The 144,179-nt window shown below is 35.7% G+C and overlaps 4 protein-coding genes across 7 annotated transcripts; 3 read left to right on the top strand and 1 right to left on the bottom strand.

Annotated features, from left to right (window-relative positions):
• The first annotated feature begins 30,402 nt into the window (after window positions 1–30,402).
• LOC120624639 (patched domain-containing protein 3) lies at window positions 30,403–91,867 on the top strand. Of its 3 annotated transcripts, none has more exons than XM_039891296.1 (11): window positions 30,406–30,907; window positions 74,360–74,636; window positions 75,817–76,034; window positions 78,570–78,748; window positions 81,376–81,719; window positions 82,916–83,116; window positions 83,607–83,744; window positions 84,551–84,861; window positions 87,292–87,504; window positions 87,584–87,793; window positions 88,172–91,867. In XM_039891296.1, the coding sequence occupies exons 2-11, from the start codon at window positions 74,360–74,362 to the stop codon at window positions 89,258–89,260; spliced, it is 3,180 nt and encodes a 1,059-aa protein (XP_039747230.1). In that variant the 5' UTR covers window positions 30,406–30,907; the 3' UTR covers window positions 89,261–91,867. The 3 variants fall into 3 exon arrangements, with proteins under 3 accessions (XP_039747231.1, XP_039747230.1, XP_039747229.1); XM_039891295.1 differs by having other exon boundaries at window positions 84,548–84,861; XM_039891297.1 differs by lacking the exons at window positions 78,570–78,748; window positions 81,376–81,719; window positions 82,916–83,116; ... (3 more) ...; window positions 87,584–87,793; window positions 88,172–91,867 and having other exon boundaries at window positions 30,403–30,907; window positions 75,821–75,905.
• A 150-nt stretch (window positions 91,868–92,017) lies between these two features.
• LOC120624638 lies at window positions 92,018–107,062 on the bottom strand. The gene is made up of 12 exons (XM_039891294.1): window positions 106,953–107,062; window positions 105,406–105,641; window positions 104,756–104,992; window positions 103,631–103,893; window positions 101,948–102,725; window positions 100,762–100,931; window positions 99,424–99,652; window positions 98,667–98,847; window positions 97,654–97,874; window positions 94,274–97,570; window positions 93,408–94,202; window positions 92,018–93,104 (listed from the first exon to the last, which is right to left on the bottom strand). The coding sequence occupies exons 2-12, from the start codon at window positions 105,637–105,639 to the stop codon at window positions 92,868–92,870; spliced, it is 6,642 nt and encodes a 2,213-aa protein (XP_039747228.1). The 5' UTR covers window positions 105,640–105,641; window positions 106,953–107,062; the 3' UTR covers window positions 92,018–92,867.
• Window positions 107,063–108,583: 1,521 nt separating this feature from the next.
• Window positions 108,584–110,831, top strand: LOC120624278. The gene has a single exon (XM_039890728.1). The coding sequence runs from the start codon at window positions 108,813–108,815 to the stop codon at window positions 110,829–110,831; it is 2,019 nt and encodes a 672-aa protein (XP_039746662.1). The 5' UTR covers window positions 108,584–108,812.
• A 5,251-nt stretch (window positions 110,832–116,082) lies between these two features.
• On the top strand, window positions 116,083–137,643 carry LOC120624404. Of its 2 annotated transcripts, XM_039890930.1 has the most exons (4): window positions 116,083–116,208; window positions 116,704–117,099; window positions 127,770–127,965; window positions 136,045–136,222. In XM_039890930.1, exons 2-4 carry the CDS (start codon window positions 116,718–116,720, stop codon window positions 136,220–136,222), a joined length of 756 nt encoding a protein of 251 aa, XP_039746864.1. In that variant the 5' UTR covers window positions 116,083–116,208; window positions 116,704–116,717. The 2 variants fall into 2 exon arrangements, with proteins under 2 accessions (XP_039746864.1, XP_039746866.1); XM_039890932.1 differs by lacking the exon at window positions 116,083–116,208 and having other exon boundaries at window positions 116,718–117,099; window positions 136,045–137,643.
• Window positions 137,644–144,179: the final 6,536 nt, after the last annotated feature.

The raw sequence follows: 144,179 nt of genomic DNA, 5'->3' as shown, positions 1-144,179 counted from the left end.
CCCTTCTTTTTTTTTTTTTTTTTATTATTAACGATAGGCCAGCGTTTGACGACAATCATGCCCGTTAGAAAGCAATGATGAGGTCTAGGTTGGAGCACGCTTGCCTAGAAAAAGCCTATTCACTCTAGCCTTGAAGGTACCTAAATTATACGTGGCAGGAAACACAGTTACCGGGAGGGCGTTCCACATCTTAGCGGCACGTATCAGAAACGTGGATAAAAAACGTTTCGTGCGTGTTGATGGGATATCAACCACATAAGGATGCCACCGCTCTCGGTGTCTCGCTGTTCTGTGGTAAAACGGGGAAGGGGGAACAAGATTGTGAAGTTCCTGAGCACACTCACCGAAGTATATCCGGTAAAAAACCGATAAACAGGCAACATTGCGTCGGTGCTGGAGACTATGTAGTTTCGCCTGCGTTAACGAATTGTCGCCTATAATTCTCCTGGCGCGACGATCCACCGAATCCAAAGCTTCAAGTTGGTACTTGGCAGAGCCACCCCACAGGTGACTACAGTACTCCATGCAGGTTCGCACTTGAGCCTGGTACAGTGCGAGGCGTTGACCTGGCGTGAAGTACCGCCTAACCTTATTGAGGATACCAAGTTTTTTAGCTGCCACTTTGGCTTTGGACTCGATGCATTTGCCAAAATTGAGATTGGATGAGATGTTGACACCCAAGAGCTCAATATGGTCGCTAATTGGTACGGATACACCCCGGAAAGTGGGAGCCAAGGTGAAAGGGCTCTTTTTTGCGGAAAATAAACACGACTGCGTCTTGGCAGCATTGAACTTAACCAAATTGGCGTCACCCCAATCAGACACCTCTTTTAGAGTCAAGTTAATACGCTCCACCAAGGACTCTCTATGCTCAAGGATATCATTAGCACTGGCCCTAGGGCTGGACAAGTACCTCTCCGTAACGGTGCTGTCATCAGCGTACGTCTCTATGATTATTTCGATATTCGATACATCTATTTGACGGTCTTGCGTGTCTTGCTGTTAAAACATTTCTCTCTTTTTAAGTTATCTGGAGGCTGAACTAGCGAGCTCTGCACTAGACAGCCGGAGTTTCGTTTTGACTTTTAACAATTTTTTATGAATTCAGCCAACAAGCATAAGGAGTTTTAGATTCCTCGTTGGGATGGAAGTATTATATTACGTCCAAAAGGATGCACCGAACCAAACTAAGTGCTTGATATACGAGACAAGTTGGAAAGAAATTCAAGACGAGTTGGGAAATTAGACTGTCTAGTGACCCTAATTTATCGTCTCTTTTGTGTTGAAATTGCAGTCCTTGCTTTTTAGGTTAATGTGACCACTTTCGACGAAGATAACTGCTTTCTCACTACAGCAGTACTAATTTAGAACCATAAAAACACCATGTTGCTGGGTTTCGATCTCCTATATACCAGAAGTATGATAGGTACTACAGAGATTAGACCCACCACGCGGCTTCAATGTGGATTGGCGGGCCTATGTTATAAACTTTTTCCTACATTAGATTTACCTTTACGATAGATTAACGATATATATCAGGTGCCGTGTTAAGATAAAATAGTTGGTCTATGAGTTATAGACTATTCAGCAATACGTAACTTAGTGTGCTTGAATTGTTTTCTGTTTATACTATACTTTAAAAATGAGTAAGACCTAAATGCGTTAAAATAAATAAAAACAAATAAAATCTAAGGAGGTTTTCCTCGTGTGAGTTTATTTTTTATTTTTAAAATAATTATGCTTTACACCGAAACGCAAAGAAATCATTGATTTACCTTATCAATCCTTTCGTATACTAGAATATATTGATTTAACGATTTTTCAATTTTTGTCTTATTTAAAAAGTAATTAGCAGTATTTAGACGGCACAAAATGCTGTTTTCCTTCTTTCCGCGGTATAAAAACTACAAGATTAACTACTTGTAAAAAAAACTCCTACCTGCCTGTTAAAATATGCATTTAGACTTAATTTCTGAATCGTAGATAGACAGAAATTTCAGAGTTTAAATGCACTGAATTTGAGGATGAATCTAAGTTTTTGTTTTCAAGCTTAGTTTAAATAATTGAGTTACCAATTAACGCAGTTTCTTCTTGCATCATTGCATGTTTAGATGCGTAAGTATTTGATTTTATTGTTTGTTGTAAATTAAATGTGTATTTTAAATAGTCCGACAAAAACTGTAGTTAGTTTATTTTAATACTGAGTTGTGAAATCTACTTAGGTTTCGCAACTCACTATTAAAATTTTATTACAAGTGTAATTTATGCACCTCTAGTTTACCTACGTCGAATTATGAAACCAGTTGCTTTTCATTTTGCAACCCGTGTTCGCAACAACCTTTTTTCGCTTAATAACTTGACCTATTGTTTATCTTTTTATCTACTGATAAAAACGCCGCATAGTTGCAAGGTCTAAGTTATTATAAATACCTTGATCTACCTTAAATTATTTGGGATTTTCTCATCTGAATCATTGATTTACCTTAATCAAAAACCAAAATGATTTTTAGTATACACCCGTCCTTTTAACCACTGCGAAAACAAGCTTTAATTTAAAAGAAAACTTATAAATATTTTCGAAAAGAATTTTTAATAAATTCGATAGACATCTGACTATCTGACTATTTATGTTTGTCTTTACCTATTAATTATTGTTATCATTCCCAAACGATTATTGACCCGATGCTGGGCACGGGCTTTCACTCTCATAATAGAGATTTAGAGCTTACATTCTCAAGTATACTGTAAAGCAGGTGAGAGGATAAAATCAGTGACCGATGGTTATACCTGATTACTTAGGTACCGGCTGGATGATAACGTATCTCACAACAGGCTTGCGATAGGAGTAAATCTCATGATCTTTGCAGTCAAACGTCACTTTTAGATACAAAAAATATATAAAATTGTCGTTAACAGCGAAGAATGCAATATTTACGCCTGTATAAGAAATATATTTGTAAACAACAAGTGAACACAGTGCAAACAAATGAAATGCCTTATCGCTACATAGCGATATCTTCCAGACGACAAATGGTGTAAAACACAACTCAGAAAAGAGGTATATGTGCAAATAATAAATGGGATAGTTTATGTTTTGGTTTATCTGGTTGAATGCTCTAATCTGTTGAACCTGCCCGTCAGAAATAATTTTATATTTTTTCATTTGCTAGCCTGATTTTTTAGAGAGGTCAGAGTGTTATTAATATCTCGCTTCGACCCTTAGGAGCCTAGCAAGTAATAGACCTAGAAATCGAAGCTACGATGTGTTTAGTCTTCCACAATACACAGGTAACAGTAGTAGTATAATTTAATAACAGTCGAAGCAAGCCAATAAAGTCGATAAAGAACTTATAAAGCGAACTTGAGTTCGAACTGATCATCACAAGGTCCTTATAATACGACAAAAAAGAATTGCGACACACTTTCTTCGTAACTTTCATGTCTGTACCGATTGGGGTAACTGTGCTATTTGAAAACTTGTTATATTATATTAAAAATAAAGTTTTTGAAATTCTTCACTACCCACGTATCTCCTGCGGTGAATTCATAAAAATAACTTAAATAAAGACTTCAGATAATATAAGGATTACCTTATCATCATCATCATCAACCGATTACGTCTCCTGTCTGAATGAGTACGAATTATGACGTAGTCCACCTCGCTGGCCAAGTCCGGATTGGTAGACTTCACATGTCGTTGAAAAGATTATCCAGAACTCTCAGGCATGCAGGGTTTCTCACGATGTTTTCCCTCACCGGGAATGCTCAAATTAAACATTTTATAAAATATTGATATTTAAAATGCTTATCATAGAACGTCCACTGGATAGGCCGTTTGTATGGACCTCAAATTCCACGGTCTTGTGTCGTCAGTCCATCTAGTCAGAAAGGTAATCAGTAGCTGACGAAGTCACAGCCGAATTTATGCACCTATGACTATTGGTTAGGGCGAGACCTTAAAGGGGCACCTTTAAAGCCATTCACACGTGCTGAGAAGCGATGTCGCAATGAGGGGGGAGGCGAGGGGGGATTAGACAAATTGGGAATGTCCGCTCGCCCTAATCTAATCACTACGCCGTAGTGAATGAACTCACGGGTTCAGGGGACTGAGAAGATTGTCTTACTGTCTCTTAACATACTTCCTATATTACTCGTAGCTATTATAACTGCCTCGTTGGTCAAATGCTCAGTATTTTCAACAAGAGAACACAAGGTCCTTCGACTCTCAGTTCGAGTAAGAAATTTGAGAAGAAATTGTAAGGTATTGGGATTGACTAAGTAATTATTTACCGCCATTGGTTCTTATGATTACTGTAGCGGTTTCCACATTACAAAGATCCTGCATCGCGCTAACGAAGTGTTCACAAAAAAATTTCATATAGTATACAACTTCCAAACATAAATTGTCGGACCTCGGTCCCCGAGCAGGATCACCCGTTCGGAGGAAAATCTTCCTGTTGTTACGGTCGAGCGTATCACCATAGCTCCCGTCGTACAGTAGTGACCCCGACATGATCATTGCAACACCGCAATTCACGCCTGACGCACACCGGACGTGATCATCGCAGCACCGCAATTCACGCCTAACGCACACCCGACGCGACTAACAAAGCACCGCAACGCACGCACGCCTGGCGCACGCAAACACGCTCAACGCGCGCAATACTCTCAACGCACTCAACGCACGCAACGCTCTCAACGCTTGCAACAAATTTATTATGATAGCCTAGTGGTTCATACGTCGGCTTACCTCTCGAGTGAACTGAATTCGATCTCTCGCTCTGACCAAGGACTTATGTACTTTCTTAATTCAAGCAATTACATATCAGTAGCTTTAACGCTGAAGGATACCTACATGCCTATCTTGACAAGAGTTCTACCAATCCATGCTTGGTCAGTATCGTGGTATGCCGCATAAACCCTTCTATAGTTGTAACCCTTGTAATTTCTATAGTGTAGTAATTTTATTTTTTAGTAGCCATTAGATTATTGTTTACATATAAACACTTTTATGCTCAAGACAATAAAACAGCATAAATATAAACTTTTAAGAGCGTAAGAAGTGAAAATAATATTCAATATTATGTGTAAGCGTTGAAGCTACATTATTGCAAAAAGTAGTTTTAAACGACATACAATTTAAAGAAAATGATGTCCGCTGTGTTGTAACTTGTAACCAGCGAGCGGTCATGCTCGGCCGCGAATCGGGGACGGTGCAGCGTTTGAACAGCACCTTGCTCATGTGCGTCGATTGTTCGAGTAGAAACGTATTTATCATCACCTTACCACGCGACAAACAGTGTCGCGTGAATTATCGCGCGATGTGGGGTAAAGGTGCTTCACTTGCCGCGACAACGCAGGTCGCCGCTACCATGCTTGGTATAATTCCTTAAATTTGTCACAGTTAACAAGCGTTTCGCCGGTCGAGCCGCGCGAATTGTAGCTAGTTAGAGCATACACTAGTCATTTTTAACCGACAAAAAAAATTATCAATTGGGATGTTTGTAATGTATGTTCGGGAATAACTCATTTATTAACGTATTAACGTATTTAACGTATATATATTATGTGTTATTTAATTTGTGTAATCTAGTTTAAGTATTAGTATGTAGTTATTAGTATGTATTTTTTTTTTAATATGCACAACCTGCAGTATGTTATCCTTTTGTTTTCCTTATCCTAAGGTTGCCTGGAAGAGATCGCTACAAAGCGATAAGGCCGCATTTTGTATACTTCTTCTGTCTGTGTTTTCTTTTATTCTTCTTCTGTATTTTTATTTGTGTGCAAATAAAGAGTATAAATAAAATAATAAATAAATATTTCCGAAATTCTTTTTCTGTTCGAAAGGGGTTTATTCCGAAATGGGCCAATTTAAATTTCATATACATAAATCTAAAGAAGAGTTTCTAAATACACATAAAATTCGAGCTTAATATTTATTAAATTTAAGTTGGCTATAACCAGAACCTTACCAGAACATTCATTTCTGAAGTCGATTTTTTTTTGTTAAAGAGATTTCAACCTTATACTAAGAAAAGAATGTACCTACAAGGGACGCGACGCGACGCGCCGATGTCGCACGTAGTTTTTGCACTCGATTCAGTTGGACCCAGTAAACCTTACACTGCACGAATTCAGCGTCTAGCAACTAAAGCAAATAAATAAATGTATGGAATGGTATATTTCCATACATTTATTTATTGCATGCCACGGGTAGCGGCGACCGGCGCCGCTGTTTATATTATACAAAGGAATTCGGAAACAATCTTTTTGGACTTCCCGCGCATACTATGAAATAGGTATGTCGTGTACATAGGCTGTTAAAACTAGTTTATAAAGAAAAGATGCTAGTTTTTTGGTAGTACATTAATAAATCAACTCGAAGAGAACAAGACGTTATTACTGACATAAGTAAAGCAACCAACCCTAGATAGCCATCCAATTTAAACAGCATAATAATATAGGTACCCTCTGCACGGCTAGCATGGGCAGGAGAAAATTTTCCCCCGGGGAAAGGATAAAAATTTATCTTTTCCCGAAGCTTTATCAAGTCTTCTAGCACTAGCGCACAAGTGGAAAGAAGTTTTATCCCCGTTTATTACTACACAAATATTATTTGTATAATATTTCCACTTGTTCTTGTGCTTTATCAACTCTCAGAGCACTGGCGGATAAAGCTGTGGGAGACGATATTTATCCTTTTTGAATTAAGATCAATAATTATTATTTTGTTCTTTTTTTTTTATAAATATTAATCTTTTAATTTGTGTTTGTTAACCTTTTAACATTGATTAATTGTTATGTTTTACCTTTTTGTTGCGTTTTTTTTTATTAGAGTAATTGGCTTTTGGGCGTTCTTTATAATAATAATAAAAATAAATAAATGATAGATCTTATTTGATATAATCTTTTATTTATATTATATTTACATAATCTTCAACCTATAGTCCTAGTACCGCCTGTATCCAAGCGAATCTACTAGCATCCCTTAGACTGGGGCAGGTAGTTATCAATACTCCGCCAACTTCAAAATTCTCTGTAAGTTCAAGGGAATTACGCAACACGTGTAATTTGTCACGGATAAGGCAAAAGGAGCAGACCGTGAGGAAACTGTGTAACTATTCTGGGTCATGCATTCACCCATTTACCTGAGCTATTAGTTCCGCTCCAAGCCCAAGTTGCATTGTTGACATTTTAGCACAATCATCTTCTCTGAAATAATGATTACTAAGAAATCCGCTTATGCTATCTTATTAGTGGGAGGTCCTGGGTTCTGTCCCTGACAGGGGCATTGTGGGACACTATTATTTCTAAACATTCTCTGTTTCACTTTCTGTGTGATCTGGCGGAAAAGATGAGATGATAGATTTTAGATGTCTCTAAATCAGTTCAAAGTTTATATAAAACGTAAGCTTACAGAAAAATCCTTTTATAATGTTAAGGATTACTTATAAATAAAGGATTAAATAAGCTTGGGTATGAATTGCTTTAACTTCGTAGCTAAATGTTTATTTACTATGAGATGGTGATAAAAAAAAATACCCGTCGTGTGTTCTTCTTAAACCAGGGTGCATTTGGGACTTTGGTACTTAATGACCATCCCCTTACAATTATTTAAACATATATATACACATATATTATTTGGATATTGTTTCCACTTGTGCGCCAGTGCTCTGAGAGTTGATACAGCTGTTGGAGAAGATACATTTTTGTACTTTTCCCGGGGATATAATTGTCTTTTTTGATTATGTTTCAGTTTTAGATGACAGTGGGGAAAGGATATGGCAGTTATATGAAACCCATCCTCCTAATCGGTTTCTACGCGGTTTGGTATCGATACCTCCTACTGAAACTCTAAATCGCTTGGTCAATCTAAATTCAAATTCAAGTTTAAAAATTCTTATTCATGAAGGCCACTTATGAAGCGTTCACACGTATTAATAAACTGGAGTAAACTTCTCCTATTACATGTTCCCGTGCTTTTGCAGGTGGAGACGTTAATTATATCCTTAGTCATTGGATATAATTTTTGTCTTCTGCCCGTGCTATCCCAAGAAATGTATTTGCGATTGTGTGCGAAATAATTGTGTTGCTCTCTATAGTAAGTATTTGGCACGGAGTAAGCCACGTGCGAAGGGCAATGACTGAGAATTGTTATTAAACTATAGAAAGTAATACCATACTTTAAGTATATAAACATGCAATATTGATAACGCATATATCATCTTTTCAAACGTGTACAAGGATTTTAAAGTATGCAATTTAGATATATTGCTTAAACAGTAGAGAAAAACATCGTGAGGAAACCAGCATTCCTCAGAGTTTTCCGTAACGTTATTAAAGGCGTGTGAAGTTTACTGATTCGCTCTTGGTCAGCGTGGTGGACTACGGCCTCATTGCCTAAACCCTTCTTATTCTGAGAAGAGATCCGTGCCCTGTAGTGGACATATAATGGCAAGTAAAGCTCAAGTCAAAGCAACATGGCTGGCCTGCGATAGCACTGGCATTTCACATCTCGACATTTTTTTTAATTTGTGCTCATCTTTGCGAAAATTAAAAATCGTAAAACATACTTTTGTTTATTTCTTTGGAAGTGCATCATTCACCAATAAAATGTATCTTATGCAGTTAGATGTAATATAGCTAGATTTATCTAGTCACATACTTCAACTCGCGAATTTAAATTCTTTTACACGGTGTCTATTAAAGACTTTGTAGCGTTTATTAGTAAAGCAAAATTGACACTTACTTGCTAACTACCGTGGATGACAACAGCTATACACTTGAATGTTTAATAACGGTAATAAGTCATTGTTAAGTTTGTGGAGTATAAAATTTGATGGCTAAATAACGTTAATTTCAGCCAAATTGGTATCTGTAAAATGGTATGTGAATCACAAGTATGAGAAATTTAGCGAAATGTCAATTAGCTAATGACCTCCAAGTTTGCAGTACATTTAAATTGTTGTTTCTATATTATATTATAAATAAAATGGTATTTTATGTAAAAAAAATTGTAAACTAGCATCATTTACTTAACGGTGTTTATTCGTATATAGCAATCAACACTACTTTACTGCGATTTTATTATAGGTATAATACAACGACTGTATTTGCATTAAAATATGGTACTTAGCGTCTATCGGTTATCCCAGCTGCCCCGCCACTTGTCAGTTTAGCTTCGCAATTTGGATTCGATCACGCAAAAAAGCTATGAGGATAGATATCTCCATCGCCCGCTAAGTAGCTCGGAACCATCTTATGGCCCAAAGTTTGCAAACGTTTCGTATGAGCTATGACTCTGAAACGTGGTCTCTAAAACAAAAAATACATTTGGTATATTTTTTTACAAAATAAATGCAACAAAGTTGCATTCCACGTGTCTGCACTCTGTTAAATTTGGCAGCATTTGTTCTGTATTATCTACTTGTAAATATTGTCTTTAGCAACAAGATAGCACTGCTGCTCAATAATTTATTCTATACCTACCAGCTTCTGGACTTTGTTCGCACGGATTTACCAACATTACGTTGTCTGCGGTATTAGCCTAGCTTTACTATTATTACCACAGACCACTGTACTAGCTATAAGCTTTTTTGGACCTAATTCCTTTTCCTCTCTCACAGAAATACTTCCCTTCAATATCAATAAAGCAGTTTCGAAGATTAACCCGTAGGCTGAAGAAATTCTTAAAACATGTCTTTGGTTTATGCTATCGTTCAAATTGTTGTAATAAGAGGTAGGAGTGAGTTTTTTTCAAATCATAAACAAACAACTTTATTCTATTTATTGTATGGATATAGATCCATTGCCAACATCTCGGTATATCTATTTTATACTTATCTTGCCTACACGTGCATCATAAACATTTCCAATAGCCATTATTTGGTGATTTGTGAACTGTGTGTTATCTTATTGAAACTAATGTAAGTATATTAGAATGTTCGTGTTACGTATTTCTATAAACTTTCATCAAATTATTTTTATCAGTTTTATCCTATAATCAATAATATTGCCGAATAGAGTCCGTGAAAACTACGATTGGAACTTGGGAGCTACGTACTATGCGTAAGGAAAAAGCAATTTCACGTGGCCAATGTTACCGTTACGTACTTTAAATATTTAAGCACTCAACAGATAACCATCAGTTAAATGACGAAAATGGGATACTTTTATTCCTATAATTTTATGGGACTGCATACATATGCAGTCCCATAAAATTATCCTTACATCATTCATCTTACATCGGTCATTTACATTACCTTAAATCTTCTATGATGTTCTACATAGAACATCATAGAAGATTTAAGGTAAGGTCACGCTTAATATCTCACTAAGGTACTCGTATGTTTTTCAATAAATTACCGGTTGATATCTTGGCAATGTCTCTAAAAAAGTTCAAAGTTTGTTTTAATCGAAAGCTTATCGAAAAGTCTTTAGTATTATGGTATAAAGGATTACGTAAACGATAAAAAATTATAAAATGGGTTGAAAAACGATAAAATGGATGTGAACCATTGCTAAATATAACCAGGTTACTTCTTATTTTTTTTCAAATGACAATGTGTGATGGTGATAACAAAAAGAAAACCCGGCTAAGTTTGTTATGGGCTTCTTCTTAGACCAGGGCGCGTTTGGAACCCCGTAGCTTTAGTTTTAAATTTACGAATGTAGTTATCCCCATCACTTCTCACTACTATGGACACATTTTAAATGTCTTTTGTAGGCATCAAAATTGCCATCTATGTGCCTATTTGAATAAAGAAACATTTGACTTTGACTTTGACTTTATGTGCCCCGCCACTTCAGCTTCGTTACTCGTTGAGCTATATCGGAAACTTTCTTCTACGGATCTCCTCAATTCTGATTGATTTGATCATGTACAGATACTCCTAACATAGCTGTCTCCATCACCCGCTGATTGACACTGAGCCTTCTTATGAGTATTCACGAAAATTTTGTAATTTTTTTTTTTATATAAATATTTATTTATCTATTAAAACTTCGTAAATATATCTTACGGTTTACCCAAACGCAACAGACAAGATTACTAACTACCATATTCTATACAGTTCGTAGTGTAGTGTAGTATATATTCTAGGTACCTACTTACCTACATAGTGTAGGGTTTCCACGGACCGATTGTTACTTTATTTATCTAGCCATTCAACTATAATTGTAACCGTACACAAGCTTCTGACTTTGGCAGCTCGATTAAATATCAATCGCGATTGATAATCTACTACAAATAAGTTGCAAAACTGTGAAACATGACAAACATTAATTATTGTTGTTGCATTAGTTTGAACAGGGAAAGCCGGCGCGCAGATTTTACTAGATCCAGCCAGAACGTGTCGTGCCAATCGCCGTCATTTTCCTCTATACTTTCACTAGGTGCATGCGCCTGCGCAGAGCGCGTCACTGCACTGGGCTTCTGGGGAATTCTTTGTTTATTTTCTGCTAATAATATTACACTATGAGGTGTTAATAAGAGATGTATAGACCTCCCTGGCGCAGTGATAAGCACTCATTGGTCCGAGATTGTTAATTCATTCAATCCCCGGCAGACGAAATTTGGGAATTTATATTTTTTAATTTTTTCTGGCTTGGTCCAGTTGGAGGGCTACTTACTTTAAAAAAGCACAAAAGATCCTGGAGCCCCTGGAGGTTCGTAGTATTGAAGCGGGCCTCATTACAAGATAGATAGACTTAGACTTAGACTAGATAAGACTAGACTAGACTAGATAGACTTTAAAAAAAACTTTCAAAAAAATAATTGCTAAAGCTATTTATAATTTAAATATATATATTTTAATAAATCAGTACGGTAGTACACTAATTAATAAATCGGAAATTACTATAAGAATACAAAGTTAAGATATACGAAACCTGACGTTTTAATTGCGAGGCACTAATATATTTTTCGTAATCCTTGATTACGAAGGCAGCGTCTGCAAGAAAAATATACCTTTGAATACAGATAGATTGATATCAGGCCCAGTTTATATTTTAGCTAAATTAGGCACTCTGTATTATTACAAATACTTGTCCTAATATTATTTATGCTGCTTTTTGGCCTCGCTTTGGCCATCACGCTGCTCGTGGTTCAGATTTGTCTCATAAAATAACTAATAACAAAAAAATAAAACCGTCGATTCCTGTACACGGATGCACACATCGATGACAGCTTATGTTAAAATTAATATAATTTACGATCGTCTAGTATAATAATTCAAACCGCAACTCGTTAAAGAAGTTGTGGTTGTGTGGCCACTAACATAAATACGCCTGTGTTACAAATCCAGGTACAATGTGTCCAATTTACTACACTTATAATTTATGGTGGCGAAGCCATAACACATAAAGTGTTAAACCACTATGGATTTCATAATAGCTATGGCACGTAATAGGATCATTCCAGAGATGCCGAACCGTTGACCCAGTACCCCACACTTGAATTGAATATTGTTGGAATACGTTTGTAAGAATTGACAAAAATCTACAGGAAAGGCGAATATATATATCAACTACGGTTGCGATGCTAGTTATATCATCGGAATGGAGAGTATTGGGTTTTTTCTATCAAGAAATTCTTAGTACTGAGTTTGGAAGATGGCGGTGATTCACCCCGTCCTTCAGAGGAACCGGTACTCTGTAGGTCTTCCGCCTGACAACTTTTCAGTCGTGTTGGAGCTGCCTTCCTATCAGACTATGTGATTGCAGGCACAATACTAATATCCCAGTGTAGTTGGAATATGTCTGTGGAGATTGACCATCGTGGCCGAAATTGCTCAGATCATGCTCAAAGACTTCAGCAGTTTCTCAACAAGTTATGACTTAAGTTTACTTTCGGCCTCACCCAGTAACATCCGTCTAACCAACAGCTTTTATAGCTACGGATTCTACTGGCTGAGGGACTATTACAGGATGCAGAGATAAACCGATGCCTGCAAGGCAGGAGATAAAATTATATCCAACTAAATAGTTATAGTTATATGAAAGTAAATACGGTAAATCGCTGAATCGCACACGAAAGCAACTATATGACATATTTAGTCCAAAATTCCTCATTGTCTGAATGCCTTCAAACAGTGCATCGTTAAGTATGAGCCTTATAAAGTCACTAGTCAGCTAACAAAGGGTAAAGCTATGCTTCGTAATTTTCTGTATTTTATACTGAGACGAGCAAATAAATCAAAATGCTAGAGTTGCTGACATAGATCAGCGAAGCAAACGAAGTTAAAGTATAGGTGGGGCGAGCTCATACGAAGAATTAAAAAAAATAGGATTATTTTATTCCACCACTGCACTCGACTGAGATCTCACCTAATGGTAAGTTAGGATGCAGTATAAGATGGTTGCGCGCTGTTTGAGGTATGCCAGTAATATTAACCAATGTTTCAACATCACTTACCAGCTACCAGCAGGTAAGATTGCATATATATATGTATACATATATATAATTTATATATATATAAATATATATATATATATATATGAACTGGTCATACATATATATATTTGACCTGTAGTAGACGTCCATCAGTTGATACATCGACAAAAGTGTGTCAACAATCGCACGCATTTAAATCGCCCATCACTGCCCGTTTCACGTGACGCGATCTAAAATATAGGCAGTTAGAGACTTTCTAGATGGCAGGTAGATTTGCACAGAGAATCAACAACCTACGCAATCATAACAATTTAATCTTTGCCGAGATTGCTTAGTTAATAAACGATTACTTCATACTTAATTATTCGACCGACTTCGAAAGAAACAGAGGTGACTAACGCCTGCCTACTTTAGAGTGAGTTGCAAAACTGTGTAAATTAAATGAAATTTATTTAGTTTTATGAATATGTGATAGAAGTTATGAACGAACTAAAAAGTCGCAATATATCCAGCCGCCTGACTTGATATATGCCAATGTACATTTGGTGAATTTACGTGACATAAGTTGAATAATCTAGTTCTGAGGCTTCATGCGGAAATTAAGCAAGTGTATAAAATACATTGCTCAATAGCCACTTTTTCGATGTTTTCTATAACTTTTGATGCGGTAGTACCGATAATTATATTTTAGAAGCAGGCGTTAATCTGAGGAAATTATGAAAATATTATAAAAATTAAGCTTAATTTGCTATGTAGGTATAGCAAATTAAGCTTAATTTTCCGCGAAAAGGAGGAGAATCTGTATGGTGTTATTTATAATTTCTTCAATCCTTATACTCCACACCAAACAGATCTTCGGCAATGGGTTTCTAGCCACGTTTCGCACCGAAACCGGAACATCCTCAGGAGATGTTGACTTTACAATTAGTCATTGTACATGACTAATTGTAAAGTCATCGTGAGGACGTAAAGTCAAAAAAAGCTTAATTTTCATAATATTTTTAAGTCGGTGGCCAGTAAAATGCAAAAGATATTATAAAATAGGTATAGATCATATTTTAAAAATCCTCGACATTATGAAAATGGAACTACACAAAATATTTTTAAACCGGTTTATAACCGTATTTTTTAAATCGATACATATATATAAAAAGTTCGTAGGTAACAAACATAAAAGGAATACGACCGAATTAATAACCTCTTCTTGCAAGTCGGTTAAAAATAATAAGCAATGTGAAGTTGTGTTTAGTGGGTACGTAAAAACTATTTTACTATCTCTGACTATCCAAAAAGTACAAAATCAGCTGCAGGATAGGGTGTTAATATTGGATTAAATTTGAAACAAAACGTCCATTTTATGAATTGCTTCCGGGTGCAGTGGGTCAATCCAACAACTTAGGTACATTCCATTACATCATTTTACACGTTGCTCATATGTATACAACGTAGGCGATTATCACCTAGAACCTAAAAGCGTTTTAGCAATTTAGTCAACTCTAGGCTTGGCGATAATACATAATAAATAAGCCACTGTACATATAATCTGAATTCAGCTTCCGTATTTTACTTTGCGCTCAACTCAAACAGCATTCGATGGTTTTTATTTGTTTATAGGAATAATTGACGCACTGAGCACACCTGATGATATTTGGAAAACCATCGCCTATAAACAAAACAAAATTCAAAATTCAAAATTCATTTATTTCAAGTAGGCCTAATACAAGCACTTTTGAAACGTCAAGTCTGTCCGTGTGTAGTGACTCTACACTTCTTCTAAAACTTCGCAGGGTATACATGAAACTCGTTCTGCAACGTGTTGTCTTGTGATCATCAACCTGAGACGCATGTTGTAAGCCTTATGTGCCTAAAATAACATCGGCAACTACGTCATCACACAAACATTTTCAAGTTGTGGGAATCGAACCCACGGCCTTGGACTCAGAAAGCAGGGTCGCTGCAAACTGCGCCAATCGGCCGTCTAGTTGAGGTTGCATAAGCGATTATTTTGGACATCAACAAAATTATAAGTATACACATAAAAGATGCAACTACGTTCACATATTTACAGGGTCTGAAGAAAAATCTCGATTCCGAAAAGAAAACACGTGTGTATATAATGCATTATGTAGTAACCTCTTATTTTCCCTGATTGTGCTTCAGTAATTATTCAACTTTTTTATCACCGTCATTCACATGAAGACAATCGGATACTTAACGATTGTTATTTGTAATCGGAAACCAATTCAGACTTATTTATATGTATTCCAACTTAATGTGCCCTAAATTGCTTTACATAAAGGAATTAAAAAGTACTTCCAGCGTATCAAGTAGGTTTTTTGACTATATAACCTTAATTACGAGTGTATGCAATCTACATGTACCGTATGGTGAGGGCAGATCAGATAACAGTTGAACCACCCCTTTTCTTGCAACGGGTGTCGTACGAGGCGACTAAGGGAATATAACAGAGAGCTGGCAGCAGCGTCTGTGCTACTACTAAGTACCATCTACTGGGATCACCAACCCGCCTGCCCAGCGTGGTAATTATAAGCAAATCCCACAATTGGTAGAGGCTTTCAATCCAGCAGTGGACTGTAATAGGCTATAGCCAGTGGCGTGCACTTCATACATGCACAAAAGCACTGCATACCATAAAATTGATATTATAACTCGTATAGGAGGAGATTTTTTGCTGTTTTATGCAATTTTCCTGCTGTATGCATACCCATTTGTAGGCTATAGCCACTGGCTATAGCCTACAAACAGCTAATAGATATAAAGGATGATGATAACGATGATATTATGCATTAAGTTGTGGGTAAATCTCTTGATAGAATATTATACTTATTCTGTTTTTATCTCCCAGTTACCAATATGTAATAGCATATTTTTCTAGCACAGTTAGCATACAACGATGCTTTCCGAATACTCATGGGCCTACCGCGGTATTGCAGCGCTTCAACAATGTTCGCCGAATCGGGAGTGCCTGACTTTCATTGTATTGTTAGAGCTCGTGTAGCATCCTTTTGGGAAAGAATTAGGAACTCTAACAATGGAATACTTAGGGTCGTCTGTGAGGGGATGCCGAGACCTATTTCAGAGTGGTGACGCCATTTTTACTTTCGGGGAATCATCACCATAAAATGGTATTTATTTTCTTTGTAAATTTAGTGGACTGTATATTTTAGGTTTTGCTGGATTCTTTTCCCCTTTTTAATGTTTAAACTATGGCTTTAAAGGATATAGAACAAGGGATAACTAGGGTTGGACAGAAAAGTATTTGCACGTGGACTTACAGTTCGTCGTAATGCAGTTCTCTTGATTTCTCGTCACTTCACAAGGTTTCACAGGTTATCACTAAACACTAAAGCACTGATGTAGGTTTAAATACTATTAATCGTCCAGTATAAGGTTCTTTGGCCGGCCGACCATGCGGTTTTATTGAATGGATGAGCGGAAGATTGACGTGCGTTTGCCGCGGATATAGGTGTGCAACTAATTGGCGGCGTGATGCGGGCAGATAAGGATGCGGAAATATAAAAAATGGAGGATGGAAATCCATAGTGTAGCCATTATCTATTACTTCGACCACAGATTAATGAGAATTTATCAAGCATCCCCCCGGACATGAAGGAACCCTTCATAAAACGGATATAAACATAATTGCAACTTATAATACGACCTAATATTGTAAGTATACTATACAAGAGTAATGCATAAAGAAAAATAAAATAAATTAACTAAAACATAATAAGATTAAATGAGAACTAGTGATAAAAATTATTGAGTTGGCAGCGGACATAACTTAACGATAGGCCGGATATAAGTCCCGTTCTTAGTTTTTATTTGAACTACGCGGACAACTCCATCTTTGCCAGGTAGCACCTTAGTAATGACCCCAAGTGGCCACTGTAAGGGCGGCGCGTTTTGTACAATAACTATCACAACAGTCCCTATTGTAAGCGGATTCGTGGGAGTGTTCCACTTTTGACGCACTTGCAAATTGTGCAGATATTCCGTTCTGAATCTCTTCCAGAATGACTGAACCAGAGAATCCAATAAAGAAAATCTAGACAAAAGACCAGCGCGTTCTCCAGTTACGTCTGGAGCTGGAATGAATTCCAAAGGTACGGTTGAAAGAAAATGCGAAGGCGTTAGCGCGGAGGGTTCAGAGGGATCTGAACTTAAAACATACAGAGGTCGACTGTTAAGTACAGCCTCAATTTCATTAAGTACAGTAAGCATTTCCTCGTATGTCAGAATTTGTTTGCCGATTACGCGAAAAAGTAGAGTTTTAACACTTTTAATATTACTCTCCCAGACTCCTCCAAAATGGCTTGCAGTTGGTGCATTAAGTTTCCAATCTATACGATATTTAGCTAATTCGGAACTAAAGTTCTTATAATAATCTTCTGACTTTAAAAAGGTATGTAACTCATTCAAATAAGCCTTGGATGAAACGAAATTGGTCCCTTGGTCTGAGTACAGGACTTCGCAATTTCCTCTCCTGGCCTGGAATCTTTTAAAACAATTTAAGAAGGCGGAGGAACTCAGATCAGAGGCTAGCTCTATATGAACCGCCTTTGTAACCAAACAAACAAATAGGCATATATATGCCTTCTGACTACGTATGCCGCGTTTCCTAGTCAATGTGATATAGAGAGGTCCAGCGTAATCTACACCTGTGTGTAGGAATGCCTTACTTTTCTCTATCCTACACTTAGGAAGGTCAGACATAAGTGGAAATGTAGGCTTAGGATTATGCCTAAAACATGCATTGCACTTATGTATGCGTTGACGTACCACACAACGAGCGGATAATATCCAATATTTTTGTCTCAATATAGACAGAAGCAATTGAGGGCCAGCGTGTGAATGATTACGATGATAGTGATCAATTAACAGATCTATTATGTGTCCCTTCTTGGGTAATAAAATTGGGTGTTTATGCGAGTAATCTAACGACGAGTAAGCAAGACGTCCACCCATCCGAAGAATGTCCTCAGAAACAAAAGGAAATAATTTTCGTAATTTTGACGAACATGGTTTATTATTTTTAATGTTGTCAATATCAGTCTGAAAGACTGAGCGTTGTACTGTGCGAATTATCAGTAATTCAGCTGCATTGATATCTTCAGCTGTAATAATATCTCTGCGCGGAAGTTTTTTCATGAATCTGAGTACATAAATCGTGGCGTGAAGAAATTTAGTCCAAGAAGAACATTTAGATCCAAGCTTTATAATTATTGTATATTCATCGTGCGATATTATTAAGTGCGTTGTAGTTTTCTCCTCAGGTAATGAAGAAACCTGATGAGAGGAAAACTTTATTATGGGCCACTCTTCTGAAGATAAAGACAACCATGGGGGACCCTTAAACCAAAGGTCGTGTTTTGAAAACTGTGTGGGCATAAGGCCACGAGACACACAGTCCGCGGGGTTTTGAACACCAGGTATGTGATAAGGCGAAGAGAGTGCCCAACAAAGGGCGACTTCTGAATCAGAAAACGCGAGTACTTCCTTTATTTTGATGCGGGTTGACAATATATTATATACTGAATTTACAAGTCGAGCAAGCAATACTATTCCATTTAACTCTAACCTAGCTAGCGTGACCGTTGGTTTTACCGGTGCTACGCGGGATTTAGAGCAAATAAGTGTAATTATAGGCCTTTGATTTCTGTTTTTAACGTATAAGTATAAAACAGAGCCAAATGCTTGCTCACTAGCGTCAGAGAATGCGAGAAGATAAATTTCAGAAGTGTCTTCTATTCCAACATGACGAGGATACTTAAGATTCTGAATAATAGGCAGTTCAATTATATAATTTTGCCATCTTTCACATATGTGTTGAGGGGGACACTCGTCCCATCCTATTTTTAGAAGCCATAACTCCTTTATGAGTAATTTAGCGAATAAAATGACTGGACCAACAAGACCTAGAACGTCATAAAGACGCGCGGTAGCTGAAAGTATAGCTCTTTTGGTACAATCACTTTGCGGTTGCGAAACTCTAAAAATAAATTCATCAGATGCGGGAAGCCAATGAAGACCAAGAATCTTAAAAGAGTCATCAGTGTCAAGAGAGATCGACTCAGATTGGCGGTGAAATGAAGGAATGTGTCCGAGCAATTCAGTCGAATTGCTGGTCCATTTCACTAAGTCAAATCCACCAGCCTTAAACAGTTGTATCAACTCTTGAGCTATCTTTACCGCTTCATCTAGAGATGAGGCGGAAGAAGCTAGGTCGTCCATGTAGACGTCTCTCTCAACCACTGATGCAGCGAGAGGCCATTGCTGGCGCTCGTCACTAGCCAGCTGGCGCAGTGTGCGTAATGCCAAAAAGGGCGATGAGCGGAGACCAAAGGTCACTCGAGTAAATTCATACATTTCAAGTGGGTCCTTTGGTGAAGATCGATAAATAATGCGTTGATATTTGCGGTGCGGAGAATTGACATATATAGACAAATACATTTGTCGGACGTCAGCAAAAAATGCGATGCGGAAAATGCGGACATTCAAAAGAATGTTAAATATGTCTGCTTGCAAATTGCAACCAGTATACAAAATATCATTTAAAGATAATTTCCTATTTGCGGAGGGTTCTTCTATTTTAAGAAGAGAATAATCAGTGGGACAAGAACCATCTAGTACGATTCGTACCTTGGTACTCTTGTCTTCGCGTATCACTGGATGATGCGCTAAGATATAACCTGGTGAAGCAGGTTCATCAGGTGGTAAGCGTTTGAGGATACCCTTATCAAGGTAATCCTTAATAACTTCATTATATCTAATATGAAGTTCGGGATCTCTAATGAATCGTTTTTCCAGATTGAGAAAACGCTTCTTTGCGGTAAAATACGAATCACCTAATAAATTAGGATCTTCTTTAAAGGGAAGATCTACCGAATATGCTCCGTCCTGTTGGCGTACAGTGGAAGCCGTATATATGTCCTCACACCTTTGTTCATCAGGACTTAAGAATTTGCGGGAAGGAGGCTCTTCTATTGTCCAAAATCTCTCTAACATTTTATCTAAAGGTTCACTCGTGAAAAAACACAAAGCGCGGGAATTATTAGGTTTAGATAAAATAGGTGCATCGCCCATAATTATATAACCCAAAGAGGTTTCAAATGCGGAAGGCATATTTTCATAACCATTTATTTTATCAGCCATTGCTATTTTGCGATACACATTTACCCCTAGTAATATATCAATTGGACCAGGTTCTGCGAAATCATCATCAGCCAGAGGTAAATTTTTAATAAGACCATCAATGGCTGTGATGTCTACATGAGAGTCAGGCAGTTGAGAAGTGATTCGCTCAACTACAAGAGGGCGTATTGAGTATTCATTCGCGTCATTAAAACGAGATTTAAACGTAAATTCTGAAACACCAATTATTTTTTGCGATACTCCGCCGATGCCTTGAACTTCAGAAAAACGACTCTGAAAGTTAATAGGTAGCGAATATTTTTCACAGCAACTAATTGAAACGTAATCTCTTTGCGATGCGGGATCCACTAGGCATCTTATAAGATGTGCACAATTATTTTTGTCATACACTCTTATTTTCGCAGTACCTAACAAAGTGGTTGTTGTGACGCGTTCTAAACAATCATATGATACGTTACATACCAAAGTGGTATTTGTGGTCTGAGATATAAAATTATTTTTATTTAGTGTATTTTCACTAGAGGATCTTGTCGAAGGTGCCTCAGTAATAACTGATGACACGCGAGGCGAATTAATTGCGTTAGGAGATGAGGGCGGTTTACCTATGTTAGATTTGGACGTTTTAGGTAATAAATCTTTAGCGTTGTAATTGTTGCGTTCAAAATGCAATTCAGTATGATGTGATGCCGATGAGCACCTTTTACAGTTTCGCTGAGAAGAGCAGTTTAAAGTTTTATGATGAGTCGATAAACATCGGTTACAAAAGTTATTATTTTTTACATGTAAATGCCGCTCATGCGGAGACAACTTCATAAATGCAGGGCAAGAATAAAGATGTGTGTGTTGACCAATTTTACACAAACTGCAAGCTGCACTATTTAAAGTATTTACAGTTTCTGTACTTACAAAACTTTTGGTAGAAGGCTTCGGAATCGAATTCCCCTTATATCTATTTTGAGGTAATTCTAATCCTTTATTAAGAGAGCGCGACATTACTTTATTCTGTTCCTTCACAAATTCTATAAGACTCCTATAGGTAGGAATTTGTTTTTTGCGATTTATTATCTCAAACATTTTAACTGTATCAGCATCTAATTTAAGCGTGGCTAAGTGAAAGAATATAAAATCAGTAAGATCGATTTTTAATTGTTTGAGAGCTTCTACTGAAGAATTAAATGTATTTATAAAGCTATCTAATGAATTAGCATTAGTACTAGCAAGCGGTTTAAATTGCAATAATTGGTTTAAATAAGCGCAGGCTAACGAACGCGGATCGTCGTATTTTTGTATTAACGCCTCCCAAATAATAGGATAATTTTCTGCGGTGGCTGGCAATCCTGCACATACAGATGCGGCTTTCCCTTTTAACCTACCAACTAAATAAAATACCTTTTCATTATTGGTTAAGTTAGGATTATCATGTATCATGTTTTTAAACTGCTGGTAGAACAAAGGAAATTTAGTTAACTGACCGTCAAACTCCATTAAGTCTATAGGCGGAAGATGGGATTTTAATTTAGGAAAACTAGAGATAGGACGTGCGCTGTCATTCTCTGAACTCGTATTATTAACATTAGAGTGACGCTCCATTATTTGTTTGACATAGCAAAACATTTCTTCAAATGAAGTCCACGATTGGTAATTAATCATAGCCTTTGGATTCAACATTAACTGCGCCTCATTGAATAAATCTAAATTTAACTCAAACTCTTTGCGTAAAGTGTCTATGTTTGAAGCCTGAGACAATAAAGAAGGCAGCTTACTGCTGTCCGATTCGACTTGAATAGCGGTGTCAAACATTCTTTGCATACGAGCAAATATAACGTCCCGTTTGCCTTCCAACAACCGTAACTTACATTCTTCCTTGCTATATGGACTTGGTGAAGAAACCGACTCTGGTTTATTCATTCTGAAGGAGTAAACCGAATTATAAAAATAAAAATATAATAAAAAAGGTGTATATGTGTTTGCAAATGCGTCAAGAAATGCGTAAAATATATAAAGTAGTTGCAGTCCTATAATAATAAACACACAACCCCTTTATAGACGCGAGCGGTTAAATAAAAGCGTTATAATGCTATTTTAAAAACTAAACCGGGCAAAGAACTAGGTATAACAATTAACAAGTTAGCGGTCATGCGTGACCTTGAATGCAGCGAGCGACAAAAACGACTGCGGCCGAGCGCATTGTTTGGTAGGTATGATGCGTTTGAAATAGATATCTTTACCTACGATTCATCCGTTTTTAATACTAAGTAGCGGGGTAAAACTATATAGAAATACTAAGCAAGCGGTGCGGAAAAGAGATATATAATTATAAAATACTTAGTACTTCTTTACTTAGTAAACAAAACGTTAAATCTATTATGTAGACAATATCTTAGCGGTATTAAACTTACAAACTGAACTAGTGAATACCTACAATATGGCGTACTTTAAGTTGCATAGACTAATAATAATTCCGAACTTTAAAGTCATAGAATGTAATGATTAACGATAATTTAAATCCTAAAATTATGAATTTAAATCGAATCGGCCGATCTTCGGATCGAATGACTAAAATTTATGAAATTCGATGGAAGTGATCAAATATTTTTTATGAAATCGGCTCGAAGTGACCAAATTTTATGGTGACGCCATTTTTACTTTCGGGGAATCATCACCATAAAATGGTATTTATTTTCTTTGTAAATTTAGTGGACTGTATATTTTAGGTTTTGCTGGATTCTTTTCCCCTTTTTAATGTTTAAACTATGGCTTTAAAGGATATAGAACAAGGGATAACTAGGGTTGGACAGAAAAGTATTTGCACGTGGACTTACAGTTCGTCGTAATGCAGTTCTCTTGATTTCTCGTCACTTCACAAGGTTTCACAGGTTATCACTAAACACTAAAGCACTGATGTAGGTTTAAATACTATTAATCGTCCAGTATAAGGTTCTTTGGCCGGCCGACCATGCGGTTTTATTGAATGGATGAGCGGAAGATTGACGTGCGTTTGCCGCGGATATAGGTGTGCAACTAATTGGCGGCGTGATGCGGGCAGATAAGGATGCGGAAATATAAAAAATGGAGGATGGAAATCCATAGTGTAGCCATTATCTATTACTTCGACCACAGATTAATGAGAATTTATCAAGCACAGAGTATTGGCTGTCTGTTCATCGGGACTGGAACAAAAAATAAAATAAGAACCTATGACATCTGAAATAAGTTTATTAACTATTTCAGTTAGATGTAAGTTTTAATGTATACATTTAATTATAGATTTCTTTGTATATAAAAGCTGATATATGGGTTTATATGCCTTTAAATAAAAACTTTATTATTATTATTATTATTATAAGCAGGGGACAAAGATTGTCCCCAATTATATCCCCTGCCCCTTCAGGGGATATAAGGGATATTATAAAATTAATGTGTCCACGTGCACGTACCAAAGCACGGCAATAGGGAGTCAAAGAAGTTTGGCCTCCGTTTATTGTTACAAGTATTTCGATATTATTTCCACTTGTGTGCCAATGCTCGGAGAGTTGATAAAGCTGTCGAAGCAGATACATTTGATCCCTTCCCGGGAAACTCCTATGCTACTCAAGCCTATGCTACTTTTAGTACCGCAGCCGTACTGTATTATTTTGCAGTATTTTAAGTTGTCCCTGAAACCTACTAATGAATCCATTCTTGGTTCCTAGTGGAATAAGGTTGGGGTTTGAAATCATGCTAAAAGATGAAGAATGGATTAATGTGCAACGTCGTTTATTTTTATTTACGCCTTTAAATTGAGGTTTCAAAAGTATAAATAAAAATGCAAGTTAATTCTTGACTACGATCTCACCGGTGATTAACCGGTGAAGGATCATCTGCATAACTTGGACAGTTATAGTGCCTAATGCTGCTGTCCTGTCCAGAATGCAGAAAATCATAGAATTCCTCAGAACGATCAAGCAGCTTAAGATCTCTTACACATTTTATAACTTGTAACACGACGGGTGCCGCCTGCTTCAAACTATCATGATGTGGAATATTGCAAAAAGAATGGCGGTAGGAAGTTGAAATACATAGGTGGGGATAAAATTAAAACGGCCATTGTTGTGACGGCCGGCTAATTCTCTAGGTCTAGGAGCTATTCCGATTTTCCATGGACAAGGAGAAGGTAAAACAACTGAATGCTGTCCTTCAGAAATGCATACGAAGAAGAAGATCATTATGACATTAAATTTTGAAAAAGCTGAGGCAATTACTTCCATGCAACTTTGTTATTAAGAACTTTATCAATTGTAATTTTTGCGACTCGTTCACATCGTATGTTTTAAGTCACCCAAAGACACTTAGGCAAGAACAGAAGGTCTAGGTTATAGGTATCTTATGAAAAAACCCCCTAAAATTCTGTGTTCAAGACTCTAGGCTATATAAATATCTACACAGATTTGTTCAGTGCTGCATAAAATTTACTCTGTGATGTTTAAGTACATTATTCTATTCTCATGTGGGAGTGACCTCGCATGCCGAAATATATGAGATGTAATTCACTCATTATCTTCTGGGTACTCATAACCACCCAAGGAACACGGTCTTATCTCCAGGCAATTTCAGCAAATGTAAGGTCAAGCTTTATTAGTATTCGCAATAGTAAATTAGGATGCTCGGAGTACCGCGAATGTAAAGAATTTTTATAGGTGTCGGTCAGACAGACACTGTCCGGACTTCTAGTGGTTACAAGTGCACCTCGATTAAGGTAGCGCATATCCTTGACCCAGTCTTCGCACGGGTACATATAAATTTGGATTTTTATTTTAATAAAAAAACTACTGTCTATGACTTGAATATAAAAGAAAGACATAATATGATGTCCCGCTTTTTTTGTACGCATTATCTAACTCCTCAACTTTTCTCTAGAACTCAATCATATATAGCGTGTTTTATTCGACACAGTTTGCAAATCCGACTACGAAGAAGACGTTGACTTGTGAGTAGGCTATTAATATATAGCCTACTCACAAGTCACGAATAACGTAGTTTTGAATTAGTAAAAGAACTTTTAAAATTGGATTACTACTGCCTCACAAACTTACCTCCTACTTTACTCCTCCTATCTCTCTTAATAACACTAGTGTGGTAAAGATAACGACTGCTGCAACAAATCTTTAATGCTGATATGTAGTTTTTTTCCTAGAATCATGTTTATTTTTTATATAGAAATTGTTGAGTACAGTCGAACTTTCGTAACGGGTGTTACAAAACACCATCATACTTGAATCACTAATAACTACGTGGCTAATAATGCGTTGACAAGACCTACAACGGATACAACATGTTTGTACATATGTATTTATTGCGCCTGAGACATATATACGTAGGATTGATGTAGTTCCATGCACGTAATAGTTGCGAAGTAGCGTTGCCCTCAGTAAGGTAAAGATTTTATCTATAAAAAAAACAAATAGCACCTTTTGTAAATTTTTATTTTTATTTCAAGACTGGAAATAATATATACTATATGTAACTATATGAAATTATAAAATGTCTGAAATGATGATTATATAAGTAAAATTTTAGTTTGACGGCAGAAGGAGGTAGAAGGAGTGGTAATCATTCAAGCTATGAAAGCCGAAGAAAAGCGGATTCAAATACCTCCGGATCGAAATTCTGGTTTGTATTTTAACATAAAATACATAGGTATTTTTTCCAGGATTAAACAATCGGTCGACATAAATCAGAAGCGGTCTTCAATTTATGATTAACTGTATCACCTCTTTTTGAGAATGATCAACAAATCCAAAAAAATTATATGGTGATGATCCAGGATTCATATTAAAGCGAATTGCTATTCGCTATCAATATTCAAGATGGCAGGAATCTGCCACAAAACAAGCTTTCATAAATCCTTTTTATCGAAAGATTCACTAAGGGTGTATTTATTTGATTGGGGATTTCTGTATAGACATAAAAATTACGTCCAAAATGTTTTTTTATCATTGTTATATTCGAATTGTACTTATCTTTTTTTAACTAAACCTTCAAGATTTTATTCCAACAGCTGCTATATTTTGTTCTTAACAGTTTAAACTGGCAAATCCGTATTGGACCGGATTACCTTGTAAGTTTGTAACGGCATTATTAAATTGGATCGGAGAGCTTCGAGATTAAAACTATACATGAGCGATATAAAAGCTGCTGCTCTAAAACAAGGTTATTTAGGTTAGCCTTACACTGACCTAACAGTATGGACAAAAATATTATACTCATACCTACTACCTGACCCCGTGAACATTATACCACCTCGGGATGGAAACAGATTAACTGATTTATTCGAAAATAACAGTGTCGTTTTTAGTATTTTCCTCGCTATTTTATGCTCACCGTTTAATAATAAGAGGATGTTTAGGGAAGGTTTAAACGGTGAGCGTAAAATGGCGAGGAGAATTATAAAAACGACTATGTTATTTTCGAATAACAATGTCGTTGTTTTTCTTAAATAAGAAAGCACACAGACAGCAGAGTTTTTGACAGCAATTCATTCAATAAAATAAAATTGTATTGTTTTTTGTGATTTCCTTGCAATTTTTACACATTTTCTGGCCGTTTAAATCTTCGCTAGACTTCCACAAATATAACAGACTTAAATTAGCCAAATTAGTCCGGCCGTTCTTGAATTTAGGTTGATAGTAACGCATAACAATTTATTTTTATATATATAGAAGATAGATAGATTGATTGAGGCACCAAGGAAATCCCCTACCTGAACGGAAGTGGAAAGTCATCACCTACAAACAAAGCAACACTTCGCAGGGCAACGAATACTACCTAAATAACAAAGTGCCGCCCTGTAAAGACTCTACTATGGGATGACTTCCTTAATTATTGTAATAAATTATGTTACAAAGATGTTTATAAATTACCCATTTAGGGCCTCTAGGCTGTAGGTAGGTAGCTAAATTTCAGAGAGAAATAAAAAAAACACTACTTGTCATTTATTTGAATAATCAAAAATTATATATTTAATTATAAGCTTTCAAAAACCAAGGCCTAAAATAAGTTTTTCTTAATATTTTTTTTCAGAATCAGAGCAAGTATCAGGCCTATTTTGTTCTTTTTTTGCTTAAGATATCAGATTTATAAAAGTCCAGGAACCTAATATCGAGACTTAATTTTAAAAAAATAACGCGGGTAAATACGTCAACTAGTAAAATATTAATGAATGGTAAGCAAATTAAGTCGCCAGCAATACAGACGCAAAAAAATATATAAAGAAAAAAAATATTTTAGGCCTTGGTTTTTGAAAGCTTATAATTAAATATATAATATTTGATTATTCACAATCTATATAATATTTAGTAGCACTTACAATGAATAATATGTTAATAACAGAAACAAAATAAAACTTTAATTCTTACCAAACAACCTGGTTGATATTTATTCATTCCTTTTACTTGTGTTGACGCACGTGACGAATTTTTTATACCCAATAAACAAAAATTAAATGCAGTAGCGGTCGGTAACTAGGCATATCATAAATATATCTTAATCGAAACTAAATTTAAAATATGCGCAACAAAAAACTATCCAGAACATTCTAATCAGTGGCAAATTGTCTTAAAAGTCTCTACTGTGTAATTATTCATTTTAATAAATCTGACACAGTAAAAAACTATGATTGACGTTAATATTTATTGTACATGTACATAGATCGACCCTTAGATCAATTATAATTAAATTGTTGGTTCTTACAAACTAGTTCTTTTTCAGAACGCTGCTGCGAACTAAAACGCGACCTAAAATACTACGTAGGCGCTCCGTACTTTTCCATTTCGACTGCACAAATACAGAGAGAACTCATATATTATGAGATCAACAACCCTTCTGCCCAGCGCCCCGATTATGGGTAAACTCTCACTCTATAACAGCCCACTACCTCTCCCAAAGCGTTGGGATAGGCCTTAGATCAGCAGTGGGCTGTTATAGTCTTAGAATTAAAAACATACAGAAAGCGAGTACACTAAGATTATATTATATACGACTATTATACGAGTTTAGTATAATGATGGTTTCAGAATGCTGTTGGGCTTACCCCGTTATTGTAGAGCATCTAAAATGTTCGCGAGGGCTCATACTGAGGACTTTTTTGCAATCAGAAAAAAACGAATAGCATCCTTGATGAAAAGAACGTAAGCAATAACAGCAACTGAAGACATTAACAAATAGATACGACTCTTCAAAATGGAGAGTCTACAAGCGTTACAAGCTTTATATTAAACTCCATGTAGGGCTGCCTGGAGGCAGAAATTCTAATTTGTAATTGTTATGCTTATGTGTTTTTTGATTTAGTTTTTGATTATTCTGTGACACAGTAGCGTAAAGGAGTAATAGTTACCAAATAAAGAATTATTATTATTACCTTTATGTAGAAGCATCCAATTTACACGACAATTATATATTGATGCATAAAAAACCACTCCACTTTAGCAGTGATTCGCGAACTGGCGGTTAGTCGCTTTATTCATTTAGCAGTTGACGGTAATTATTTTACCATAAATAAAACTAACATTCCGCGGGTGTGAAGTGATAGTGGTGATGTACTGCATGTAATAATGGCTGAATGAGGATTCTGTATGTTCCTAATTCTATGGTTATAGTGTATTGATGACCAGCATTTCTGCGGTATTTATTAGAAGCGCAACTGAGGCCATTCATCTAAGGATCTAATAATGCTTAGTTTTTGTCCTTTGGCTTTCCGGACGGCGAACATACAGATTTTAAAGTCATTATCATTATGTTTGCTATTTTCATTATTTAGTCCAAACGCCCCCGTGACCGTGGTAAGGGATCCACGTCCGGATGACGTCAGAAATCGGGGCCCTCGTCTTCGCCGGCGAAGACGCTGTGTTTGTTGCGTGTGTGTGTGTGTAGTTGGGACACGTTATCGGTGGTTATTTTATCGTCAGAGTCGTCAAGGACGTCCCCGCTTGAGCTAAACGTCGACGTCGGGTGTATAAGTGGACGCCTCGACCACTATTGGGGTCCTTGATAAATCCATTTACGAAACGTGGTAAGTATATAGGCGTAAATTAAGTTAGTATGTGTATGTTTGTTACCAGTTTCCTGTAATTTACTGAGCTTTTTACGATTTTAATGCGGGTTTCATTTCGCATATCACAACTTGGACAGATACTTATGTTGCAAGCCCAAAGGGGGCACTTCGTAGTGTATTTTTCCTCTACATCTACTAGGCCGATTTCGATTTGTTTTTTATGTGTTAACAACACAAAATCTTACCTTAGAAATATTTTGATATAATTAAAATAATATACGATGACAGACGGTATTATACATAATCTTCTCAAAGATCTGTGAAGTACACCAATCCGAGCTGGGCCAGCGTGGTGGACTACGGCCTTAACCCCTTTTCATTGTAGGAGGAGACCTGCGCGTGTAGTGGACTGATAATGGGTTGATGTGATGAAAGGTCAGCCAGAGAAATTGCTGTGTTTCTTGCAGCTTCTCGGTGGAAACTGTCTACCGAACTGGCGGTAGAGTCACTCGGAGCACACAGTAGGTATTTGTAATAAATATATTTTGATTATTTTTTAATGCATTCATAGTGAAAGGATGTAAAAAAAATTGTATTCATATTTTACCACCCACTTAGTTAAAACGAAATCTAGAAGAACAAATGTGTATCGGGTTGCCGATGCACTCTCGATCACGCTCGCATTTTCGAGGGCCTTTTGTTAGCGAAATCATGTCTGTCCCGTTGCCAGTACCGGCACGTGTTTTCTACACATATACGCATAATAATTTACATTGAAATATCTTCAAATGGAAACGCTCGCGATGCAGTTACGTCGACCGCGAAAATAGAAAATCTATTTCAATGTTACCGCTCGTGCGTTAATGCATCTTCAATTCCACATCAATTGTAATGCTGCCTTTGGAATCGAAACTCAGTTCGACGGGACGTAATTTTCGAAAAACCCAAAACTGGTTTTTCTATGCCTACGTCACGGCGATAAAAGTCATGCGGTGATAAAGTAGAATTCCTGCTTGACAGTGATGACAAAAAGTTCGTAGCAAAGGATTAGGGTCTCGACGGGAAGCGACAAGTGGAGGTGGTCCTTATCAAAGGTTTCAACAGCGCGGTCAGAGTGGGGCAGAGAACGTCGCGCACACTTCGTGCTCTACCGCAGCTGGCGCTGCGCACGCGCAACTCTCTTACAAATTCAAAATATGTTTACCATTTCAGTGTTGAGGTGATAACTTTTCTGTGTCTGTGCAGTTTATGTGTGTGTAAAGGATTAGAAGGATACACTACGTGAAGTGCTCCACTGACCAACTGCCAAGGTATTTTTCTAAGTTATATATTTTTTTTACTTAACTAATGTAGCGACCGATTTCGACGTGCGGTTTCGTTTTGCGGGTACCGAATTTCAACACGCTCGTAGTTTGTACGTCCGGCGTACTCGTAAGTACTTTCACGGAGAATGGCAAACTACGTAATATTTCGATGAAATTGTTTACGATATTATTAATAAATGTTACAAAATATTTGAGACATTACCTCAATGAGGTTGTTGCGACTTCGACTGCCAAATTTGGCTTTGTATAGTGTATAGTAGTATAATTCTTAAATGTAACTAAATTCACCGTCACATAATACGTACCTAGGTGAAATCACCTACGAATAGTTTTTAAATCAATAATACTCATCAATAATTTATAAATAACACTCACTACTTAATATCGATAGTAATTATTGTATAGTATTTTAAAGGTTGAAATAAATAGTATATTATTTAACACAAAATGTAATATAATGAATGACTTCTGGTTATCAAATAGGCCAATGCTGTCTCCAATTCGGACACAATGCCTTTCTGCATTTATGATTTAAATCTTTTGCTCTATAATTAATTGATATTATTTAACATTAGTTTCTAATTTATGTTTACCAACACTTGCGTATTTTGCTATATTTATGGTATAGTCAGAAGTCAATGAAAATATTAAAAAACGTTAAAGTTGCTGCATATATTTTAATCTAGTATTCTAATTACAAATTATTTTTATATAACTCATTACAATTTAAGAATTTTAAAACTTATCCATTATAATATTATTATAGGTACCTACTTAATGATATATACTCTCCTAATAGCATACCTAATTAGTTCTGTACATTTTCTACATAAATGCCGCCCATACAGCCATATCCCGCTTACCTATTCATAATATAGCTCATTTCACGGTTTAATTTTATTGTTTTATGTTTTGCACATTTCCCTAATACTTCTGGCACCATGAAAATTGTTTTATACTTATCGTCGAGATATTATTCTACACTTTGCAATCGTTTTCATGTAAATGGCCTTAACGAATCGCAATCTTTCGACCGTTTCAAAGTCAACGTTTTACGTTCCATTTAAAGTAGGACAAGATTACCAAAAAAAGACAGAACATTCCCTCATTTTTACACATAAGATGACAAAGTATTTTGACGACCTCCGTGGCGCAGTGGTTAGCGCTGTGGCCTTATGAGTGGTGTTCCTGGGTTCCAATCCTGGGAGGCAATTTGAGAAATTCTAATTTCGGAATTTTCTCTGATCTGTTATGGTGGAAAACGTGCCGCCTCAAGATTAAGCATATAAAAGGTACTTTTAGAGAAATATAACTCTATAAAGTTATGTTTAAAAATACGCGTTGACAACCATAACATCAGTTGTGCTCACATTTAAGGTCAAACGGGGTCACGAATTACTATGGAAAAAAAAAGGTTAGGTAGGTTACTCAACTACAGGTGTAAATGGTGAGAAATGCGAATTAAAGTCATTGAATTGGGGTTGACCCTTTTTATAAGGTAGCTTTTCTATTTAAATTGAAATATACGTTACTTGAAATTATAATCATTTCACCCATAAAAATGTACCCACTTGGAATTTCAATCATTACACCCATCAAAGTGCTACTTTTGTTGCCCCAATACCCCCCTTCCGACTGGCCTTGTATCTATTTCGATGGACACTTATTTAATAGTTAAGTATTTTACTATCATGATTGATAAAATTTATTTTATTTTGATGGTCCCTGATTGTCGACGATAATGCTATCCTTTACACAATGTTCCCTGTGAAAGCACAATTTTGAAATCTGTAAGTTTAGTTTCGTCACAAATCTCTTATTTGTGTAGTTACAATTCAATTGACACCATTCAGCAAATGCATGCATGTGATTTAAATGATGACAACTCTTCGTTAAGTCAGGACTAACAATTTTGACGTCATAAATCATTGTGAATAAAAGAGTCTTAAGATTAGTACCTATAATACATAATGTTCTTATTTCATATTTGCTTGTTGGGGCTACTACGGGTAGTCATTAATCAAAGGACCTAGAACTTATTCTATGTGAATTATATTTAAATTTTATTTATTGCCTGCATGAAATTACGCTATTGACATTGAAACAAATAGTTTAACATATTTCAATCGCGGAATTAATGAATTTAGTCATTGATTTTTTATGAAAACAAATAAGATTAAAAATTTAAAATTCAACAGTAACAGGAAACTAATGAAATTTGCAGTTTCGTAGATCGTTACTATAACCATTTTCTTAGTTACTATTTATATTTTTTTGTTACTATAAACATTTTCTTAGGACTTATACAAGGCGTTCGATAAACTATGCCTTACAACTACGCTGACGGTACCGCGTTATGTCCCAGTGAATATTAGTTACAGAGAAAGTGTAACGCTTTCCGTATATAATAAAACAACGATCGACGATCACCAACGGTGTAGAAATTATAAATATTGAATACGTCTGGTAGGCATTATGCTTGCACCAAGTTTTTCTATTGACAAAACCTCTACGTCTCTAGTCTCTACCAAGCAGTTGTAGAGCGACATTGGTGCTATGTTAGTACCTATTTTATAGGTAAATCTATTACTTTTACACCAAAGATTTTAGGTCTTCTAGAAATAATAATTCAAACAGATTATTTGTTGAAAGAATTATTTCTAACGGCCAGTTTTTCAAACGTCACATACCTAAATTAATTATACGTCTTTTAATGTGTTGGGTTGTTAACGAAGACTTGTCTATTAAAAGTATGTACTACTTTTGTTATGGTGTTACTTATTCATCTTAATCAGATTTAGTTTAGGATGTTTTTGAGCCGAAGCGTAGTTGTAAAGTTTATTTATTCATTTATTGAAACAAATTATAACATAATTCGGAGGTTCTTCGCACCCTTAAGCCTTCTCTTAAGTCATGTCAGGGTACATCTGTCATTTAAGAGGAATGTGCGTCCTCTTAAATGACATATTGGGTACTTAAATACTAAAATAAAACAAGACAACAGTCATCATGCTCGCAATGTAGGTATGCAAGAAAACATATTGTTGGTAGGGGATTTTGCCACTTAGACATTATCAAAACACATTGCGTAGTTCGAAGTAGTAAGCAAATGAAATTTACAGGCTGTTCCGTATATGAGCGTCCTGTAAAGGAGTGTACCAATCAGATTATTGAAAGATTACGTTATGTTAGGATCACGTCATCTTACAACAATCTCCGCTTCACTACGCCTACAGATTAATAAAAGTACACCCTTGTGTATTTGGTGAATAATCTCGATAAGCGTGGCTTAGTGTCTTCCATATACCGACTAGGAATAGTGATATATATAATAGGAAGGAAGGATAGTATATAATAGGAATCGTGGCAGTGCCCGCGCCTCTTTGCTCTTATTGACCCGTTATTCTTAGAATATGTAAGATATATTCAAACTAAACCCGTCAGTGCCGAGCCGGTGAACGCTGCGTTGATAGACCCCGGACGCGGTGGGGGGATGACAACAAGCGAGTTGCAGAGAGCCACTGGACCCAAGCGGCACAAGACCGTGGTGTTATAACTCCCGACAAAACGTCGTCTTCGTCCAGCAGTGGACGTCCATTGGATGATATGATGATGATTCAAAATAATAGTCCCAACTGGCTTATGGTGTAGTGCTTAACGTGTTCTCATACGGATCATAAGGCCCTAAGCTCGAGTCGGGCTTAAAAAACAGATCTCTTGAATAGCATGGTTATCCTTTTATTTTTATAACTATCGTAAGTGAATGTGCATTAAAGTAGCGTGGTGGGTTTATCCACTTAATTCCTCTTCTATAGAAGAATAGATATTATGAATTATCCATACTAAGATTATAAATGCGAAAGTTACTCTATCTGTTTATCTGTCTGTCTAGTTGTTTGTTACCTTTTCACAACCAAACGGCTGAACGGATCTTACTGAAACTTGGCAAAGAGATAGATTATATCCTGAAGATTGACATAGGCTATCTTTTATTTAAAAAAAATATCTTTAAGCTGGTGAAATAGGGAATGAAGTTCTATGTATTGAATTTAGTTTGAAACGTGGAAAACGTTATTTAAGTTATCGGCTTTAAATAAAAAAAAATACATATATATTGTTTTGGAAAATCTCCAAAGGGTGGTAAAATAGGGGATGAAAGTTGTAGATGTTTTTTATGTCTACAAACCTGAAATTTAGAAAATACGTTATATTAAAAGCATAGACATCCTTTCATATTAAAGATTTTAAACTAAGATTTTCGTGGTTAATCAACATTTTTTAAATATAGTTATACCCGTCGTGACCACGATTCATGCAACTGGGTCGTAATATCGACAAATCCAAAAATATATAAGTAACGTGGTATGTACCCGTTGAACTATATAAGAAATCCTTTCATATTTTCCTAATCTACTCGTGAAGTGGTAAAAAAAAGAGTTGGCAATATGTTTGAAGTCCTCACTAGATATGACCATATAAACCTCAACTATTGCAAATCTGCAAAATAGCTATAGACTCGGAAAGCCAAACAATAAGTCAATAGCAGGTAGGTAGGTGTTCGTTTTGGGCTCAGGACCGCCAGTAAATTGACTCTTTGTTGATAACAATAGTCAATAGACTGTTTAGTGACAGGTGTCGCATTTCTTTGTGACAGAAAGAGCTAGCGAATACCCTGGTCATTTTAGTTACAGGTAGGGCTGTCAAAGAACATTGTTATCGTCCTATTTTTTTTTTGTTTGTTGGTTTGGCTATCTGTTGCGCAGTAACAACGCATACTATGTTTACTTAATTCTTGTATTTTTTTTATTATCCTTGGCATTCAACCCAATGCTGGTCCCTGGGCATTGTAACGTCATCTATTTACTGACTTCGATCTGAAACTTTTTGGTCTGCACCGTGAATCAACCCACGCCTGTAATTCGTAGTCAAGCCAGCTTCTAGACCAAATAATATATTTTAGCATTCTGCATAGTAGTAATATTGGCTACTTGTTATCACTGCAAAACAAATCGTAGTAGTCATCGCGTGATAAATACCCTATGATTTCAGTAATATATGAGTCCGTTCATTTTATTAATTTCACAGTTATTTGTTTAATTTTCGCCTCTAGAGGCGACAGCCGATTTTGCCAAAAATTTCACAGAGATAGCTTGCATTTAGGGGGAAAATTTTACTGCGGTAGGTATGTACCTATCTTCATCGCAAACGAAACAGTAATTGTGAACAATGGGCTAATAAAATGGTGTACAATTTTTAGGCAAGCATTATCTTCTCAACGAACATAAAACAGTACTCACCACAAGAAATTAAAACTTTTTATGTAACTTATCATTATGTTTATATTCGTTGTTTATTAAAATAGGTAGGCCATAAACAAGTCGTGTTAATCCATAAGAAATTATGCCACCCACCTATAATCTAAAAACCTGATAACCCTATCCACAGTCAGAGTTTATGATAAATTCCGACAGGATTTTAAACTTTCAAAAGCCGAAAATAAGATTGATATTCGTATGCTGTGTATTTAAGAGTAGGCAGTAGGCAATACAACGGGAAACATCTATTAAGAGTTCGTACCTACACTTCAATAAATATCTGTTTAGGCTAACCCACACGGTGACAGAGCATATATCAATGCATTTAATTGCACAAATCTTCTGCTGCAGGGTCAAGTAGCATTTTAGAGGCATTCTGTCCTGTAGGGCTAGCCCTACTATGGTCCATTGCAAAAGCGGCTTTACCGCACAGACTATGAATTTCGTATAACTTCGGTCATATTATAGTAAAGATTGTAGAGTCACTACAAATAGACATACTTGACGTGTCAAGAGTGAGCTTATATAGAGTAAGCTTTCTATTTGAAACAAATGAAATTTTAATTTGAAAATTTTTTGAGAGTGTAATATAATTACAAAAATCAATCGATTTTTAATACAAATTGGTATTAATTCATAAGTGAGTTAAGTTTTAGTGATACGCTTTAGACTAATATGCCGATGTGAAATGTTAAGGCAATAAGGGCATTCTACGATGCTATTACCGAAACAATTTGTCGGTCGTTCGATGTTTAAATAGGAAGAAGGACTTATGTTTGCTGATATCGTATCCAATTTTGTAATTGTATGATCAATCAAGGATCGCCTCTCATTACAGTTCGCATATATCTCAATCTCGCAGTCTACCTAAATCTTTCAATCGTAGGTTAAATTTAGTAGTTCCCTGTCTTTCCTATAGATAAAGACAGCTTTATTATTTGATCCGAAGTTTTTGATGATTGTTTAATTATTATTTATTAATTTGAGGCGTTTATACATAATATTAATTTAGCTATAACAGAATATATCGAATGGCACAGAGATAGATTATGTCTGTAATACGATTGGCTACTTAGTATACCGCAAATATACACGCAGAAAACTGAAAAAAACGCGGATGAAGTAGCGGGCAACAGCGAGTAAATCATACTTATTGTTGAACGGCTAAGTACCTACTTATTCTTTACGAGGTTTTTTTCTACATATATATTATACATTAAAATATTTATATTGAATTAACTCCGTAAAAACATGTAACTCTATAATATGTCCTAAGCATTAAACACAAGCTTGTCAGTTCTTAATTTAACATGACATTTATGCACTAAAGGCGTTACGGAAATCGCTAACTTTAAAAGCACCACAGAACTCAAAAAAAACTTCATTAAATTACACTCCAGGAATCCCTTGACCAGCAAAAAATGAAGCACATTGGCCGTTTGTACCTGCTGTGGGTATAAAAACTTTGTAAGGGCTCTATCACTAAAGTCCTTCGACGCAACGGTAGTCACAAAGATCATATTGTAATAATTTTATTATTCTTAAGTTCCCAAGCGTGACGGCATCCATCCCGTCCATACTTCGCACATATATATCATCCATCCGATTCATATATGGTTATGCCGGGATGAGAGTAACCTATCATGTCTCATACCTACTTTGGAAACCATGTGTATAACCAAACAAATGCTCATTTTATTATACTACTTATAGCAGGAAAAATGCTTTTGCTTTAACATTCCACCGCATTTCTCGTAGAGATTATTTTATTAAATTCTTTTTTTTGTACTGCCCACTCAAAGTTACATTACGTGGACGAAATATGAAGTCAATCGAGTCGCAGGGAAGTTGCTGGACACATGCGGCATTATGGCGGCATTGGACCGAGGAGTTCCCTCGTCAGTATACTGTAAAAGATTTTTCATTTATCAATTTAATTTTGTATTTGGCGAATAATACACAACTTTTGAAATATAATTCCTTTCATACAATTCCGGTTTTCATGTCTGACAAATATTAAACGTAGTCATAGACAATATTCAACTGTATGTATACAACATTGAGGCACTGTGGGATTGGCAACAAGCCTTCGTTGGAATGCCTCTTTTCGTATACGCATCTATGTTTGCAACTAATGTTCCTTCCGTTTATTTTACGGAATCGGATAAATCAAATAAAAAAAGGCGATTTGAGGAAAACAGGGCAGGGTGAAAATAGAACAGTTGCTCTTAACCTAACGAAATGCAGACGCGATGCCATTGCACCAGGATGATACGAATACAAACAAGCAAGCAGACAGACAAAGTGGTCAGAGTTATAAGTAAACCTCCTTTCTCATACAAATTATCATACCAGAATGATTGCGAGGCGTTAAAATCGTTGTACGTTATATAATCATAACATTACATAAATCGCATACGACCCGAGATATAATGCGTGTCGTAATGTTTTAAAGCTATTGGCAAATCTGTTCATGTTTAATGGCAGATTGTTAAACTAGGGTATAAAACACTCATTACATGTGAGATAGTTTAAGTGTCAAAAATGTGCAGGTTTCCAGAGTTGTGATTACTAACTTTTCATACAGATTGTGAAGAAAATTAATGTCAATGTCAATGTAATCAGATATATTGTTTTGGCCTTAGGTGTCTAAAATTATAATCTTTTATTAAACTTAAGATTGTTTATAACTTTCATCGATTCAGGAATTAAAATTGTTCGATGATTTTTTTTTTATATACACGCGATATAGCTTTTGCTATAAAAAAATTACCTGGACTTCTTTTTTTCATCAGTATTATTATACTGATGAAAAAGTACGTAATATTTTACGTACTTTAAACCACTTACTACAATTTATTAAATATTATAATAATTTTGATAGGTGTTTTGATATGGTGCTTGTAATATTATACCTACCTAAAATTAATGAATATTGTATTAAAACTTGTAAGCAAAATTAATTTACTACATAGTTTCTCGTATATATTCGAGTAGGTAATTCTCTTTTCTCTTTTAATATACGGAAGTAATATAAAAACCTGTTGACATATATCTAGATGAGAGTTAAACCTTTACTTATGTACTTATTCGGAATAACATACTTACCATAGAATGGAGTATTTCTTGGCATCCCGTCTAAGAGAAAACCCACATATTCGATCAGATTACAAATTAGTTTATTAACTATTACAGAAACCATTCATTACTTAATTAGAGTGGCAGTATTACTGAGTAATTTATCCAGGCATAATTTGCTAGGCTCCGCCAAAAGCGTATTATTAAACTTATTTAACATTGTATATCTTGGAATTCCGTAAAGTAACTGCCTGTATCCATTATTTTTCTAGGCATAGTTTGAATCATCATATTATGGGTTAACTTTTACCTGCTTTACATTATTTACAAAAAACCCTTTCATAATAATAATTATCTAAGGCTGCAAAACAGAACTCTATGGATAGAATAAGTTTGCAGATTCTATATTGACCTTTTAATATAGGTAATTATTTCATTAAAATTAATCCTTAGTTGAGATAAAAAACAGATACTTATTACTCATATTTACTTTCATTACAAGGTGGCATGCTTTTTGTTTTATTGTTTTCGTAGTTTTAATATTTATTTTTGTAATTTTATTAATTATAGAGTTTGAATGTGATCCCATCGTAATGATTATCTTCTTAATACTAACTTCCCACTGGGCAAATGCCTCCTCTCCCAAAAGAGGGTCGGTTTTAGAGCATAGATCTACGACGCTGATATACTCGTAACATGGGGTTTTAAATATGTAGGTGGATAATTCGAATAAATACCCGCTAAATGCGAGTTGGACTTAAAGAAAACACAAAAAATACAACTTTTATATTGTACTTCTTTGTAAATTTCAACTCTCTACTATTGCGTTTCATGAGAAAGATACAGCTCGCTGACAGATAGACGGACTGACGAACAGACGGACAGCTAAGGCTTAGCAATACGGTCCCGTTTAAACCCATCAGTTACAGAACAATAAAAATACCCAGTGACGTTTTTATTTTTAACATAACAGAAACCTCATTGGATCTTACCCCATACAGCCATGGTACTTACAACAAGCATATTAGCATGCACATCACGTACTTTTGTATAATTGTGACGACCGGCTGTACATCATTAAGAATTAAGACACATACTGGCCTGATGGATTTATTTCGAAAAGCACAAACTGCAAGGTCACGTTAGTACGAGAGTGATTGCTGGTGCTGAATTAGCGTGTTTCATTTCCATTACAGTTCGGTGGTAAGGTTAAATTTAAACTAGGTATATATTTTGTTTCCAACTGATTGGTTTTTATGATTTCCTAGTAGAATACGGAGTCATTATAGACAAACTCACGTGCCTGACTTCTATTTATAGCCTATTAGATGTTACCAGAAAATTTTCCGTGATTATCTTGGATTTTAAAGATCCCGCAGGAACCCTTTATTTCAAAGAAAGTGTATCCCATGTATCCCGATTTAAACATCCCCCGGGCCACTTTCACCAGCAGCTTTTCCGGTATAAATAATATGTATATAATAGTATAATAATAATAGTATACTAGGTATGTTCATCTCAAGATTACAAGCCTTACGTGTGCTTAATTTCATTATCAGATGATCCACATCATCATTAACAACCCAACCCCGGTCCACAACAGAGCATGGGACTCGTCTCTGATTTAGAAGGCTTTTTTTTTTATTAACCATAGGTCAGCGTTTGACGACAATCATGCCCGTTAAAAAGCAATGATGAGGTCTAGGTTGGAGCACGCTTGCCTAGAATTATCATAGAGCTCAAATTATACGTGGTAGGAAACACAGCTTTATTTCGTAGTCCACCACGCTGGTCAAGTGCGGTTTGGTAGCCTTCATACGCTCTTGAAAACACTTTGGAGGTCTCAAAGGCATGCAGGTTTCCTCGCGAAGTTTTCCTTGCAATTGATATTTAATTGTTTAAAGCTCACATAACTCAGATAAATTAATGGTGCGTACCGGGGATCGAGAGACCACCTTAAAGGAAAGCCAATTGTTGGTCTGTGGTTAAGGTGCTTACCTTTTGTATGCGTCAAGAAATATTAAGCACCATTCAATTATTAAATACGAGGTACCATTAATAAATGACTTTATTAGATCTGAAAAGGCAACTATCCAGTTTGTAGCCATTCATTCATTTTATTATTCTCGGTAAACCATTATGTAAACAATAAATTAGGCGACAATTTCTCTAGAAAAATATATTTTTCGTTGGTTTATTAATAAAGAATGAATTCAGTACTAAACGTTGGAAGCTATATAAAGAATTTAATAAAACAATTTTATAATTAGATTAGAATATCGCTAATAAGGCTAATAAGGCTAATAAAACTGCGTCGTTGGTGTGATGGTTTGTTTACGATGTCGGTTTTCAATTCCCGAGTCGCAGACCAAAAAATTGTTTTGAGTTTTTCTTTACGAAATTACGAAATAAAAATATCCACATGTTTAAAAAAGCAAGATAAGTCGTCAGTCCTTGTTATTAGCACTGACATAAGATAACAATCTCTACAGCTCGCCAATTGACGGCCGATTGGCGCAGTGGGCAGCGACTCTTCTTTCTCAGTCCAAGCCCGTGAGTTCGATCTCCACAATTGGAAAATGTTTGTGTGATAAACATGAATGTTTTTTCAGTGTCTGGGTGTTTATTTGTATTTTATTAGTACTTATTTGTGTATATTATTCATAAAATTATCCATCAGTCATCTTAGTACCCATAACACGAGCTACGCTTGCTTTGCTTACATCTTTTTTCAAGTAAACACATAGGTGGCACTTTTGATGAATACATTACATGAGAATTACAGGGTAGTGAGATGATGGCAATAACCATATTCGTAAACTTAAAACTAAAGAACACCCACATCAAAATTAGCCGGGTGTTTTTTTTTGTTATCACCATCTTACATTTTCATTTAAAATGATTAGAAGAGCAACCTGGCTTTGTGACTATAATAGGACTTTTCTTTAAGCTCAAAAATGTGTTCGCTTATTAAAAATTATTAGGGGTGCAAAAAGGTGTTTGCTATGCTCCGTTTGCCTGCCAGGGCCTTGTGAGTCGTGACTGAGTTTATTAAAGTGCATGAATGCAAATTATAAATTAAACGTGCAAATCGAACACCATCCGAATAACTTGGGTAGCTTAATCATAAATTCAGAACCGGTAATACATTTACATGTACTAAGCAAACATTTTGTTGAAGATTCCATAAATGCTTGTTAATTTAATACATAAATATTACTCTTATACTTACTACATAATATTCTGTGTTCGAGAAGAAAAAGGACTTTTTCTCTCTTAAATGTCTTCCATATTTAGCATTAAATTTACAGATAATCATACCTACCTACCATTCTTTTACGGAAGCCAACAAACTAGGAAGTTATTATAAAAACGATACTGTGCTTTTGGCGAAGGCAGTACGAGTGGGTATTCGAACTTCGAAGGATAACGCCTTTCAGTGTTTGGCGTGGTGAAAAAACGAACAAAGGTAAAAACTCAACTGTATAATAAAAACTTTAGGTTCGCGTTTCAGAGCAGGTCCAGATGAATGACTAAAAAAGGGTCTTGGAGGACAAAATTTAATGGAGCGTAACCTAAAGAATTATTTTTAAACAATTTGGTATGAAATAAAAGGTCTAATGCCCATGTTATATGTGCTTACACTACTAGACACTGAAAAAACCAAAACACTGAAAATCTTTAGTATAGAAGAGGTATTACACCTATAACGTATATTGTTTGCAAGCAGACAAGTTTGTATGATATTACGAATGCACGAATCACCGTACAGAATAAAAAACATCGTATGGCCATCATGGTACCTAATGAAATATTATTATATGTATTACAGATTTAATTAGGTACCATGATGAAAGTGTGTTTGTTTGTTTGTCCTTACTTAGGACATATCTAAAAACCAATCAGCTTGATTTTCGGCCATGAGTTAGTTAAAACGGAGTAGAAAAAACGGAGAATAACAGAGGCCCCATAACTTTTTATCCCAACAAACGGTCCCCATGGGATTTTTACTAAACGATAACGAATAACGAGAGCAACAGTTACTGAATATGAGATTTATTGTGTGAGATGTATTGAATTTTACCTTAGAATTGTACAATACAGTTTAAGCTTTAGTATGACTAAAGCCTCGATACTCGTTTGTCTCTTTTTTATTAATAAATAAATTTACAATAGTATACAAAAATACATTTTCATACATTAAATATTTTTTTTTTTATTTTTCATGAACCCCACAGAATATAACAATCAATGGCGACTAATTATACGGTCGCTTGAGCCGAGAGATCTGCCACGCGATTTCCTTTATTTAATATACAAAATAGCCTCTATGTACATTGTAATAAAAATCAACTATTTTCCGTTTGCACGGTACATTTGTTTGATCTTATATAGATAGCGTACATGATTTCTAAAACACATGTGATACTCACTATTCAGTATTTACTGTTTACCTACCATGGAAAACTCTACAAAATGTATTAGGTACATACTTCATACCCCTTCCTTTAAATTACAATTTTATGATTCCATACAGCGCTGAATTATGTTTTCTCGATACCTTAAGGAATCCACTCTTTTGGGTCTGCCCCCCTATCCACTAATAAACTAGAATTTGTCTTCAACAAAAAAATCAATATAAGTACCTATTCATTAAAACAAGATAGACCTACTTACAAAAACAACTTATGTGTTTCCCTGGAAACGCTAATAAATAAATAAGAATCATAAAAATATAAGCCCGTGTACAATTATAACTAGGCAAACTTCTATTTAAAGAAAGAAAGAAACAGTTTCTATACATACGCTGTAGGTACACTAAAATTAATCAACAGTATAACAAATCGATAGCTTTTAAGCACGTATGGTAAAGAACGCTTAAGACTCTCGCACAAAGTTACTTGCACAAGCTATTTGTGCTAGCTATATGCACGTGTTATTTGCACAAGTAACTGCACACATAAAACGTACTGGTATCGCTATTCTTCTTAAAAGTGTTTTAGTTACCAAAGTATTTATGAAGCTCAATAATTATTACTCTACTACATTTATAGTTTATCGACCGGCATTACTTCATCGATTGTATTTTAATTGCATTAAGTAAATATTAATTGCTGTGTATAAATACACGCACTTTTAATTACAAAACTTGACTGGTTATGTTGTATATCGACATCGGTAGGTATATATTAAATATATATAAAATATTAAATTTTTCAGTATTGGCAGCATTAACGTAATGACCGTATAATTTCTAACTGTGATGAAAGTATATATTCAAAAAGCTTACTTCGAAAGCAAAAAGAAAGTACACAATTAAAAGTAGATACCTACTTGGCACGTTTATTGAAATAAAGGAATAAAAAAGACAACCCACCGTTCTATTTATGTTAGAGAATGACTTATGTAGGTATACATAATGTTTGTAGTAATGTACAAACAAAGACCAAACAAATGTAATCGCACACTTTTGCACGAATGCATGACATGCCAGTCGAGCAACGGCATTCACTATTCTCTGGCGCGTCTGATTAGAACCTCTTAGCAGGCGTAAGCATTGCGGCGAGCAGTATCTCTGTCGCGGCATTTTAAACTACCATAATAAATAAATAGCCTAGTTTAGTCTTGTGACTTGTGCGATTTCTCTAGCGAAACCATCCGAGCTAGAAACTACCGAAAAATATTGCTGCAATCACAGTTTGAAATTAGATCTTACAGCTCCTGCAGCAATGGGCGATAAACTTTAGGTGAACGGCATAAAGTATTGCTCAGTGCGCCACACTTCCGCCACAATTATAAGAACTTATTTGAAACCGCCACCGTGAAAGTGGTCTAACCTCAAAATACGTGGTTGCTTTGTACCAAATGGATTGTTTAGTGCAAAATTAGTTAAGTAATGCATTCTTCTTTTTAATTGAACGTTAATTGACAGCAACGTTTTGCTATCCATATCTGTGTTATAAATTAGAGGTGAGGTCATTTGTCCTATTAGCAGGCAGCCAGATCAATTAAGTATTACTTTTGTATAAGAAGAGATGGTTTATTTGTCGGGTAGTGACATAGCCTACTTTTTGTACCCAAAAATATATGGTTCCTATATAGAAAAGATGTAAAGCGTAAGCGTTATTCTATAAGTGATACAAAAATTGCAGATCCGATTTGGATCTATTAAGTCGTCTTGAAATAATTGCTATAGGACACTTTTCATTAAATAAACCTTCCAATATTATGAATGCGGAGGTATGTTTGTTGCTTCGCTAAATCTTTCTTTAATGCAGCAATTAGGTATATTTTTACCATTAGTAGTAGGTTAATAATACTTATGAATAGTACACGCGAGCGAAGGCGGGGGAATAGCTAGTATATCATATGGCCTAGTTTAGAAGATGTTACGTGCGTTACGTGTCTATGGAGAATTGAAATCTTCCTAAACAAAAATTATTTACAAGTTTAACGGTTAGCGGCCGTTTGCGCTGTAGCGGTTTCAACGATAAATTTGATTGATCATCCAATACTTACATCTTTTGGCGTCTTATTTTTTATACCGAAAACCATGTTTATTTCCCCGGAATACTCCTTTACTTTTTTAACAAAATATTATCACAATATAATTCTCTAAAAAATTAACGTTAATAAAATTTTAAAAGTTGCTGTCTAAAAATACTTAGTTATAATTTATACACGCCATAACCTTTCCTACTTTCTATGTATGGAAATTAACTTTATTACTTAATCGGTCTCATTTCGAAAAACAGAATTAATAGCGGCCCAATAAAAACAAAAAAATATCTTCAAGCGTAAAAATTATATAAATGGTACGAGGTAATTATAATGGTTCCACTAAGTTTAATACACTTGAAACCTTGACAAGTAAACGGTGCAACTGTTTTAAACATACGAAATGATGACCTTTAATAACTATGCATATTGAATGTATATTTTTGTTTTATTAACAGACTTCAAGAAAGGATTTAAAAATATAAGTATACATTTTCTTATGTTAGTTTACCGATTAGTACAAAAATTATTTTATTGTCTGTCACCATGCTCTTTAATGCGATCATTATAAACTTAATAAATATCATTGTACTTTCATCATATATTATAACACAATGCATATTCCGTCGTTTTCGATTACGTAGGCAAAACAATTGGTTTTAATTGCTATAGCTAGTAAAAATTATAAATTTAATAACAAGTGGTTTATTAATGGTAATTACTTTGTTGCAAAATAATACCTCAATAACAGGCAATCTGAAGCTAGTGTCCGTGAAAATTCTGGTCGGACTGCAACATCATCACCATCAAAAGATCCTGACTTATCAGGGCTTCAAAACTGAAACAATGTTATGTTTAAATTAATCTGAGTTTAAAAGTGGGTTAACTTTGAGCCGTAAACGACCTGCGAAGGTTGGCAGTCAGATTTGTATCCTTCTTTCTATTCGCGAGGCGTAATAGTTCTGCTGCACTCGTGAATTTTTACTGCGACAAACACCTCTTCTTTGGAGAACTTTCCTTGTCATAAGTTGTAGGAACTCATATATCTTGTGCCTTCAAATCCACCTCAGATATGCAACTTTTTTGAACTTAATGGTGTGGGAAATGAAAGGTTGACACGTCGCAGAACTTCCACATTTTTGACTTTGTGTGTGGCCATTACAGTGCCCACATCTCAAATGCTTCTATACGCTTCTGGAGTTCTTCTTTAATAGTCCACGCCTCACATCCATTTAGCAGTAAGAACACTTCTTGGGATCTTAAATATACATTTGCAGACTACTTTTTTCATTCTGTTAAAGTAAATAAACATCGACTATTGCGAAACTAGATGAAAGCTGGTCTTTACAGATAATTATTACGGACCCCACTGAAAAGTACTCAACTTTACCTAACACTACTCTCGGTACTTATCTGGCTATTTGAGTCACTGAACATATAGCTTCCGTGTGCATAAAGTATAATGTTTAAACTAAATAATGAGGGACAATTTGAGTAATTCGGTTTTAACAGGCTTCCTTGACGGATTGTCACGTTGCGTATGCTCTTTAAATTAGACGTTTGCAAAGGAAGGGTTCGGACGCAACCGCTCGGAATCGTCATAACAAAAGGAAGTGTGATTGTGTTGTAATATATAATAATGTATGTCAGTAATTTGGCCGAGCTAGCATACTAGTAGATATACAAGCTTAAAATACAAAATAAAAATGTATTGAGAACAAATAAACCCGACTGAACAAAACTACCTGCAAAACTTTTAGAAACTTTAGAAACTTTTAGAAACTTTTAGAATTGAGGACTTGACTTCGAACTTAGAAGCACTTTTATTAAAGCACGCCGCGTTATAATATCTTGGATATCTGAAAGAGTTATCTCAATAAGTTTGTAGATTTTAATAAATTTAAAAAAACCAAAGCTCACAAGATTGTTGTGGGCTTCTTGTTTGATAAAGGTGCGTTTGGAAACCTCATAGCTATACATTTCAGCTACTCGTTATAGACGAGTTCCTAATAACGTATAAACGCTTTGCAAGGTCTATTACAATAAATAATGTCTCTATTTCATTCAATTAGAATGTCTTTCCGAACCGGATGGTAGAGATTTATATCATGACAGTCCATTCAATAAATATACCTAAAAATGGCTGGTTAAAAGAAAAATGACATTTTATTATACAAAATATAAAGTTACAAATTGAATTCTAACGAATATCGCAAAGAACAATGGCACGGAGAGACGCATTCAACATTTTACGGTGGCGGCCTTATCACTATAAGTGATAAGGCTGCCTTTGTTAGACAAATTTAAATTACTTGTATCTTTGTTCTTTTTTATTTATTTCTGTTTGGTTCTTGTGTGCAGTAAAGTATTTTTGATTGATTGATTGATTTTACCTCAAATATTTTTCAAGCTACTACGCAGGAAAACGTATTAAAACTATAATACAAAAAATAGATTTAAATCTTAAAAAGTACATGTACTTTTTCGCGTCTAATTTTCGCGCAGTAAAAAGTTTTTTTTAATATTTTAATGTTAAGTTAACTAAATGTTTGTACTTTAATTGTCTTTATTCGTCGTCGTTATTTTTAGCTATATAAATCGTAAAGCTGCTATGAACCAAAAGCACAATTTGAACTAGCTGTTCCTTAAGCTGTCGAATGAAGACGATCACCCCTCAGGACCTTGTACCGGGTTCCTATGGTTCTCATCGAATGATTCAGAATCTGAAACAGGGTGATTCAAAAGAGAACAGCTTGCGTCCTACTTTCGTCAATCATTCGTCATTATGGACACATTATTCAATTGTATAATTCTATTACGGCGATGTAATCGTCTCAAGTACTTATGTTTTTTTTTCAATTACTTAATAGGTACTTGCCCACGCTAATCAAAAACTGCACGAAAGAACCTCAAGATTTTATCAGGTTTACCAGTTTCCTGCTCTCAATTGGGTAGGTAATAGAACAATTATGTGCAAAAAGAATGAATTTCTTACTGACAAGGTTTCTTGGAAACAGGCCGATACGCTTTCATCTCTCACAAGATAGAATAGAAAAGAGCAACTGAATCTCTTTCCAGCTTCTTTTTCTTCTCCTTACTACAAACAATTAGAGTTTCAATAGTGTTTATAAACCACTCCAACGAATTAAAAATAAATGATATTATTAACTTTAAGAGAACATGAGATTGAGCAGTATGATGCAGCCTTCTTCTTATCAATAACTTTGCCAACCTATGTCTTCCGAATTGCCTTGGGCACTACCAGACCAGTTTAATGAGGCAGTCGGATCAACAACATGAAAATCCAGTCTTGGACCGTGCTGAAGGTGATAGAAAGTTCCGTTTCTTTAGGTTTCTACCGAGGCACTATGAGGTGGAAAGACTGAGGTAGAAAAACTGAGTGTGCCTACGTTAACTATGGCGGTTACCCTATTACAACTTAGGTCTTCTGAGATCAGGAATTCCAAAGTTTCTATTGAACTGAGCTATCCACGAGTCCCTCCTTAACACTCTATCAGCTATTTAGTCCAGCAGTGAACTGGTGATACTGATGATACTGTTTCATAATAACAGTTGCGATGTCGGCATTTATTTATTCAAAAATTGATGTCAGATAAACAGTTCTCGATGGAAGACAATGCAATCGTCAGGTGCAGGCCTCATTACGTCCGACAGTGAAAGTTGTTCTTGACCTACGATCGGCGCGGTTCAGGCTTGAGACGACATTGTTTGCTTGTTATTTCATTTGCTTCGCTGTCTACAGTTATGATACACTTGTAAGAGAATACGGGATTTATAGAACTCTGCAAAGATTTCCTAAATATAGTTCAACATAACACGATAATATTTTTGGATTTGTCAATATTTCGACCCAGTTGCATGGCTTGTGGTCACGACGGGACTGCGTAGGTACGAGATGTCAAGTTGGATGTCACGGGCAGAATCTGAGTACCCGCTTTCGTGTTCTTTTTGTCGGTCACTGTTACATTAATTAGTGTAAAAACCCGATTTTTTTTATGAATTTTCGTAAACCCCTATCCGAGTGAATGTTTACAACACTACAATATTTTTTTTATCTTAACTTTCACAGTTTTCTTTTTACTAAATTTAACGTATTTATTTCGCATACTATGGTTATGGGCCGAGGCAAGCGAATAAAATGACATTGGCAAAACTAATGAATACACTCGGCTAACGTATCTTAAATGTAAAATCAATTGGACTACAACCTTCTAAGCCTCTAGCTATAGAGCCGTCTGCGTTAGAATTCAGGAAGTCCGAAGACCCCACATAAGGAAAGCCCTACGCAACCTCGAGGTAACCTCCAGGGTTTGCCGGCATGCTGCGATGCTGCCTTGATGAGGCCGTGATAGTCTTGTCACATCTCTAAGTAGACTTTGGTATACGACCATTTTCCTCGCGTTAGTTTCGTTGTATATGAAGATTATCGCAGACTGCAACAATAAGATCTTAAAATTTCTTGAACACGCACCGCCTGCATTTAATTAATCATTAATTAGTCTTGTCACATTCAAGTAGACTTTGGTGTACGATATTTTTCTCACGTTAGTTTTGTCATCGCAGACGACTGCAATGGCATCAGCAGAAATCTCTATCGTCAACATCATTAGCCATCATAGCATAATTGTGGCCCAATGGCTCTTCGTGCTCTGCGTGTTTTCTTACTACGGAATTATGCTGAGAATATATTGACAGAAAAGAGCTCAGGATGCGGACGTCATCATTCCAAGTCGACATGCTAACCACTAGACTAACGGAGCAGTTCCAACAGTAACAACTAATAGTCGACTGTGTTTAACATCTGTAGGCATCTTCGTATTTTTATATTCATAGATTGATCTAGGTCAGGAGTTCTAGACAATCAGTGATTGCGGTTATTTTATGACAACTCTCATAGCTTAAGTTTCGAGGACGAGAATGTGGTTAATGAAACACAAATAAATGAACTGCCAAGTGTACCTGTGTGATAAACACGTAAAGATTTACCAGAAACCGGGGTTTGTTGTCTATTAAGTTCGATTTATGAAATCTATTCTTAATTCCCATCAATTCATGTCAAAAAACTATAATGACACCAAGGTCAGCCGAAATTTTTTTACGGGCTTGATGCGGTCGTTGTTTTCCTGAGGGAAAATTTTATTTTATAATATTTATAAGATTGCTGGAATTATCTCTACAAACGATTTCTTAAGGTTTATTTACTTACTACGAATTTGAATTTGTACCCACTACAACCGTGGTGGATTGACGAATTTCCACATTATTTTGTTCATTCGTTCATTCCGACTCATCCATCTTTCAAACAATAATAAAATTAAAAGCGATTCACCTGTTCGGGAATTACGATGCCACAGACATGCTCACAAACACAGACACCCCGAGAAATTTATAACATCCCGTCGTTTTTAGGTCGGGGGTTGAAAATTATGCCTTATGAACTGATCATGAGGCATCATTATTCTATCAGGCGTGATTCCCGCCAAGTCGCTTATGGTCAATAGAGAAATAGGTTTTCCCGCTACGGTGCTAACTACGAGTATATGTCGTACGGAAAGTGTTCTACGGGTTCCCATGGCGTCTGACAAAGCAAGTCTGGAGTGACATGACGTGGTGGTTTTTAGTTCGGGTATACCCCACTTGGGTAGAGGTGTTCATAAACTCCGTTGTGCCCGAGGGACTAGAGTATCCTTTTGGAGCAATGGAACTTCTCCACCAGGAAAAAAACAAAAATGTGGAAGCGTGGTGCGGTCAAACATTGCGACTGGGACCGGCTAATAATAAATTCCCATATATTAAGCCGAGCCGGAATTTAAACTTGAGCCCACATTTAAGGCCAAAACGCTATGAAGGTCGTCAAAATAACTAAGTCCGCGAACGAAAACTAATGTCCTATATCGACAAAAACTGAAATAAAAAAAAAAGCTAAATAGGGCACATAAAAAGTTTATTTCAATTATAACAACACGTTTTACTTTAGGCCTTGATATAATAAAGTATGACGGTAGGTATTTCCACGAGGATAAATTAATTTCAATTCAAGTCAGGTCCGGCCTTAACTTTTGACTCGGTAAATCTTTCGGCTTTTTTGTTTGACTTTCAACCAGGAATATTGAAATCGCAGCTTTAAACATAATCCCAAACTTTTCCTAGGGTTGGAACTTGTATATTTTGAGCCCTTAATTGCCTGCTTTATGACCTACTTGCTAATTAGCTTGCTAAAATGGAAACGCATCCTCCAACAAACATGACCGAGGTTGTTGGGGCAAATCTCGAAACCAAGCCGATTCATCATGACTTCTGTTAAAAAACTGTCAGAGTTCGTCCGGGATGTTACCTACTACCGCCAAGCTTATTCCTATCGCCAAGCTTATTTCTGTCGCCAAGCGTATTCCTATCGCCAAGCTTATTCCTGTCGCCAAGCAGCATTGCTTTGTTGCGGTCGAACGGCGTGGTTGCTGGTTTAATTACAGGCGCATGAAAGTTTAATGTTGAAATTAAACCTACGCCTCAGGTTGATGAAATTAGGGCAGCACTTTATAGAACGTCTTCCTTGCATGATTTAAGAAATTTCACTGGTTTTCCAATTATCATTAGGTGGGTGATCTGCTAGGTCCGTCAGCAGATTTGCTTTACTTTCGGGAAAAGTAAATCTGCTAAAAACATGTTTAATTAAAAAAATTAATAAGCACCGTAGTTAAGTTGAGCGTCTAATGATTAAAAATAATAGTGAATTCTAAATTTGTCATTGTGAGATAAAAATGATTTAACACGTTCAATTAAAAACTGTCAGAACTTAACTATATTAATATCGGTCAAAGTCTGAAACTTTGATCTACTAAGCTAGGAAGATTGTAAAACTTTCTTTGTTTTACGTTCTCGAGCCGAATTCCTGATAAATAATACATCCCCATAATTATCTTCTCAAAAATTAGGGAGCGGAGTTTTAAAAAAAACAGACATTTATGATTTTGCCAGAGTCGTTTTTCGCACAATTTTCCGTATTGAAGGTTCAAGCGAGTTCATTCAGGTGTGAAACAAACTTATTATCTTATCACAAAGGTTAAGAACATCAATGAAGTTTCAATCGAATCCGTTTCCTACCGGCGACGCGTCTTGCAAATCAATTAGTAGTTCGTACTTACTTTCAGATTAGGACATGGCACAGTTCGATTACCTACGTGCAGATCGGTGGGTTTCCTAACATTGCGTGGTGGCAATTAAATATTAAAATTTATTAGTTACTAGCTGTTGCCCGCGACTTCGTCTGCGTTTGATTTTGTTTTTAAAGTATTCAGTATCGCTAAGCCTTAAATGAGTATAGTTGTATATACATATGACATGTGACTGTTAATTAATTATAGACAAATAATTTGCAATAAAATAAAATTGTGACTTTACTTAAAGATCTAAGCTATCCTATCTCTTAAGTTGGACCAGACTGCTCACGGTGTGCCAATTTAATTTAAAATCGGTTCAGTAGTTTAGGAGTCCATCGCGGACAAACATCGTGACAGGAGATTTATATATATTAAGATAGGAATACAACGCAGCCTTGTTACCTCGATTTCATGGCGTAACGAGCGGATAATATTTTAAATGGCATAATAATGATTAATATTTACAATATATTTTTAAACGAAAAACGTTGAAAGAAAATTAATTGGAGTAAGGGTTTTAAAATTTAAAGTTTACACCCATCTCGAAGCTCTACCGCGTATAATATAAGCAGCGAACAACGCTTAGCTAAGTAATTATATCAGAGTCCCAAGCGTTGCCTGTGGCATCACAATATAGCTGCAAAACGAAATTAATTTTGTGGCGTAAGTATATTTTTGAAATATACGTCATAAAATTCATTTCATGCAGCCTCTTCATTACAGAAATATTTTTTTTGGCAAAAAACGATTCTGTCGGCACCGATCTAAAAATTTTATAGAAAATATATATAATATATTTCTTGCTTTTTAGTTGTATTACAAAGTCGGTTTTTTGTGCCAAAAAATATTTTTTAACGCTTATTGGGTAGGTTGGCAATCAAATCTAAGTAATAATGGCCGTATGTCAACTGCTCATAACCTTCTAAAAAATATTGCTTTTCCCGAAGCCGGAGCGTTAATGCTTGAATACTTTTCCATCAGCTCCTATATTGACGACGAGTAGTAATACTGTAATCAAAACGCAGTGTAATACTTATTATTGGCAGTCTGACAGCTGCCTGTAAACGTTTCATCATAATCAGTTTATAGGATGGAGGAATTACCAACTTTAAGATAAGTTACTCATCGTCCGAACATTATCTCTCGTCGCTACAACTAAGTACTCTAGGCCTCACCTTACTTACTTCCTAACTAACACAAACAGAGTCTAAGGCCCAATTTTTTAATTGAACTAAAACGTTATATAGTTTCACTTAGGTACTTACTATGAAATATCCATTTTAAAAAAAACATTGAAAGACTATAACGCATGTTAAAATAACCTTGTTACAACTGGCTAATTATATAATTTCACACGTGAGTAATGTAGTTTAAGACTGAATGACTTTATAAGAGGTATTCAATCATAAATCCTTGAAAAATCAAATTGATTTAAATGTGTAGAAGTAAAGCTCACAATAAGGCCTTGTTGATTTAAATTTTAACATAACGTGCAGCTATATATAATTTTACTATATTATAATAAACACAATCTTTTTATTTCATTTTAGATTACATGAAGTATTACTAACTATTTTGCACTGACCAATCTATTTCGTGCCTTCTCATTGTAAAAGGAGAAAGAAGACAAATAAAAGTCATACCTATACAAGAATTCTGTTGAACATGAAGAAATTTGTTAGTAAAATGGTAAAAATACATATTTTTTAAATTAGGTATATTATAAAATCATATAAAATTTAAAGCTAATTTTTATTTCTCAGAAACAAACGGTTTCCTGTTTGTTTATTATTTTTAAATCTTACTTTACGCCAAAGAAGTACTGGAACGTTAGAGTTCAAGAGAGAAAAAAAATATTATTTTGTCCAGCAGTGTACACCCATCGGTTGCAATAATAATGATGATTAAATAATTGCATTGCACTTAGTATATTCAAATCATCATCATCATCATACCAACCCATGTCCGACCCACGGCAGGACACGGGTCTCCTCCCACAATGAGAAGGGGTTAAGCCGTCCACCACGCTGGCTCATTGCGGATTTATGGACTACACACACCTTTGAGAACATTATGGAGAACTCTCAGGCATGCAGGTTTCCTCACGACGTTTTCTTTCACCGTTAAATCAATTGATATTTTAAATGCTTAAATACTCAATCCATAATGTGGTTCATATATCTCGAACGTTGATGGATATCCTACAAGGTGATGCAATAGAAACATCCTCTAAACTTGCGGCATTTAATTATTCCACCACTCATTACCATTATACTGACCTTTACCAGCTTCCGTTAGTATAGCTATGATTTCCTAAGGTTATATTTATTGATAAGCTAAACATAAAAAAAAAATGAATTAAAAATAAAATATGGAATTCATAAACGACTCCGACAAGAAGGTTATAAAGAAATAGACATAGTTAAATGTTTTGAGTGATTTTAAAAATATATACTTACGATTATCTTAAAACTGAACTAATGTTAATCAATATATTTTATTTGGAAGGCCTAAGATTTCCAAAGATTATGTTTGTAATAAGCAAAACATTTATAGAAGTTTTTTAATGTCATCTTATTTGATAAAGTTTTTTTTAGACACTCGTATTTAATATTTTTTGAGGTTTACCTGTATGAAGATCTATATATTTTTTAAGGCCATTTATTAGATGATAGTTAATAGATTTACCCTCTGGAGCATTGGATTGTGTCTAAGCACTTTATTCTTGTAAGAAAACATTTAAATAAATTGGTCCAAAGCAACTCTTACGATTTGTATCGGAGTCATTTTCTAGACCGAATACTTGAACATTGGAGTAAAATGGATCTTGCCTGCCTTAAGATAAAGCTCAAATTGGCCTACTATTCTTTAACTTGTTATTCTGATAGAACGTTTTCTAAAGATAATGCTTGGAAATTGAAATTAACAGACCTGCCTAGACTTTAGATGAAAATGATAAAAATGAACAAAAATTTTATTTTGCAAATTGAAAAATGGAATAATCTTGTTAAATTTCCTATTGTAATCGGTCCTCGATATATCAACAAAGTTTTAACGAAATCATATCGTTTAAAGCGAATCAAAATCAAGTCAAAAGGAGTTGTTTACAAATATACAGGCGAAGCTGAGAATATAAAGCGTGTAAATAGGGATTTAGAACTTTCTTGAGATACTTCGAATCAATGCAGGTATTAATTATAACAAGTCTGTTGTGATAATCAAGACTGTTGATTATAGATTACTTGCTTTCCAAGGCACGGGAGTTAGGGTACTGTGATTTTTTTTATCAGCAAAATCTAATAATCAAATTGTGACACGACACGAGAATCGAACGTGATCCATTTTAGAACATCTTAATTCTAGAAGAACCAGTCAGTTTAGTTTTATTGTAGCAATTGCGGGTTGCAGCCCGCCAACCTGCTTGCTAACCCGATTAAAGCAGTTTAAGCATTTAAGTGACTTTTTTATTAAAGAAGAGAGCTGTCCTAGTGAGGCATTAGTGAGAAGGGAGGGGGTAGCAGTACACGGGAAATATCTGATAAAGATCAGCAATAAAATAATAATATAGTAGGTACATTGCATTGAGGTTAATGTAATCTAACATCCTAATTAAAATATATTTAAATAACGTAATCTTTGAAATAATTACCTAATTCATTATTTATTTACGTTCGACTGAGTGCATATTAATATATGAACTGGCAGCCTTTTACAGCTTATGATCAAAGTTTTTTTTTTATTTAATATTTTTATTCCATTACAAGTTAGCCCTAGACTCCAATCTCAACTAGTGGTATGTTGTGATGCAGTCTAAGACAGTGGCGGTCTCACCTGTTAGGGAGTATGGCAGTTATATTTAAGCCATACCCCTAATCATTCGCTACGCGACATCGTACCGGAACGCTTAAATCGCTTAGCGGCACGTCTTTGTCGGTAGGGCGGTTACTAGCCGCCCAAACCTCCCATCTGTCCAGACCAGAAAGCCTCTTCCGAAAATCGAATCCGAGTCCTCTACCTTAAAACCATAGAGCGCTCAACGCTGCGCCATGAGGGGGGTCATCAAAAGGGTTGTACAATAATTGATCATTTCAGTTTAGCTCACAAGCTTTATGGTTTTATTTCATAATAAATTAAAACCAGTATTCATCGCTCTTCTTCCCATTAAACATGCATTTATCGGTTATCTTAATTGTGAGATATTTACTAAGATTCATCATTTTAAATTAAGGGGTCAAACTTCCGCAAAAATTTTAAAGTTCGAAGTTCATTTATTACTGACATTAACTTTTTAATTGATTTCCATAGCAAGGTAATTCGCTTGAAAGTTGATTGTAGACCACCACAATTTCACGGTATCCTATCACGTTTTAAGATCGTGATCGTAAATGCCGTCGGGATTTGAATTAAAAACGTTTCAAATTAAAGCGATACCTGTTAAATGCTATGAGATCGCATCATTTTTTTTTTATACAAAGAAAATGCACATATCACTCCGTTGGGGGAAACGGAGTAGTTACGTGGGAGTTGCACCCACTAATAACTTATAAGTGAGAGCACGGGGTTCACTTGCGTATTCACCGCACTCTCGCTAAGGTTTTGACCGCCCAATGCATGGCGGGACTCCAGAGAGGCATGTACTACACGGCACGCTACCTTCTTAAGCATGTCAAAAAAAAGTATCCAAATGAATGATAGTAATTATATAAGTACCCACTGTCATTTTTTGTTTTATATTAAACCGCTTTAGAGTTTTTATTTGCATGTACTTATTTTTACCTTTGAGATAAAGTAGTCTGTCACACACTGTCGAAACAAAAATCTGGCGAAACGGAAATCTGTCTAAACGATAACAACTCATCGGTTGTTTCAACCTTATTTTTAAATACGTAGCATTCTGATATTTAAGACAGAGTTCATGATATTGCACTGATATACAACGTTAGAAAAAAAAACATCTGGACTCGAACCGGGGTCTTCTGGTTTTGAAACGGAAAATAAATGCTCATTGGTATGCTACAAATTCAATCTACAAAGTTCCACGCTTCAGTCGTAATGCGATAATGAACGTCCGATATTCGTTTACTATTGAACATGTTTATTAAAATAACCTTTGGCGATAATGAAAACGCGAAGTGAAATTCTCATGGCGACACACTTAATCGAAAGTATTGAAAGTTCAAGACAAGGCTTGTTTTCAGGGTTGCCAATTCTTCAATAACCGATTAATCTGCGGTTTCATGGCTGGTTTATATGACTTCGCCAACGTATTACACGTTTACTGTATCTATTAAATTTTACCTCCGTGGCGCAGCGGTGAGCGCTGTGGATTTAAGTGGGAGTTCCCAGGTTCGATTCCAAGCGAAATATTGAAATTTTTGATTTTGGTGGGAGGCTTCCGCCGTGGCTAGTTACCACCCGGCACCCTACCAACTACCACTAAGTTGTGCATCTAAGCGATTTAGAGTTCCGGTACGTTGTCGCGTAGAAACCGATTAGGGGTACCTATCGGCTCAATATAACTGCCATATCCCTAACAGGTTAGCCCGTTACCATCTTAGATTGCATCATCGCTTACCAGTAGGCTAACTTGTAGTGAAATAGAAAAGATTGCTATAGTTTAGTGTTGCCCAAATTCAGTCTTGGTCTTGCAGTCTTGGTCTTGTTCTTGCGTTTTTGCAAGACCAAGACCAAGAACAAGACCGCGTATTTTTAGCAAGACCAAGACCAAGACTGACCGTGCAAGACTTGAGCAAGAACAAGACATAGCCTGCAAGACTCTTGCGTCTTGCAGCTAGGACTTAGCGCTATTTCACGGAGTAGTTAGGTGTAACAGTTCGGTGTATAGGTAGGTAGGTACGCTTAGGAATTCTATGAGACGCAAAAAACTATATCAAAGAATATGAAAAACTGGACCTATGCGCATTACGACTAATACCATAAACATAGCGAATAAAAAAATATCTATTAAAATCAAACTGAGTGCATGCATAGTTATGTTTTAACCATCGGCACTTTGATAATGCGGCATCAAAGGTTTTGTACTTACTTCTCAAAGAAATTTGCCGCTTTTCGGAAGTACATGGTTATGATACACGCGCCGGCGGCTTCTTTTGAAATCTAAAACAATCGTTGCCGCCGCGCCGAAATCATAACATTTGACACTATTCATGCAAAATAATTTCGAATTTTAAGAGTACCTACAGGTGTTCCAAAGAATAAATAAGTTTCAGAGTGCTTAGAATGAAAATGAATACATTATACTGATCACGCAAGTAGTATTATGATTAGGATAAAATGGTGAGGATAGGTAGTAGATGTCATAATAATTCATTCTAGTAAGTAATTATAATATTGATTACTTATATGGTTTTAAACTAATTACTTAGGTACTATTATTGTACATTTAGTCATTATATTTCTTAAGTTTTTACAAGAAAAAATAGCAAAAAAGTGTTCGAATATCTCTGAGAGAGATGATGAGAGTAAGTATTTACTAGCTGTGCCCGCGACTTCGTCCACGAGGAATAGTAACTTTGGAGGTATAGTGACGTTCAGGATTTATTTATTTATTTTAAAACTTCTGTCATCAAACATACAAACGAACTCTTCAGCTTTATAATATTAGTATAGATGCACGCCAAAACATTCACTTATATGTAAAGAATAGTGATTGGCACTAATTCTTTACATATATTTTATTCACGGGTCGCGTCTGTACAAGTAGGTAATATTTAGTGTGTGTTTGTACGCCGCACGCGGCATCGTTCGATTTGCGGCGGCATCCTTTTCATAGAGCCGGCACGTGGCGAGGCGGCGCGGTAAAAAGCAAGGAAACGTACTATAAATGAAGGAATTATTTTAATTCCAGTCATTTCCAATTGAGCTGTGCTTCGATTCTAACTTAATAATTGTTTTTACTAATTCTCGTTGTTTTCTAAAAACGTATCACGTGTACAATTTAATATGAGTGACGAAGATTCAAATTATTCTAGTCCGAGTAACGAGAGTTTGAGTCACAGATCTAAAAGACCCAAAAGCAAATTTGAGGAGTTTTTCGAAATAATTCATGCATCCCAAACTGCCTTGTGTAAATTGTGCCAACATAAAAAGATTGAAATAAAAATGAAAAACAGAAACACTTCAGGCTTAAGGAAACATCTAATGTCTTTCCACAAAAAGGAATCAGAAATATTTCTTCCTGTTAAACCAAAATTAAGTGGAGATATCACAAGCTTTTTAGTAACCGCTGGAAGAAGTGGACAGGTAAGAATATTTTTTTAACAGTTAAAAGAATTTTAGAAGAAGAAGTTTCAGTCTGCTTGTGAAGCAGCTGGCGTGCCATCAAATCTAAATGCCATTCTTGACTGTCCAACGAGATGGAATTCCACACATGATATGATTGGATTTGGTTTAAAAGTGAGAGCGGGCATTGACATATTGTGCAGTTCTGTCACCGAATTGAATGATTTTCAAATCACAGCTAATGAATGGCAGGTACTCGAAAAATTACATAAATTTCTAATAAACTTTAAACTTTTAAGTACAAAACTTGGTGGAGACAAATATGTTACGTTACCGCTAGTCATTGTATCATTTAATCTCTTGCTAGATAAAATTGAATCCATGGTAAAACAGTTAGATGAGAAACCTAATCGATCTGAAGTGGATGAAAGGCTCATTCTAGCTTTCCAAGCAGCTCGAGACAAAATGCTTAAACATTACAAGAAGAGCAACTGGATTTATTGTACTTCTTTAATTTTAGACCCAAGGCATAAGGCTCAGACTTTTGACCTGACAATGTGGGGGAAGCAACTTAAAACAGAAAGTCTGCGCAAGTTCAATGAACTTTATGAAGAATATAAAAGTCTACACTCACTGAACAAATCTCTGGAATTACCAGAAAAAGACAATAAAGTATGTGATGAAGATGAAGACGTAATAGACTTTGATAAACTCTATGAATGTCCCTCGACGTCATCTGGATCTTGTCTTCAAGGCTTAGTGATAGACGAGTTGGAGGAGTACCTGAGAAAACCAAGAACTGCCAGCTCGGAAGACATTTTAGATTGGTGGAGGACGCATGAGACAGAGTATCCGATTTTATCGAAAATGGCCCGTGATTTTCTCTCAATACCTGCAACTTCAGTACCTGCTGAGAGGTTATTTTCTAAAGCATCATTAGTAATTAGAAAACATAGAAATAGGTTAAGTGATGAGTCAGCCAGATGGTTACTTTGTATTAATTCTTGGTCAAAAGAATTGATATAAAGTATCATAACCTAATGATAAAGCTGTTGATTTGTGTTGTATTTTATTTTTTATTCAAATAAATGATAAATCGTAAAACTCTTTTATTAAATTTCTTATAAGTTGAGGGTTCAATCTCTTTCTAGACAGATAAGTATTGTTCTTTAAAATACAGTCAAGTTATTGTAATTAATTTGTTTTTTTACATGTTTTAGCAAATGTAAGCTTATAAATCATAAATGTTTATTAAGAAACAGTTACTTCCATGGAAAACGACATATAGGTCAGTTGATTTTTCGAATTTCTTATCAAATCTTCAGTTATTTATTAATCTGCTTGATCTTTACTATGGCTATGTTAATTCAAGCTCACAATGTTCCAATTCTAATACGTTTTTCTAAGATTTAAAGTAAACTTTAATAAATAGTAATAGACTAATAGGTAATTGCAAGACTTGCAAGACTCTTGCTGCAAGACCAAGACCAAGACCAAGACTGGGAGCGCAAGACCAAAACCAAGACCAAGACCAGGTGTATTGGCGCAAGACCAAGACCAAGACTGGCTAAGTCTCGTCTTGTTCTTGCATTTGGGCAACACTACTATAGTTGCTGTTTTAAAGCAGAAGAAACGGACAAACTCACTTTCGCATTCACTTTAGATGGTACCTAATCAGATATTTCGTGATAAAAGTCACAGCGGAGCCAAAGAAAATTCTGCAATTATAAATTCCTTTACTGTCCTGCCCGGGATCGAATACGAGACCTCCAATTTACAAGACTGTGGTCTTCACTGCCATTCGTCGTTCACTAGGAGTGTCTAATGTCTTTATCCGATCAACGATTTTCCATTATCGAATTTTATAGTATATCCTACTAATACAGTTTATAGGTATATAACTTCTTAAGTTTATTTGCACGTAATCTGTTATTACGGTATGTTAATGTAGGTAGTGGTTCGGTGTCATGGCTAATACAAATTTGTACAATTTACTAATTATCTCAATATAAACTAAAGCATCCTTTGTTTTAGTATCTGCACTTCAAACTTTGAAAGTAAATTGACTCAACTTAAACGGGGTTTATCTAAAGCAAACATGTGTTTCTAATGTAGTTTTAAAGGTCAAATATATTATCTTTATATATATATATTTCTTGTGTGCGTGTGAATGTCACTGAACTCCTCCTAGACGGCTGGACCGATTTGAACGAATTTTTTGGTATACGTTTGGGTGGCACCCTGGATGGTTTAGATTTACAAATTAGCCCGTCAAATGGAGCTGGGGTCCGCTAGTAGTTATATATATATAAGTATACATTTTTTTGAATTCTTAAGGTTACGTTATAAATAGCATACATAAAACATTTCAGAAATGTTTTTCCTTGGCTTTGAAGTATCTACACAAAATAAGTATTAATTATTATCTGTCTATATATTATAATGTATTTTTACACAGGTTTTGCCGACTCGTTATAAAACCATAAATTAAAAAGTTCAATAACTTTATAAAGTTTGATGGTTACTTATAATCCTTAATAAATTAACATCCTCATGATAATTTTAACTTAATTTTAATTTATGCGTTTGCATTTAATATGAGTAATATAACATATATACCTTCACATTATATATTTGTATATTTTATTAAATCTATCTAATACATAGAAGTGAAACTTCTTAAAAGAGGCCTAAGAGAGACTGAAATGGATAGAGTATTAGGATAAATGTAAGTTTTATAAATTGTTACCAAAATTAGAAACTATTACATTACATGTACCTAATACATATTATTCAGTTTCCATGGTATCTGAAACAAAATGTGTAATGTATTCTATCTCAGTCTGTTGACTCCTGTTTATTTGCCTGTAAATTGGCCGCTTCAGTCCCAATTCACACTTAATTTTTATGATGATTGTAGGTCATAAGGAGAGGACAAGCTACCGTACCTACCGGGCGGCTGCCGTAATATGTCTATCGGGCTAACATTGCCATCAGTTGACAGCCGTTAGCATACCGTATGCAGTTTTGCGTCTTATAGACATGTAGGCATAACTGCCTACATTCATGTTTGAAAATATAAATATTTGTTTAACGTAACGATAAAATACTTAACAAATATTTTTTTTGCGTGAATCGAACTACATGCGGCGAACACTGAACTGACCATATTATTAAGTTATTACTTAATAACTGAAGTTAATAAAAGCGTGTTAAAATCATTAAGTTTTTTTGAGTTTTGCCACATTAAAGGATGATAAAATGGAAAGTAGGTATAACGGTAGCTATTTTAATCTCAAATAAGACTTATTAGTTTTTAATAACTAGTTCTCTAATTCTCCTAAGTTAGTAAATTTAGCAATTTCGCTGAAAAGGGCGGTATTTAAAAGTGTATTTCCACGGTATTAATGTAGGTATGTAAGTTACGCGGTATGAAACCATCAACGACGAAATTACTTTTGAATTTTGAACAAAAGGTCAATGTCGACATACACCTTTGCACAATTAACCACAGTTCAAGTTTAAACGACCCAAACGACCCGTGTCAAGGTTTCACGCAAGCCTACCACGACACATTTTCCTAATAGACAGACGATTTTATATTAAAATTGTCAAAATGGTGTGAACGTCGAAATTTACCTTAGGGCCAAGGTTTAATGGAATTAGGAACATTTTTTGTATGTGACGACCGTAATGTGTATTAAAATGAAACCAACATTATTACCAATGCAATACAATAAATCTATATATGTATATAAAAGGCAAAGGTGACTGACTGACTGACTGCCTGATCTATCAACGCACAGATCTAACCACTTGACGGATCGGGCTGAAATTTAGCACAACGTAGTAAGTTATTACAACGTAGGCATCCGCTAAAAAATATTTTTTGAAAATTCTAACCGAGGGTTAAATAGGGGATGAAAGTTTTTATAAAATTTATTTTTAAAGTTACATCCTTGTAACTTTGATTCTAGGTTTTCGATTAAGAAATATGTTTCACAAATTTTAAAAATTCCAACTCCAAGGGCATTAAATAGGGGATGAAAGTTTATATGAAAGTTTCTGATTTTCTAAGTTATTAACGTTCATATTTTTCTATTTGCAGCAATACATTTTTTTAAACCTTTGTAGTTAAAATTTACCAAATCAAAAATTGAACTCAACGTGAGCGAAGCCGCGGGCAAAAGCTAGTGTAAAATAAGATTTTTCCCGGGCTGACAGAAAAAAAAGGAAGTTATTAATATATACCATAAACTACACAAGTCTTATTGAACACATTCTCTTGGTAACGGTTTTTGTAGTTCTGTCACCTATTTTTCAGAATTTTACGTTAATTGGAGTGCTTATTATTACTTAGTTATAAATAAGAAATAAGAAATGAAATTTAAATAAATAATATTAAAGATAACGGTTATAAGTTTGGTGCATTAAGAAATATCCTAAAGACCGATTATTTAGTATCATTCCGGTAATTTATTCCATCGAAAGAAAGCAATGATGAGGTCTAGGTTTGAGCAGGCTTGCCTAGAAAAAGCCTATTGATGCTTGCCTTGAAGGGCAATTAGTGCTAATAGTCTCCAAGTAAAAGGTCTGTTAAATACAGACAGACGGATAGGAGCAACCTAAAATTTTTTATAGGTAATTTTTCATAGAGATGCGTGCTTGAATGCTGTCTTATCAATAAATTAATCTCTTACAAGTTGCAACGCACTTACAGGTACTTAGTAGCGAAATCCAAATTATTTATTACCAACAGGTGTTTATTTGTAAAATATTATATTCTATTGTTAACTAGAAAACTTTATATACCTAACTGTTATGTATATGTTATGTACAATGATACGTAAACCTGCGCATACTATATATGCGTTCTCGGTATACCTCTTCAAAGTAATTATCGCTTACAATTAATTACACTTAACCTAAAAAGGTCCTTTAGGCCATCGAGAATTTCAAAACATACTTACTAAACCTACATCGTAAACATCTGTAGACTCGTATATTATATAATTATAGTTTATGCATCGCAAACACGGTAATCACAGTATTGAATCAATAACATGTTCCAGAGTTTTTTAAGAAAAATATAATGTTTAAGAAAAAAAAAATTAAATAATATATTACATGCGTATCACAACGTAATTAAATAAAAAAAGTAGGCGAGCCGTAGAAGGACCAGGTTTACCAACATAACTCGGCGATTTACAAATTGTCACATAGCTCGGAGAACTAATGGACGCTGGTGTCCCAAGCTTAAGGCGACCCCGCACTCTAAAGCTAATTGTTGGACCTTCTACTACGTGGGCAGTAGGGAGTCGCTGGACATACCTGGCATAGGACTGTGAATCGTGGAAGTCCTTAGAAAAACCTTCGTCCAGCAGTGGACGTCTATCGTTAGAAATGAAAAGTAGGATCGCTATGACTTCAGGACTTGGTGCGCGTAAAAGGCAATGTTTCCATCTAGAATCTAGATTATACCTATTTAGCGCCTCATACCTACTTGTAGCATGCGATGTGAAAGTGAAGATCAGGTCATCGACACGACAACGTGTGCCAAATGAGGGATATAATGACATGATTGTGAATTATTTGCGTCCGCTACCGCCGTATTTATTTACAGTCCACACGGCTATGCCAATTGCAATGAGTACATAATAAATATGATCTACTACAAAATAATCTACTACTATCCATCGCATATTTCCATACCAATATCGCCTACTTCTCCTTGGAAACGTGATATTTTGCAACTGTTTGTATAATCTACTGGGTACTACTAATTTAGTGTTTACACTGTTCAAGTCTTTTATACGTTTACGTTTTTTATAACTTGATCCGAGGTTCGACAGGTCTTCGATCCATTAAGAAACCGATGTTGGTTTACAGACTATGTAGACAGTAGAATATGTTGCCAAAGCCAACCTATTTTTATTATTTGTTTTCAATCCAAACGCCTAATCCGCCAGGACCGGGGCAACAGTTCCAAATCAAATTCCATCAATTCAGACTTTAAATTAAAAGTTTTACTTCAAGTAGGTCCAATACAAACACTTTTGAAACGTTCAAACTTCAATCAGTCTGTTTGTTGAGTTCGGTTCAGTATAAAACACAAATGATGCCATTTTGTTTGCAAAAAAAAACGAGTTACGCTAGTGACAACAGTTAACAATATAATAACAATTTTTTCGTTAAATTTAAAAATATGACAAACCAGATGATATTTATACGAGTACGATATTCCGTCGATTTCAAAAAGAAAGGATAATTATATCACCTAAATATTACTAAGGTATCTATGATAATAATGTAAAACGGCTAACGACATGTTACCTTTACGTAACTACTCGTTGGTAACTAATTATTTCAAGCTACGGTTTTAATTCTTTTTCCACTTATAAATACCTGACTAGTTTATTTCAATTTAGTGTTAGTTAAATTACCAAACATACTTATTCAGCATTATGTTGACATTTAGAAATCAAGTACCTATACAATTGGTAAGTATTACATCTTGACAATAGTGTCATAAGTCACTTTAACCAATTACATATTTCTCTTACCATAAGAAAGCATGAGAGAATTCTAACAAACGGTAGGCAATGTTTTCTAAGAATATTTTATAGAGGTAGGTACCTACAATTACGCCGTTTTTTCATACACTGGAGAAGAAAGCTCACGCTATTCTATTGTTTCCAATTTCATACCTGCATAACTTTGCCAGGCTCCTTAGGCTGTTAGTTTCCATTAGCCTTAGTAAAAGATTTGTTTGCTGGCAATCGAGGAGTGGTGTTAGAGTATGGGAATACTGGAGTAAGGCATTAGCGTAAAATTAATCTTTTGGCATTGTGTTAAAGCTCAGTTTGCCTAAAATTCTTTAGCTCGGGCTTTTGACAGAACGTTTGCAACACAAATATCAGAAATACAGCCTACAGGATAAGCGTTTTTCAAACAAGTGACTATAATTCTATTTTGCTTTGACGCTACAGAGTTTAAATCTTGAAAACGACTCCTCGATTGCGAGTCAACAAATCTTGTACTATGGCTACAGCTGTGACGACGATGGCAGCGGTCCAAAAGTAAGTTTGTAACTTGAAACCCTAGTATGTTATATATTTATGGCTTTGTGGGTGGAATATGATCATTTTAATCTAAACTGCATAAAAATCCAAAAACTTTTTTTCCTTAGAACGCAAATCTTTGAAATTTTTTTTTATGTTGTTTCAATTTTTGCGTAAATCAGGCTGCAATAGATCAGCGATTTATAGCTTAGTATGAGATTTGGAATAACTAACAGTGCAATAATCTGCGGATATATATTGTATGGAGATACGCATCGCCAGAGCCACCTTAATGGCCAACATTAAAACTCACGTTCCAAACAAAATTATAAAGTGGTGGCATGACGAATTCCAGTCGATACATTAAAACGTCCATTGACACAACCCATAAGCCAAGAAAAACTATGATAAATGTTACCTCACCATATTATCGCTTACGGGATCCCGCCTCATAAATTAAATAAAACTAAGATAAAGATAACATATTCAAATGAGAGATAAAAGTAATAAAGTACCTTTAAACTATCTCGCTTTCTATGTTAAGCAATGTTGAAATAACTTAAGACAGATTAAACAAAATATGTCTGTAGCGCAAGGTTCTTGCTTGATTACTCTTTTCTTTAACGATGTAGCCTGAGGGTTCCTTAGTAATTATAATTAATATTCTTTTTATGATTAACAGTATTGGATATATGAAAGTTAAATAACAATCCTACTATCCTACTATATATATATATATGCATATATATATCTGTAGTAGGATAGTAGGATTGTTGTTTATTGTATGTATTTGAGAGATCGGTATAGGAAGTAAGTACATGTCATTTTCCACAGCATAGGTGACATGCATACCAAGTTTCAAAACTGTCAGAACTACTCAATTGTAATATTAGTAGGATATATATATATGTATATATATACTTATATATACAATCACGCAAAAACGGCGGAACGGATTTAGAAGAAATTTGGCACGCATGTAGCCTCTGACATGGAAAAGAACATAGGCTACCTTTTACCCCGATTTCTTAAGTAGTTCCCGATGGTCAGCTTTGAAATTTGGTATGCATGTCAGGTGAAACAGTATACGGACAAATACAACGTGTAAATGAAAACTAATAACTTCAGAGGCTTTAAAGGGTCCATTATTTACTGTATCTGAAACTTATTTGTGAAATCGAAACGCTAATAGTTTTTGATTTACCACTGCCATAGTTTTTACTGAAAGACATCAGATACAGCCCTGACAGCACATGGAAAAGTAAAATCAAGTGACTCCCGTCACTTTACTTGGTACGCGTCGCGTAGAGTAGGTACAATACGCGCGGAGGTCTTTTATCTTCAATAGGGTTGTCACAAGTGAACACTTAAAATGTTTTGAATTAGTTTGTATAGAAAGATAAGTATGCTTCTTTGGATTTAATATTTTGACAAGGTGAGTCATTATGTAACACTTACTTAATACTTACGCACTTACGCACCCTGTATTTCGTAATTCCCTTATACGTTGTAAAGATGTTTTTTTCGACACCTAAATCTTAAAATTGATTAAATTTTTATTTTATGTTGATATAGCACAAATATATACACATTCTGTGGACTTCAACTCTCTACCTGTTACGGTCCATGAGATAAAGTTGCATGCATACCAATTTTCAAATGCTTTGGAAAAGGACATGTACTTTCTATACTGATTTCTGAAATAGTTCCCGTGTTAAAATTAACACGAACGAACGAACGAGTTGAGAAATCAGAAGGGCAGAAGCAGTGGCGTGCACTTCACACATGCACAAAAGGACTGCATACCCTAAAATTTTCATTAAACTGGCAATTGAGGAGGATTTTGCCATTTTATGCCATTTTACTTCTTTGTGCTTACCCTGGTCCAAATCCCTGTGCACGCCACTGGGCAGAAGCTAGTCTTTAATAAATATTACTCAAGTAAGTTCTTCATTAAATAGCTAGCTTTGTACCTAAAGCTTTTTAATATCCACTTGATTACCTTACCACTAGCCAACCGTTCGGCGTATACAAATTGGTTTCAGATACTTACACTTGACCACAAAAAAATCGCATATCTTTTAAGAGGATAAATTGTGCTGTCATAACACAGAGCGAAATATTGCAATAAAATATGTGTGACACGACCTGACACAGATTGTCGCGGGTGTTTATGTAACGAGCACATCCGTAGAAGCGTGTTATATATTTCGGTGGCAAAGTCCATAGAGGAGGCGAACTTCCGTAATTTATTTGATCATCACAATCATCATTAACCTCCCTTGACAACTTCTCTTACTCATTGATAAGTGCTATTGTCTTAAACGTGATACGTCCCGAGTATCGCACCTGGCACTGGGGAGGGGAAAATTACGGAATTCATAATTTTCTCAGGTCTGCTCTGGTGGAACGCATCTACTACTGCCAAGCGATTTAACGTTCCGGTACGATGCCGCGATGACACTGAAGCGTGGATTCCATAGACCTAACGGATAAGCCACCTACCGTCTTTAGACTGCACCATTAAGTGCCAGATGATATTGTAGAGCTAAATTCAGACAGATCAGTCCGGTAAGACTAATTCAGCATTCTTCGTCTTATCGAAATCTATAGTCCTTCCCGAAAAGTACTTATGGCAACAGAAAATCACAGGCAATCCTACTCACTCATATTCCAAATATTTTAACGATCATCACCAAGCAGACTGGTGATGATCGTTAAAATATTTGGAATATAGTAATTTGCATATAAAAAGTTGATAAAAGGTCCTACTTTGACTTCGACTATTTTCTTTACGCCGTTTCTGTAGTTCTATGAACTTGTTTTACATCGAATATTTTATACAAGTGCTTGCAATAAAAACTATTGACAAATTGAATTTATATATAGTTTATTTTTTATTGCTCCCGATGTTTTTATTACCTTTTGATATACCTAAATAAAAAACAGTTGAACACTTATTTTGGATCAAACATAAACAACTAAATGAAAAGGGTAATTACTAACCTAATTTTTTTATTAACAACCAACAAAGTAACTTGTCATACAAATTTCAGTTTTGTGGAAAATGGATCAAAATAGAAGATTTATTTAAACTAACTAGTATTTTTTTACTATAGTTACATTATTGATTAAATCAGTAAAAACGGTCTAACGGAAGCCATTTTTTTACCATATTACCTTTAATACTTGATAAGGAGGATATATATAATAACGCGTTACTGCGTTACATATAAAATGTAAATATATATGTGAAAGGTGGTAGCCAGGCGGTCAAGGCATTCCACAGAATACAGCAGTAGGTAGATATCATAGAATTACCTCGAGCCGTCAGTGCTTCTCAATTAATTAAAGTTTAATTATAACTCACTAATAATCGTTAAATTTTCGCAAAAGATCTTAAACGCTATCTGCTGAACAAAGTTTATCAATTAATAACATTATATTTCCTGACTGACTAACACATGACACAACCCACAGCTAACTGTTGAGGATAGAAATATTCGGATAGTCATCATCACTCTCCACCCGTTACCAGCCAACCACAGGGCACGGCTCACCTCACAGAATTATAAGTTTTAGTTTGGGAACATTATGGAGATCTCTCAGGCATAATAATTATATTATTATTAATAGCATAAGACGCACATAACTTCGAAAAATTAGGAAAGGTAGAGCCGACGTCTTTACCACTACGCTTTTTTGTTCGCTTATTCTTATAAAATACCTACTGTAAAAATATACAACGTGTAAATGAAAACAGAAGTAATACTTCAGAGGCTTTAGAGGTACATTACGTACTGCATCTGAGACTTATCTGTGAATCCGGAGCGCTAATAGTTTTTGAGTAAACCATTGCCATAGTTTTTACTGACAACGTAAACGTGACACGTGCAAAAGTAAAATCAAGTGATTCCTGATACTTTATTAAGTACGCGTCGCGTAGCATAGGTACTATGCACGAGTCGGTCCTTTAGCTTCAATAGGGTTGTCATAAGTAAACACTTAGAATGTTTTGGATTAGTTTTTATCCAAAAAGAAATATGCTTCTTTTGATTTAATATTTTTGTAAGGTGATTCCTTATGAAATATAATTACGCACCCTTCAACAGTATTTCCGAATTCCGTTACACATGGTATAACTATAAAATAATTTTGTCTGACTGTTAGACAACCTATGAAGCCTAGACAGCTAAACGTAGAAATTTGAAAAGAGAATATTCTTTGAGCCCCTATTTTAACTTCAACCGTCAACTTAACATAATGAAATATAACAATAATGTTGAGTTAGTAATGCAGCTAGAATTACACGTTTACCAGATAAAACTATTTAACAAACGGAACCATATGATAGATGTTAACTCAAACTTGCCTTCTTTGTTATTGTAGCCATTTTTTAAATGTTCGTCAGTGCGTAGGAATGCAAAAGGACATCTTACCCTCAAAACAAATATTTTTTCCGGTCTTCGTGAAAAGTCGCTATTTTTTGCCGAGTTGGTAAACTGTACCAAGGTAATATCGTTTTCTTTTAACGCACTATTTAACACGTAGGTATTCACTCGTGGCGTTTGTAATTATTAGCCGACTTCAGAAAAAGTGTTTTTACAATTCTACGCGCATATGTTTTTACACGGACTTTGATACTTAAAACCTACCACGAGAAGTTTTCATGCTAAGTAAGTTTATAATAAGTTACTAATCATGAAAAATATAAAGTTATCCCTATCTTTTTTTATTCTTAAATTTCGTACCACCATCCGTAACCGAGTGTATGAGCGACTTACTGTTGGCCACATCATACCTACAGCCTAGTCTCTAGTAATATTAGAGTGATTCCGATCTTATGCTCTCTACGCTATTACCTTGTACCATGTGAGCTTGCCAGGTATATAAGTATTAATTAGGAGGATTGGACAGGAAGAAAAAATGCGTGTGTAATTTACTGGACCTATTGAAAATAGGACCGTATTACCATAGTTTAAAGTAGAAAATTGTATGAATATAAACACAGTCAGCTCTCGCATGCTCGCGATTCGGTCACGCGCTTCGTGAATTGCGGCCAGAGTGCCAGGTGTGCCCACGTTTACTAGATAGCGTCTGTTTAATACCATATAAATCGTAGTTAACTTTCACGAGATCGAATGAGTAAACATACTTAGAAAATCACTGACTTCGCACTCTGAGAAAGCTCAAACCTGACCCTAAGGTGCCTTCCGAAGCACGGGGTGGGCACTGTACCTAGCTACATTGCTAATTCTCTTCACTAGGGAACTCATATAACCTAACTGGTCTAGGGTTCTTGCCACGAGGTGTGGTATTTTATGTTTATCATATTTTTCATTATTTGTATGGATTTAAGTTTATTAAACAAAACGTATTTATATTTTTTTCGTCTGTCAAGTGTCAGTTTACGAGTCCCCTAAGCTTAACGATGCGCCGCATCGGCGACGTAACATTAGACGGCGCCTAACACTGTGAGACAACACGTAAGAGTTCGTGAAACGTTTTTTGCTCCCTAGGAATCACATAAATCACTAGGCATCCGATCAAGGCAATTCCCAGAATTAGTGAAATCGGACATTAATTTAATTAGGTGGTCAGGTACTGATTCTAAACGTTAGTACCATTACCATTATCACCTAATAATTTCCATCATTCAGTGATCATGGTCAAGCGCAAACCCGTTATTAAATAACCCACTCACACAAAATATCAATGTAGGTATCCACTTACTTTAATATCAACTATGAGCTTGATTTACAAAATTACCAGTTATTCTTATTACGAAACGAGGGCACGCAACCATGGACATGCTACACGTAACGTGCTTGTTTACAAACAAGTAACTTTTAATGCAACAAATGTAACGAGTACCTACTAGATACATAGAAGTAAAAAGGCGATATTTTCACTACGTCAAAATTGTTTTTATCAATTAAAAATCTAAAGTAAGTTCTACAAGAACATAAAACAATATCCTCGACTTAAATAACAACACTATTCTTCGGCTATTTTGGATAAAATCGGTTTTATTACACACTCTGCTTTTCACTTGGATTGCGAGAAAATTAGTTCGAGGTCTTGAAGAGGTTCGCTTCCCGGGTCAAATCAAAAGTTACTACTGTAAGAACACAGATCCAGAAAGTTAATTATATACTTTTATGCACAAGTGCATAAAATTGAGGTTAAGTCCGCCTATACATAGCCTAAAGTACGACTTTAAAAGAACGAGTTTGAAAATATTGTAAATAAATGAATGAATGTGAATGAGGCTCATTTTTTGCGCAATGAATCAGCCTGGCTGTTCAGCGCGACAATGCAGCCGGCATTGTTGGCACCATTCCACGCGTGCACGCGTTACATTTACAGTAATTAATTTAGTTAAAGGTTTTATTGTAACATAAATAGAAAAATTGTGTTTTTATGTTTTTTAATTTTTTTTATACATATATAGACTTCTGGTTGTTCTAATTAATAATAATAAATAAATAAAAATAAAAAGCACAATTGCTACACTGTACTTATCTTCAATATCTGTACCTGTTCACATTCGTAAATTACGCCATACATCCTCAATATTCAATTATAATATTAAGCACAGAAGTATAGATTTCAAGATGTAGTAGGTAAACTACCGCAGTCATTACCGATTTTCAAGAGACTTCTTAAAAAGCATTTTATGCTTCCCTAATTAGTTTTTTTTTTTTTTCTTTATTTATTTCTTTTAAAAATCTGTCTTATATTTATTTGGTGTTAAATTTTGTATATGGGTCCCCGACCTGAAATAAAATGATTTTATTTTTTATTTATTTATTTATTATATGTTTAATTTGGTAAATTTTTCTTGTGTTTTTTTTTTAAACCCTTTTTCCCTTTCCTTTGTTGGGTTCTCTGGGAGAGATCGCTTTTTAGCAATAAGGCCGCCCATTGTACCTGTGTGTTTTATTAAGTGTTTTTTTGTTTGTTTATAATTTCATTTCTGTTAGGTGTAAAACAAAGTGTATTTTCATTTTTCGATTTTCCATTTCATTTCAAATGTTAACAAAATTGTTTACATTGTTTCAGATGGGTTGCAAGCTATCATTCGTCGACGATTTACTGAACCGGTCTTTCTACAAACTCGGCTTGGTCGTCGGCAAGCAGCCCGGCTACTTCATCATCATACCAGTCCTCCTCACACTCCTGATGATCACAGGCTACCAGCGAGTGCACTATGAAATGGACCCAGAATACCTCTTCTCCCCTGTCAGTGGTCAAGGAAAGATGGAGAGGCGAATTGTCGAAGAGTACTTCAAAGTGAATTATACGCACAGATTCAATGTTGGCAGGATAACGAGGCCAGGTGTGTTTCATTTCTTCGTAATTTTCAAGATAATTAAGATCCCACAACTGGCTCGATAGGCTACCTCTCTCATCGGAAACACTATATACAGCTGAGATCTCCCATACCTTTTTTTCCGGGGCGGGGCGCAGCGGTAAACGATGTGGTTTTAAGATGTAGGGTTCGAAGGCAGGTGCAAGGTGGGAATTTATAATTTCCGAATTCTCTGAATCATTTGTTTTGCTTTAGGCAAAGGCTACTTTAAACCCAAATCTTATTAGACTTGGGTTTGACCTCTGTTTACACATTTTCTAGTACCAATATGTACCCACTTTACGGGGGCGTACATGGGCGTATTTACCCTAGGGTTAAAAGTCGCATGGCTAGTAGATATCTATCTACTAATATAGGAACCACGATGACGAATTGTAGTTAGGGGGAAAGCTACTATTTTCAACCAGACCTTTAGTAACCGGTAGTAGGTTGATATGATGAAATAGTCATCATATCAACCTACTACCGGCCCACTGAACGGCATGGGTCTCTCATAAATGAGAAATAAATATAAATAAATAAATATACTACGACAATACACACATCGCCATCTAGCTCCAAAGAAAGCGTAGCTTGTGTTATGGGTACTAAGATGACTGATGAATAATTATATGAATAATATACGTAAATACTTATAATATATAGATAAACACCCAGACACTGAAAAATTTTAACTGACACATTCATATTCATCACACAAACATTGTCCAGTTGTGGGAATCGAACCCACGGCCTTGGCTCAAAAAGCAGGGTCGCTGCCCACTGCGCCAATCGAAAAGAGAGAGAAGGGTTTAGGTTAGGTCCACCACGCTCGCAAAGTAATGATTGGTTGACTCCACACCTTTGACTCCTTTGAGAACATAATTGAGAAATCTCAGGCATGCAGGTTTCCTCACGATGTTTTCCTTCACTGTTGAAGCATATTTTATTTGGATTAAATACACTTAACTTAGAGAAGTTAGTCGAGCGTCCCGGGATTCGAACACGGTCCCACGGAAGTGAGGCCGAGGTACTAACAACTATGGCACTAGGCTATCACGTCTTACTTACTACGTAATTTATTTATCATGTTATATTTATCAGATCTTTATTCATACCACTATCCACAATCCTTTCGAAGCCTTTCACTGAGACTTACATTTCACAGGTAGATTCGGCCGCGTGATCATCGTAGCAAAGGATAACGACACAAACATGCTGCGTACAGAAGTATGGAAGGAGCTTCGGCAGCTGGACGAATATGTGCAGAATGTCACAGTGACCTTGGAAAATGGTGACACGTTTTCCTACAAAGAAGAGTGCGCGCGGTGGGAAGGGCAGTGCTTTTCCAACGATATCCTGAATCTGGATAAAATTATTGGAGAGGTATGTTAATAAATAAATAATTTTAGTAGCAGTAGAGCTTTCTGTGACAAAACTCGTTCTGGGAAGTATAATATTTCCCTGGACGGAGAGACAGCCTGCTTATTTCTGCTGCTAAGCAGCTGTGTTCCGGTCTGAAGGGCGCGTTCGCCGTTAATTACAGGCACACGAGGCACCTACGCCTCAAATTTATAGACACAGGGCGGAGTGGCGCAGAGCGTGCTCCTTTCATGCCCTGTGAAGTGTTGCTCTGTTTATAGGCCTTAGGTTTCCACTTACCATCAGGGGAGTCTGCTTGGTCCGTCAATTGTACAAAAAAAAACTAGCGGAAGTGGTATAAGCATGCGTAATGAGTAGTTACGTAGTAAATCAACTTCTTACTAGTGTACTCATTGGCCGTACCCGCGCGCCAGCAAAGTCACTACCGCAGGCGTCTCGAGCCATCCTGATCTTCTTTGTATTGCACTCATTCGTTGCCCTGTTAGGCTGCCGACTCACTATATTATCCTCATTACACGTATGATACTAGGTACTTTTTTATCATTGTTAACCCAATAACGCACCACTCCGTCACACCTCTCCACTACAGCGCACGGATCTCCTCTCAGAACGAGATGGGTGTTGGCCGCCGGCCCATTGGGTAGACTTCACACACCTTTGAAGATGGTGGTTTCCTTCACCTTTAAAGCATGTCATATTTAATTACATACATATTGAACATGCACATACCCCGAATCGGAGGCCATAGCCTTCTTTTGTTCTAGAAAACTATTGGCAGGTTAGTTTCCAAATTACCTCATAGAGGTATAAATATATAGGATGTTCATAACTAATTCACCATTCTCAGACTTATAGCTTATGGGCACCACGTCAATGGAAATTACTCGACAGAAAAACCGAATACTTGGCTAATAATTTATTGACCCGACCCAGGAATCCAACCTTGGTTCATTGGTAACCACTATACTAACGAGGCAGTTCGCATGATTTACAAATGATAAATGCAGTCATGACTCAAGCGATCAAGTCACCATAGAGGTGATAGTTCAAGAGGGTGCCGTTGGTTATAAAAGGATGCTTGTAGAAGTGAAATTCTACCGTACAAGTGAAACCCATAGATAAACCCGAAATAAATAAGTATGTAAATCTATAATGAGCCTTTATATATTTGCATACTTATTACTTTCAGGCTTATTAATTAAAATATCAAGTTAAGTTATTTTTCAGAAAGAAATAAATTCATAAAAATTGTACTTCGAGGCATCTTTTTCATACCTTATGAATACTTGTACGTGTGTTGCAATAATAATATTAGTAATTGACAGCCGATTAGCGCAGTTTGCAGCGACCCTGCTTTCTGAGTCCAAGGCCGTGGGTTCGATTCCCACAACTGTAAAAAAATGTTTGTGTGATGAGCATGAATGTTTTTCAGTGTCTGGGTGTTTATATGTATATTCTAAGTATTTATGTATATTATTCATAAAAATATTCATCAGTCATCTTAGTACCCATAACACAAGCTTCGCTTACTTTGGGGCTAGGTGATGATGTGTGTATTGTCGTAGTATATTTATTTATTTATATTTATTTATTTAGAGTTAGTTTATTCCTCTTACCAATGGTGTACAGGTACAGGTCATAAGATGACTAATAATGGCAGGTGAATTATAGCCCATAATACTATGTTCGACCTACTACAGTACATCCTGACGCCGCAATCAGGATTTACCCTATAAACTTTCTTTTTTTTTTTTGTTGTACAAATAAAGAGTAGAAATAAATAAACTATCAGCTTTTATCAAGCCTCCTCTTAAAACTGTCCACGCCCTTTCGGAATACGATATGACAATAGACAGTAATGTTGTTTGTAACGGCCACTAAAACCACAGATAGTTATCGATAAAAACCTACGATGCGTAAGACGTGAGTGAGACGTGATCCCGTGTCATTGGGTAAAGGCAAGGCATTTAGTACTCATCAATAAAACAATGATTTCCTAGTATTACAAGGTGGTTTTTCAATCGCACTAGTATTACATGAGTAAAATCGATAAAACATGAGCAGTTGGGCCATCCATAGCATATTCATGACCAACTGATGCTAAGAACAGGTCCTCATTCTCATGATTGGAGTAGGAGATCGTTTAAGACCAAAGACCCACAACGCTACAATAATGCGGGTTAGCGAGAAACGATTATTTATTATCACATGTTAGTGATAATAATCGGTACGAAGTACCTTCCGATGCCTTGGGGCGAATAACGCAATCTCCTAATTCCGAGCTGGCTTATAAGTGTTTTAGAAAAACTCATTACCTAGCAACGTAGGTATTTGTAACCAAGGAGGATGTAACTAACTGAAATCATGCAAATATTTTGGTTTTTGTATTATCTTCCTGGGAAATGCCCTTCAAAACAGCCGATAGAAAAATACACAGAGCTTTCCAACGATGCCCCACAAGCTTTTTCTTACATTTCAATTTATGTTTTATTTCTTGAAGAGATGTTTGTTTATTGACTGAATTCATTATATTCTCAGGTGGAACGCGGAGAGTTGAACCTAACATTTCCTATAATGTTCAACCCTGTAACGTGGGAGGCCCACGCTTTTCCCGTATTCTTTGGCGGCTCCACCGTAGTAGATGATATAATCGTCTCTGTACCAGCGGTACAGCTTGTTTGGTTCCTGAGGACCGATACTAAACTGCAGCAGGAAAGGTAAATTTACATGTATTTATTCATTTTCACCAGATATTTAATCATCTTTCGTCTGGTGGAATCCAGGGTTCTGCCGTGACTAGTGAGTATGAATTCTTTTTAGACGGCCGAGTGGCGCAGTGGGCTGTGGCCCACAACTGAAAAATGTTTGTGTGATGAATATGAATGTTTTTTATTGTCTGGGTGTTATCTGTATATTATAAGTATTTATGTGTATTATATTAATAAAAAAATATTCATCAGCTATCTTAGTACCCATAACACAAGCTACGCTCACTTTGGGGCTAGATGGCGATGTGTGTATTGTCGTAGTATATTTTATATAGTTTACTTATTATTTTTGTAGACGATTCTCTAAACATAACTAAATTAACAGATGTTAAAAAGGTTCTATCCTTTTCCTCAAATATCACAGTGAAAATGATGACACAACTTTAAAACTTAGGATTAGACTTACCTACTTTAGATTATGGTAGTACTTACTATAGGTAAATTTTGATAAGTTAGGATTTGTGTAACTTATTTGAGGCTACACAAATCCTAACTTATCAAAATTTGCCACTACATTGGCACCACAAAAGGGGACTTCGACAGTTAAGCGACGCTATCTAAACTGAGATTCCGATTTGTCCTGCATCTGCAAAAGGAGCCCGCCCTGCTTACGTATCTTACATGTTTTTGATGTTATACTTACTCCTTTTGGCGCGATAGAAAAAAATAATGAGAGTAAATTTTTACGATGCGCGCGCATTCCGTCACAAAAAAACCGCCACAATGAAGTTAGCTATAGTCAACATAATATTTTTTCATAAAAAGGTTTGAGAGTGTACACTCCAATTGTCAAAGTCTGCGGGCTCATTTCGGTGATTTAAGTGATTTAATTGTACAAAAATCTTAAATTTTAATGTTGTGTGTAACATGTATGTCTGATAATGAGATAACTAGATAATGCGTTCTAATAAAACTTTCAAAGTACCAAATACCGTATTATTTGTGTCGTTTGTTCTACTAACGTAACGTACTTTTGAAAAGATTATTATTATTATTATAATAAGTACACACTAATTTTTTGTTTTCTTTCCGTTTCCGGTTTTCTAAAAACGAACAAGATCCGTTTTTTTCTTCTTCATTTCGTTTGAGCTCCTTTTTCAGTTGCAGCAGAAGTCTTAAACTCAGTTTTAGATAACGTCGCTGTCATTAAAAAGACATTAATCGGATACGGTATTCATGCTGTCATGCTTATGCTGTCAATAGTCGATTGGTACGTACATTATTGAAATAATGTATTAAAAATATAGATAGAGATAGGTAAAAAACTAGCTCCACTTAAAACTCGGCGACAAAGCATCCGCTAGATAAAACATAATGGTGACTAAGTTTACACGCAACAGTTTGGGAATCCAAGATTATGGTTTGAAAAGAAAAAAAAACAATTTACGTTACTTCAGAGTTATTGTTAGCGATTACGACTATTCTTTAACATTTGGATTTTTATGACTTGTTTTCAATTTGAATAGCAACGACACTTAGTAAACAAGCAACACTACATCTTAGATAATAGGCACCGATCTTGACACGGTTTTGGAAACGTTTTCGAATACAAAACACGTCGTAATAATCGACAAGAATACAAATAGAAAGGTCCAACTCTGATGATAGTGAACGATTTGTAGGCAATGATTTCTTAATATGTGTTTTAGCTTCTCCGTTAAAATCCTAATGAGTTTATAGATTGCTTCGGTGTATTTTTGTAGGTTTATAATAGGCCAACATTACTTTAAAAGCATAGTAAGGATAAGTAGGCAGATACTCAAGTGCATTATTGTTTTAAATGTTATTACTTAATGCTAAGTGCAATGTAGGTACAAAGTTATTACCTATTAGATAAAGTATAATTTTGGTTTTGTAATTAAGCTGTACTTAACTTGAAAATGTTTTCAGCTGTTTCTGAAAACATTTTTAAGTTCTATTAGTATACTTTAGTTCTATTTTAGTGGTAAACGTTACCTACATTAATCACAGATATATTGTAAAATCTATCGTGATTTTACAATATACTTATCTGTGATTAATGTCATCACATAAAATATTATAAAGTGACGTTCTTAATCTGTTTGTAGGCTGTCGTTTGCCGTTATTAAATGACACATAACCGGAGCCAAATTAATATACTAGAACCCACGTAAACATCGCAACGACAACAATCGTAAAGCGTTCGCAACGGTATATCAACCCGCGCAGCTCTTTTCTTTCATGTGTACCTATGTTAAGTCCACGAAGCTTTGGCTCGCTTAGTACACAATTAAACATGTGTGGTCAATCAACCCAGTCAACCCTCACATTAGGAATTCGCACATTAACCGGTTAATAAATTTCGTCTTTTATGTTTACAAATATTATTTGGGATTTCGGGATAGGGATACGAGTAGGTAATATACCAAAGCGCATATTTTAGTCACGGAATCTTCCTACAATGGAATATACATGAGAGTAACACATAAAAATGTGTACGCACTGATTTTTGTAACAAAAACGACCAGAAATAGGTTGACAATTATTACTTACAAAGTTCGTTTTGTATTTTATAACATCAATCATTCGTACTTATAAATCTGTTCTAATTACAGAGGTGCAGCATGGGAAGATGCGTTTCTGGATGCCGTCGGTATAGCAGAAGATACGGGACGTTTTAAGCACATCTCAATAGCGCGATTCGCATCACGAACACTCGACCACGAGCTGGAAAAGAACACCAAGACCGTTATACCATTTTTCAGCTCCACGTTTATTTTGATGGGAATTTTCTCCATAGTCACTTGCATGATGGGAGACTGGGTCAGATCAAAACCCTGGTTAGGGTTACTGGGGAACATATCAGCTGTGATGGCAACGGCTGCTGCTTTCGGCTGTGCAATTTATTTGGGCATATCTTTCATCGGAATCAATCTTGCCGCACCGTTCTTAATGATTGGTATGTACCTACGTTTTTCGGTAATATATAGAGTAGATTAGACACTAAGTAAATATTAGTCTTTTTTACTTTAGCTAGTCAGTTGGTACTTTAGTAGACCGACGATAAATTTGCACCATAGAAGGTGCTAAAGAAGAATTTGGAGTTTTTGTACCACCAACAACGAAATGAATTAACTGGAACTGTAATTGTTACTGATCCATATTTTGGGCAAATTGTCACCACCAAAATTTAGGCAAAAGGAATGTTCTATTACCACCTATCTCACGATGCAGACGTTCTGCCTGTATTCTTAGTACAAGATTTGCAGCTCGCAATCAAAGAGTCGTTTTGGAGTATCGAAATATTCGAACATCAGAGTAAAATGGATATCATTCATACTGTTTTAAAGCTCAAATTAGTCTTCAATTCTTCAACTAGGGCTTTTTGCAGAAGTACAGAAATTGCGACTAATGTCATTCGGCTCATTTTATTCTGACAGTTAGATACTTGAAAAAAGGCTACTGGTCCTTGATTCCGCTGTTTCTTAACGGTCAGTAGCGACTATCGGGATAAAAAGCGACACGCGGATGGCAGCTTTTATAACAACGACTTACAGATCCGTGATGAAACCTTTGATTTAATTGAAACATTTGATTATGAGAATTATCGATGACATACGAATATTGACGAATAAAATGATTTCGTTAGTAAAAGATACCGTATTCAAACCTTAGTAGCGTACTTATACCTACTCATAGTATGTTGCGACGCCGCGTTGCTTAGACATAATAGTCATTAACCAAGATATCAAGCGCTTCCAACTCGCCTAAGGTACAAGTGGGCTAAGTAAAATACATTTGCCTCGTTGGTCAAGTTGTTAGCATGTTCAACTGCTGATCACGAAGTCCTAGTTCGAATACCGGGTCGGGCCAAAAATTATATAACTTTGTGTATTTTTATTTATGTGCCAGCCCGGAGTTAGGAAATTGGCGGTGTTATCCCCCGTGGAGAGCTGTCGGTACAGGTTATTATCACGTAATTTTGGTAATAGTCGTCAAAGCCCACCAACCCGCATTGGAGCAGGGTGGTAGGTCTATGCTCTTAAGCCGTCTCCCCTATGAAAGATGAGCCCTGTGCCCAGCAGTTGAACGTTAATAGGCTGCGGATTATGATGATTTTGAACCATTTACAATTTACGATTCCCATTGTTTCAGGAATCGGGATCGACGATACGTTCGTCATGCTAGCAGCTTGGAGACGCACGTCATCCAAACTCCCAGTGCCGGAGCGGATGGCTATAATGCTTTCAGAGGCAGCTGTATCAATAACAATCACGTCCGTAACGGATATGCTATCGTTCTTCATCGGCGTTTTCTCGCCTTTCCCTTCGGTGCAGATTTTCTGCATGTATTCAGGTATGCTATAACGTTAAATAAGTACTTATACCAAGGTTCTCATCATCAGCTAAATTGATGTCCCACTACTGGGCAATTACCACCTATCTTGCGTTAGAGAAACATAGAAGTTAGGCCCCACTGCGCAACAACATTGCATGTGGGTGTTTGGCTCCATCCAAGTCTAGCAGCTTAAGCTTAGCTTAAGAATGCAATTTGGCAAATCTACGGCACCTCATTGTGGTCTAACCGTTTAAAATAAATAACCATACGAATGGAAATACTTAATTTTATGGATGCGAAAATGGGTAATTTTGACCAATAGGACCTAAGTATAAGCCGCTACTACGCTGAACCGAGCTTGATTAAATTTGGCACATATATACCTTGTTTCCTCGAGAAGGAATTGTTTATGTAGATTTCATTCACGTAGATTTCAGACATTTCACGAGAACTAGGTATTTCTATTAGTTACTGTAAATTTTGTTTTAACATATTTATTGCATTTTAGGTCTAGCTGTATGTTTCACATTCGTTTGGCACATAACATTCTTCTCTGGTTGTGTGGCTGTATCGGGATACCGGGAGAAGCAAAATCGACATACAATCACGTGGTTAAAAGTATTGCCGGAATCCAGAGCGAGAAAGGGTAACCATTAAAATGTTTTACTGTTGTCACGCACCATTTATTTATTTTTGTACAAAAACAAATAACCTTGAATGATACATTACAATATGATTGATTGATTCCGTAAATGGTTAAGGTTTACCATTTGTTAACGGATGCGAAAATAAAAACAAAATTGGTACAACAACATATTTTAATTACTTTTCAAAAAAATCTCAGTTGATCCATCCACTAAGAATTACTTTCATTAGAAATCCTTACTATAATAAATGCAAAAGTGTGTTTGTTTGTTTGTCCTTCACGAAGCAACCAATCTATTTGATTTTTGGCATAGAGTTAGTTAAAAGGACGATGAGTAACGGGGGCGGCTTTTTATCCCAGGAAAACACTCGGTTCCCACGGGATTTGTAAACAACGGCGGAGAACGCCAGCAACAGCTCGGGCAATATCAATATTGTTTAAAGTAAAGTCTACTGATATTTTATTACTTCAATTCTAACGTACCTACATATTTTGTACGAAACAAAAAGAAGTTGTAGCTGGGACCAAAACTAAATAAACTTGGTGCAAATGCTATAATAGTACCTAATCTAAGTCGTGTTTCATTCTTAAGAAAAAAATAAAAACTCACAGTCAAAATTTGTAATTGTTTAGTTAATTAACTAATTAAATATTTTAGTCTTTATTTGTTCGAGTCACCCATTAAAATAGTCAAAAACTTTATGTACTTAATTAGTTTTAAGTTCCTTTTGTAAGTGAACAGTATGTTCTTTGGAGAATTGAGTCTTTAAACCGTAACCTAACGTTATAATGGTTTATTTCAGAAGAAAAGAATTGGATGTATCGTGTTTTCTGCAGCGGCGGCATTGACCACGTGGACCCAGACAATCCTATAGACAACAAGGAACACTGCATCATGGCATTCTTCCGAACAACCATGGCCGATTTGCTCAATAACAATTTGATCAAGGCTCTGGTCATAGCAGTATTTTTAGCGTATTTAGCTGGCGCTGGATACGGAGTGACAAATTTACAAGAGGGATTAGAGAGAAGGAAGCTTTCGAAAGTGGATTCGTATTCTGTCGTGTTCTTTGACCGCGAAGATCTATATTATAGAGAATTTCCGTACAGAATACAGGTAAATTTAAAACTTATTATTATTACCTACAGCTACTTTTTTTTAAAGTAATAATTGACGGACCAAGCTGACGGCCCACCCGATGGTTACTGGAAAATCATCGCCTATAAACAGAGCAACACTGCCTCTAGTCTGGAGAGAAGGAATGAGCACATCCTGCAACATACCGCCCTGTATCCATCAATATAAGCCTCAAATTAGACCGGCAACCACGCCCTTCAGACCGGAAAACAGCATTGCAACAATGCTGCTTAGCGGATTTTCCTAGAGGCTTCTTTGGATCTCTAGAGTGAGATCAGAATCGCAGGATTAAATCAAAAGTTCCTCTACTGATTTTGATTCTCGGCAGGGTCATTTTGGGAATTAATTTCAAACAAAGCTATTTCCGAATTTTCTCTGGTCTGGTATTGTGGGCGGCTTTGGCCGAGGGCACCACCATACGGACAAGAAGTTCGATCGTGCATGAAGTACTGTTCCCATTTATGGGATGGATGGAATCGCAATCGCATCTTCGTTTCTGATCCGCACCGGTAGGATCTGGAATGCTCTTTCAGCTTCCATTTTCCCCAGTTCTTACAACACGAGTACCTTAAAATTAAGAGTGAATAGGCATCTTCTAGGCAAGCGCGCTCCACCTTAGGCTGCATCATCGCTTACCATCAGGTGTGATTGCAGTCAAGCGCTCGTCTATAATCATAATAATAAAAATAAAAAAAATAAGACGTGCCCGCTAAGCGATTTAGCGTTCCGGTGCAAGACCGATTAGCGGTATGGGTTAAATATTATCGCCATACTCCCTTACAGATTAGCCCGCTACCATCTTTGACTGCATAATCACTTACCACCAGGTGACATTGCAATTAAGGGCTAACTTGTAGAGGAATTTAAAAAAAACACCTCGCTTGCCGCTATCTATTTATAGGTAACTAACGAGCAATCACTTCAAAACTTAGCGTAGGTAACTTAATAAAGTAGTTTACTTTATTAACTTATATTTTCATGATAGTAGTAACCTTTGTATATCATATGTAAACTGCTAACCAACCTTCGAAGCCGCACACACACACACGCATGCTTCGACGAGGCCCCAAAACTATTATCGCAGGATTTTGGTCCGGGGTACTAGCTTTGGGGTCTCGTTGGTGCTTGTTTCTGTGTGAATGCGCTGTTCCGAACGTTTGTTCGTAGTTCTCATACTGCTTTCATGTAATAAATGTGTCATCAGCGACAAGTGCGTTCGTTCCTTTAACAGGAAACTCATTTAAAGTAAACGACAGACGTCGTACGCGCAGTGATAAACACCTGACTTCCGCAAAATCCGATAACGATGTAATTACAACATAAATAATATAACCTTTTCACATTAAGTTAATGATAATCATCAGCTGAAGTGCGCGATAACAACCGGGTTCGACGTCGTAAATAAGAGAGTTTTTTTAATTATATTTTTAATTTTATTTGGTAACTATGACCCATCTACACTATTTATTACATATCAGAATAATTAAAAAACTAAATTAAATAAAAAAAAAACTTACATGTAATATTAATTTACTATATAATATAGTTATAAATTAGAATTTCTGCGTCTAGACAGCCCTACGTAGAGTTTAATATACCTACAGCTTGTACAGTGGCGTGCACTTCATACATGCACTAAAGCACTGCATACCCAAATTATTTTACATAACTCGTATTGAAGGCGAATTTTTCCATTTTATGCCATCTACCTGCTTTATGCATACCCTGGTCGAAAACCCTGTGCACGCCACTGAGCTTGTAACTCGGAGTCGTATCGATTTATTAATGCTTTCTTTTTATCATGGATGCTATTTGTTTTCTTCTGATGGCAAGAAAGTCATCAGTATGAGCCACAGGCCTCGCGAACATATCTGAGTATTCCGTTAAGATTTGCCCATTAATTGCAATTTCACCCAGTTGTGATGCAGCAGGGCTAGCACAGGCAGGAGACAGGACAGGAGATATAATCGGGGGATATATTTTATTATATCTCCTGACAGGAGATATAATTAACGTGTCCACCTGCTAATGTACTGGAACACGGAATAGGAGGAATGTTCCCCCGTGTATTATTACACATAGATATATTATTTGGATATTATTCCCACTAGTGCGCCAGTGCTTTGATAGTTGATAAAGCTGTGAGAAAAGATAAATTTGTTTTCTTCCCCGGGAAGATAATTGTCTCCTGTCCATGCTAGCCGTGCTAAATAGTAGTGGGCTAACCTGTTAGGCGTATGGCCGTTATGCGTCACCTATAATAGGTAAGTTAAATGAAACGTGAAATGGCTTGGCGGCACTTATTTGGCGGTAGGGAAGTAACTAGCCACGGTCCAATTTAGCCTGTTAAATTAGGCATAAATAACCTCGATATATTAGATTCAATATTGTAATTTTGATGTTTTACAGGTCGTGATAAGTGGAAACTATAATTATTCAGATCCGAAAATTCAAGACGAAGTAGAAACTTTAACGCAAAGATTAGAAAATACGTCATACATCTCCAACTCATTGTACACGGAATCGTGGTTGCGTACATTTGTTAATTATGTTGAAAGGAATAACGACTATCTTAACGTATCCATCGACACTGAGGAAGATTTCATCCATAATCTCAAAGAGGTAGATTTTTGTTTTATCCTGACCAAATCAATTACTTGTTAGTAGTCTCCACAAAGAAAAACTTAACATTCTTTTACAGTTATGGCTGTTCCCGGCTAATCCATTTTCATTGGATGTGAAATTCAACGAAGCCGGAAATCAAATTCTTGCCTCGAGATTCCTAGTACAGGCTATTAATATCAGCGGAACGAACCACGAGAAAGAAATGGTCAAAGCCCTTCGAGAAGTTGTGGCGCAATCGCCGTTAAATGCTTCCGTGTTTCACCCATATTTCGTGTTCTTCGATCAGGTAAGTTAGAATAAGTTTCACGCTATTTTTGTGATTAACTCATCATCATATCAACCCATCACTGGCTCACTACAGGGCACGGGTCTCCTCCCACAGTAAGGAGTTTAGGCCGTAGTCACGCTGGCCCAGTGCGAATTGGTGGACCCCACACACCTTTGAGAACATTGTGGAGAACTCACAGGCGTGCAGGTTTCTTCGCGATGATTTCCTTCACAAAACAAGTGATATTTTAATTGATTAAAACACAAATAACTTAGAAAAGTCAGAGGTGGGTGCTGGGATTCGAGCTCGACCCCACGAAAGTGAAGTCCAAGTCCCACCCACTGGCTTATCACCGCTTCACTTATGTCGACTACTAATATTTTTGTATTTTTGCAGTTTGAGCTGGTGAGGCCGACATCAATTCAGAATCTCTGTTATGGTGCATTGATGATGATGATAACATCCTTTATTTTCATACCGAACATACTTTGTTCATTATGGGTGGCCTTCAGTATCATATCTATAGAAATTGGCGTCGTGGGATACATGGCACTGTGGGATATCAACCTGGACTCTATATCAATGATAAACCTTATAATGTGTATAGGTTTCTCAGTGGATTTCACTGCTCACATCTGTTACGCGTACATGGCATCTAAAGCGAAATATCCTAAGGAAAGAGTCAGCGAATGTCTATATTCTTTAGGGTTACCGATCGTTCAGGGATCATTCAGTACTATATTGGGTGTTGTTGCGTTACTCCTGGCTGACAGTTATATTTTCTCTGTATTCTTCAAAATGGTGTTCATGGTTATTTTCTTTGGTGCAATGCACGGGCTTTTCTTATTACCAGTGCTACTATCTCTCTTCGGCCCAGGTTCTTGTACCAGACATGAAAAGGACCTAAAGATATCGAAGGTCGAGAAAATATTTCCAAACCCGTATTGTTTACCCCATCCCCAGTTAGTACTCAACGACCAAATATACAATGGAAAGAATATAAATCCGAATGGAGTCTACAAAATATACGGGGACGATAAAGACTTGGGCATTGGAACATCGGGCGAGGACACCAGTGAAAGTAGCTCGAATCAGTCGCAGAGACGTCAAATCAGCAGTGATGAGGATACAAGAACGAAATATGAGATCGGATGGAAAAAGTACAATCAAAGCACAAGTCAGTTCCAACCTTCCGGCGAATTAGATTTGTACGGACAGGAAACGGATCGTGCTTGGCAAAGACAAAGACACGGGAGTAATCGTATCGAACGTTTTGAAAACCACAGAAGTCCTCCCCCGCACAGAGAAGAGGTTATACTGGCACGGCGACGGACAAGCGATACTAGTCCACAGCGTGACGGCACTTACAGAGTGATGCGAACACACTCCCACCACAACATCCACAGGCCAAGAGCTCCTAGACGCACTAACTCTCACCAAAATCTGGAACATTTAGATTACGTTGCCGAAATGCGGTTTCCTTGACATTAAGCCATTAAGTTCTCATAACAGACTATAATTCAAGTGCTCAATTGTGGACCAAAGTATTTTTCCCATGTGGATTATGAATATAAGCTGTATTTTTTCAGTGATGTTTTAAAAACCTTTGGACAATTACGATATTGACTTAGTTTAGGATAGGAAATTTTAAGACCAATAAAACGTTGACAATCGCTCTGTCTGTAAACTACAAACAAGATTGTGTAAGTAAGAATAAAAAGTGCATAAGTGTTAATAGATGCAAATAATACTAAAAGTATTAAGGAAAACCTTTCAAGAAATACTTTATAATTCATATAAATATGGATACTCATTGATATATAACTCATTGTTTTAGGCTTTTTGCTTTTTGAAGCGACCGGAAGAACTCAACCCCATTAACAGCAAATCCAGCTATGATTTTGCCTTATTTTATTATTGGTGCCATTTCAGCTGTACATAATTCCTTACCTTATAGCTAAAATGAAAGGTCTAAATGTAGTTGTAAAATAGCACTAGTTTGTGTACCCAATAGCACTAATTCTAGGCATCGCCTAAATTGTATGCCTAATAATTCGGGCGATATCCATAGAAAAATAACATTTCACAAACTCTTCTGTGATAAGTTTTGGTGAACAGTTGATGTAAGAAAAGTTATCTCCTTAAGGCGTTACTAATTTAGGCATTGCCTTGTTCTTCGTTCGAGCAAACGGTCATAAGCATTATTAAAAATAGAGTAACACCCACTCCGGTCATATATGAATGTTATATAGTTATGTATACAACGTGTAATAGAAATACGAAATAATATTAAAGGGTACATAAGTATATTTCATAAGAAATCACCCTGAATTATTTCTTTTTATTTCCATACAATCTTCTGAATTAAAAACTTTCAAAGTTTTTAGTTATGACAACCCTATTGAAGATAAAAGATAGACACGCGTCTAGTTCTTATGCTACGCGACGCGTACCTAATAAAGTGACAGGAGTCACATAATTTTAATTTTGCATGCGATGTTAGGGCTGTATCTGAATTCTTTCAGTAAAAACTATGGCAGTGGCTTACTCAAAAACTATTAGATTTTCGGTTTCACAGATAAGTTTCAGAGACTGTACAAAACGTACTTCTAAAGCCGGCGAAGTATTATTTCTGTTTTCATTTACACGTTGTATATCACAAAAAAAAACAAATAAAACAGCAATGATTTTAAAAATAATTTATTTAAACTTAAGAGTTCCTAAGATGTATGTGTACATGACACTATTTCAGTCAACCTTGCTTACGCTATCATTATCCAATATCTTGCAATAAATGCGTATTTTTAAGATATACATCAAAAGAGCTGGTGTACTCCGAAACACTAAATATTTATTCTAGACAATATGGGCCCTATTTCACTCTAAATTCACAACACAGAAACACAAAATATGGTATAAAAATATGAAAAAGGTTTCAAACTTACGTGTTTTGCGATTTTTCAATAGTGATAAACAACAAGACCCTGATCAGTTCAGATTGTTTAGTAGTTACTATTACTAACTCGGCATTTGTTGCTGAATAAAGTTCCAGTTTTCCGCTTTAAACCTAACTAACAATATAAATGCGAAAGTGTCAAAAAATGTTTATCCTTCATTCACGCTCTACCTAAGCAACCAATCCACTGCATTTTTGGCATTGAGTTAGTCGAAGGACGGGGAGCAAAAAGTAGCCTATGCTAGCCTATGTTAGGCTACTTTTTTCTTCAAGAAAACAAAGGAGAAAAAAAACCGTAATAAACACGGAATTCTTCGTCCGTGAACGATTGAAGAACGCGGACATCTGCTGGTATTTATAAATTATTATCAACCCATTTCTGCCCCGATACGAAGCACGGATCTCTCCTCAGAATGAGAAGAGTTAAGAAAAAGGTTTTCTTACGTTGATTTCATTGAAATTTAATTGATATTATAAATATATAAAAACTTTCTAGGAATCAATGTCAATTCGAAATGGAAGTCGAACTCTTACCCACTAGGCTAACAGTGTTTTTGTATATAGATACCTTTAATTATGGTTTGTAGTAAAATCTACAGTGCTCGTTCGTAATCACAGTATTACTCCGTAGTAATAATAGTTAATAATATCTCTATCATACGTCTACCTATTCGATCGTATGAAAGTTAACTTAGATTCGTAGAGAGCATTTCTTTCATAAACAACGATCGTTTGGCTGTAGTCCACCAGCAATTTTGATGATAGTGTGATAATTATTTTTTAATATTGGGGCGGGTGAGATGTACCTTAGAAATGTGTAAATATTGTGTGTATTTAAAGTATAATACGTTATAATAAGTTTTCATTGATTTACGAAGCTTTAACGTTACCTGTATCTTAAGGATTGCTGTACATAATTTTATATTTGTGATACATTTCCGATGCCATGTACCGTTCTGTTTTAGAGGTACCTTCACTTTTTTCTATGAGCGATAACTACCTTAACGATAGCGCGCACTGCGGTTTTTAATCGTACAATTTAACGTTTTCAAGCACTTGTTCAACGTATGCGTTTTTATTAAATGCGACAAAGAGAGAAAAAAAAAAAAAAAAAAAGAATTGTTCGAAAATCATGTCGCAAAAAGGAAATTCGCGGTGCTCGCTTAGCCTTACTCTATCAAATAGTTCATTCATACTGTAACGATATTGCCTTGCATTTGTTTTATTACAACCCATTGTTATGTATGAATGACAAGTATGATATCGTGGTCGCACACGATCGCAACTCATGACTGAATATTGTAAATATTTGAATTGTTTTATATAAAATAAAATTAGTTTTGATAACACGAGCATTTTAATTTCTATCATCGATACAGATCAGTGCCTCACCGTAAACCGGAAAAAATTGTTAGCATACAATTTGTATGTAATCATTCACACTTATAGAAAAGCCAGACTAAAATTAGCGCAAATTCTTCAAATTTAAACAATATCGATAAAAAGTTGGCCTCTGTTTAAGAATCACAGTTTGTGCATATCCCATCCGTACAATTTAACATTTACTTCAATCGAGCCACATGTAATAAACCAAGATTGGTTTCATCTCTGTCAAGAGAAACATTATTAATTTCGGGTGTAAGAGGTAATTCCAAATCTTTTCGCAAGCATATTTTAATAAAATATCAATCTTATTTAATATAATAGAGGTATAAAATCGCAAAAGAGGTATGCAATTAACTACAAGCCTATGCAGATCTCTGTAAGGCAAATATTTTACGCTATATTCCTATCTACATCACTATCAACTATAGAGGTGTCTAAGGCTACCTTTCCAACAGAACAGTGCAGGTTTTCAGACTTAAATTTAGTGATCTCATTCATCTCGCCTCATTTTTTTATAACCTCACAGCACTTTTCGCGAAAGGCAGCCAAACCTTTTCTAAAGCTATTGAGATACATGAATTTAGCAATTAGTTTTGTTAATTAATTCCATAAAACAGGTAAGTTCTGATCCAAAATTTAACCACAAATGCACTGCATACAAATGCAACTAATGGAAGATAATTATCATTAAATGGCCAATCAACATCAAATCAACAGGAATAATTCTCGAAAATAAACAAACAGTATTAACTATGCAGGTTTGTCATGTACCTTCTTTAACAAACTACTGCAAAACAGTATTATATCATTGCAGTTCAACCTTTCGGTGAGACGATCTTGAAGTATAGACAATACATGTTTACCATCTCTCTCACTCATCTTTTCCATTATTATGTTGATTAAAGTGTTGCATGATAAATTTTCAACAATTTTATGCTTAGATGTTTCATCCATACAGTCATTTAATCTCTCAACAAAATCTGGCCTCTGAAAAGATATAAACATAAATTAAAAATTAATAAATATATTTCTAAAAGAATGTAGTTATATGAACAGTTCAAATACGTCCATTTTCATTAATGTCTGAATGTAAGCATTCATTTAACTTAATCGCTAATGAAAGACTATTTTATACCAATAATATAATACACCGTTTACACATATGATGCCTTAATAATAAACGTAGCTAGATAGCGTTTTTCCTGGCTCTGGACATTTGGTAGGTGCTATCAGTAATAACTAAACAGCATGGATATAGTTAAAAGTTTAAAAATTACTGCGATAACTTACCTCTGATAAACAATCCGTTATAATAGTAGCCGTTGATTTGCTGCCGGACTCATTTGTTTGTACAAAACAATGTGCTGTTACCACTGGATCTGTTTGCGAACTAGCTAATGTGACAGCAACACATTCAGTCTGCATTTGAATACTTTCTACTAAAGTAGTCTCTGTTTGTACTTCTACGCTTGCTTGAGACTGGAGTTTGGTTGATTCGCTTATTGCATCGTCAACCGACGAAGTAACTTCAACACTCGCCGCGTTTTTAGATAAATATTCATATAAAACACTCTTAGCGACTTGAACTTTAGGCGCTTTGATACAAAGTCGATTGATTTCGAGCTCAGTCATCTTCGCTAAGTCTCCTATGGTCTCCACCTTCCCATCAAACGTATTGACTAGCAATGTTTTCATTGCAGGCGATGAGAGCTCTGCAGCTATATTTTCAATTCGGTCTTCGCAATTCACCAACTCTAAACAAATTGGATCCCTATCATTTAAATCGCTGGTTTTGATTACTTCTACTATGGGCGTCTCATCTAGAGAGCTCATTTCCGTATCAGCGCTCATACTTTGGGTATCGTTTGCTTCTGAAAAACTTTCGACAGCTTTATTTAATACAGAATCTAATTTAAACACGTTTTCTAATCTTCTAGGCGATTTAGTAGCAATCTGTGCGCGAGCCTGTCTCTCTAGGCGTTTATTAGCAGAATTTTGCGGAGATCGAATATAGCCTTGTTCTATGTACTTTTTAACACATATTGTCGTAGACACAGGTGGATCGTGGAAGCTCACACGTTTTCTCTAGAATAAAAAAAACTAAGTAAGCAATTTATGTTCGAATATAACAAGATAATTATATTTTCAACACTTACTTTACTCGCCGGTGAAGTGGTAGATTCATCTGTAATATCATTTAATTTTCTCTTCAAAATAGGTCCGGAAGGACTGCAGTCAGTAGTGGGCAAACTTCGTTTGAATTTAAGAAAATTTTCACTGTCCTCAGTTTCTTCTGAATTGTCATTTTCTCCACTGGAACTATTGTATAGAATTCTCAAATTACGTCTCGCTGGCGTATTAAGAGAGGGACTTTTCTTAGCTTCTTCAGCGTCTGTGGGTTTTTCTGAAACCATTAACGTCTGCAGTCTATCTGGTACACACAAGCCTAACATTTGCGCCGCTCTCCCCCCGGAACGCATCTGGGGCCTGTTTCTTTTTAACGACAAAGATGAACTAGGACTTGTAATCTTAGCGCAAACTTCCTCGCGAGGCGGCGAACGATCTCTCTTATCCGGAGACGCATTGTCCTCCGTGAAGATTTCGGGCGATTCAAGAATTTCAAATGGCTCCCCATTGCTTTGGACTGGTGAAGCAAGCTTTATAACTACATAGTCGCTACTTGTTTCGGGTGTTGGCGATACCTGGTCCTGAACGGGGCTCATTGATTTTATTGGTGATATTTGCAATATATTATAGAAAAAGTCTTTTTTTCTTTGGTCATTATTACATGACGAGCTAGAATCCTCCTTATCTGCTTCTAATAATACTGACTCGGACAAAGTTTTCGTTATATCTTCAGCAGAGGTCACAAGTGTCACAAGTGAAGCATTCGTGTCATTGTCATCGACTACGTTTTCTGCACTATCGTCATTTATTTTTTTTGCTTCTGCTTTAGAAATATCGGTGGTATTCTGGTCTGCATCAAACGGTTTCTCTGAAATATTCGTTTCGATAAAAATATCGGGATCTACAGGTTGTGTATCGGCATCAGTTGTATTTAGAGTGTCGCGATCTAATACCACAACCTCAAAAATTTCTGCAGTTGGAAGGTATTCATCGTCCCTTAAAAGTTCTGCAGTATTACAATCTATAGGTTCCGTGTCCATTTCCTCTGTTAAGTTAGCCAGATTGGTCTTATTGGAAGGCAATTCGATATCACTGTTACCTTCTATACTGGATAAATGTATGTTCACATGATCACTGATCAAATTTTGTGACCCTGTCTCAACTGCATGCTTTAAATCATTCAATAATACAATGGGATTTTTTTTCCCTGGGACTTTGGCAGGTTTTACAGATATTGCAGTAACCGTTGAATCCTGGGAACTCTCTATGAAATCCTGTGATGCAGCAATCTCTTCCGTATTTAAACTATCTTTGATTAAAGTTGATTTTCCTTCGACGCTTATTTTATTCTCCGATTTGCTTCTTCGTTTTACTGCAGTACTCTCTGAATTAAAGGACAAACGTTTTCTTTTATAAGGAGAGTTACTAATCGTCATTCGCGTCAATCGTTTCTCCGATTGAACTTTTAAAAATGGATGCCCTTCGACCATGTCGATTGCCAGTTGACTTTCAATGCGCGATTTCTTTTTAGTTTTTTTACAAGAAACTTTTTGTTTGTCTTTCACTTTATCAACTTTAGATGTAGACACGGCATTAGTGTTGTCGCCCTCAGAACATATGTTTTCGTCTATTTGTCTCTTCATTTTGTCATTTGGTGTACATACAGTATCATTTTTATTGATATCAGGGCCTAAATTATCTTTAATTGTATCTTTCATTATATTAGCCATAGGTGTAGGCACCACATTAGTTTTCATTTCATCAGGGTACTTCTTGTCCTTTTCATTTGCATCTTCTTTTAAATTACTTGTTACTAGAACTTTACTTTGAGTATCTGTTAAGCATTTTTCTATGATTTCATTTGTTTTATTTGATTTGGGTGTAGCAGGCCCATTTAAATCATCATCAGTATATGCGTTACCTTCGTTATTTTCATCATTTTCAGGCTCATCAATATTATTTGTATCGTGAGGAATTAATACGTCTTGGTCGGTTTCAGTAATTTGAGTCCCCAATGGCATGGATATAGCTATATTATTTGGATCCTGACCAGCTTTGTCCATTTCGTTTAATAAAGTTTTTTTTGAAAAGAAACAATCAGTGGTTTTAATTACTTTTTTTCCTAATTCATCATGATCTAATATGGTATCTAGGTTATTCTCCGAAGAGTTCTCATTGTAATCGATCATACTTTTTTTATTACTCGCGTCGATTGCGATATCGTTGTTGTCTTTGTCTATATTATCCACATTTGAAGAATCTGGCATTACCTGGTTTTCAGTAATGTTAACGTCAGTTTGGGAACTATTTATATTTGAATGTCGTCCTTTTGTCAATGAAATCAAATGTAGATCGTCAAACTTTTTGGGTTTTCTTTTTACGCGGGACGGTCTTTCTAAATTAAGTTGTGAAGGTGCTGATTTCGTTATATTAATTGAAGTCTTTTTTTTTGAAACTACAGGAGTATTTGAAATATTTTTAGTATTACCAGAATTGACATCATTACATTCTCCAATGTTAGAATTTTCAATCAAATTCCGAACATTACGGAAAACGCGATCTTTTAAAGCCATACGCGGTGATTTAGGATCCTTAACACTGCGCTGTACATCTTTTGTCTTATTATTTTCAGTTGTGTGACTAACGTTTAAATTTACATTCCCGCTTTCTGCTGTGCCTGATGTAACATTTTCCATTATTTTGGGCAAAATATCAGTGTTAGGAATATTTTTAAGTATAGCAGATACATCTTCATTTGTTAAGGTATTTGTCGATTTAGTAGATGCGGTACTTGTGTCTTGTGAATCGGTTTTCCAAGTGGATAATTTGAACTCATCTTGTGACTGAGACAGATCCTGATACAATGCCGGAATATCTTCCCTCTTTCTTTGGAATTTTTCTTTCTGATTCTCTGTTAAATTTCTAGGGTTGAATTTCCAGTTAGATTTGACAACGACAAACTCTTCGCCATTTTCTACGACAGTATTTATTATACTGGCTTCTTTTTTTGATTTCTTTGCAACTTTACTTGGTGTAGTGAAATTTTCAGGATCTAGTTGCTTCTGGTGATTTAATGTAATTGATTCTTCGACAATTTCAAATGCTTCAATAATTTCTTTAGCAATGTTATCAAGGAGATTTTCATTATTAGATGTTTTGTAAATGGCGAGAATATGATTACTCAATCCTTTATGATTTTTAAAATATGGTGCACACTCTTTCAATTGGTCTACTAAATGTGATTTAAGTTCCGCGTACGATTTCGACTCTAAGATGGATTTTAAGGAAATAAAAATATCTTCGATATGTTTTAAAAGTTCACTTCCCTGAAACCGAGAAATAATATTTGAGCATATTAGTATAAAAAAGTACAATATTATTAGATTTTTATGTAGACCTAACTACTTACATAATCTTTTTGTTGCTTAAACATTACATTGCATACTTTCAATATGTTGTTTACAATAGACATTATATGTTCTGCTATTGTTACATTTGTGTTTTTACTCAAACTGTTTAGAGTATGAACTATAAAGCTAGAAAGCGATGGAAGTACTTTTTCTATTTGCAATTCATTAATTTGTTTGGTCAACTGTACAATCAATTCCATCTCTTTATACATATCAGTATCTGAAAAATATAGTAGCTTTTATAGAACACATAGTCAATTGTCATACATTATTAAATTCTAATGTTTTGAGCAATATCATATTACTAAAGATTCTTCAAACTTTCTACCACAATGGTTGAAGCCTTACCCAAGTTGCCTCATTTAAATAAAATTTTGTACAATGCTTCTTAGAATTTCTATTTTAATCTTAAAAACAGATTTCTATTTTTTAAAGAGAATGTTGAAGATAAACTTAGCTATTGCATATTAAATACTGATTAAATTACAATATCGAGAAGAAGAAAACTTTTAATTTTTATTCAACAAGAATTATGTTTATAAATTTAATGAATAATGCAAGAACTTAGTTTTACATCATTAATGTCTCACTGATTTTACAATGGACATTAGATAGCTATTGCCACCAAGATTACAGTGAGCGGGACTTGGGTAGAGTCTTAAGCTTATCCCACTGTTGGTAGAATGATATCAGCACGCCTTTTTAATCATTTATTGCTCATTTCAATACATTAATTAACTAACGGAGGCAGAATGTTTCATACTGGATTAGAAGTTCTAAATCAGTTCTAATTTGAAACCGATTTGGTAGAGTTCTTTGCATCAACATATTTTCCACTGATGCGTCATAAAGTGAGACCAACACAATGCTCTTGCTTCCCAGTGTTGAAGTAACTTAACTCATTGTTGCTTGTTACTAGCCTGACTCATAAGTGACTGTTTTCATGGATATAAAATCTAAATGTGATATAGAAGTAGGAATAAGATATATTTTAAATAAATCATAAACAAACCTTCCTTTTGTAGTTTGTGGTCCAATATAGCAATAGTAGCATTCAAAAAAAATAAACATGTTGATTGATTATCACAGTGGATAGTTAATGCATTGACAATGTCTTTATGACCTGACTTCATTTGCAAATTTGGGCCCAGAGTATTGTATAGGTTGAGCCAAGCTGTTGTTGAGTCTTCTTTCTAAAATAAAAATCATAATATTGGTAAAGTGGGTTAGTTACCTGAATGTTATGACTTATAAGCTACTTAGGGAATCATTGATAAGAAGCTTTAGGGATACTACCCAATGGAGTCAATTCTATCATACATCTCAAAATTCAGCTGGCAATACAAAAAAAAATGCTTTGCTTTTCCATAAAGAACATTATGAGAAAGGTGCAGTAATCCTTTGTGAATCCCATACCCACGCTATACACGCTTTTATAACATGATAACTAATCTAATATCAGATCTACCTTAACCTAAGTTTAAACATTGTATTCATTAAAATCATTTTTAATACAATGTTTTTTGTATTTCACTACAAGTTAGCCCTAGACTGCATTTCACCAGGTAGTAAGTGATGATGCAGTCTAAGATGGTAGCGGGCTAACCTGTTAGAGAATATGGTAGTCATACCCCTAATCGGTTTCTACGCGACATTGAACTGGAACCCTAAATCGCTTAGCGGCACGTATTTGCCGGTAGGGTGCTAGTAGAACTCGGTTTTGCTATACACAAAGTTTAATTTATAAAATTTTACAACTGAATGCTTACATCAACAAAATTGTTAGTATACTTGAATGGCCAGAGGTACATTTTGACAAGCAAACGAGGGCACACACTGTAAGCGGAGATGCACATAGACTCAGCCATCGCTGTCCACATTATCATGCCATTGGATGACAGTTTTTTAACAAACCATTCTATACTGTTACTGGATGTTTGCAAAGCATCAATAAACATCCAATCTGTTATCGTTTTGATACTTGTTTTAGCAATTTGCCTGCAATGAAAGGAATTTTATGAATTAGTTATATCTTACATCTCTGTTGGATTGAATTTTAAAAAGTAATATCCATGTTGAAAGTATGCAAATGGATCATTCATTCGTAACTTAGAAGTGGTGATTGACTGGATGACACAATCTCTAATGTCCTATCTCATGCGAATCAAGAAGGACCAACAAGTGACATTAATAGGCTGAGGGGGATTTTGAAAGGACCTGACGTCATCGCTTCCCTTCCCGCGTGACCCTCATCGCGCGACCACCAAACCTGCATCCCTACAAAACCCCAAGGGAAGAGCCATGCTTGGCAACAGGGAGACAGTTCATGACGACGCGGAGCCCAGAAATTTGCATGTAATACTCCATTCCAGAAAAAATTGTGTTTTGTTAAGATGATGTTTTGTGAAAACACTCCTCAATTGAGATAAGATTCTGAGGAATATGTTTATCTACCCAATGTACAACCCCAAACACTGGTACTGGCGCAGAAATGATCCAGGTAGTAGAAAACCAGGCTATCATAATATGGTTTATGGTTTTATGGTTACCCTATACATTTTTTATTTTTATAAAATCTTAAATTTAATTGACAGCAGCAATGTAAACATTGTTATTTAAGATGACAGAGCTATTGCGAAATTTGTTATTTCTTCCGACCAATCAAAAAGCATTGTGGTAAATTATCGCCGCCATTAAGCGACACTCGACTGCCTTGGTAATTACTATAACGAAAAATTACAGCTACAGTTTCAGATTTCATTTTTTAAGCTAAAACAAAGTTAGGTCTACATTCGCAATTATTATAGATATTTTTTAGCCGCCCAACCTACCAATAAAGATATTTCAAAGCTTATTCGCAACACAACCTAAAAGAGTCATCATCATCACACATGCACAGGTTTCCATCCACAACGAGAAGGGTTTAGGTAGTCTACCCTACCTACGCTTAGGTAGTGACCCTAGTCCAGTGTGGATTGGTTGACTTCACACGCCTTTGAGAACATTATGGAGAACTCTAAGTCATGCAGGTTTCCTCACTGTGTTTCCTTCACCGTTGAAGCAAGTAATATTTTAATAACCTTAAACAGTATGAAATACAAACAAACCTGTCTTCTAAACTGTCCAGCGGCAGATTGTTTAGCAAAGCAATAATCTTTTGAATTGGTGGATTCGGATCATCTGTTGCCTTCATCAGGTGCTGAATTGTGGGTGATTTGTTGAATAATGTTGGTATCAATACATTCACAACAATATTCAATAGCTGTTTGTCACAGTCCTGGAAATATTAATAAATAAAATAGAAGATTGTTCAACAAGGGAGTAATGCAATGACTTAAGTTACAGGCGTCCAAACAAATTACGAGTAACAAGGGATTTTAGAGCAACTCCCGAGCGTAGCGATTGCTTCATTCTTAGGTAAGAAATGTTGTATAAATCATCGCTTACACGATTGAATAAATGAACGCAAGTAGAAAATTTCACACTAGGCACCCAGTCTACTTTTCAACACATCTAAGCCTTACTAGACCAGGGTAGAAGCCTTTAAAAATAATAAAAAGTGAAAAAAAATTATAGTAGGATGTAACCCACCTAGAGAGGAAGAATATTATAAAAATGAAAGGAAAAATTATTTACGGGCGATCTGAGGTCGGGAAGGAGATGGGGGTGAATTTTTAAGGGTAAAAAACGGTTTTTCTCGATTTCCGGCAAAACTAAAAGTCCTAACGAAAAAATATTTATCTTTGACAATTTTTTTTTTGTAACGAAATTTGGTGAAAACTTACCTTTTTATGTCCCAAATACGCTGTAATTTATTTGATTAAAAATATTTATTTTTTCACCTTTTTTGAATTAATATCGAAAAGCACCCTAATTTTCATTCAATAGTAACATATATATTTTTTTTCACCATCGAAAAGTAGAGATTTCAACGAACAGAAAACATACCAACTTTTTGAAAAAAGCTGATATTTTGGCGGGTGAATTTTCGATTGAAAATTAGTGTGCCATTTGACTTTTAGTTTTGCCAGAAATCGAGAAAACCCGTTTTTTACCCTTAAAAACTCGACCCCATCCCCTTCCCGACCTCAGATCGCCCGTAAATAATTTTTCCTTTCATTTTTATAATATTCCTCTCCTTTTCTAATGGGTTTCATCCTAATATTATTTTTTTTTGGTTTGAAAAATTATCGACCCTGGTCTATACGTTTAGTTAACATATTTGTCTTTAACCTAGATATCATAATTATAGTAGACACATAACTATACTTTTAATAATATTGAACTAAATACCTGTGTCAATCCATTCAGCACTGACAATGCCTCATTATAAAGATCTCGCCTCACATTGTTCGCTGGTAATTCACCAATTGTCATAATAAAAGATTTCCAGAAGCACTCTATCTGTTTGTCAGAAAATTCAGCTTGTCGCTCGGCACATATTTTAAGAGCACTGCTTATGGAATGAATCCAGTCCTTCCAATGATTTACAAGTAACTTTGTATTTAGTAATTTTATATTCAATTTTGGCAATGACACACATCCATCACATTCGGCATGTCCAATTATATTAATGAATGCTTGAACGCACAAATTTTTCGTCTTTACAGAAATCTTTCCCGGTATTAGAATATTTACTGACGATGGCTTCCCAAAACAGAAACCTAAGAATGGTATTACAACGAATTCCAAGTTCTTTTCTAATTTATTTTGAAAATTGGTAATCAAAGACCACCATGTTTTACATTTTGCTAAAGCTGTCTCTTCTACCTTTGCATTGTTAGAAGCAAGAGGAACGATTAAAAGTCTCAACCTTTTATTTAAGAAAGCCTCATGTGTTTCTTTCGCGAAGTTAGAGATTAACATGTTCCAGCACAGAAATGCTCTACATCTGTTTCTAATATCCATTTTAAAAGCTTTCTCTACACATGGAAGCAGTGCATTTATAGGACTTGAAGTTGTATTTGTACATTTAGTTATTTGATTTTTTAGCAATTTAATGAAAACTATCCATAGTCTGTGCCAATAGTCACTACCTTTTTCTAACAGGCTTTTCATTATGGCTGGATACCTAAAAATAACATAGATCTATAAACATTATATATATTTAAATAAAAAAATCGTCAGTTATTTTAAACGAATTAAAAGACAGAATAATAAGCTCAGACTTTAGAGAAAACACCAGTCACCAATATTTTAAAGGCTAACAAAGCTTGATATTATTTTCTCTAACAAATTTAGTTATCACCATCAACTCGAAATAATGTAAGAAAATACGTATGAACGCTTCATAGGTGCCTAAGTTATGGATAAACAAAAAACTTGAATTATATTTTTTTTCTATACCCACAAGGGGCGTCCATAAAATAAGTGGTGTTTTTTAAATTTTTTGTATCTCCCTCCCCCCCTGGTGAGATGCCGTGAGATTTTATTCAACCCCCTCCCCCATCCCCCAATCTCACATGAGATTTTACAAAATGTGGGTTTCTTACGTAAGCGCGTTGGATTGTTATTTTAAAAAGAAAAAAACAAATGGTATAAAACAAATATGGTGGTTTGACAGTCAGTAGATGAATTTTTTTTTTTTTGAACTAATTAGTGAATGATCTTAATCGTATTACGATTGCATTTAAAATTAAATCTTAAGCATGTACAATTTTAGATAAAATGGACAGAAAAAAATTGCGAGACATTAGCCGAGACCCCCGTAAGATAAGATTAGATGAGATTTGACTCAACCCCCTCCCCAGTTAAAATCTCACGTATTTTATGAACGCCCAAGACTGGAAAAAAAGAACCGGCAGCAAAGAAGTTGGGCAGGTGAACTGAAATTTATTTTATTTTTTACGGCATGGTAATTATGAATAAGTGGCACAAGGAAGGAATTAATGGCAGAAGTTTGAGCTTTCCTGACATTTAATTAATCAAGTTTTCCTAGTTACTCTTTTCAATATGAATTTAAATTTTATGATTTACCTTTTTGCTGTATGAATATTTTCTAAAACCTTTTGCCAGTCGTCATTGCTTAGATAATCAAATTGTATAAGTTCATCGGTCAGCAGTTCAAGAGTCTCCAATAAATTTAGCATTGTGTCACTATTATCCTCTTCTATTTCTACTGATTGCTGCACCACAAATGGTATAAGTCCTGAGAACCAAACTTTGATTCCATTTCTTACAAATGTTGCTTTCTGTTCAGAAGGCAGTATTTTGAGAAGTTTTCCTACTAATATTATAGACTGAAAATAATTTTTTAGCAAATTAATATGTATATCTGAAATATACATGTATTTCAGATATTTATAGCCAAGAGTACTGCAAACATAGACCTCATTATTATTTTCCATCAGGTATGATTATTATCCAGCGCTCGCTTTCTAGCTAGTTATGTCCCATAATAAACTAATAGATAAAGTTTTTTTGTAATAACCAGAATGGCTAGCATATGGACGGGAGATAATTATCTTCCTATAAAAAGGATAAAAGATTATCTTCTCCTGCAGCATTATAAACTTTCAGAGCACACATGGGAACTATATCCAAATAATGTATGTGTTATAATAAATGGGGATGAACTTTTCCTATTCCATGTTCCCGTGCTTTAGCAGATAAACACGTTAATTATATCCCTTTGTGTCTTCGGCAGGACACAAAGGGATATAATTAACGTGTTTATCTGCTGTGATAAGAATAGGTAGAGTATATAATATATTTATCTTCAATTTAACAGCGACAAACATCTTTTCTTAGTTGTCTTGTATTAATAAACATACTTTTTGTTATATGAAAGAGTATTGAAATTATTAACATATTAAATTTAAAATTTTTTAAATAATTCTTGTTTCACTGGCTGGTACTTTCAATGTGTAAATTAATAATCTTGAAAAAAGGGGAAAAATAAACATGAATTTAATAAGTTTGGTATGATATACTGCTTCCAACAAATTTGTTGTCTTTCAAATATTTAGGGGACATAACTATTCTCTGGGCTGGGCACAGGCAATAAATCTATAAATTCCCATAAAGATTTGTTTATATTCTGGATATTGTACTCTTTTCCAGCAGGTTGTGTTTTTTGGAAAATAATGAAAAATTGCTTACCTGTACTCCAATTTTAGTAGATCTCAATCGGTGACAGTATAAATTCATAATTTCATATATCTCATCAGAATGGTTTTCACAAAGACAAATAAGAGTATCATCGGGATATGAGATAATAGTATCAAAGCAAAGTTTCTTTAATGCTTCCACTGAGTCAACAAGTGCAGTAGTTTTTAGTACATTTAGTACTGCTAATAATGAAGGTACAAAATTTGGAAGTGATGGGCATTTTCCATCCTGAAAAAAAATATTTTGTGAGCTTCTTCAATTGAAATAAATCCCACTGTTTCACAATATATTTCTATAAGCCTACTAAATTCCACTGAGCACAGCCACATCATAGGACAGATGGTTTTAGATGATAGACCAGCACCCAGCTTGGTTTAGAATAGGTAGAATATAATATTGTACTGTGATATTTTAACTGCATCATTGCATAAATATATTTAATTTGTGCCAGATAGTGATAGGCTCTTTTCATTCCACAAACACACAGTTTAAGTTCTTAATATAATTAATTCTGTTATTATTTAATGACTAAATTATAATAAATCTTAGTTTATTGATAAACTAATATCTTGTAACAATTAATAATTATAAAAATTCTCATAAACACATAAAATTATAAAAGTTATTAATATACAACTTACCTTAAATTTTGTAATAAGTGTTGAAATAATGCTCAAGACATGTGCTGCATATTTTAAATCTTCTATCCTATCTCGAATGCATAGTCTTAATAACTTTTCAGCTGTTGGTGCTGTAATTTGGTCTTCTAAGTCCAAAGTGCTGTGCAATACCTGATAGTTGTATGCATTGAGGGTGTAGTCTTCAAAATCATCAACCAACTGTGCAAGACTTTCTATTTTGCAATCCTCAGGCATGGCTTTAACATTTAAATATTAAATCAATAATGTTAGAAATACATATATATATATATTGTTTGACAATGTTCAGGAGCAAAACAGCTTTTTGAAAGTTGAGCATATAGCTCACAATTGTAAGATTTCCCCAGCCAACCTTTTAACTCATTTAAAATAATCTATCAAGTAGGGATTCTATCAACCAACAGAATAGCGGAAAATAATTAATAAGTTAACGTTAAATAATCATTTTTAAATAGTTGAATATGTAATTTATTATCATAATCATCATTACATCCACTGCTGGACAAAATACTTTTAAAGGCAATACTAAATCTAAGAGTCTTTTGCCTCCTCCACTGCCTGTTTAAAATTACTTAATTCAATTGTTAATTAAATAAAGTAAAAAACAATAATTACATAATTCATCATTCTTGGATTATTAGTAATACCCCCTACCGATGGGCTCAGGCCTCCTCTTTCATATGAGAGAGATTGAGATCTCAGACTGTCAATTAGGCATTTATTTAGTGATGATAGAGAAATGGATAAGGACCACTTTGGATCTCCAGGCTCGTTAGCAGTTAGCAAACTACTCCAGTTAGCAGTAGTTTTAGGAAGAGAAAATGTTTTCATTTGGGATCCTCAGCTCGATATTTATAGCAATTAAATAACTTAGAATACAAATTCTATGTATCAGACCCAGAATGGATCTCAACTCAGCATTTACTATGCCTGTGGAGGGACTAAAGGCAAAGTTGGGGCCTTATTTAGAACCATGGTACTGTAGAAGTATGTAACCCATTATCTATACATTTAGGGCAGGATTAGAATGGAAAATGCTATCTGTAGTGTCTAAGAATATTGCTGCTACCAATATTATTGAATATAGAATGATCATTTGTGACGTATTTAATCGAATTAAATAAGTGACAAATCAGAAAGAGGCCACCGAAAAAAGTCAAACCTAAATTAAGGATCTCACAGTTCGTGTTAGTAAACTAAAGTAGAATTAATTTAAAGCTCATTGTAAAGATATGTCATTCAAAGTTATTTCTTAATTCAGCCGTTGTTTTCTTTTTTACGTTGTTATATACTTATGCAAGGATCGAAGTTTCAGCAATACGATGTGCTCATAGTTTATATAAATAGCGTATTTCCGTTAAACGGCGTTGGTAGGTAGAACTTTAGAAGATAGCTAAGAGTTACTAATCTTCTAACGCAACAGGAATGCGTCCAGATATAAACATGGAAACAGCACTGAATAACGGGCATTCACATTAACAATGCTGCAAGTTAACTTAACGAAATATTTAATAAGTCTGAACTATTACCGTTTTCCGTGAAAAAACACAATTTGATCTGGTTTAACTCACTAGAATACTAGAAATATTTCTGTAATTTATATCCGTAACTCATGGTTGAAGATAACACCAAAGACAGCATTCCTTGACATTTCAAACAATTCTGGCGCGAACAGTGACGGAAAAATTGTTGCCAGACTGTAAGGGTTTCAAACCACAGTCTGATTAATATGGATACTAAAATATCTACAATATAATCAATCTATCTGTAGGAACATTGTTTTTTATTCCTTTTATTTAGAATCCTTTATTGCACCAACTTAGAAATAATACAAGAAATACAAAAGAAAAGTTACCAGTTACCTTGGCCAACGAATTAGTTTGGCCATCCAAAGGGGCAATGCTGCCAGCATTTTAGGAACTGTGCCTCGCTGCGGTGGTTTCGAGGACGTTTTAGATTTTATTTAGTTTGTAAATAGTTTATTTTAGGTTATAGGTTGTATTAATAAAAATTATATTTTATGAAAGAAGATAAGTCTTTTTCGATAGGGTTGTAACTAGCTACGTTGGAAGCCTCTCAAAGAAAAGAAAAAAATTAAAAAAAAAAAACAAAGTTTTGTTCGTTATATATTAGCAAGTACACGTGGGGTGCGGCAGTAGTTTAATTTCATTTCATAGCCTCATTGATTAATATACTTACGCCCAACACATTCCTGTTCTTTTTTTGAGTTCTTTTTGTGGTGTGCAGTAAAAGTATATTAATTTCTGACCAAAGAGGAGCCAAACACAACGAACAGAGCTCTTCGCAATCGTAAAAATCGTCGTCTGGTTTAATATTTATTATGTTCTGTTTTTAAGTATTTGCTGTATTAAGTGAAAGCTGATAATATAGTTTTAATAACTTTAATTCCATAATAAGAACATAAAAAATTTGATCTCTACTGGAAATCATTATTCGCCTTAAAAAAAATATAATAGTTTTTATGACAAGTGAATATGTGACATTATTTTGTTCTCCACGAATACTAGGTGTATTCGCTTGAATTATCCAGCGGCATACACATCGCTGATCGCAGCGATAGACAGGCTAGGCGGCTGCCAGTATAAAATACTAGCTGTTGCCCGCGACTTCGTCTGCGTTTGATTTTGTTTTTTGATGTGGCATTAAATTTAGTTGTAGTTCTAAAAAAAAAATTAAAGTATTCAGTAACGCTAAGCCTTAAATGAGGGGTTTGGTGCTGTTCGCTGAGGAGTTCTGTTCCCTATCTTCAACCACAGTTTGGGCAAAATTGAACACATATTATAACCTCTATAGCACAAAAACAATTATATAAATCGGTTATCATTTGTCGGAGTTATGGTGTAAAATCGTCAAACACTTTCATCCCCTCTCTCAAAGGAAACGAGCTTTATGTCGGGATATAAAGTATCCTATATTACTTCTAACACTTCCAAGAATATGTGTACAAAGTTTCATCGGTTTAGCAGTTTTTGCGTGAAAGCGTAACAAACAAACTAACATTGACATTTATAATATTAGTAGGGATGTCCTTTGAGGGGTAGCTAGTCCTACCCTTCCCGTGAGGGGTAGCTAGTCCCCCATCGGGCGCGTCCCCGGGTGGTGGATTGGGGAATACCTCCCAGATATGGGTGGTACCAGGGAAATGAAATACCTGGCGTGAACCAAAGAGCAACCGGCTGGAGAGCCGTTAAAAGCTCCTGAAGGTGGTATGTACGCAGCACCTTCAGTACTGGGCTGAGCTGATGAGGTCTACGTGGAGCCAAAAAGGTCAGCCGAGAACAGCGGCTGGCGGGTAGGACGGGGTCCACTCTGTCAACCCGGCAGGCGTTCTGCAAACATTGGGGGGGATATTGGGGGAAAAAAACTTGATGGCGGATTTAAAAAAACAGTTTAGACTACCCCAGGAGGGTTCCAAATGCAACGCAGGAGGAGAGTCCCTCACTGACAAAACGTCAGTCTGCCCCACGTATTCTGGGGGGGGCAAAGTTCGCTCACCAAATTTGATGGTAGGAGGAAAAACAGAGAAGTTTGAAGAGGTTGGAGATCCATTTGCGAGAGGAAGAACTATACAGAGAACGCCACCAGGACTTACGAAAGAACAGGAAAGCATGAATACTGGGAGTGATGCTTCTGCAGATACTGGTGAAACTGACAACTGCGAAGATGATACACCATCCAAAGAAGGAGAAAGACGGCCAAAAAAACGGAAGAAAGTATCCAGTCCAATTATGGTACAGCCAAGTGAAATAGAACCGTCCGAAGAACTAATGAAAATTAAGGCTAAAGTTGAAGAACTAGTAAATTTCACAAAAGGTAATAAAAAAGTGCATCACGAAGTAAAAACATTTGCATTGGATTTGACAAGCCTAGTTAGGCAGACGGTTATAAAATACAAATATGATACGGTTAAGTTCTACGAACTCCAACAGGAATTCAATACGTATAAAGAAACACAGGAACAACGCGTCTCAGAACTATCAGAACAGATAGAGTATATTAGACAAGATTATGAAAACAGATTTGAGCAACTAAGTAATGAGCGTGGGGATTCCTACGTAGAATGCAATTTAATTTCCAAGAAGTTAAATTTAAACCATCAGGATATTAAGGACTACGACAACCTGCTGACAAAACTTCATTTGGAATGGACCTTAGATAGTTTTAGAAATGTAAAGATCGTCCACGGAGACATCTTCCAAAATGTTTGCAACAACGTTGTATATTTTTGTGAAGAGCAGACAAAATCTCAGTCAAGGAGTGGAAAAAGAGTTCTCAATAGATATCCAGAAATCTTAGAAGGAGAAAGAATCATCTGTGACGGTGGGAGCTACAACATAATGGAACAGTCGGTAACCCTTCTGACGAGCGAAGATCGTAAAATGAGGACTAACAAGGTCGTTGTTGCTTTCTATGATCCGACCAAGCAGGATGGTAGGAGCCAACACGACGTCTTTAAGTTGTGTGAAGAAATAAAACGATTGGCAGAGAAATTTAATATGAAAGAAATATCCATTGTCAATCCACAGGGCGTATCAACCGACGTCATGAGGAAAATGCTTGAAACAATCTTCCATAATACGGACATATCAGTATTCCTGAAAGCAAAGAAGAATAAATTACAAGAAAAAAAGAATACAAATAAAAAAACAGATGAAATAATAGTTATTAAAGGAGATACAGATTCATATGCATATGTATTAAAGAAGTTAAAGAACGGCTTAAAGGGAAGAGACGCTTTAGAACAAATTAAAGGTGTTCAAGAAACAAAAAAAGGTGACATTTTAGTAAAGGTTAAAGAAAATGCCGAAGGAGTAACTAAAATTATCAAAGATATAGTACAAAATAAAAAAATTAAAACGTTAATCAGAAAAACTAAATGCACTTTACATATTAAAGACATTGATAGTATCGCAGACATAGAAGAAGTAAGAACAGCAGTACTAGATACAAATATAGTTCAATCACCAGACATTCTAGCAGTCAGATCCTTAAGACCGATGAAGAATGGAAATCAAATAGCAACAATAGTCCTGGATAAAACAGACGGAGAAGGCATACTAAAAATTAACAGACTTAGGATAGGATTAAGTATATGCCAAGTCTATCAAAGAATAGACGTTCTTAAATGTTACAGATGCTGGTCATATGACCATATAGCAGCAAAATGCTCTGGGGAGGATAGAAGTCTAAAATGTCACTGTTGTGCTCAAGAAGGCCATTTAGCCAGGAACTGCACCAACGAAGCCTTCTGCCCACTCTGTAACACAGAAGGTCATTCATCAGGTAGCGGAAGATGCAAGTTCTTCCACCAAGCCCTGGCTAGGACGAACAGAAGACGACGGGATTCGGTGTCAACTAGATATCAGCATTCACAGTCCTTCAAGTGAATGCGAATAGAAGTATCAGTGCCCACGACATGGCCATGGTAGTAGCGTCTGAAAAGAAATGTGACTTTATAGCTCTTAGCGAACCTAATTTAACGAAATGTAAAAGTAACAATAAACATATGTACGTTAGTGAGGACCTAGGAGCCATGATAATTAACTACAGTCAGAGATACGACGTAACAAAATATCGCACAGTGGGCTGCTGGATCTGCGTTGAGACTAAAGGTGTTTCACTATATAGCGTGTACATAAGCCCGAACAAATGTTCTCCCGAAGGGTTCCTTAATCATCTTGGTAATATTCAGCATGACATAAAGATATTAGCAAACCCTTCAAGCAATATCATCGTAACTGGAGACTTTAATGCGAAGCATCCATGCTGGGGAGGTAACCTGACAAATAGAAGAGGAATTGATCTACTAGAATGGGCTCATTCTATAGAACTTAATATTCTAAATGACGCAGAAGTGCCAACCTGTATACGCCCAAATGGAACATCATACATTGACATGACTTTGGTAAATGACAAGGTGTTAGCAAAGAACACGACATGGACAGTCTTAGAGGATTGTGTTTCTATGAGTGATCACAGAGCAATTATTACTGACATAGTGGAGGAGAATGTCAACGATATGCCCAGATATACACTTGGAAAAACTAATATAGAGACGTTTAACCTAAACTTTGAAGAAATGGTAAAAGGAAAAGACATAAACTCTGAAGAATGCGATAACGCACTGAAAGCAGCTTACGATAAAAGCACACCGAAAATAAGATGTGACGACAACTACAAGTTACCCTACTGGTGGACACTAGACATACAAGAAAAAATAAAGAATACCAGAGTGAGAAGAAGAAAGTTCCAGAAATGTAAGGATAAAGAGAAGAGAGAAGGTCTAAAACACGAATATAAGATCTGTAAAAATGAACTGAAGCTCACAATTATTTCTGAAAAGGCAAAAAAGTGGAATAATTTGTGCGATGAACTAGAGGTAGATATTTTTGGAGGGGCGTACAAGATCGTTAAAAATACACTCCAGCTCCCTAACCCCAAAACCAATCTGTCTCTTGAAGAAAAATGCAAAATTTTCAGTGAGATGTTTATAGTGTCCAGATGTGATGTGTTAAAAAGAGAGGAATCCGTAGAGGATGAGGATTTGGATAATCTAAGGTTCTCTGAGGAGGATGTCACGAAAGCTGCGTATAGAATTAAGATAGGAAAAGCTCCGGGCCCTGACTCATTACCACCTGAAGTAATTAAACAAGTCATAACAAAATATCCTACTTACTTTGTCCAGCTATTTAACGGGCTTCTAGAGGTCGGAAGGTTCCCAGAGACCTGGAAGCTCGCTAAACTCATCCTTATCGACAAACCAAGAAAGTCACCAAGCGAAGCCAGTAAATATAGACCAATCTGCCTGATAAATGTATTAGCCAAAGTTTATGAAAGACTCTTGAATACTAGACTGATACAAGAGCTTGACAAAAATGGGGGACTCCATAAGAATCAGTATGGCTTTAGAAAGGGAAGAACAACCACAGACGCAATAATGCAAGTCGTAAACTTGGCAAGACAGGCAAAAACAAGAAACAAATGGAACGGATTGATACTGGTTGACGTACGTAATGCGTTTAATACGGCATCATGGCTGAGAATAATAGCTAAACTTAGAATTAGGAAAGTGAACAAGTACATAATAAACAGTATAGTTGATTATTTAGAGCACAGAGCTATTATATTAAAGAAGGGAGTCAAAGTACAGATCGGAGGGGGTGTTCCTCAAGGATCCGTTCTTGGGCCAACCCTGTGGAACATTCTATATGATGACATTATGTCAGTAGAAGTGCCGGAAGGGGTCAACCTGATATGCTATGCAGACGACTTAGCGGTGTCAGTGACAGCTAATAGTGCGGCTGACTTAATGAGGAAAGGAGATGAAACCCTGCATAATATAATGCTATGGATGACGCTCAATCGCTTAGAAATTGCTCCACAGAAAACTGTGGCCATAATATTTAATAGAAGGCTAAGGGCAGAAAACTCCTTCAGATGCGGAAGTATACAGGTCACTCCTGCCCCATCTGTAACCTACCTGGGAGTGACCCTGGATTGCAACCTGAATTTTGGCAAACACGTAAGGATAGCTTGTGAAAAGGCTCAAAAGACTGTTAAAGCACTCTGCACAATTCTACCCAATACACGTGGACCAAGCTCAGGAAAAAGAAGGACTTTGGCACTAGCAATGCAGGCTGTAGTTATGTATGCGGCACCAATCTGGGTAACAGCCATGGACAAGGAAGTACACAGAAAGACGGTTCTAAGCGCCCAGAGAACGATGGCACTTAGAACTTGCTCTGCATATAAAACAACATCCACCGACGCTGCCCTTGTACTGGCAAACCTCATCCCAGCCCACATCTTGGCACAGGAGAGATCAGGTACATATTGCTTAAACCTACCGGAGAAAAGATATGCGGCCAGAGAAAGGACCTTGGAGATATGGCAACAAGAATGGAACCAGTCTACCAAAGGCCGATGGACGCATAGACTAATTGGGGATATAAAGGGATGGGTACATAGGAAACATGGAAATATAACGTTTAGGATGACACAGTGCTTTACAGGCCATGGGGTTTTTATGCAATACATAGCACGCATAAAGAAAAGAGTGAGTAGTGATTGCATGTATTGTGAACACCCATGTGATGATGCAGAACATACCCTGTTTCACTGCCCACGATTTGAAGAAGAAAGGGAGAATGTGAAGAAGGAAATAGGAAGTGAAATAAAGACAGAAAACCTAACCTCCATAATGCTAGAGGCATCAGAGAAATGGGAATCTATAAAAAAATACATGGAAGAGATAATAAAAGTCAAGGAAAGTGACGAAAGAGAAGGAAGGTAGGACAACGACGTTAGTGGTAGGCCAAATGGCAGGTACACTAACGTTTAGAAGGCAGGAGGGGTTTTTAGTCGGTAGGAGTCCGGCACTATCCATAGGGATGTCCATGAGGATTTTCCCCTCCTAATATATAAAAAAAAAAAAAGAAAAAAAGGGATGTCCTTTGAAATGGATATAGTATGTAAGCTGTGGTAAGTTTATAAAGGGGGTTAGTTTAATTTGATTCTATTTAAAGTATATTTCTGTTTATATCACCTGCAATTTCATTGGGTGGTAAGCGGAAATGCAGTGTAATATGGTAGCAGGCTAATCGTACCAGGTATGGCGTGATGGAAGTTAAATATTAAATTTATAAGAGGTCCTACTTCTTATTGTTTTCTAATCTGCATCATACCGGCAGGGTGATTACTATGGAGGGTAGAGGTAAGGAGAGTCATCTTATATGGGAGAAAAGTTGAAAAAGTGTCCAGTTGTATGCGCTAAATAACAGTTCAAAAATCCTCCACAATGGCGCTGGTGGATGCACAGGGTATGGTATGAATGTAGCAATCGTAGATGAATTTAAGTATGCCGAGTTAAAAAATTTAATGTCATTATCGACTAAAGTAGTTAACTAGTGAGAATTTCAACAACTTACGTTGTACAAAATATTGTGGTAAATATAACCTTACTTCCTTGTTTATTTTTCAAGCCTACTCTATAACAATATTTATATTTGGCGCTTCTTTTAAGAGTTACCTTGATGCAAATGTGGCGCCATCCTAATTTAATACATTTTGACGACACTTTTTCATATACACAGATGATCCTCCTTACCTCTACCCTCCATAGTGATTACGTAACTCGCGACAGCAATGCGACAGGCGTAAATCTTGCAATCACTGCTGTCAAACTATGGAGGGTAGAGGTAAGGAGAGTCATCTGTGTATATGAAAAAGTGTCGTCAAAATGTATTAAATTAGGATGGCGCCACATTTGCATCAGGGTAACTCTTAAAAGAAGCGCCAAATATAAATATTGTTAGAGTAGGCTTGAAAAATAAACAAGGAAGTTTGGAGATACAAGGAAGTAATGTTATATTTACCACAATATTTTGTACAACGTAAGTTGTTGAAATTCTCAATAATTAACTACTTTAGTCGATAATTACATTAAATTTTTTAACTCGGCATACTTCAATTCATCTACGATTGCTACATTCATACCATACCCTGTGCATCCACCAGCGCCATTGTGGAGGATTTTTGAACTGTTATTTAGCGCATACACTGGACACTTTTTCAACTTTTCTCCCATATAAGATGACTCTCCTTACCTCTACCCTCCATATGTCAAACGTCACTTTTGTTTTTTTATTGTATGGAAAAGTGACATATTATCAAAATTAAGCTTAATTAATAATTTGCTATACTCCGCGAAAAGCAGAAAAATCTGTGTGGTGTAATTTATAATTTCTTCAATCTTTATACTCCACACCAAACAGATCTTCGGCAATATACCCTCTACGCACGTTTCGCTCCGAAACCGGAGCATCCTCAGGAGATGTTGACTTTACAATGAATAATTGTTAAGAACACAACACATTGAACTTGTTTGACAGCAAGTTTATCAAATTGCAAGATTTACGCCTGTCGAATTGCTGTCACGAGATACGTAATCACGCTGCCGCACTCTGAATCGCTTAGTAGCACGTTTTTATCGATCGTTATGAGCCAACGCCGAAACTCGCACCAGATCAGGGTTCAGTTCAGAGAAAATTCATAAACATTGATATAAATAATTGAATTTAAACACAAATTATATGTAAATTATAAATTCCCAAATTGTCCTCAGCGAGGATCGACGGGGTCCTCACTGTTATGTACACCAGCGATCGATATTGCTCGAGGGATGTCGTCGCTACCTGCCTATAATTACTTATGTGAATGACGAAGGATGGTACTAGGATAGGTTATAGGACGTAACCTTACTCCTATGATAATAAAATTGTTGTCGATACTCGATAATCTCGTGTACCTTTTAGTAGGTACAGTTTTGAAAAAATATTGTAATTTTTTTTATCAGATTTTCCTAAAAAAAATATTTCATGAACTGTTGGGGTATAGGTATGCTTTTACTAATAAGTATGCGTTGGTCATAAAATGATGCGATAAGCAGATTTTATTATTATCCAATACTTACCTAACAAGTAGGTAGCTGTTGCTATCTACCTATTATGGTTTTTAAAAAATCCAGTACGGTAGGTACCGTCTGTTTTTCAAGGATGAAAAAAAGCCTCCGCCCTTTTAAAATCTTTCTAGAACTTTAAAAACAATAAATAGGTATTTAAAAGAATATTGCAGTTTCCAATGTTATAATAAAAACAGAAAAAAACAATATTAGATAAAAAACTTTCAACTAACTCTGCCAAAAAACCAGTTTATTGGCTGCTTAGTGAGGAGGTAAAATAAGGATAAACAAAAAAAAACACTTCCGTAAGTATTTACCTATAATACTTATTAGTGAAGATGTTAGGTTAACTAACACCTTCCTAACTATTATTATAAATAATATCCTTACTAATATTATACATTCAAAAGTGTGTTGGTTACGACGGTATATAAGATCCTAGGTAAGCGACGTTATAATTATGGAGCATCTTTGACATTTCTTTCGTCGTCATTAGGTATTTCTCCACGCGAGCGCCATTAATTAATTCATGCTTTGCTTTTGCTTATTCCAAAAACAAACTCCGTGGCGATCGCTCGCATGCTTGGAGAATCGCTACCGCGCCGCGCCGACGATTTTGCCGCATTGTTGAATGTTCTCGCGTGTTGTGCTCGGAATTAAAATAAGCATTACCAAGCGAATGCACATAAACACACAACCATGTGGGGATAGGACGTGCGAACTTGTAATGGTCGTGTGTTCAAACTGGGAAGCCGTTGTTTCAAGTGCGGATAGTTGAATGAAAATTATTTGTGTTCTAGTGTTTTAAATAATAATGCCGGGCCACGCGAATAGTCCATATTGGGCGGCTGTGGATTTCGATAGCGAAGGGGAAGAAGAAAAGAATCCCCCGCCAAGTAACCGTGTTTACCTCGATCCTTGGGATAACGACGCCTTTGGGATGTTGCAAGGAGAGTCCCCGGATTCCAGCACAGAACAAATTAACTCCTTCGCCGGGGAACCGGTCAGCGCCAGTTTCTACTACGTTCCAACTAAGACTTACGATTCTGGGGAGGAGCCGAAACCGAACAAACGCACTCTGTTCCCAGAGGATATGGTCACGCCTGATTATTCTGTTTACGGGCGGAGACCCTCCAGACATGTGATGCCTGAATACAGCGATCGCGACATGCCGATCTACGGTCACAGACCAATACGTAAGTCCAGTAAAAAAACTTCAACACAATAATCCTAACAAATATTATGAATGCGAAATTGTGTTTGTTTGTTTGTCTTTACTTTATGCCCTAACTAAGCAATCAATTGACTAGATTTATGGCATAGAATTATTTAGTTGAAAGGGTGGAGAGTAATATATGCTACTTTTTCTCCCAGGAAAATAAACGGTTCCCACGCGATTTGTATAAAAATCATTATGTATGCGGACGAAGAACGCGGGCTACAGCTAATTAGCGAATGTTATCAGCGAAGTTCCACTACCTCAAGAATTGGGTTAAAGAAACAAAGTTTTGGAAATCAGTCTGGCTATTCCAGAGATTAGCCGGCGCAAACCAACTTATTTATAAAAGATTCAACTATTTTCGATATAAGTATGTAATTTCTTAACCTTTGTTAAACTCATAATATTGAGTCACAGGAAGGAACTTTGCAATTCAACGATTACACATGGACCCAAGCAAGCTAAACTATATGATACGAGGAACTAGGCAGATATACCTAAGTAGCTAAATTCTTGACATTTCCTGAGCATTCCTAATCTTTTGCCTTCGAGAGATCCAACCTCTCTGTTTATTTAACTCTCTCTCCGATGCAAAGTGGTTCTTGCCAATTTTCTTACAAGCAAGCAAGTAAGTATCATCATCATCATCATGTCAACCAATGGACGTCCACTCCTGGTCATAGGTATTTTGTAAGGAAATACAAGTTTTGCACCTCTTGGGTCATGCGACTCTCTATCAACAAATTTATGTACGAAAAACACTACACATCAAAGCCGGACCTCACGATCCGTAGTCGATAATGCTAACCACTAGATCAATAAGGCCGTGATCAACTCTTAGTTATTTTAGGAAAGAAAGAAAAAAAAATATTTGGGTTTAAACACGCACTAAAATTAAAATAAAACTAATGGTCGACGCTTCTTATACGTACGGTGTGATCCCAAAATGGTCTTCACTCAGCATGTTTGCTGTGTCTGTTAAAACCCAACACTGATCTTCCGTGAAGCCAGACGTTTTAGTAGTACTTACATAGACCGTCCTGAGGGAGAGGTTTAAAGTAGGAGGTCCCGGCATCCCCAGCATGGGCACTTAGGGAATTTATAATCACTGAATTTTCTTTGGTCAGGACTAGTGGAAGGCTACCATCCTACCGTAACGTGCCGTCAAGCGATTTAGCGGTCCGGTACGATGTCGCTTAGAACCGATTAGGGGTATGGGTTTCATGGAACTGCAATACCACCTAACTGGTTAGCCCGTTACCAGCTTAGACTGCATAATCACTAACGTCCAGGTTAGATTTCTGTCAATGGCTAACTTGTAGTGGAATAAAAAAAAGGTGGACCACATTTTTGGTCTGTCAATTATAAGTATAAAAAATGTATGAGTATACTTATTACCTACGCTACCTACCATGCATGGAAATGCGAATTTAATTAAGATGACTATTAACATCTTTGAAAGTTAAAACACATTTATCTAATTACTTTTCTAATATATATTATACTACATAGCTGTGCCCTGCGGTTTCACCCGCGTAATCTATGGAATGCAACATACAAACTATTCGACTTGATTAGTGCTAAATGCATATAACCATGTAGTAAAGATCTCCTCATTCAAGAATAAAGTGTGCGCAAATAATATAGATAGGTATCTATGCTTGCTCTTGGAAATTAATTCACCCACTCAGAAAATGTATGGATGCCTAGGTACTGCCTGTAGATGGCTTACTTGAAATAAATGAATTTTGTTTTTTTTTTTTTAATTTTAACAAAGAATACTAATAAAAAAGATGTGATAATCGGTTAAGATATGATGGAGTAATGGAGTAAAATCGACAAAAGTTTTCATTCCCTATCCCGAAGAAACCCGATTTTTTAAGGGATAAAAGCCTAAAGTCTAACTCGGTATCCGCTACAAGTATACCAAATTGCATTCAAATCCGTTCATTGGTTATTGCGTAATGCGCAAACAGATACAGACAGATGAAAATTAACAACAATTGTCTCGGGTTTTATAGCGACATTAAAGCTTCGTTAAATTAAAATTTTCTAAATATAGGGTCTTTTCGCCTTTTCGCGTCCGACGCCCAATTCGCGTCCAAACGACGGTACACTGTTATACAACAGTGAAAAATAACAATACCGATACACCAATCTAAACAAGAGCGCTTCTATTGATGTTCGGACCTATGACAGGTACTCACACACAAACAAAAGATCTGTGCGTGCAACCCAAATTTAATGAAAAATAAACTAATCTTGCGTGTGCAACCAACAAGTGCTGACGCGCGAATGTGTTGTAAAAAAAATAGTGAGCAGCTGTACTTTTCACGGTAAGTATTTAAGGTGTTTATGTGAAATTTAGAATACTTTGTTATCCCTAGACCTTAACACTCTCACTGCCGTGGGATCCGCTGGCGGGCCCCAAGTTTTCGAGTGCAAAGGGCCGGTCTTATTTTAAAGAAAAATTAACCAGCAGGCCGTGGGGGTCGCCGGCCGTCCCCAAAAGATTTTGTCTGTCACGCCGCTTGTAATTTTCTAGAATTTCATTGTGACGCCAGCTAAAGTAATTGTTAGTTGACCGCCGGCCGCCCCCTTGGCTCGCTGTGTGCGTCGTTTTCCCGCGCTTTCACAACTTTCGGGATTAGAGTTAATTTTTTTGTGAAGAATATTGTTTTAGAGTATGTAAAACATGTCGGACGACTCGGACTATGATCCTGATTACGTGCCTTCATCGGAATCTACTTGTAGTACCGATAGTGATGGATACTCCGATAGCGAAAGCACCGATGAAGATGTCACTGCGCAGAGTTTACATCAAACTCAAAGGGACCGCCCCGTACAACAATCGGTAGACAGTAGTGGTCAATGGAGTATACCAACTGGCTCTCGTCAAAAACAATTCCCTTTAGCTTTTACATCTGGTATAAAAAATATTCCCGACACGTGTAAGACCGAACTGGATTATTATAGTTTGTTTGTGGACGACGAAATAATTAACCTGATGGTGACCATGACTAACTGTTATGCGAATAAAACTATGATACTTAAAGTTTTGAGACGATCAAGTAGACTAGTAGATTGGAAGGATTGTGATCAAAATGAAATTAAAAAATTCCTTGGTCTGCTGATATGGATGGGTATAAAAAAACTGCCTAAGATATCTGATTACTGGAGTAAGAATATATTATACAAAAATCCCGTAGCTGGTTCAGTAATGAGCCGAAATCGCTTTGAATTGCTGCTGCGGTGCTGGCACTTTGAGGATACATATTTTTATTTGTCATCTAATGCTGGCAGACTTATCCGAGTAAAACGTCTGGTTGACTTGATAACCAAAAAATTTCAGAACTATAACACACCTGGAGAATATCTAACAGTGGATGAGACAATGGTTGCCTTCCGTGGCAGGATTGTTTTCATGCAATATATCCCTGGGAAGAAGCACAAATATGGGATAAAACTGTTCAAAATATGTGATGAAAATGGTTATGTACATGATCTGATTGTATATGAAGGTAAGAAAACGACGCCTGGCCAAAATTTGTCAAAAGATGTGGTTATGAATCTGAGCGAGAAATACTTAGATGCGGGCCGAAGTATTGTAACCGATAATTTTTATACAAGCGTAGACTTAGCAAAGTCCCTTTTAAACCGGTCTACGCATTTGCTTGGCACAGTTCGAAAAAATCGAAGAGGGTTGCCGAAAGATATTATTTCCACAAAGTTGCATAAAGGTGAGATGATAGCAAAAGAAAATGATGACGGAATTTTGGTTTTAAAGTGGAAAGACAAGAGAGACGTCCTCGCGTTATCAACAAAACATTCAGTTGGATTCGTAACAGTCCGGAGCAAGCGAAATAGGCGAAAAACTGCTTTGAAACCATCAGTAATTGCCGAATACAACAAATACAAAAGTGCAATAGACTTTTCTGATCAGATGGGCAGTTACTGTAATCCTTTAAGAAGAAATGTACGTTGGTTTCAAAAACTGGGAATTGAATTACTGCTAACTACGTCTGTCGTAAATGCCTACTTGATATACAAGTCTCGTAAAAGACTTACAACTAAAACTTATACAATAACGAAATTTCGTGAGAACCTATGTATACAGTTGATGGATTTACAGCAGCGCCGTGCTACCGACCCTGTCGTAACTAAACATGAGTTCGGAAAGAACCCATTGACTGACCATCGCAATCGATTAATACGTCGTAAGTGTATACACTGCTACGAAAGTTTACGTCAAGAAGGCAAATCAAGCGTAGAGGCGAAGAAACTTACAAAAAAAACAAGTACTGTATGCCTCACTTGCCCAACGAAGCCCAGTGTTTGCGCGTCTTGTTTTGCCAATAAGCATAGCAAATAGTATTTTTTTTTTTCAAAATGCATGTTGTTTCCTCTTTTTGTGCTACAACAATAAAGGTTTGTCAATTTAATGTTTTATTTTTTTATTTTTTCCCCGCCACACAGAAATGTAATTATTGCTCCGATTGACTTGATTTTTTTTTCAACATGTAGCTCACTATATGCGCAAGCCAATGTTAGCCATATTTTTTCGTTATTAGCAGGCCAGTAGTACAAATATCTATTTGAATTTAGGGGGTCACAGCGGATCCCACGGCGTGCTAAAAGCATTCTTTACTAGACGCCGGCGGACCCCACGGCCTGCTGCAATATTTTTTCATTTTGAGTGACGGCCTACCGCAGCGGATACGTTGGGACCCGCAGGCGGACTCCGTGGCTTACTGAACTGGAACAATGCTATATATTGCTGGCAGTGAGAGTGTTAATTGTGAACCACACTATAGGAATAACGATGTTTGTGCTTATATTTTTCTACTGACAGTTTTATATAAGGTGGACGCGAACTAGTACATAAAATTTATAAAAAAACCACTTTGCGTCCGCTGTGGACGCAGATTACTCTAACTATTTCTCAGTAAGATGTTTAATTAAATACGATAACATGGGAAAAACAATATAAACTTCCTATCAATTTTAACAACATTAACATGCATAATATGATGGCCGATTTGCGTCCATATTATTAGAAATATAAAAAAAGATAATGAATGTCAAAAATCAGACTTGGACGCACAGTTTTCCTACATAAGAAACCCTATAACATTTTGCGTTCATCTTTTTATCACACGAAAGTAATGGAGTAAAATTTATATAATTTTATTTAAATATACTCTTTATAACCTAAAAATATACAATAATTATACGAAAATTATTTTATATATTTGCCAATATTTGAATTTTGTTCCATTTTTAGGGTTCCTTACCCAAAGGGTAAAAACAGGAACCCAGTACTAAGACTTCGCTGTTCGTCTGTCACCAGGCTGTAGCTCATTAATCGTGATAGTAAGACAGTTGAAATTTTCATGGATGATGTATTTCTATTGCCGCTATAAAAATAAATATTAAAAAATAAAATAAAACACGGAACGCGCGTCCGATTCGCACTTGGCCAATTTTAAGGGCTTTGTACCGAAATGGTAAAATAGAATCGTATAAAGCCATCGACATGAGTTACTTGGAGGAGAAAAAAAAATATCCTGAAGTGCAATTTATGTTAACTTTTATGATATCAGCAATTAGGTATTAAAAAAATGATTTGATTAAAATCACAAGCTTCCCTTTTTATTTCCTATTTCCCTTCCTAATTATTTCTAAACAGGTGGACACCAATTGGTCCACAGGCGGACGCAATCTGGATTTTGTGGACGCAAAATGGGAAAATCGCCTGTTTCAGCTATTTGTACCTGTGTAGAATAAAACATCAGATGCGTTGTCCAAAACTGTGCATTAAACTTGACAAGACTATATAGGGACTACATTACAACCATATTTGATTAAAAACTACCGCACGGACATTTTTTTTTTCACGTTCAAACCTAACAACTCCACTAAGTGGACGCAAACAGGCGAAATGACCCTATGTAACTTAAAAAAAAATCCAGTTACAGTTTTATTATAACAATAGATGTATAGGTAGTAGTGGACCTTCCTGCTTAATAAATAAATAACTGCATATTTGCGGTTACGGTTACCTTCTACTAACTTTCTTTTGTTATACTAATTTGTTTGGTTAAATAATTAAATACTAAATAATAAACGCACTGCAGCTTTCGTGTCGAAGTCAAGACTCGCTTCTCATTAATTTTGATTGTAAAATAAAAAACAGCTTGCGTAACCACCTGAACGAGGTACAGGTATATTACATTTTGTTACGACCCATAATGAAACCGTAGAGAACAGTAGAATCTATAAATGGACAGTATTTTTTATGTATTAGTAATTTTATACCAAAAAGTGTTGTTGTTTTGACATGACAGCAAATAAAGGTTAGGATCTAATATAGGGCCGGGCGTTAGCAAAAATGAAAACAGCTAGAAAAAATCCGTCGAGTGTTGCGAATGCAGTTCAACTAGGCGCTGTCCATCATCTTTGAGGGGACATCTTTTGTTTATATACTGTAAGCTGTCTTATAGACTGTAAGCTCTCGTGGTCTCCTAACATCAAAGATGTTCATTATTTGAAAAGACTGCAAATTTTCTTACCTTCCCGTCCTACCTTAGATAATGCTAGCCTCTCACAATAGATCTTCTCCTTCCTCTCATCGACTACTGGACTTATGCTTTCTAAATGCAACAGAGAATGAATTAGAACGGCTCCAGATTAAGTGCATCTGTTTAATTTTTGGATTGGGCAAATTTTTTACGTCACTGAACTGGCTTCCTATTCGTCTTCGCCGCAATGTTTAATCTTCTTCATGCTTTCCTGTGTTACTGTGAGGGCGTTGGATATGGCTGTGGGATTTGGAATTCTCCTGGACTTTCGGAATGTGTTCAAGCTAAGGCCGAAGTAGCTATCTATCTAGTAACTATCGGGTTTCTCTATAAGTATAATTAGTTCATTAGTATATCTTTTATTCTTCACTTCATATTTTTGTATATACATATATATATTTATACATTAAAGTTGAAATTTGGTATTTTTACTATATTCTGTGAATGTTTATGTATTGTACCTTTATCTCTATTCTATTCGTAACAGTTATTACTCTAGGTACCCACTCAGCTATACTCTTAATTTTTTCTCACATTCGTGGGGTTCTGGAATAAATATATTTAGGTATAATTAGGTATGTGCACGTCCTGACCTTTTTATGTTAATTTTAATTTTTGGTACGAAATAAACAAGTAAATAAATTAATTCGAGGATGACGCTTTATAGAGTCGAAACATTTTCATCAGTATCTGCTTATTAAAATCCTCGCAAATAATAATTGACTTTTCCAAAATTGTTAATGTCGTGATAATTGTTTTTATCCCTAGTACAGTATATATTTGTTTACATAAATACCTATCTGATGTAGTTATTTTAATATTATTTTAACATTAGGATATTTTAATTATTTATTAACTCATTGAAATTCCATCCATTATTTTGATTATTACTTGGTAGACTAGAATTAAAAGGTGGATTTAAAAACCTTGTCACCAAAACCATATATATATCTACTTAGGCGCAATAGGTAACTACGCTGTACTAGTAGGTACTTACTGTTTCACAGGTTGTACTGAATAACTATTAGATTAGAAACCTATTGGGTTTGGACGACAAGGGTTTCTTTTTCAATCAGCCGTTTAATTCCAGTCTACATTATAATTAAAACTTGTTGCTTATTGAAAAAAAAAAAATGGCCACGGTAAGTTAGACCCAACCGGCGCAACCGTAAATACCGAGCTATGTAGCGTTGCGGAACGATGCCTAATTAGAGATTCGAGTTTAATAGTAGAATCTGTGAGGAAGGTTCTGCTATTGAATTTGATAAGAATGTAATATAGTGCTATCAATTAAATTTGCTGAACCAAGCTTCTCGAGTCAGCATGCGTGCCCATGCTTACGTATAACTTGGCAAAGTTATACGTAAGCACGGGCTATATTTATTTCAGTCCTAGTTCGTTTTATAGATCTCAGCCTTATAGTCCAGTCCATCAAGAGCGTAAAGCTCTTGATGTAACGCCGTAGTAAACTTCTTATATTGAAGGATCAGGGTTATCTTTAATTGCAAAGGTTTCTAATTCATTCGCCGTTTAGTAAGCTATAAAGATTTGGTTTTAAAATACATCTTGGTGTTTAGAATTATTGAAACGTACAACTGCTTTCCAGGTTTCTAGAGCAGAAATCCATTTAGTTGTATATATATACATTATTTCCGCATCAACCGAAATTTTGTAAGAAACTATTTATTACTAGCGGACCCCAGCGCCATCTGTCGGGCTGATTTGGGAATCTAAACCATCCAGGGTGCCACCCAAACGCATACATAAAAATTCATTCAAATTGGTCCAGCCGTCTAGGAATTCAGTGGCATACACACGCACACAAGAAATATATTCCTATATAAAGAAGATATGGACGTATTAATCTGAATTTATTTTAAAAAATAAAACATTTTAGTTATCATAAGGGTTTTAATCTGAAGAAGATTTTATTTTGAATTTAGTAATAAAGAGGGAAACTTTATCTCGGATAGATCAAGATAGTAAGTAAGATCATACACTATTTTAAGTAGGTACGTGCTGAGTCTAGATCAGCAAGGTCACGAAGTTGTGTGCAAGATATAAAAAAAAGTAATTAAGTAATGCACACGGTAATTGTAATCTCCACTTATTAATAATTATAAATGCAAAAATACTTTAGTTCGTCTGTCTATCATAGTTGTCGTTCACTTAGCTGCTGAACCAATCTTCAGAATACAGTAGATATATACCTATGCACCTGCGCCTCTGTTGTTTATCATTTCGTTGCTAGTATGCTAGTCCGGTTTTACCTACTACATTCATTATTTGTGACTTGTACGAAAAAATGTCAAAACTCGTTCACGTCACATAATGAATTACTCGGGCAGCTCAGAATGCAATGCCAAAGAGGATTAGGACCAGTGGCGTGCATCTCATAGATGCAAATAAGCAGTGCATACCCTGACCTCAGGGCCTCTCAGACCATAAGGACGACTTAAAATTTAAAGATTGAAAAAAAATTAAACAATTTATAGAAAACTATAAAAGCGCCATCTAGTTAAAACCGGCCGCACTTCTATGTAAATCAATGGACAAGTCCCGTGTCATGGTTTAGAACTAAAATAGACAAACTGCATAATATTACAACTATATTTTAATTTTGAGTTGTAAACAGTATCCCTAAATAAAAAGTAACGCTTTAAATATAATTTAAATCTCATAAAATTAGCTGGGGTTTTCACGATTAAGTATCCATTGCCGGGCAAATCGTTTATTCGTCGCTCGAATTAATGCGCCGCGCCGCCGCGGTCTCCATAGAAGCACGGCGATTGAATGCATCTGTCGTTACTTGTGTGCACCAGCACACATGGAAGTTCTGGTGTGTAGTGATATAATCGCGTGCGTGCTTACACAATATTTGGCTCTTTCTATGTGTGCGAGTTTTCCAGGTTTCCAGTATAGGGGTTTCGCTTGTGTGCAAATCTTAAAAGCACTGCTTACGGAAATTTGAAATCCAAATGTATGCTTTGTTTTTTTATAAGCACAAGTAATTTGCTTTGTTTGTTATTGTTTTAAAGGGCAATAATTCTTTTTTGTAGTTAAAAAATTTATCAATGAATTTTATTACATTCAAGGTCTTTAGAAATTTATAAGTACCTAATTTGTTCAAAAAGTATATTAAAATAACCAAATTAAAAGTTGCCGAATTATGTTAAATAAATTATTAACGTATACCAGGTGCCATTGGTAACTGATGAAGTAATATTCTTCAAATGACAACTTTTAATAGCATTTGTGTACTAAGAAAATATTACGGACATATTTTGACTATGATATTCTCATTATCGCTGGCGATCGCTCAGCGCCATTATTGTTTACCTTTTACCTTCTGTCATAACAACTTATATTCACCGAATTAGAATTAATTACTGTTTTTTCGTTTGCTGTACGGTTGTTTGTAAATAGTTCCAATTATTATTGTTAACATTAACCTTTGTGACAGTGTACTGTTTGTAAATAATTGTGAGGAATATTCTTAGTGTAAGAAAGTTCTTATATTCGGCGTGTGATCTGATGGTTCAGTGTGCTTGGAAAATGTAGGTAAGTTTAGAGCTAATTCTTAACTAACGTTTAATTGAGATTATTCGTAAAGGAAGGAATGCACCTACAAGGAGCGGCACGTAAAAAGAGCTCTAACTGACTTACAGAAACAGGCGAATAGCAGTGATCAATGTTTTGTTTCATTATTTATTTATAATAATACCTATGTTTGTTTATTGTTTACACTAAAAAACATTATTTAATGTAATTGCCGCAATGGCAGACAATTTTAAAAACTCGCTAGTCGGTCGTCTCAGAGCTTACTATACCTACTGGAAATAGGAGATGATGAGAAGATCTACATGGGTATCACAAACAATGTTAGGTTAGGTACCTACTCACAAATAAAATTATACAGTAACATCAAAATAGCATGTTCAGTACCTATTTTTTTTTATGCATACCCTGACCGAAAACCCTATGCACGCCACTGATTAGGACCCAGCGAAGCCACTATCCATTTTATTGTTTCCTGCAGTTTCTCAGTCATTTGTTTTAATTACAGCGGAACGCAGAAGGTCAATGTACATCGAGGAGCCAGTATACGTACCTGTGCCTCACCCCAAGGTGTATGAAAGTCTCTACGGACCGGTGCCGATGCCAAATCCATACATGCATCCTCCGAGACCGCGTATGTCTCTTCAACATCAGCCTGAGTACGTGATGGGGAATGGTTACGGCAAGCAGCGAAGACATTCAAGGTAACCTTGACCATTAGTAGGATTTCTCCATTATCATAACTTAGCGCTGGGGATAACTTTTGAAACCTACCTTTGAAACCATGCATGTCTCTTCAGCACTGGCCTACCCAACAACGACCTTATAACCGGTTCTTAAGTTCGATCTCAACCCTTAAGCATAGTCAGAACGATACTTAAGAACCTGTTCCTAGTTCGATTTCGATTTTATTAGTACAGTGCTAGAAAGACAAGCAGTACTCTTACAAGTCGGCAAGGCTTAAGGATGCGAAGAACCTATAAAATATTTGAATTTTTTTTTAAATTAATAACGGGTCTAAGTCACTTCAGGACACTTCCTGACCATTTAACCGACTCTACTAGATTCGTGTGAGGGCGTATATTTATTATTTATTATTATTATTATATTCATAAAAATATTCGTTAGTACTACCCATAAAACAAGCTACGCTTACTTTAAGGCTAGATGGCGATGTGTGTGACGTAGTAGGTATATTTATTTATATGATGGAGCACAACAAGTATGAACCCAGTACCAACCCAGTCCAAGTATTTCCACTCTCCCTCCAGTCCTACCCTATTATAACTACCCAACTTTCGTGTATCAACTTTCGTGACACCTACCTACCTACCTACGAATAGCAGCAATGAATGATGAGTCAATCCTCTTTTGTTTGCTCGAAGTGTCTAAATATGCAAATTAATAAATTATAATATTAGATGCGTTGGTACTTGAGTTACGTACATCTATAATTTATTCTGCGCCAGTAGCTAGACAGCTATGCGCCAATAGGTAGTTTATGTTTATGTAGTGGTGATATTTTGCCGTTTCACTTTTACATATTCGCATATTGCAAAATATTATTTTCTTCTACGCTATTTAACTAACCTTTTTTGGATTTTCTTCAGTTCGTAAAATACATTTGTGATCGAAAAGAGCAATACATCCCTAATGCAAATGAACAAAAACTCACAGAATAGATTTTCCTATTTCGTGAGAAATTAAAAATAATAAATAAATAGTAGGTATAGTAGAAATATGTACATCATTACCTATTATTATTTATATTACTTAGTTCTACGTTTTTATTTTGTTGTTAGGAATTAGCGATTTTAAATCTTATTTCGCTAGGTGGTGTTAAAGAAGTTTTTGAGTAAACCACTGCCATTGTTTTTACTAAAAGAAATCAAATGCAGTCCTAACGTCACATGCAAAATTAAAATCATGCGTGTCTGTCTTCAATAGGGTTGTCAAACTTAGAATGTTTTGAATTCGTTGATGGAAAAAAAAAATATTTTAATTTCTAATTCTTTTCTACAGGGTGATTCTTTTTGAAATATACTTGTGCATCCTTCAATATTATTTTGTAATTCGGTTACACGTTATATATATTACTAGCGGTCCCTCGGACTTTGCGTCCGCGTATAAGTCAACCTTATGTCTATCTTATAGATAGACATATGCTGTTGCGGACTTTTTTTAGAACTTTTAAAGGGAAACAACTTAAACATGTATGATTTTATTGAAACTTTAAATGTTTACGCAACACACGCAGCGGAAGCTCTCAGAAGAAGAAAATATCCCCCGATTTTGGAACATTCTTTATTGTGGCTATGCTCCAATTGGTCTTAGCGTGATGATATAATATATATAAATGTGCTATCGAACACTGAAATAATTTTTCGGACCAATAGTTTCTGCGATCATCGCGTTAAAGTAAACCAACAAACAAAAACTCTTCAGCTTTATTTATGAGTATAAGGTTATCTTCTGGCTGGAGACCTAGAAACCTATAGAAAAGAGGCTACTTAGATAGTATAATTAATCTGTAAACTATATGAATGTGCGTCATGCGTAACGTATTTTGCCAAGTGTATCAACATATCATCTCGAGATGGTATCTATCACTCAAAAACACGCAAACCTGCTGTTGCTAATACAATCTCCATATTATTAAGCTACCTACATGCATCGAGTTTCTAATATTTGTCGCGGTCGAGGTAAAACGATATAAGTATGACTCAAGATTTACTTGTTCACCCACGCAATTGTAATTAATCTGTAAGAGTTAATAGATCATTTTAACATGCACGTACAGTACAGTTTTTAGAAGTATCACCTATTTATTATTCATTTATTATTTATGTACCATAAATTGTGATTGTGAAAATGAGATACATGAAGTGTGCAAAGGAAAGCTTATCTCTATAAAAGACCTCTTCCAGCCACCCCCGGATGTGAGTAAGATGATTCAATTGTGGTATAGGTCAAATAAAGGTACAATATACTTCATAATAACTACTAAGGATATCCAATTTATCTAAATAATAACAAAATTCTACATACTAGTACAATAAAAATTGAAGATACTATACTAAATACATAAAAATAATATACTAAATATTTATATAATCCCTACTAATATTATAAATGTGAATGTAAGTTTGTTTGTTACGCTTTCACACGAAAACTACTGAACCGATCTTCGTGAAACTTTTTATACATATTCTTGGAGGCATTAGAAATAATATAGTATACTTCTCATTGAACAAAAAAATTACGTAGGATAAAAAAATGTGAAATGTTTGTGATAAAATCTCATATATGACTATAGGTGTAGACTGCCTCCCAAAAGTACTCGGGCGAAGCCGCAGGGCAAATCTAGTATAAATATAAATATACATATATCTATAATAAGTAAATAGTGATAAATGTACTATGACAACGATAGATTCACCTACTGAAATCATGCAATTATTTGGTTTTAGAGAATCAAGTAGATCTATGGCTTATTCGCTGAATCAATGGTGCTTCATCTTAACAACCCATTACCGTCCCACTAAAAGGCACGGGTCTCTTCCTACAATGAGGATGGTTTAGGCCGTAATCCACCAGCCCAGTGGGGATTGGTGGAGAACTCTCCGGCATGCAGGTTTCCACACGATGTTTCCCTTCACCAATATTCAAATGGCTTGAAACGCATAAAACGTAGAAAAGTTAGGGGTGCTGGGAATCGAACTCTATCTCCTGAAAGTGAAGCCGTAGTCATAACCACTAGGCTATCAGTATCACCGCTTGGTACTTACCGTCTTCAAATTAAAGCCTTTAATTAACAGAATAATGATTGCAATACTTACTGTTTTAAGTACATAAAATATCCCTAAACTAAATTAAATAAATAAATAATATACTACAACAATACACACATCGCCATCTAGCCCCAAAGTAAGCGTAGCTTGTGTTATGGAAACTAAGATAGCTGATGAATATTTTTATGAATATAATACACATAAATACTTATACAGATAAACACCCAGACACTGAAAAGCATTCATGTTCATCACACAAACATTTTACCAGTTGTGGGAATCGAACACACGGCCTTGGACGCAGAAAGCAGGGTTGCCCATTGCGCCACCCGGCTGCCAAATTGGCAGGTTTAAAAAAGTTGCGATTTTATTATTTATTTTTATTTCACTACAAGTTAGCCCTTGACTGTAATCTCACCTAAGTGATGATGCAATCTAAGATTGTAGCGGGCTGACCTGTTAGGGAGTATGGAAGTCATACCCCTAATCGGTTTCAACGCGACGTCGCACCGGAACACTAAATCGCTTAGCGGCACGTCTTCGTCGGTAGGGTTGTAACAAGTCATGGCAAAAGCCACCAGACCTGACCAGAAAAATTCAGAAATTATAAATTCTCAAATTGCCCCTGCCAGTAATCGATCCCGGGACCCCCAACCTCACCGTTGTGTCAGGGAGGTCGTCAAAATTGTGAAAAAGACAGCGAAACTTTAATATCTGTTAAATTAGGTAGTTTCTTGATTTGTGTTAGTACGACAGAACATGCACTAAGTTACGTCCTGGGGATCCATAATATTTATTCCCCTTCTTGATTACCTACGCGAGTTCTTCCGCTTAGGCGTTACTCGCTTATCTTAACAAGGAACAAACAAATAGGAACAGTTTTTATGAAGGCGCACGCCGTACAAAATGTCTTAATAAGAAGTAAGATGGTGTTGAATATTCAGTAAAATCTACTCTTAAAAAAATATCTTAAGTCTGAATATTCGCAATTAAATGAGATCTCAGAAAAAAAAGGAATAATAACTAAACATTATACAAGGTAACCGCGGTAGTCACAAAATACTGCAAAAGTAAAAAAAAAACACCAATCTGCTGGTTTCTACGTGTTTATAGACATTAATGCATACATCGTTTGTTTATGTTTGTAGTAGCGATGGTAATGGGTAATTAACTTTTTATTTACTTTTACTTACTAAATTGAATGCAAAGTTCCCATTCTCAGCAAAACCTCGTGGCGAGGCGTTCCGCGGAAAGCATAAAAGAGTAGAAAAAACGTAAACTATCATAGTCGGGGCCCACAACTACCTACACATGAGTTTCTTTGTAATATAAAGTGAGATGTTATTACAATAGAGATGTTGAGATAATTTTTTTGAAAATTAACCCAAAAATCGAGACCAAAGTAAACCGATTTTCTACGTTATACAACTCGACATATTATATATATATTATAAAATATTATAACTAGATCGTAAGAATAACTGCAGTTATTGACTAATTATGGATTGGCTCATAGACTAAATCATAATTTTCGTTTGTGGCTTTGGCGGTGGCCTTCCGAAAGAAGCCGAAGAGTTAAACCGATATGGGTTTAATATAACTGCCATACCCCTAAAAGCACGTTACTATTTTAGACTGCAACATCACTTACCGCCAGGTGAAATAACAGTCTTAGGCAAGCTTGTTGTGAAATAAATTTTAGATTATATAAATAGATTTATATTTAAAGGATTAGGATTCAGGACTCAAGCGTGCATTCCAGTGAACCATAATTTCGGCATAGCGTGGACTCTGGAAGTAATAACAACTCAATGGTAATATAACGTTCATCTATCCATCGTGTGAACGAATGCCAGTTTTTGCTTACCTACTGCAAATGAAAGTTGCACTTGTGAGAATCTAGCTCGTTTCTTGCTATCACAGAGAAACCTGTTCCTAGCATTGACCTCTAGATTGCATCATTTGAATTATAAGTCATCTTTGTCTAAATATGCATGCATTGTTTTAATAAAGTAAATAGGTACTTTATTAGACGAATTTGCGGAAATGAGGGTAAAAATATCATTTATTTACAATATTTATACCTTCGCAATCGGAATAAAAAGCGGTACTTAACCCGGTCATAAAACCTATTTCCGGAATCGCACGTAAGACTTCGAACAAATTTCCTCGCAATTGAAGTAAAAAGCAAACAAACTCGGTCATAAAACCCATTTTTATCTGAGATTTCCCCCAAGCCAAAGGCGCGGGTTGATATTAAATTCAAAGATCTTCGATGTCAGATTAAGATTTAACATTTACTAGTAAGTGAACGATATTACTTAAATAGTAACTCTTTTTAACACTTCTTTATTGAAATAAAATATACAATATAATATGTTACTTAAAAGCACAATCTATAAAATACAAATACTTCATAAGCATTAATGTTATTTTGATTGAAAGGACGACACTGTACTGTTAACAAACAGCCAGCTGTCATAAAGGTTTGTTTAAATTATCCTTAAGTTACGCAGGATAATATAGACTACCTTATATTTAAATAAGTACTTTCATAAGTTTGACGAGTCGCGAAGCTGAAGTGGCAATGGGCGGGGCATAGCTCAGAGAACCGATGGACGTTGGGGTTCCAAGGTGTTAGAGTGGAAACTCCGCACCGGTAAGCGCAGTGTTGGTCGACCCCCAACCAGACAGTGGACAAACGTCATCAAACGAGTCGTGGGGAGCCGCTGAATACAAGCAGCCTAGAACCGTGGAGTTTGGAACGCTCTACAAAAGACCTATGTCCAGCAGAAGACGCCAGTTGGTTGATTTGATGATGATGATGACATAGGTTTGAAATATTATTCTTAGAGAAAGCTACGATTCAGGCTTAGGCATATTGGGCTACTAGAATGTTTTACTAAATATTAGGTACGTGTAAACGGTCACTTAACAATTAAGTCACTAAAACAAGTAAACTACTTAACAACCGTTTGAATCGAACTTATGTTGTAAGAGGTTAGACATTTTACATTTTAGTGCGAAAATGCAAAGTAGAAAATAGCCGTATACGATTATTATCTAATCCATCTTGTATTGACACGGCTGAGGGCCTACAGCAATTGCAAAAGCAATGCATATAATTAACTAGCTCTAATTAAAGTAGGTAATTAATGTGAGTTCGTGGAATGTAAAAAGCTTGACGCGTTACTCGATATTTACTTGTCGAACATGAAACTATAAATAGTTATGAAATTACGGATCGCCTAGTTTTGGCCATTACTGCCTAGTTTGGTAATTCACTGGTGTATGTCTAATCTGGTTTTAATTATTGACCTATTTAACAGGTTTGATGTTTACAAAAGAATTCTTCAACCCTTTCAAAGTTCGGCACCACCTTAATCAGTAGATGACTACAGCTGGAGATACCTATTCGGATGTCTCTTGTGGAGAATTGGAAGAGCCACAATCTTTTGTCGCTGGTATCCAGTGGCGCACTGTAACTTGCATGATATAGTTGGTCCTAATATAGATGAGAGAAGTGGCAGATAAAAACATAATAATTCCATAATGTCCAACTTTTCACATACGCTCAATAACCTCAAACATTTCACATTCTGTATGAAACTGCCAACTGTTTTGGCTATAGCGTTAGGGGTATATATATATAGTATAGGCGGGATTGTCCATATACCTACCTGCATGTTTTCTTTATCTATTTCCTTCTTGGATAATGTGTCCAGAGCAGGCTTCCAGAGGTGCACCGCCAGGCGCTCCGTCTGTATTTCAAAAAAATAAGGTAGGTAAATGTTTTTTGGTAGCCGTTGTGCAGTGGTGTCACGACTGGTCTTATACCTTGAAAATTTATGTGGAGGTCACAAAGCTTAGCCATCCCATTGTTGGGTTAGTTTTATTTTTTTTAATTCTATGTTAAAATTTATTATTTATTGTGGTTTTATTCGTTTCAAAATGAGGTATTTTATTTTTTTGCGTCTGTCTGCCGTACTATGAAGTACTTACTTTTACTATTACTAGTAACTTACGTATGTGATGATCACTCATCACTGACAACATGCACTGTTAGAAGACTTTTAGTGATAAGGCCGCCTTTGCACCCTGGCCTAAGTACTATTACTGTTTTCTTTGTATTTTTCCTATTGTTTTGTGTTGCAATAAAGTTTTTCTATTCTATTCTATTCTTGTTCTTCGTTTCTTAGTTTTTCCAAATAGAAATTCTATGTAGGTAGTTGTGCTACATACCTGCTCGTAATGTAATATTATTCCATAAATTCCACAATGGTTATCAGACCAAAACTGACTCTAAATAATTTACTCACGCTTCTTTTTTCGAGTTATTTTCTTGGTTTTTTGAGAATAAAATACATAATATTATTTTACTTATAATAATAATGCCACAGAGTAAGATAAGTCGTACTACAGAGGTCCGACGATGTCCTTTCGTCCGTCTAAACAGAGCAATCGTGCGATAAGTGCGGGGTGACGAAAGAAGCCTTAGCATGGCTAGCTCAGGCAGGAGACAAAAATTATATCCCCGGATTATATTCTCTAACAGGAATATAGTTAAAGTGTCCACCTGCTAAAGCACAGGAACAGGGAATAGGAGAAGCTTACCCCAGTTTATTAATACACATATTTTATTTGGATATTATTTCCACTTGTGCGCCTGAGAAATGCATGAATGAATGCTCTGAGAATTGATAAAGCTATTGATTAGATATTTTTTTATTCTTTCCCCGGGAAGATTATTGTCTCCTGCCCATGCTAGCTGAAGTCGGGTAAAAACATACAAAAAAGTATCTTAGACTTATAACAATCTGTTTTACCGTATTTTGAAAACACTCAATACGCCCGCTTGTGGGAACCATTATAGGCATCCCCTCAACGCTTCATTAGCTGATCCGCTGATCTGTTATTTGGCAGTGTTACCTCTTAGGTGTATTTAGTTTCTTACTTTCAGTATGCATTTAGTTAATGTCTTTTATTTTTCAGGTTGACAGAAGCGTACGAGCAATACGCGTACGAAACCCTGTCACCAGAATATGAGGACTGGGCGCGACCAATGCCGAAAACAGCACCGGACAACTTCCATCTATCCAGATATGGGCACCTTCAAATCGACTACTCTTGCAGTTGGAACTCTCTTGACAGAATAATTCGGAACCAATGAAAAATATTGCATTTCATTACATAGCTTGCTTACTTATAAAATCTGGGCAGGGCTTTTCAGTGCAATTCTGATTTAACTATACAAGGATTTTCACCGATAAACCCTGCAAAGGCAAAAATAAATTTTTATCACAAAAAAAATGTGATCGAAGAAAAATGCCTTTATACATAAAAACTTAATATGAAGACCAAAAAATAGGTAGGTATCTAAAAAGAGTATGAACTATTCATACCTACTAAAAAAAGTAGCTATAGCCTAAAGCAAAAAAAAAAATTGAAAGATTGTTTCATAATTGTAATTTTGCTACATTATAGTGTATTCAGAAATGCAATAGATATTTTAAAATCTATTTTAACACGTATTCCAATATAATTGTTATTTTTATTACCTTATGTATGAAATTAATTATAGCTATTTGTATCTTAACGGTATTTTTATCTTACTTATACCGTTTCGATAACTCAATAAAAATTTATCTTAGTAGATGGGTTATTTTTCTTTGCAAAAGTTACTTATTTTGTATAAGTTACTGTAAATGGAAAACTAATGAAACCAGTAGGTCTGGGATTTTTTTAGTTTCTGGGATAGGGGAAGTTTAGGTACCGTGATACGATTACCCCATCTCCCCCTTTAACATAACACATATTTCCAAAAGTATTCAAATGATGTGTTTCATATTATTTTCAGTGTGTAGCACAGGCGAGTAAATGGTGTAGGTACTGTCAATGTTATCTAATTTGAGTGATTTCACTGTAAGACATTTTACTACGCTGTTTATTATTATAATAATAGGATATATAGATATTATAAATATTTCGTTCGGTTTGCTTTTGTTGCATGTAAAGTTAATTTGCGATTATACAAATAATAATTATTAATTTAAGAAGACTGTAGCACTTGATCGCTGATGCATAATTGCATAATAATTATATTTTAACAAACAGCTAATGCAGCTTTGATGAACGCACCTTGAACGTAATCTTGTTTTTTTTGTCTACGTAAGCAATGAACAAAGAGTTTTTAGCTGTTAATAATTATTCGTTTAATTAAAAAAAAATGTATAAGTACTCTTAATTAAAGTATTATACTTGCAATTAATTATTAGCAGTAGGTAATATAAGAAACAAAATTAAATTAGTAGTCTAAAGTAGTTCTCTGAGGCAAAGATCTTTTTATACCTATTTCAGTATTAGGGTTTAAGTATTATTAATTATTGTACTAGTTTATTGGTTAAATTAATAAGTAGGCATTGTTACCTACACCTTGACTGAGATTCTTCACACTCGCTATCCTCTCACTTCTGTGGATAATATTGTACGCCTCATAAGCGTAGCGTTGAGGTGGGTATTACTGTCAGTTTTCGCACACCGAGTGATTCTCCAACTTAAAATGTTTTTTTGTTCCTTATTGCTTTTATAAGTGAATATAAATAGACAAATGTAATGATATTTTTAAATCTCTTTTTATTATTTAAACTAAAAAAAAATGTTTAAAAATTCTGTCTTGGACGTCTGTGTGTCTGTATGTGCGGATCCCGTATCTTGTGGTCACGATAACGAGCGAAATACTTAGCTTTACACTTGAGTTGTTTTTTTTATAGGCTTATTCTTTTCTTTTTACTTTTCACTATATAGTGAAGAGTAAAAAGAAAATGTAGATAATATAGAATATTATAGATGTAGTTTAATTATTATTTACAAAAAATCTCAATTTTATTGTAATGAATGAGATTATGAGGCGAGGTGCACTTTTAGATTTTCCAACTATTTTTTTTTTATTACCCGACTTGTGATCAGATCAGACAGAAGATAGACTTTTTTTATTAGTACTAATTGAGGAGGACGAGAAAGATGGTAAGACCACCGTTGCCTATAAACAGAGCAATTCACTTCGCAGGAGATGCAAGGAACATGTCCGAAAGAGTGATGCGCTGGGTCCAACAACCTGAGGCGTAGGTTTTAGCCTCATGTGCTTGCAAATGCACCGGCAACTACACCCTTTGGGCCGGAACAGCTAGCTGGGGAAATTCTCTTTCCCCGGAAGAGCCTTTGTCACACAAAAAGTACACAAATTGATCTTAATTTTGTTCTTGATTGGAATTCTCCAACATGAGTTATAACTTAAAAAAAGACCTTTAGTTTTCCTACAGAAAATGAATGTTTTTCATGTCGTTACTTTTAAATTACTACTATTAAATATACTACTCCGTCCTTATTACCAAATTTTCATAGATATTTTGCCCATAGTGGGTCAGCGGATCTGAAAGGTTAATTCTACTGAATATTGCTAAGGCAAAAGTAATATTCAAATTATTTTATAAGTTTGTTTTACTTTTGCAGACCTAAAATCATTAAGTAACAGCTATGACATTTGTAATTCAAAATTTTAATGAAGCATGTAATTAAAATAATGTAATCCTCTGAAAATAATGCTCTGGCCAAAGATAATAAAAATATGATTGTTACAAAAACGTGTTTTTTTCATAATATACTAAATAAACGATTATAATAAAAATACATCTAAAACTTTACTTAGACCATAAACTTTCTGTTTTTGATAGTTAAGATTCATGAACGATGAATTCGATTTTTAATTTTCACATGAATTATGTGTGTAACCACAGAATTAAGAACATACAGACCCGTGTACACGACTACTATTGAAGCATCAAAAACCACTCCATTTTAGTAGTGTTTCTCGACTTTAGTTGCCTTAGTACAAGTTTTGTTTGTTTGCGATAAGTCATTTTCGCATAAAAAGCTCCGTATCATCAAAGTAAAATAGACCTAATGCCACTTGTAGAGTCGCAAATCCTGTATTTCTGATATTTGTTTTACAAACGCTAAAGGATTGTAGGCAAATTTGAGCTCCAATGCAAAGATCCACTTTACTGCGATGTTCAAGTATTTCCATACTCGAAAACGATTCTTCGATGGCGAGCGAGCAAATCTTGTGCTAAGGCTGCAGATGTGGAAAATCGCAAAAGTCATTTTGGGTGTGTAACTAACTAGAGTATCAGGGGCAATAGCAGATTCAGGCTTAGGAGCCCGTGGAATTATCACGTTGGACTACTGATTACGAATTCCTAGTAGTCGCGTCGGTCCTGTAGACTAGATTAGACTGGATGGTATTTTAAATTGGTAATAGAATAAATGTAGTCTAAGATGGGATAGGGAGTGGTAGACATTTAGAACAGCCGCGTGAAGCGTCAGACCGACTCTTAGATGGATGTTAGTTAATTTAATACGGGCGTAATAAGTTGTGTATTGTTGAATGAATGTTTGAATACTGTGAATGTTTTTCAGTGTGTGTTTATATAATAAGTATTTAAGTATATTATGTGCCTTTAGCTAAGCTTACTTTGGAACTAAATGGCGATGTGTATATTGTCATAGTATTATTTAAGTATGATGATATATTTTGTACCAAAATATACAGGGTAAAATAAAAAATTACAGAAACCTCTCGGCCTCTATTTGTTTACATTAAACCTAACAACTTTTGTTTAAGGACTTAGTTATAAGTCGATAGTTTGTGAAATATTCAATGTTTTAACATAGATACTCTACTTGTTACTACTCTGTAATGTAACATCGTGCATCAGCAACAGCTTGCCAACCACGACTCTATGTCGTGTGCTCGCAGCGGTTTGGCAACAAGTATTTTTCACAGTGTAATGTTGCTTTACAGAAATAACAAAATTGATGATTTTTTTTTGTGAAATACATGAATTTTGAAGTCGTAGAACCAAAGTTGATACTTTTAATCATAGGCACTACAAGATAAAAATCTGTGTAAGTACTTACTTAGTATTCGTTTTCATACATACATTATTTTAAAATTCTAAAACTAGTTAGCCCTCGACTGTATCTCACTTGATGGTAAGTAATGTTGCAGTCTAAGGTGGTAAGGGGCTAACCTGTAAGGGGTACGGCAGCCATATTAAACCCATACCCGTAATTCTACGCGACATCGTACCGGAACTCTAAATCGCTTAGCAGCACGTCTTTGTGGGTAGGGTGGTAACTAGCCGCACCGATGCCTCCCATCAGAGAATCTACTGCTATTTATTGCCTTCGCAATAAATATAAATATAAATAACTACCATTTTCCAATCAATTAATTTTAACCGTCTAACTTTCTTGGTAAACTGTATACTTAGTAACACTCTTCGTTTAGTATAATATTAAAGTGTGGTTAACTTTCAACGCAGATTGTAGCCAGAGACGGCTTATTTAATAGGAGAAAATTAGTGTTGATACTTTCTTTTTCTATTTCGTATTCTTTGGTGCAGATACTTTTTTTTTTTTTAACTGCCCTGAAGCGTTGATGGCCTAGTGGTATGGGCCTCGGTTTCACTTTCAGGGTGCCGACTTCGAATCCCAGCCACGAATTTTTCTAAGTTACGTGCGTTTAAAAAAATAAAATATCGTGAGGAAACCTGAAGGTCTGAGAGTTCTCCATTATGTTCTCAGAGGTGTTTGGAGTCAATCCGCATTGGGCCAGCGTGTTGGACTACAGCAAACCCCTCTCATTATGGGACCTGTGCCCTGTAGTGGGCCGGTAATGGGTAGATATTATGATGATGGTGAACTGCTTTGATGGTCAAGTGTGAGATTTTCTACCTAGTTACGTTTACTTATTGCATCTAAGGAGCGCCATCCAGTAACAATACTTGGAAACAGACTTGACACTAGATGGAGATCTTTCTATACCATATAAACGTAGGTAGAAAATCTCTCACTTGGCACTGTAATTTGACGGCCGACTGGCGCAGTGGGCGACCCTGCTTTCTGAGGCCGTGGGTTCGATTCCCACAACTGGAAAATGTTTGTGTGATGAACTTGAATGTTTCTAGTGTCTGGGTGTTTATCTATATATAATAAGTATTTATGTATAAGTATTTATTATTCATAAAAATATTCATCAGTCATCACAGTACCCATATCACAAGCTACGCTTGTTATGGGGATAGATGGCGATGTGTGTACGATCATAAAAAAAAAACGCAGCGATATATCGCTCCAAAACTACCGTGTCCACCTGTTAAATCAAGGAAACATGGAATAGGAGAAATTTAACCCCGTTTATTATAAAATCTATTAACACCTGGTGGTAATTGATGATGCATTCTAAGATGGCAGCGGCCTAACCTGTTAGGTTTATAGCAGGTACATGAAACCCATACCTATCCCTAATCGGATTCTACGCGGCATCGTACTGGAACGCAAAAAGTTCGGTAGCCAATGCCGAAGTCTAGCCACCTATTAAGGTATAATAAATTTTAAAGTGCATATAATAATAACTGTGATATGCACCGTCAGTTCACCACTGCATATGACCTATCATGGACCTTTGGAAAGTAGATCGAAACTGCAATGTATTCTACTAGATGGCACTACAGTCGCTATAAGACTAATAAAGGAGGCATTATATGTTAATTTCTACATCGAGGAAGCTTAGTCGTAAAGCGCTCAGGCCGGTATTGCCAGAGTCGCAGGTTTAAATCTAGTCGGTTCCGAAATAGTGTTTTGTCCTATAAATCTATTCTGTTTTAATTATTCTACAACAATTTTATACCTTAAATGGGTTGGTCCATGAGTTACTAAAAGATTAAAATATAAAAGGAAATTGAATGGAATGAAAACCTCCTAGCTTTAGATTTAAGTTAAAAAATGTAGTTATCGCTACTATGATAAGTACAAGTACATAAGTACCTGTGATAGGCGTACTTGAATAAAGAATTTAAGAATTTTATAGAATTTATGATTTCTCCCCATATTTGTGTCTGATCACAAATCTGATTTTTCCTCCAAGTTTAGGTAAAAATAGTTCAATCAAAAATAATCAAAATATAATAAGGGGTGTTCCATTTCAAAAGCAAGAAGGTACGTAAGTAGAGCGTTTAGTTCAGAACACTTTCAATTACTAATGTCAGCACCATCTATAACTTGTGATGTAACTTGAATGTAACTTATGAATAGTCATGTACATGGGTGCTTAATTACAAACATTTTCATAACAGCCTGCATACAAATTGCTTATTTCGTATCATTATTCACTACATAAAAATAAAACAAAAAAATACATGACAAAAAAGGAATGTTGGCATGTATAACTGTGTCGAAATGTTGGATAAATTTTTACGTAACAATAATTGTACTCAGGACTATTGTACCTACACATCATATTGGACACACTTGTCTCAGTATTTGACTAAATATTAGCATACTTATCTTATATCTTTAAACGAGCAATTCTTGTATATATATAATTGGAATCTCGGAATCGGATCCAACGATTTTCATGAAATTTAGTAAACAGGGGGTTTCGAGGACCATAAATCGATCTAGCTAGGATTATTTTTTTTAGAAAATGTCATTTTATTTGTGTTTCCGGTAAAAACCGATTTGGTGCAACGAAGTTGCACGGGTCAGCTAGTTAGAGTTATAAAGGCAAATAAGGAAAGGACCTTTGACTTTTTAAAGCCGGCTTCCAGGTAGGTATAGCCAGTGGCGTTGGCGTGCAGAGGTTTTGAAAAGAGTATGCATAAAGCAGGAAGATGGCATACAAAAAAACCGTTTATAGGAGTTATATAGTGTGTTGTAATAGTAGCATTTTTTGTAACAGAGCTCGTCCGGGGTAGTAATCAGTATGGTTATTTCTCCTGCAAAGCAGCATTGTTGCAAAGCTGTGTTCCGGTCTGAAGGGCGTGATTGCCGTTGAGATTACAGGCACAAAAGGCGTGATACCTACGCCTCCGGGTGATGGACACAGAGTAGCACTTTGCTGGATGGGTCCCTGACTTGCCCTGCGCGATGTGATGCTGTGTGTAGGTGGTGGTTTACCACATACCATCAGGTAGGCCAGATGGCCTATAATCAATCAGATGTTTGGTCCGTCGATTGTTACTATAAAATAAATAAAAATATATAACAAAATAAAGTAGGCAGTAGGTTTGTGCATCTATGAAGTGCACGCATCTGGGTATAGGTTATATGCCCTAAAATACTACCTCATTAATTATTTTCTAACCTACCTACAAGAAAACGGTTGCCCAAGCCCAGCTAATTAATATTAAGATGGAGTAGTAAGCAATAAAATGGACCAAGCATATGTTTGGTCCGTCGATTATTATTACTACGACATAAATAAAAATATATAAAAAAATAGGGTAGGTAGAACGTTTGTGCATCTATAAAGTGAACTCATCTGGATATAGGTGCTATGCCCTAAAATACTATGTAATTCATTATTTTCTAACCTACCTACAAGAAAACGGTTGCCCAAGCCCAGCTAATTAATATTAGGATGGAGTAGCAAGCAATAGAACCCAATGATGGCCTAGTTGCACATATGAATGGCTAACGATTTCTTCGATTAAGCAACTTCGATTGATGACAGCAGGTGCACCTAACGAATATTACAGGGGTTAAGGTATATTTATATCTGTATATCATTATCTTATACACTAACATATAAAGCTGAACAGTTTGTTTGTTTACTTGAACGCGATGCTTAGGAACTTCTGGTCCGACTTGAAAAATTATTTCAGTGTCGGATATCCCATTTATCGAAGAAGGCTTATCATCATGCTAAGGACAATAGAAGCATAGCATCCATGAAGAATGCTTCAAAATCGAGGGGTTTTTTCCTCTTTGAGAGCTTCCGACGAGTCGAAATCAACGTTTTTATTTGTATGTTTAAAGTATCTATGTATATAGGATTGTTAAGGTTATGATGTAGGTATGCCGTATGTTGGATCATATTCAAAAAGATTACTATATTGTTGTTTTTTTGACTACAAGTTAGCCCTTGGCTACAATCTCACCTCGTGGTAAGGGATGATGCAGTCTAAAATGGTAACGTGCTAACCGGGTACAGAAGTTATTTAACTGGAACTCTAAATAGCTTGGAGATACATCTTTTTCGGTAGTATTGGAACCAGCCAGCCAAA

Source organism: Pararge aegeria, chromosome 6, assembly GCF_905163445.1.
Source record: "Pararge aegeria chromosome 6, ilParAegt1.1, whole genome shotgun sequence".
NCBI classification, from domain to species: Eukaryota; Metazoa; Arthropoda; class Insecta; order Lepidoptera; family Nymphalidae; genus Pararge; species Pararge aegeria.
The sequence above is the reverse complement of the archived record's forward strand: the minus strand, read 5'-3'. Positions and strand labels throughout refer to the sequence as shown.

Bases quoted from the DNA above. Each gene is read 5' to 3' on its own strand.
- LOC120624638 (XM_039891294.1), bottom strand. From the start codon at position 105,639: ATGCCTGAGGATTGCAAAATAGAAAGTCTTGCACAGTTGGTTGATGAT. The intron at 98,848-99,423 runs GTAAGCATTCAG...TTTTTATTTTAG, and splicing joins ATACTAACAATTTTGTTGAT to AAAGAAGACTCAACAACAGC. The intron at 97,571-97,653 runs GTAAGTAGTTAG...TCTCGGTTTCAG, and splicing joins TTAAGCAACAAAAAGATTAT to GGAAGTGAACTTTTAAAACA.
- LOC120624639 (XM_039891295.1), top strand. From the start codon at position 74,360: ATGGGTTGCAAGCTATCATTCGTCGACGATTTACTGAACCGGTCTTTC. The intron at 74,637-75,816 runs GTGTGTTTCATT...TACATTTCACAG, and splicing joins TGGCAGGATAACGAGGCCAG to GTAGATTCGGCCGCGTGATC. The intron at 83,117-83,606 runs GTATGCTATAAC...ATTGCATTTTAG, and splicing joins GATTTTCTGCATGTATTCAG to GTCTAGCTGTATGTTTCACA.
- LOC120624404 (XM_039890932.1), top strand. From the start codon at position 116,718: ATGCCGGGCCACGCGAATAGTCCATATTGGGCGGCTGTGGATTTCGAT. The intron at 117,100-127,769 runs GTAAGTCCAGTA...TTTTAATTACAG, and splicing joins CTACGGTCACAGACCAATAC to CGGAACGCAGAAGGTCAATG. The intron at 127,966-136,044 runs GTAACCTTGACC...TTTATTTTTCAG, and splicing joins AAGCAGCGAAGACATTCAAG to GTTGACAGAAGCGTACGAGC.
- LOC120624278 (XM_039890728.1), top strand. From the start codon at position 108,813: ATGGCGGATTTAAAAAAACAGTTTAGACTACCCCAGGAGGGTTCCAAA.